The 144,179-nt window shown below is 48.0% G+C and overlaps 2 long non-coding RNA genes across 2 annotated transcripts; one reads left to right on the forward strand and one right to left on the reverse strand.

Annotated features, from left to right (window-relative positions):
* Positions 1–11,194: 11,194 nt before the first annotated feature.
* LOC146871335 (uncharacterized) lies at positions 11,195–12,679 on the reverse strand. Its single transcript, XR_014980991.1, has 4 exons — positions 12,463–12,679; positions 12,307–12,371; positions 12,144–12,223; positions 11,195–12,055 (listed from the first exon to the last, which is right to left on the reverse strand). It is a non-coding gene; the product is annotated as an uncharacterized LOC146871335 (long non-coding RNA).
* Positions 12,680–12,835: 156 nt separating this feature from the next.
* Positions 12,836–93,450, forward strand: LOC146871336 (uncharacterized). The gene is made up of 3 exons (XR_014959544.1): positions 12,836–12,918; positions 22,457–22,576; positions 92,277–93,450. It is a non-coding gene; the product is annotated as an uncharacterized LOC146871336 (long non-coding RNA).
* The last annotated feature ends 50,729 nt before the right edge of the window (positions 93,451–144,179 follow it).

Here is a 144,179-nt window from a genome sequence, read left to right on the forward strand (position 1 = left end):
GTTGTGAAGTAGAAGAGGCTAAGTCAAAAGACACTGTTCATTTTTCGAAATGGCAAACACAGAGAATAGAAAAACTAAATGTGGTTTTCATAGAAGGTGGCTAAAAATGTGTTGTTGTTGTTGTATAGGATTATTAATGCTTCTATGGAGTATTTTAGCTTTGATGATTTCATGTAAAGTTACTTTAGATACAATAGAAGGACATAGTGTGAATAAAACTAATATAGAAAAGTTTCAGAAAAAATTTCCGATTAAAGTAGATAGAAATTACTTACACCAAGATAGGTCTATAAATGATTTTTCTAATAATGTATTTTCAAAATTATTGTACGAATATGTAAAGACAATGGATGTGAGGGATTGCTACGTTTGTATGCAGTTACCTGCATCTGTATCTGAAGGAGTAACATACCATCATCTTCCAGTAACGTATGGAATAACATGTAGTGTAATAGCAAGTTTGTTTTATAAAATAGGTAAATTAGAATATTATTTTTCAGATGTAGATAACGTATTTTCACAAGTACCCGTAATTAACAAATTGAATAAAGTCAAACCTGCAAAGGTATTAGGTGAGTTTTTCTTAGAAACTAAAGAATTAACATTAGAATCTATATTTAGAAATAATCTAACTTGTAGTCTAAAGAAAGAAGAGAAAGTGTTTTTGGATATGGTTGAAGAAAGGAGATTGAAAATGCAAAGGAAAGTACCTGATGGAAATGAAGAAAAGACAGTCTGGGATGTAGAAAAGGAAAAGCATTTGAGAGGAGAAGCTAGTCCAACAATGGCTTTAGATTGGCCTCAGAAGGGAAAGTTTTGTATTAGAAGGAATCAAACTGCCTATGATAATTACTTTGTAGGTAACAGTGATTGCCATGATACATATCGAATCATGGGTGGATGGGGATTTAAAGGTGGAAATGATCCAGTCTTTCCTGGATTGTATTTTATCTGCGGGAACCAGGCATATTATTGTTTGCCAGATCATTGGTATGGCACATGTTATGTAGGTCTGGTTTTTCCAAAGATATTCAACATGGGAAGAGGAGAAGATGGTGTACATAAATTAAGTAGTCTACTAACTCGTAGAAAAAGAGAGTCTTGGTCAGAAATTGTAGGAGCCATTTGTGGAGCATTGATACCAGCAGTGGGAATATCTCTGAATGCACATAAAATTAGGAAATTATCAACAGTAGTGGATCGCTTGCCAACAAGCACCGCTGGAGGATTCTTATTGGTAAATACTGAAATGGTTGCCATGCGTGCCATGGTGATGCAAAATCGACTTGCCCTTGATATAATATTGGCAAAAGAAGGAGGAGTCTGTGGAATGCTGAAAGTTCAATATTGTTGTACTTACATTCCAGACGAAAGTAAAGATCTGAAAGTCTATATCAAAAATATAACTGAATTGCATGAGGAAATTGTACCACTGGAGGTTGAAAGTGTTTGGGAAAAGATTAGAAAGAAACTTATTTCTATTAAAGATTTCTTATTTAACTTGGGTAGCACATTTATAGGTAGAATCTTATTTCTATTAACATGTGTGGTTTTTCTAGTATTAATATTAAGATTAGGATGTTTATGTTATAAAAGAAAGAAAATACAGAAAAATTCAAAAAGAGAAAATTTGAAAAGAAGACAGAATAAGAAACAAGAGAGGGAATTTGAAGAAGTAGAATTAGAAGAGATGAAAGACAATATGTATAAAACAGCTAGAAGAGAAGAAATTGGGGAAACAGAGATGTGAATTAATCTAAAGAATTCATTTTGCTTTCTATGATAAATTGACACAAAATTTATGGTGTGGTGATAAAATCACCAAAGGGGGGATTGATGGAGCAGGTTTTACAAAATGTTGTATACCTCCCTCACGTAGCTTGAAAACACTAATTAAATAATCTATTAACTATAATATTATTAAATAAGTTTGCATGTTTATTAATCAACACTTATTAATATAAATTACACGTGGGATTGCAATTGCATGGCTAAAAATAATTTTTCTGACTAAAATATGTACGCATATTGACAATAGAAGATGTGGTAATTAGAAAATTGCATGATATATGTTGCTTTGTAATGTTATGTATTGTTGCCCAGAAGGAAGATCGAAATGGTGAATATAAATGCTTTAAATGTTGCCAAACGCTAGATAAATACAAACACATACAGGGATTAGTAAGGGGTAAACATTAGATTTGTTATTTATTTTTATTAATTATTCTTTTGTGTTTGTTTCGCTTAAATTAGCATTTGGGCCTAAATCAAAGATGGTTGCCGAGACTCCACGAGGAAGTGGCCATTTTCTCATGTGGCGCGGAGTCAACAGCGCCTGCGCGAGAGTTTCCATGATCCTCGCAGTGACCTCTGAACATAGTACCCCAACAAGGATGACACATTGGACGTCTTCCGAAGAAGAGGAACAATGAACTTTTACACAGAACCGGAACGACTTCATACAAATTTTTACCGGTGACCTCACCCCTTGAACTGTACTGAAATCCTGGGAACACATCGGACGATCCTGACCAACCAATCCTGACCACCCTGAACTTTAAAATTGTTACTTTTATGTTCAAGTTCTTTATAAAAGCTTAGCAGAATAGGGACTTACACCCGATATCCCGCCTACCTTCCCTTTTGACTTGACGCTTGTCGTTTGCTGCATCCTACCCTTACTTTGATGACCAGGATGCTGTCCGATTCTTTGACGACTACGAACTTTTGACTGATGCTTGCACGTCTTTGGTCCTTTGCCGAACTTTGGGACTGAAACGTGCTTGGCAGAGAACTCTGTGCTGTGGCTCATTACGGACAATCTATACAGAGCCAATGAATTAGAAGACCCCAGAATAGTAAGATTAGGTAAATATGAAGTTCTGTGATTTCTGAAAATTTGATATAAACTTTGCGAAACAAATGCATATTAAAGCTTTATGACATTTAGATAAATTAATATTGATTAACAAGAAACAATGAGTTTGTGGTTTTTCAGCTAAGGAGGAAAGGATTCTGAATCTTAAAATATGTTTTAGCTGGTTCTAAATCACCATCAACCAATCCAACTAATTTGGTCCATTGACTGAAGTAGGAGGAGTGCCTTGATGTTTGGGATTGAGGATCTGTAGGCGAAAGGGCGTTAATGTATATTTGTAAATGACTTTTCCTTCCCTATAGGTTATAAGGTATTTCCCCACATGTCCAGCGTTTGAATTACTCATCCCTCCTGTGTGTGCAGACTTGGAGAGAGAGACGTGTGAGTGTTGGTGTTATGGGCCCCACCAATGAATGCGTGTGTGAATGAGCTAGTGTGACATCGGGTCTGCGACTCAGGGAGGGTATCGGTAAAGGTTATCCCCCGTTTTTCCGGTCTCTCGCTGTATCACCCCTATCCTTTATGGGGTGCACCCTATAAGGGAGGAGAGGAGCAATAAAATCTAAGGATAGCCCCCCAAAATTTTGCAAACGCCATGTCATTCTGTGTCCTCCATCATCCTTCATATTGCACCCCTAACCCCCTTTTAATACTGCTCTCCCAAATGTGAGTTCCCCCTAAAATAAGACAGTGTAAGGGGGGGTACAGTAAAAAAAGAATTGGGGTTGCCCACCATAAGTCTCGATCTCTGTAATCGCCCCATCTGTGTGCTGAGCAACCACTGCATGAGAGCCCACCTTTGCCCCCACTATGCTCACTCCTCTTTTCTCCAGACTTGCTGAGGGCCCTGGCCCCTCCTCCCTCTATGACCCCTTATTAGTCACTTGGGCCCCAATCACCAATCCTTCCTCTCCTCTACACCTTTTCCCCTGCACTCTGACTCCACCCTCCCAATCTGCCTAGGCTCCTCCTATACCCCCTTCTCACTCAACACATGCTACCCCTGCCGCACACACACACACACACGTTTTACTTACCAATTGGCCAGGAAGGCCCACCTACAACTTACTTCTGCTGCTCCACCATCAGGCATTTTATCTTGGGGATTCTCACCACCTTTCCTCTGGGGAGGTTTTGTAACCCTTTTCTTTTGTTCACCCCCACTGGTTGTTTTTGTCACTCTTGTCTTGACCTAGTGGTCTGCCTTCTTTCCCAATTCTTGCAGAGAAATTAGACCAAGGTCTACCAAATGCTGATGTAACTTTTCATTAGCGCAATTACTTAAAATATGTTCTTTCATAAACAGATTGTAAAGTCCATTGAAATGATGCACATTGTGTCCAGTTAACCAACCATCTAGTGTTTTAACTGAGTAGTCTACAAAGTCAATACAGGATTGGTTTTGTGTTGTGTAAGCCCCCCTGAATCTAATTCTATATTCCTCAGTTGTGAGTTCAAATCCCTCAATCAGAGTTCTCTTCATGAGGTCACAAGACCCAGCATCTGCCCCAGAAAGGGTCAGGAGTCTGTCTCTGTTTCCAAAGGAGTGCCCCGCAGTGTGAATTCTTCACTTTTCCCATTTCACAAGCCCTCTCAAAGTCTGTGAACCATTTTGCGATATCATCACTCTCTTCAAATTTAGGGACAATCCCTTTGGGGATTTTAGGATCATAAGATTGCTCTTTATCCTTATTTAGTAAATTGCTGCCACCATTGATGGGTGCTAGGCCCATCTCTGCTCTCTCTCTTTCTAGAGCCAGCAACCTGGTCTCTAGATCCAGTCTTTTGGTCAGCCTTAGTAAAAGGCTGTCCTCCTCATTGAGGCTTTCCTCAATGTCCTCACTGATACCTGATCCAACTGTGTGAGATCTAGGCACTGGGAGGTTTACTCTTGGAGTCAAGGGTACTTGAACCCTTCTCTCCCTAGGAAGTGGAGGGGGTTGATCTACCAGGTCATTCCCTTCCTCTACTTCCTCATCTGATTGGTCTTTACCATTTTCAGATGGGTGGTCATACCCAGACAACAGCTCCTGGAGCTTTTGTTTGGTGGGATGGGGACACATGGTTATGTTTTTTATTTTACATAGGGACCTTACCTCCTTGAAAGACAAGTGAAGGTAAGTGGTGAGGTCAAGCTCCTCAACCCTGTCCTCCAACCCTGTCCTCTATGACATTGTGGTTATTTCCACTAATAACTGGGTTCTTATTTTGAGACATTGTTAAAAAAAACTTCTAACCCCTCTAACCCTAGCTACAGTGACTTGTTATTGTCTAAAATTCTGAAGGGACTTAACCAAGGCGCTAACAAGACTTTTAGTAATTTTGCAAAAAATGCCAATTTGAAAAATCAGAATTCTAAAGACAATTTAAGAGTTCTGTCCAGTGATCAGGTGGTAACCAAGTAGTCCAACAAATGCACGTTGTATATCCCACCCCTGATCCACCAATGTAGGAAGCTGGCTCTGTATATACTATACCAAAGTGAGGTATAGTGTGCACAGTGTCCAGTGGAACCGCAAAGGTAGGAAGAGGTAAAATTAGATAGAACATTACTCTCTATTTGTGGTAGTGTGGTTGAGCAGTAAGGCAGTATCAGAGGACAGTGTTAAGCATTTGTTGTATACACCCAGTCAGCAAATGAATTCACACACACAAAGACTGAACTTCAGACCAATTGTTTTTGTATACAAATATTCTTTTAGTTATTTTATTTCTAGAACCAAGCAAGCCTGGTACAGGTAAGCAATACATACTTTACAGTAGTAAAAGCTGATTGTAAAACAGTTCAATTGCAATTGTAAATGTACAATGGTTTGACTTACACTATTGTTTCAGAGAAACGCAATCACTTGTAAATACAGTACATAGACTTGAATGGGATTTTCAGTAAAATAGCAGGTAAGTTACTTCTGTATTACTTTTCTTACTCAGTTCCGTATGCCTGGATGCAGCACTGGGACATTTCCTGTAAACAGGTGAGTAAAAGCGTTTTTGTTAAATCGTACAATTTTAAAGAATTTCTTTAGGTTTCAAAACTCCACACTTGAAAACTTGTTCAGGAAAAAGTGGCAATGTTATCCTATGGAGCTAAATATGGTTATAGTTTTTTAGGTAAGTATTCGGTAGTGGGAGTTGAGGTTCTGGGGCTAGACTCAGGGCTCCCCCAGGATCAGTGATGCACTCTTGTTACACCCTCAGCGGCACTAGGGCTGCCGGGTGCAGAGTGTTGAGGCCCAATGTTATCCAATGGGGAATAGGGGGCCTCCGGTTGGTGGCTGCTGGCAAGCAGGCCACTGGGTTGTGGGAGCACAGCTCCTGGACTTTAGATCAGGGCAAATGGGGAAACAAATTCGCACCAAAGGTGCACCCTCAGTGGCACTAAGGCGGCCGGGTGCAGGGTGCTGTTTGGAGGTCGGATGCCCTGTTGTTTCCAATGGAGAACTTCCAGTTTGATAAAGCACTGCAGGCAAGGAGACGAAGGACTTCTGGGTGCGACCACCACTTTGAGAGGCAAGTTGGAAGTTAGGGGTTGGTTAGGCACCGTCACTTTGGGCACACAAGGCCGTGGGGGGTCGGACGCAGGGGTGCCTTTTGGGGGCGGATTTTCATACCAGCTCCTGGTCGTGGTTAGGGGAGCCTTCTGGATAAACCCTGCAGGCGTCAGCTGGAGGCTTGAGGCAGGTCAAGGGTCACTGGATCTCAGTTCAGGATCGCCGGCGTTACCTCCTCGTGGTGTTTGCCCACTCAAGCTTGGGCCGTGGACAGTGGGTGCAGAGTGGGGCGGATTTGCGGTCTCGGGCTGCTGCCTGAGGTTGCAGTTGAACAAATCTCGTGTTCACGGGAGAAGCAGTCTTTGGAATTGAAGGTAGGCAGGACCTCTGGGGTTTTTGAGGTTGCTGGCTGCAAAACACACCGAGATTTCACAGGAGCAGGTTTGAGGGGGAGACAGGCTGGTAGGGCAGGGGCCAAGTCACTGGGTGTCTTCCTCTTGTTACCTGCTGCACAGCTGTTCGGTCCTTCTTCTTTTCTTCTTGTTTCCGGTCTAGATCTGAGGAAGCAAGGTTCAGGGGTGCCCCTAAATACTAGTTTTAGGGGCATTACAGGTAGGTAGAAGGCAGGGTCAATGGGTCCCTTCCCTGGGGTGGATACACTCCTTATTATGCCACCCTCCAGTGTGAGGGGGCATGTGCCTGTCCCTGGTTGGCCCCCCATCTTCAAGATAGCGTGGACTAAGAGTTGTGCATCACCTCGCCTCCCCCACCTGAGGGGTGGAGTTGGCAGAGGGGGGAACACCTCTCTTCCTCACTTGTTTTTCCCGCCTGTCCTCCCACCCAAAGTGGGGGTCAGAACCAGTGAGGACCAGTTGCTGAAAGCAGCAATTGGCCTGGGGAAGCTCACAAAGGTGCAAGCATCCCCTTCGTGAACCCTGCCCATCCTGGGGAAGAAGGCTTGGCACCTCCTCCCAGGATGTGCATTGTTTCAGGCCCCAGAGAGCAGCGGGCTCTCGACCCAGGGGTCCAGAAACATGTCTGGTGGTGGCAGCTGAAAGCAGCCACTGAGCGTGGACACTAGTGGTGGGTTAGTTTTCAGGGGGCATCTCTAAGATTTGTACTCACTTGTTGGTAGCTGTTCCTAAAAGAGAGATAGATAACCTACTGGGTTACATAGAACAGAAGTTTAGAAAAAATGGTCTCTATATGTGTTCTCTGTCTGATGAAGAAGGGGGTATTTCTCCTTTAGAAATTAATACCCTCACACACTCTTGCGAGTGTCATGCTTCATCATCGGGCGTTGCTCCTCATGGGGGTGGCGCTGCTGTCCTCCACAGGCCCCGCGAGAGGGCTCTTTGTCTGAGATCTTTTAGGAGACGCCTCAGTTGTGCATGTGGGTGTGTGGGCCTAAAAAAGAGGTAGTGCAAGTGTATGTTAAAATTACCCCACCGGTACCTTAGAGTCAGTTTTATTCGTAGGTCCGTGGGGTCAAAGTTAAAAGTTAGGGGAATGAGGCTCCTCTATTTAGCAAATATAGTAGAGGTCGAGGTATTACTCTGCTGCTCTCAATACCCGTGGGTATTTGTGAATGTGAAACCTGGTCGACATGTTTCGCGCTTAAGAAAGGTCCCTAATGGATCCTAGTACGCTTTGTCCGGACCGTGTCAAGTGAATTAGTGTGATAAAAATATAAAAATAGGAGCAGGGAAAAAAAGCACCCTATAGTCCTATGGTACCTCTGTTAAGGTTCTGAATGAGTGGAAGTGCTCAGTGGAACATCTCAATGGTGTTCCTGTTATTACCCCTTCATATGAATGGAGTGCCTCAACGGCGGGTCCCCGTGGTCTCGAGGAGGGGTCTGATAGTGCCCCTTCGTAATGGCCTTGAGCCTGCCCAGCCGCTGGGTGACTGTCGGACTAAGATGCCCTCTGTGTGCATTTTTCATTCAATCTCACACTGGCATCAGTGTGGGTTTAATGTGCTGAGAAGTTTGATACCAAACTTCTCAGTTTTCAGTGTAGCCATTATGGTGCTGTGGAGTTGGTAATGACAAACTCCAAGCACCATATACTCTTGATGGCAGCACTGCACTTACAATGTCTAAGAATGGACTTAGACACTGTAGGGGTACAGGGCTCATGCACCTGTACCCTCACCACTGGCATAGTGCACCCAGCTAGAGGGGTGACTGATCTATGCCAGTGCGGTGGGTAGTAGGTATGGCACATAGGGACTCTTTACTTTGTTCTGTACCAAGACACGCAGCCTGCAAAGGCAGTGTGAGAGTATCAGGGTACAGGACCTCTAAGGGTGGCACAATAAGTCCTCAGGCCTTAGAGGCCTTCTCTGGACACAGTTCCCTGGGTACCTGTGGTACCATTTACCAGGGGCTGACCTGTGGCCAGAGATGCCAATTGGGTTTAGGCTTCAATGCAGTTTTAGGGAAAGAACATAGGCCCTGGGTACCTGATTAGCAGGAGCCCAGGGCACACTCAGTCAAAGTACATCAGCAATTAATCAACAAGTGAGGGCAACAATGCAGAAAGAGGGTACTTTCTAACACATAGCCAATCAATGTTCATCAAAACCGTCACTTGAGACTGAACAGTGACAGAAGCAGCTGGGTTACTGATGGAATGTGAATGGAGGGCAGAAAGGTTGGGTGTTTGTGGTCAATCAAAGGATTGAAACGTGGTTGGTTCCCTCCTGGTACCCTACCAAAGCTGGGGTACCAGGAGGGAACATTCCCCCTTCACCACAAATATAGGCCTGCCATTCCTCATTACTCATTCACTCAGTCATCACAGTCCTCAACTCCGTAGGCCCTGCAAGACAAACATGAGCAAGAGGTATGTCAGCAAGAAGAAGAAAAGCTTCAGTGTGCTTTTATGTTCATACTGCTGCCCTCTAGTAACGCTACATGGCAACTGCAGCATAATAATGTGACTGAGAAGAGGGCTGTCCTATGCAAATAATTTCCTCCCATGCATACTTTCCTCTGAGACGGTCGCCAGCTTGCACTGTGATACTGCTTCCAACATCAGATCTTCAGCCGAATTCAAAAGCAGCCTATCTTAGGCTAAGGATTCTGCCACTCAAAGGGCGCACTTGGGGACATCACCCTCATTTAGCAGGGTCCCAAATTGCCTGCAGTCATCCTCTATATAGAACATGGGTGTTCGAGGGCTTCATTCAAAGGAAGAAAGGGGATGTTTCAAGGCCCAGCCCAGCCCAGCCCAGCCCAGCGATGCTCCAGTACCTCACCTGCTGCAGCAGGCATAATACAGACCTGCTAGATCAAAGTCCTGACTTTGCCCTTTTCTAACTCTTGAAGAAAACAACCTTTCTAGCTTCTTGTTGCCCCTAATAAAGGGAGTTTCACTTGCCTCAAACTTTACCCATCATTTCATTAGTAAGAACTCGTACATAACCTTTATTCTTAGATAACCTCACTGACACTAAACCCCTTATTTGAGATATCAGCTCACACCAAAATGAAAAATCACCACCATCCAATTTTTTTTACTTTCAGTGTAGCACCTTCCTCGCATTCTTTTTAAAAAAAAAATCTTTTTGTTAACGTAGCTCAACAAACCATACATTACAATAAACATTTCCAACAGTGCACAGGAAGGCAGGCACACTACTTCATCAACAGGGTGCTCTCAGGCAGTGGAGGCCCCCAATATGGTTCAGTCGCCCTAGCACATTCCTCTGTACTTTTGCCAGGGTGCCCATATCTTTTCCCGCTTCTTAACACAGCCCCTGCTTTTGTAGACCGTTTCTTCAGCGCGCTGGCACCAATCGAGGTCCCGTCTCCAGTCCTCCAGCGTCAGAGGCAGCGGCACTCCCATCCCCATGCGATGTTTCTCTTCGCTATTCCTGCAGCCAAAGCCAACCATATTCCCTCGTATCTGGACCAGTCAAAGTCACCTTTTATCATCAGAAGCAACCATTTCGCATCCAGTGTAACCACCCCCCCACAACCCTGGACATAGTGTCCGTGACTTTTTGCCAGTATCTAGCAATCTCTGGGCATGCCCATAAAATGTGCATGAAGGTTCCCTCGCCCTGACATCCCCGCACACAGCACTGTAGGGGTCCTGGCCCATTTGTATAGATGGGGCCTTGGGCGGAGTACCCCAGGGATCTTCACTTAGCCCCACGCTCTTCAACATCTACATGACCCCCTCGCCGCCATCGTCAGACAGCACAGGCTCAGCATCATATCCTACGCCGATGACACCCAGCTCCTCCTCTCGCTCACGAATAATCCCGAAGACACCAAACTCTGTTTCCAGGAAGGCATTAAGAACGTGGCAGCAAGGATGAAGGACAGCTGCTTGAAGCTCAATTCAGAGAAGACCGAGGTCCTTATCCTCGGTCCCTGCACCTCTGCCTGGGACAACACCTGGTGGCCCTCAGCCCTCGGGAGCCCACCCACCCCTACAGACCACGCTCGGAACCTCGGCATCATCCTCGACTCCTCCCTCCCCATGAACCGCCAGATCCACGCCCTCGCCTCTACCATTTTCAACTGCCTCCGCATACTCTGTAAGATGTTCAAGTGGATCCCCTCCTGTCACAAAGGCACTCACCTGCGTTATAGATTAAGCACAGTCCTGGGCACACACGGTGAGGGTATTTGCAGTATTTCATTCAGTTTCAAAGCGTTATATAAATGCAGTGGTCGACACCAGTATCAGTTCAAAAAGTTTCTTTATATTGCAACGACGACTATGTTGAACAAAGCAAACCAGTCGACACGTGTTTCGTCACCGAGAGAGGTCCCGTGACTCATCAGGGCTGGGGAGGATACAAAACATTGGGTAACTGGAATAAAAGGGGGTTAGACAAAGGGTACCTAGTCGTTGGCATACATAATTAATTGGTGAGAAAGGGATCACCCTAGGTGACTTCTGGGGAGAGAAGAAAAAGTAATGCAATGTGTGACACGTATGGTGCGAGGTGACTATCGTGACTGTGCCACTTTCATGAGTCAGGGCTTATGATGGGGACGAGGGAAAGCATGGTAAAAAACAGTGAATGTAGTGATTGTGCCGCTCTCATGGGAAGAAATCATGAGATAAGACGCGGGTAACATGATACATTGTGTGGTGTGAATAGTTCACGAGTGCGAGCAGTGGTGTATAGATGGTGCCCGAGGAAATCCCAATGCACGAATGATGGTGTGTAGAAATATACCATAAAAGGCACAAACTAAATTGCTGGGCATGGTGCGTTGACAGATTGAACTGGAATGGAGATAGAGGGCCTGAAATGAGGAGGAGCGGTGACACAGGAGGTGTCGAGAAAATGTAAAAGAGACCCCACGGGGAAGAATGGCGGTAATCTCGAGGCCAGGGACTGAAAAGTGGACAAGGCGCCCTAGAGGGGGAGTGGAGACAAGGTATAGACTTCATTACCTATATAACGATGGCATCTGGAGATGTGCCACCCCTGATGGGAAAGAGAATGAGGACGACAGGGGTAGGTAAGTCAGTCAAGTGCACAGGAAACGCAGGACGTTGTCTTCTTAAGAAATAAAAGGATAAAAAGTGTGGCTCACCCAGAAACCGGTAATACTTCCAACCCGGTTGGGGGCGAGCGGGATTTGGGAGAAACTGCGGAAACAGGCACTGGATGGCGCACTGCGCTGGAATTGAGGAGTGGATGTGGGGGGCCGCTATAGAAGAAAAGAAGGGGTAAGGATGTAAACGGCAATAAAAAGGACAGGGAGGGCTGAGGACATGGGAAGCATAAATCATACATACCGGGCTGTGCATGAGCCGTGCGGCGTGTACGAGGCTAAGGCTGGGGCGGGTACGCCACGGCGCTTGAAACGTGGATGGAACTGTGGAGAATAAGAAAAGGTGAGAGCTAGAGGCCATTTAAGGCTAAAAGGACCTGTAATGGGATAAACTGACGAGGGCTCACCCTGGGATGACAGGAGGAGGCTGTCCAGTGTCCGGCTGTGTTGTAGGTAGCAAGGAGGAAAGGAGCTGGAGAGGGGGACGAAAAGAGGGGGTCAGGTGGCGTGATAAAACCGGAGCGGGAGCTCTGTGGTGTAGGAGGAGAGTGATGGAAACTTACCCCGGGTGCGGGAAAAGTTAGGCAATGTCGGGTAGTACGCTTGCAGGATGATGCAGGCGCCTGAGGGATGACACGGAAGGAGAAGGGCAAACATGTAAATCAGGGTCCAAGGATTGTAATGAAGGAGGGCAGATGAAGCGGCGAAGCTGCGAGGCAGTTACTTGAGGTCTGGATCAGTGAGTACTGAGGGGATACTGGAGCCGTGTGGAAAAACATGGAAGGATGACAGGAAATAGGGGAAACTATATCCGGTCAGTGATCAAAGAAACTAGAGCGAGCAAAGCGGAACGTAGTAACCGGATGGTTGCCATATTGGAAAGCCCGGGGAAGAACCGCCTGGTAGTGCGCATGCGCGGTGAACGTCTAGGCTGTCATGGAGGTAGCCACGGGCTTGGATGTGACTGTGTGAGGTAGCCAAAGAAACGGGGATGGAAATTAACAAAAGAAACGAAGAAAGTAAGCGGAAGTGCATTGGAAGGTGGCGATAAAAAGAAAACACACTGTAAGAGGGGAGCGAGGTGACAGAAACAACCTGGGTGGTGAAGAGACCCGTGTACCGACAGTCAGACTAGTGGGTGCCCAAGTATGGTAATAAAGATGAGTAGAGGCACAAATATCCCGAGAAGTGGAATAGGTGCTTACGATGTGATACAGTGGCAGTTGAGATTGGTATAGTGAAGAGACATGCAAGTGTTATATGGTCAACAGAAAAGAATATAAACTAGTCATCAGTTCATAACACGTTTTTCGGTGCAGGTGCATAAAATGGGAGACAGTGGCAGTTAAGTATAGTACGGTGAAGAGACATGCAAATGTCAAATGGTCAACAGAAAGAGAACATGTACGGTGACACTAGTAATCAGTTCATTAAAAAACCCAGAGCAAAATTGTTATTCAATTGTTCATTCACCCAGGAAGTAATGCAACTCGTGGTCAGTGTTGCACCGTCCGTAGACGCATAATCCAAGTTGCTTCCAGGCGTCTGAGTTCTCTGTTGCCACCCCTGGCATTGGTGGCTGCAACGTCGAATTTGAAGAAGGAAATCCGTTTCCTAGGGCCTTGGTTGGGACAAGTGGCAGCATGGACCGCCATGGGATATCTAGTGTTGTGGTGTTGTAGGGCTCCGACGTGCTCTCCAATTCGATCCTTCAGTGGTCTGATCGTACTGCCGTTGTACCAGCGTTTGCAGGTGCATTCGAGAATGTAGATCACGAATTTGGTGTTGCAATTAATATTATGCCTGATCTGGTACTGTTGTCTGTTAGTGGCTGTGAAGTTTCTGACCCCGTGTTGAGCTAGTTTGCAGGCCCCGCAGCACCTGCATTTGAAGAAGCCAAGATTGTGGGTGGTGATCCGTGAGGGACTGGTGCTAGGGCCTGGGATGCTAGAGCTGAGTCTCGTTCTCAGTGTCCTGCCTCTCCTGAATGTGATTTGTGGTTTGGGAGGTATGATCTCTCTCAGTGTGTTGTCAGCAAATAATATGTTCCAGTGCTTGCTGAGGCTTTTCCTCATAGCTAACCCCATGTTGTTATAGTCCGTAATCAGTCGGACGGGTTGGTCTTGCTCAGTGGTTGTCATCCTGGTGTGTAATGTGTCTTCTCTCTTTTTGTTTCTGATTCTCTTTTCTGCAGAGCTGATAGTGCAGGCACTATAGCCCCTGTCTTTGAATCTTTGTTTCATGTTGGATAGGCACTCTTGGAATTCCGGTTCCTCACTACAATTTCTCATGGCTCTCATGAATTCCCCGTAGGGAATCGCCTGTATTTGGTGAGATGGGTGTGAACTGTCTGCGTGCAGGATGGCATTGCATGATGTTTCTTTCCTATATAGACGGCTCTGAATAGTGTCTGATTTGATATAGATTTCCACATCTAGAAATGTGATGTTGGAGGCGCTGGAGTTCCCCGTGAATTTCATGTTCATGTCATTGCGATTGAGGTGTGCACAGAATTCGTCAAGTTCATGTTGTGACCCAGACCAGAGAAGTAAGCAATCGTTCCAGATTGTTTCTCCCCGACGACGAAGACCGATTAGGGATGACAATTCCCAATGCCCCCTAAAAACTGTCAGCGTGACTCCCTGGTAGAAACTAGAAGTCAATCTGGAAGCCTCCAAGGAGAAAGGGATTGGGAGAGAGAGAGAAACAGAAACAAGAAGATTCCAGCTGTCTTCTTTCTTGGGAAAACGGGGTTTTCTGTTGATTGGGTAGAATACCGTATACCAGGAGTAATATAGTGGCTGGACAATTCTGAGTGTCTTGAGTCTTTCACTAGACTTCCATCTATCAAGTGTAGAGACAAAAACAATCATGTGTAAACCTGCGTATTTTAAGCCTAAACACTATCGAAGCATTTATCAAATCAATCTTTAACAAGTCTCTTGTTTATCCTTACCTATCTAATAATGCTTTGGTCCTGGATTACGTATTGCATAACAACTCTAACATTGGTTGAGCAATCTGTAATAAACAATACCATTATAATTGGTTAAGTAATCTGTAATTAACAATGCCAGTATAATATCACTCTTTAAATGTCTACATTAATTCCATAAACACTATATCATGGATGAATACCTGAATTCTATTACAGGAGGCTTCGTATTATGCTTCTCTTTCTTATTTATTACTACTCACAGCAGCCAATGAAAACTTTTCTTATGTAAAACAAACTACGTTTCCCATGATGCATGCACCAGATCACTTCCTGCAGAGCCCCATAAGAGCCAGTAATACCGGAACCAGTCCTCTTTCTTTGCTGCTCACGCAGACAGATAAGTTGAGCTCTCGATTATTAATATATTGAATGCTTTATTTTGATGATTGATGCGGTATATGCTGCCAGCGGCGCTTAGTTGTTTGATTTATTGTCTCCTGGAACGCCGCGTTGCATTTTGACACGGATGCCCGATTTAGCGAGACGAGCCTGATTTCGCGCTCTGAGCGCTACGGAGCTCCTGCTGGGAGCGGGGAGGTCTCAGGACCTAGCGGAGGTTTGTACACACGGCGATCGATGCGTGGGGGCATCGCGCCGGTTTCTGGCATTGTTACAAAGCAGCTGGTAGATTGCACAACAGCGCGTGGAAATGCTTCAATTGTACAAACAGCACGGACCGCCCCGCCTTCGGTGGGTGCATCTCATTATAGCAGATCATTATTCTGTAGCGCGAAGGCTCCCCTAATAAGCCGGTGCGTTGGGAGCCGGTCACTTTCGGTTTTGCTTCGAGTTTCCACGTGCGTAGCCCAATTGGGCTATTTTGGTAGGATTTGGGCTACGCACGTCGTAACTGCCCGTTTTCTTTCATTTTTCTTTCGTTTTTCGCCATTCCAGGTTGATTTCCATACAGAGAGCATCTACTACGCCTGGCTGGCTGTAAAAACGACTTGGGCCTGGAGGGAGCACACCTCCTTGGATCTTCTTGCTCTTTTGGCTCCACTACGCCCTGTGGGCTGTAATAATTGGGATACAGCTTTTGCTGAGGAGCTAGGTACCGGTGCATTGGTGCTGAGGGTTGGCTCCCCCCCTGTTACTCCTCCTTACTGCTGCCTTATGAGCAAGTACATCTACAAATTTGGTTCCACCATGGAAAATTGGGTACACTATGAGGAGGATGACACCTTGTATGAGGAAGAGGTGGGTACGCCTGCCATCGAAGATAATATTGTTGAGGCCCTGGACACTTCCGTGCAGGAGTCAGTCAGCAAGGCCCTGGAGAAGGCAGTTCCGGGAACTGTGCAGCAGGCATTGGCAACTGCATTAAGGCCTATTACTAGGCAACTGGAGAGGTTTGCGAAGCATCATGGCTTCACTACCCCAACTGAGGAGTCGACAGAGGCGCCACGACCTAAGTCCTGGCCTCATTCTGCTTCCTATTTGTCACTCCCGCGCCCTGCGACAGAGAGAGAGAGGGTTCAGGACACTGATTCGGAACCGGGTTCCACCTCCTCGGACACCCCTGATGATTCCCCTCCCAAGAAGAAATCTCGGAAGGTTAAGAATGTGGAGACTCCACCGGCGGCCCCTACGCCTTTCACCTTCAACTCCTCGGATATTGTTCACCCTAGATCCTCGGATTGGTTGCCTGCCCCGGAGGTGGCAGCGTACCTCCATGAGAACTTGCGCAAGAGCTTCGACAAGGAAGTGCGCAACAGACTGCGGTCTGAATGCCCCCGACCGGACCTTACTGACAAGGTGGCGGAAACGCCGGAAATTGACTCTAGTCTGCTAACTTTCCTTAAAAAGTTTGCCAAGGACCCCAAGAAGGGTATAGACCGCGCATGGCGAGGGTGCCAAGACAAGCTTCTGGATGTGGTCGGTCCCCTAGCCAAGATAGTGGAGATGGCTCTGGAGGCGCAGGAATCGGGAACCGCTATTGATTCCCATGTTTGGCGGGCTGGACCCAGCGGGCTATCTGCCTATTAGGTAATGCCAACTGCGCAATCTCCACAGAACGCAGAAAGTCCATCATGATGCGCATGGACACTAACCTTACGGAGTTGGCAGCGGCGGAGCCTGGCCCATTGGCGGACGGCAACCTATTCGGCGACCGCTTTGTCAAAGATGTGGCGAAATACGTGGGCACCTTCACAACCCTGGACAAGGCTCAGGCAGGAATCAAACGGGTATTCCAAGCAGGGGTTTTCAACAGGGCCGGACGAGGCCGGGGACGCTCGTTTGGCCGTCAATTCTCCCAAGGTCCTCACCGAGGAGATTTCGGACGCGGCAGGGGAGAGTGGGACTCCACCCGCGGTGGCACCTTCTACCCCACCAGGCAGCGCTTCAACAAGCGACGCTTTAACAAGGGATCCTTTCGGGGAGGATTCCAGAACACCGAGTCTTCAGGTGAGCGCTCCAGACTTATTTCTTCTTCCATTGGGGGGACGTATTCAACGGTTTTATCACAACTGGGTTCAAATATCGCAGGACGCCTGGGTGTTACAGACAGTTCAGGGGTTCCATCTAGAGTTCTTTCAGACACCCTGGCAGGTTCATCGGCCCAGACAGCTTTCTTTTTCCCAACTAGAGTGCGATTTCATCGATTCAGAAATAGAAAGATTGCTGCAGAAACACGCGATAGCACTTTGCGGCGAGGGCCCTCGCGGTTTCTGCAGCAATATTTTTCTGGTGCAGAAGAAAGGCGGTGGTTACAGGTTGGTACTCAATTTGAAGGATTTCAACCACTATATGACTTACAAGCACTTCAAGATGGAGGGCATCCATCTGCTAGCGGACCTATTGAAGCAGGGGGACTGGTTGGTCCGTCTGGACCTGAAGGACGCTTATTTGTCCATCCCCATATATCGTCCCCATCGCAGGTTCCTTCAATTTCAATGGCGGAACCGGTGGTACGAATATTTGGTCCTTCCTTTCGGACTTTCCTCAGCACCGTGGTGCTTCACCAAGGTTCTGAAACCGGTTGTAGCCTACCCCAGGGAACAAGGGGTTTGCATGATTGTCTACCTGGATGACATGCTCATCATGGCGCAGTCTCAGGCATTGGCGGTTCAGCACTTGCGCATGACCATTCGTATCTTGCAGAACCTAGGGGTCCTGATCAACGAGCCAAAATCGGTTCTGTGTCCCACGCAGACAATAGATTTTCTGGGGTTCGTCATAAACTCTCAGACAGCCCAACTCAGTCTTCCAAATTCCAAGCTTCGGGATATCAAGAAGGAGCTTCGCTCCTTCCTGGCCAAACAAATGGTTTCTCTCAGGGGGATTGCCCGGATAGTGGGACTTCTTGCGTCGTCCATTCAAGCAATATTTCCGGGCCCTCTACACTACAGGGCTCTGCAACGACTCACAATTCAGCACTTGCAGAAGGGTCTTTCATATACAGACTTAGTCCCTCTGTCCCAAGAAGTGAGGGAAGAGATGCAGTGGTGGTTGGCCCACGTCGAGGCGTGGAACAGCAGAGCAATTTTTGGCTACCTACCGGAGGTGGTCATAGAATCCGACGCCAGCCGTTGGGGTCGGGGAGCGCGCTGCGGAAATATTTCCACAGGGGGACGTTGGTCCCTCGAAGAGTTACATCTTCACATAAATTGCCTAGAACTCCTCGCAGGATCTTTTGCGATCCGGACACTATCTCCCAGGCAGGTCTTATGTTGCATCCTTCTTCGGATGGACAACATATCGGCGGTGCGGTACATCAACAAACTTGGAGGCACGAGGTCCTCAATGTTGGTGGAGATAGCGAAGGCCTTTAGGAACTATTGCCTGAGTCATCAGATTTCAGTCATAGCAGAGTACATTCCGGGTCAGTCCAATGTGGTGGCAGATTGGAACTCTCGCCACCTCAGGGACTACAGCGACTGGCAACTTCTCCCACGGGTGGTCTGGTGGTTGCCGGAGATATGGGGGTTTTGCGAGATCGACCTGTTTGCCTCCAGGCTGAACCGTCAAATGACGAAGTTTTTCAGCTGGAGGCCGGACCCATTGGCGCTGGCGACGGATGCCTTTGCGCAGGAGTGGACTCGGAAGTTGAATTATGCATTTCCACCCTTCATTCTCATTCCTCGAGTGTTCACGCAGGTGATGCGCCAGAAAGCAGAAGTGATATTAGTGACTCCCTTGTGGAAGTCGCAGCCTTGGTTCCCGTTGTTACTGGAGGCGAGTTGCGACTTCCCCAGGAGGATCCCATGGTCCTCGACGATGCTCCAGGGCCCTCATGGAGAGAAACACGCGATGGTTCTATCGGGGCATCTGTCTCTGATGGCCTGGAGACTTTCAGGCAGCGTTGGCAAATGCCAGGATTTTCGGAGCAAGCTTCCGGCTTTATCAACCAAGCGTGGGCCCCCTCGACCAGGAAACGATATTCTTCAGCCTGGGGATGCTGGGTTCGTTGGTGCATGGGACAGCATGTGGATCCCGTGGGGGCAGGATTACCCTTTATTGTAAACTTCCTGTCAGAAAAAGCGTCGGAAGGTTTAGCGTATCGCTCTATTAATAACTTCCGTTCCGCCATATCGGCAGGCCACTCTCAGACTGAGGGCAAGCCTGTCGGAATGCACCCGTTAATATGTAAACTGCTAAAGGGTATCAGAGTAGCTAATCCACCCAAACCAAAGTATTCTTCTTTGTGGGATGTTTCGCAGGTTCTGTCACTGTTTAACAGATGGCCCGACAACAATATGTTGTCCAGGAAACAATTGTCAGCCAAACTGTCCATGTTGCTCTGCCTAGCGGCCTGTAGACGTTCCTCGGATGTTAAAGCTCTTGATATTACAGGTAGAGTTTTTACTCCAGAGGGAGTTTCGTTTAATATTGCGTCTAGAACTAAAACAATGTCACGCAGTGTGGATTATCATGCTTTTCCCGATAATGCTAAACTTTGTGTGGTCCAATGCCTTAAGGCTTATGAAGAATGTACCAGGGCTATTAGGCCTGATGGTGTGGTACAATTGTTGATTGCTCTGCAAAAACCGTACAAACCTGTGACTGCGGATGGCTCAAAAATTTTATGCAGGAAGCGGGTGTAGACACTCAGGTGTTTGGTGCACATTCTGTTCGAGGCGCTATGGCCTCTAAGACCTTCATGTTGGGTTCTACTGTACAGGATATCATGCATTCTGCAGACTGGTCATCTGAGTCAATGTTTAAACAATTTTATTATAAACCGGTGAGTGACATATCCTCTGTTGTTTTTAATCAGCGTTAAACTAGCATAATACGAAGCCTCCGGTCCTGTAATAGAATAAAAAATTAGCTAGCATTTGCGCCAAGAATTTTCAATTCTATTAAGGACACGGAGGCGAGGATTATCCCACCGGTTAAATTACAGTATTGTAATAATTGCCCACCCGTTTTGCATATATACTCTGATTATACAGAAGTTACGGGTTGTTCTATCTCTGTTTTTTCAGGATCCGAAAAGAAGATGGATTAGTCGTAATCCTGCTTGAAGTTAACATTCTTCCCAGCTGGTCTGGTTTCTTCCACGTTGGAAGCTGTTGTTGAACTTTGTTATAATTATTGGAGTTATTGTTCGGAGCAAAGAAAGAGGACTGGTATTACTGGCTCTTATGGGGCTCTGCAGGAAGTGATGTGGTGCATGCATAATGGGAAACGTAGTTTGTTTTGCATAAGAAACGTTTTCATTGGCTGTTGTGAGTAGCAATAAATAAGAAAGAGAAGCATAATCCTCGCCTCCGTGTCGTTAATAGAATTGAAAATTCTTGGCGCAAATGCTAGCTAATTTTTTATCCTTCTGTTGGATTGTCTGGATCAGATGTTATGAGTCCTCTTTGGTTCTTTGCGCAGTATTAATTTCGCCCAGAGATAATGAGAATAAAATAATAAAGAAAATAACAACAAAACAAATAATTGCAGAACAATAATACCAAAATTCTATAGTCCTTGAAGCTACACCAGCTTCGTGATAATTATATTTCAGGCAATGTTCGAAAGTCACAGTAAAAATAAAGATACAATTCTGTCTTTCTTGATGTCAATTATTGTCAGGAAATACGGTACCTCCTCACCGTAATTCTTTTTTTTTTTTTTTTTTTGAAAACCTTTATTGACAGTTCAATAAGAACAAGTATGGGCCTACAACCCCCCGGGGCCGGCCGCTAAGCAATCAGAGCAATAACGACAAGTATAAACACAGGCAGCACTTCAGGGAGCAAAATCGTACTGCTAATACTGTGAACAGCGTAAGTAGGGCACCAGGAGCAAAAGGTTTTCATTTTATGATGAAACAAGGCAGAAGGATCAGGTGACAAGCAATTTTAAAACAACGATCACGGATATGCAGAGTAATGAACGTTAGCGATTTACAGCAATCTATTCGGTCAATGGCGCAAACACAAGAACATCAGGATGGAGAAAAACATAGTCTACAGCTGCGCCCACAGTCCCCTGCCAGAACTCCCCAAGAACACCCCGGAAGTTGTGAACACATGGAACGGCAACGAGGCATAGCAAAAGGAGGTGTATCACGCTGATCCCAGAAAAAGAAAGACAAAAAGAATCAGAGAAGAAAAAGGAGGCCATGGAAAAAGATGAAGGAATACAGAGTCCCCTCCCCCAACCCCCCACCCTGCACCTCTGCAGATGAGTACGGCCCCCCCCCCCAGCAGTGTGCCTGTCGCCCTGGAACCAGACCCGAAATGTAGGGGAATAGGGAAAAAGAAGTAGGAAAGGACCCCCACCAGACGGGGGGGTAGAGAAAGTATTTATAAACTGGAGGAGGGCCTTCATAACAGACCCCCGGCTTCTCCCTCCCGCACGGTAAGGTTCCCCTAAAGTGAACAAGGAACAGCACAAAAACAATCTTCTCAAACCACGATGGGGAGCATTATGCGTCTATTGTGCCAGTAGCCATGTCAGGAGAGCACACCACCCCAAGCCCGCCCGTCCACTAGGCGACCACCCCCGAGGGGCCAGCCTCATCCCTGACCACTCAGTGGAATTCTGCCCATGCCAACCCCTCGACCCAGCACCATACCCAATGTTCCTAGGCAGAGGAATGTCCAACAACGACAGAGAAGCGACGCACACAGGTGGGGTGGAAGTCTCTGAGCATCAACACAGTCCGCCGCGTGAGGAAACAGGCTTCCAAGTGCTGCCCTAGGATCTGCACTGCACGCAAGGTTCAGGAAGGCAGAAGCAGCCAAAAGAGACATTAGTTGCTGGAGTTGTCTCTGGGTCGCAGGAGGGCATGCACGGGATGAGGCCACCACATCCCACTCAGGTCCAACGCCTCCGGGTAAGATCAGGCGCTCAGAAGGTCGAACACACTGTAGCATACTGGCCGGGGCGTCCAGTCGTGTACTAACCTCAGGGGGGGCCGCCACAGCGTCCTCCTCACCGTAATTCTTAAGAAGTTTATTCCTTCTCAAGTTCGTGAATACTGTCTCTTGTGCAATTCCTGGGTTCTTGAAATGTGCAAGCTTTAACTCACCTGACCGTAGTCTTAGTTGTTTTGTTAAATACCTGGATTTGACCTTTTCTTTTTGTTCTTCTTTTACCGGGTTTACGGTTGTCGACAGGAAGCTATGAGGAAAGCTGTCCGACTGTTAAAACAAACCAGAATCAGGAAGGTTGAAATCACGGAGGCGAAGCCCAAGAGAAATCCGATCTGCAAGCAGGAGCTGAAGAGCTGGAGCCAGGTAAGTGGAGGGGAAAACGAGGCCAAGCGCAGAAAGGTGAATGGGAGCGGTTTAAATAGGCTCCCATTCACGCGTCAGGGATTATTTGCATGCACGCGTCTTAACAGCTGCCGCGTGAGAGTTTCATCAATTATGCATGAACTCAACTGTCTTCCCAAACATGTGAGGGCTCTCATGCATATGCAAGAGGAACACATTGCTGGTATTATGATGATTACACCATAAAAAGCACGTTTGCAAACACGTTGTTAATCTGTTTTGCACAATATCCATAGACATACAAGTAAACATTTTTTGACGGAAACTTAGAAACAGTATGTGCAATAGTTTAAACATAGTGGCAAGGCCAAACAGTGGATATAATAATTGGAACATAGTGACATGACACACTGTCCCATCAAATCACGAAGTTCATTGTGGACAAGGAAGGAGACGGGCGTGTGACAATAAGCCCATGACACCTCCGACTGCAGACGGACCATCACCCACGCACTCATCACCAGCAGACTGGACTACGGCAACGCTCTCTCTACGCCAGAATCAACAAAACTCTCCTGCATAGACTCCAGACCATCCAGAACGCCGCAACCAGATTCGTCCTCGGAACACCGTGCCACGAGCACATGACACAACACTTACAAGGCCTCCACTAGTTCCCCGTCGAGAAGGGGGTCACCTTCAAACTCCTCACCCACGCCTAAAAATCCCTCCACAACATCGGACCCAAATACCTCAACGAGAGAGTATCCTTCCACGTACCCAAAAGGAGCCTCCGCTCTGCCGACCTTGCCCTGGCGGAGGTCCCCTTCATCCGCAGACACAGGACAGGCAGAAGACCCTTCTCCTACATCCCAGCCAAAACCTGGAACAAGCTCCCTGTGAACATCAGATGCTCCCCGACCCTGCAGACGTTCAGGAAGGACCTCAAGACCTGGCTCTTCTACTGATCCGGAGCCGCCCGCCCCCCCCCCCCCCCTCCCCCAGCGCCTTGAGACCCTTAAGGGCGAGTAGCGCGCTTTACAAACCCCTGATTGATTGATTGATGGTATTGAAAGGCACAATAAGGAGCATGTGGTGGTATTTAGAGAATAATCAAGACATGCAAATAGGCAGCAGTGCATTGATTGGCAGCGTCTGTAGAGAGTTTGGTGTGTTCAATTTATTTGTCCTCCTTATGGGGGGATAATCCACAGAGGGAAGGTCAGACCTTACTGTTAGGCAGAACATGTATTTATGATTTAAAGAAGTGCAGTCTACGTGTGCTGTGAGGGGCTGTACAGAGCGGTAAGTGCCTGTATACATACCCAATCAATGTGCATCAAAACCGTCACTTGAGACTGAACAGTAACAGAAGCAGCTGGGTTACTGATGGAATGTGAATGGAGGACAGAGAGGAAGGGTGTTTGTGGTCAATCAAAGGATTGAAACGTGGTTGATGCACTACGAAAGTTGGGGTATCAACAGGGAACAGTTGAGGGATAATATGTTGGTGGTATCCAGAGGTTATAAAAGTGTCAGAGGCACAGAGGTATGGGGATCCTGGTCCCACAGTGAAGGGTCGTCAAAAGTCCATGCTAGGGGGCGTGGTCTCGCAGCAGATGAAGTGAGACGCACGCCGTTCGAGCTCCGGGCCGTCGCTGGTATAATTAGCGATTTCAAGCGGTGCAGCGGCTTTGGGGGTGCCCTAGCTGGGGGTGTCTAGCTGGCGGATGGACTGGGGCTACTTCTCAGAGGCCTGGCGACATTCCTGTGCGGCTGGGAGCGGAGGGAAGGGCGGCAGAAGACGAGCGCTCCGGTCCTTGGCAGTGCGACCGCCATTTTGAGAGTCTTGAACCCGCACGCTCCCGGGGTGGTGATCCCAGTATGAGCCCAAGTTCTGGAGCAAGCCCTTATCGGAGAGGCAGTTCCTGGTCCCTGGTGGTGTGACTGAGGCACAGGGGAGTTGGCACTGCCGTTCTCCTACTACCCCTACAGAGTCCCATGGAGCGACGAGGCAAATCGGCGGGCAGGAGCGAGCCCGCCATTTTACGGACCTCTGACGGCGTCACTTCAGAGTGCGCCCCTGCCCAGGTCAGCGACCTCCCGCTGGGGACTATGGCCTGGATTGCTCAGGTACAGGGGCTGGTGCCGCCGATTGGGGAGTGCTCGGACTGTTTGGAGCCCGGCCGGCCATCACTGTAGGCCTCCACAACTCACTTCCCCCCATGAGGCCTTGCCTAAAAGCCAGAGACAGCACCACCTAGCCCCCCCAGCGCTACTCCTGGAGTCAGACACGGACGTCCTTCTGCAATCCTCCTGAGGCCTTTCACGTGCCGGTGGTCGTGCTGGAGCAGATGTTGGGAGGAGGGGTCGAAGAGGAGAGAAGAGGGCCCTGATGGCAGGGGCTACCGCCTTTAGATCGCCACTTGTATAGGAGCCAACATTGCCGGAAGCGAGCCCCCTAAGCCCCCATAGACTGAAATGCTGCGCTAGGCCTGGGCTCCCCTGTTTGACGGCCCTTCGTCCCCCTGCGCCATCCCACCGGCGAAGCAGTTCTGTAGGAGGGGATCTCTGTGTATAGTCATAATCTAGTGAATAGTCCCGCCCATGTGCGTGGACCCCGGAGCAATAAAAAATAATCTCTAAAAGGTGACAAATCATGCAGACCTGCATACACCTTTAAGAGAGAATTTAATTTAAAGACAGATAATGCAGCCTATACCCACAGGCTACACTGTCCAGTACTTCAACTAGAATTCCACCAACATCCACAAACAGCACTGCCTGTCTAGTTTTTCTCCCCATAGGAAAAAACCCTGCCTCTACCAGCAAAAGCCTCTGGAATGATAGAGAGGAAGGAGTGGACAGACAAGCCCCATAGGCTGCCATTATGTGGCTTAAAACAGGATACTGTGCCTTTAAGAAAACTTTTCAGGTTTCCAGAACTTTCCCCAGTATCCCAGAATGCCCAGCAGGTCCCATTTACTTTCCGTTCTTTTTTCCGGCTCCTGCTAGCAGGACCCTGGAGCATTGAGCTCTCCCCTTTTCAAGGGTTTTTTGGAGATTTTGTCAATTTTTGTCACTTTTTCAAGTGCTTAGTAGCTGGTACTGTCAACATGCCTGGCTTGTTCGACAAGTGCCCGGAATGTGGTAGAAAGAAGGCTAAAACTGATCCACACGAGGTGTGTATAGGTTGCCTTCCCCAGTCCCACGTGCCTGAAAACTGTACCATCTGCCACTCGGTCTCAGCCAGGACCCTGAGGGACAGGATGAAAATCAGGCTTCAAGTTCTGGAGGAGAGAAGACTGAAGGCACCAGGTGGGTCTGGAGGGGCTGATTTGCCCCATACTGAGGCCTCTGGGGGGCTCCCCAGGGGCAGGAAGACCAGTAAGCGCTCCCACTCCCCGTCGACGTCGAGGGCGTCGACGGCGACGTCAAGGAGGATGACCACCGTCTGTTCGCCGTCTCCCCAGGGCTCTGGGGAGAAGCGGCGTCGAAGATCGACGTCGAGGGACCTGAATAGGCCGCCGTCGACTACATCGGCGTCGTCGGCGACGACGCCGTCTTCGGCGCCGTCCAGCAGTCGGCGTCGAGATCGGACCCGGCGTCGGCGCTCGCCGTCGAGGGGAGATCGCCGTCGATGAAGAGGAGACGGTCGACGTCGCCGCCGAAGAGGAGATCGACGTCGAGACGCTCGAGGTCGAGGAGATCGCCGTCGCCGTCGAGGCACAGGTTGCCGTCGAGGCGAAGGTCGCCGTCGAGGCGAAGATCGACGCCGAGGAGAAGATCGACGTCGAGGAGAAGGTCGACGTCGAGGAAGAGAGAGTCACCGGAATCGGTGTACTCTGTGGTGTATACGCCCCCTCGGATGCCTCCGTCACCGCCTCCTCTCCCGCCTCCGCCGACTCCTCCGCCACCACCACCACCACCACCAACGCCACCTCCTCCACCTCCACCACCGCCGCCTCCACCGCCACCACCGCCTCCACAGCCGCGGACACTACCTCCGCCGCCCCCACCTAGGTCGCTGCCACGCACTCCGGTGGGACCGCCGCCGGTTCCCCCGCGGTCGGTTTCCCTTCCGAGGTACCCGACTCCGCCGCAGGGGACCCCGAAGCCACGACGCCCGCGGTCGCCGGGACCGGCTAGACCGGCGGACAGGCCGAAACCGAAGAGGTCGCGCTCCCGCTCTCACAGGAGGAGAAGGTCACGGAGCCGTGGACGGTCATCGTCGGACTCCGGACGACGCCGTAGGAGGCACAGGTCCAGGTCACACACGCGCTCCTCGACCAGAGACTTTTCCCCGACGCTGTCGGACTCACCGGGGACTAGGGTGTCGCCGGTGGACGATTTGGTCTCTTTCCAAGAGGTGCTGTTGAGAGGGGCAGCAAAGTTGGGTATCACGGTGACGGTTCCAACACCCACGACGTCCGTGATATTCGAGACACTTCATAAGAAACATCTGTCTCGCCCTCTACTGCCTCTTGTACCAGGACTGGTGGAACCCGCGTTGGAGCTGTTCCTCACTCCCGCGATGACGAAGGCCGCCCCCTCCAGGCTCATGAAAAAGTATAGGGCCCCGGAGTCGGACCCTACCTTTTTGAGAGTGGACCCGAAGCCGGATTCGGTCATTGTGACGGCGGCGAGGAAACAACATGCGACCGCGCCTTCGTCGACGGTCCCGCCGGACAAGGAAAGCCGCTGGCTGGACTCTGCGGGCAGGAAGGTGTGTGGGACCGCCGCCACTACCATGAAGGCGGCGAGTGCAGGGGCTTTGTTGGGCCGTTACGACCGGGCCCTGTGGGAGTCCCTGCAGCAGTATGCGGACCTACTGCCCCGGGACAAGAAGGAGGACTTCTTGGAGACAGTGCGCGAAGGCATGCTGGTTTCTAACCAGGTGATCGGCGCAGCGGCGGCTGTATCCTTGCTGGCCGCCCACGCTTACTGCCATGGCGTTCACCAGAGGCGGCATTCGTGGCTGCGCCTGACGTCCCTCAAGCCAGAGGCGCAGCAAAGGGTGGCCAACCTGCCCTTCTCGGGGGAAACCCTGTTCGGGAAACATGCGGACGATGAGATGGCCGGCATGAAGGCGGAGGCGGAAACCCTGACGGCCGTTGGGTTGGAGAAGGCCGAGAAGAAGAAGCGCCCGTTCCAGAGGCGGTTCGGGTCTTTGGGCAGAGGGCGTGGGCAGGGTTCGGGACAGCAGCAGCAGCAACAACAGCAGCAGTTCCGCAAGCCCTTCCAGAAGCGCCAGAGGGGTAGAGGAGGCCAGCAGGCTACTGCCACTACCAAGGGCCCGGCCGGGTCTCGGCCCTGAGCGGCTACTTCCCCCTCAACCGTTACCCACTCCAGTGGGGGGAAGTGTAGGAGAGTAGGGTCTGCAATCCTATGATCACCCAGATTTTTTGCTTTTGCTTCATTGGTTTACGACTTTCCCTGGCTGTGGGCCTGCCAAGCAGACCCACAGCCTAGCTGTTCTCTCTCCAGATTAAAACACATGTACATTAGGTGCATCCACTAATTGGAACTGGGCCGCCTTATCAGTCCCTGTATCAGCATACCACAGGTATCCAGGGCATCGGCTTACCCAGGGCCTACCAGGGGCTGCAGCATGTATTATGCCACCCCTGGATGGCCACCCAAATCTGACACAACTGGCTGCACGACAGCTGGGGCAAGGTGGTGTAATCACCCGTTGCTGTAGGTGTAGTATTCCTATACCTAACCCTAAAATGGACGCATGGATTCCTATCAGTCACTCCTATGGCAGGCCTTATCAATCCTGAAGGCAGAGTGCTGGGAATCATGTGAGATGGTGCTCTGGCGCGAGCTGAGCCCGTCGACGGCTTGCGGAACCAAGTCCTAATAGCTGTTCCATGGTGACGCGTGCCATCTACCTTAAAATGCATTATAATCCTCGCGGTTATTTGCTAACTATGGCATCGCATCACCCACACATGTCGAGTAAGGTGTCATACGAATTGGAATACGAACCCCTCGCCAATTCTGGCGACGGGGTTAGCATTCCACCCTTCTAGAGGGACACGACATGGAAGTAACCTTGAACCCCGGTTAAAGTTGACTCAAGCCTCAGCATCACAAAATGGATGCTGCCACCAGACACAAGTCTGACCTCCTGCTGCTGGGAGACCTTCCAGCGAGGGGAGCTTGGACAAAGGGTTTCCTGTCGAGGGCGGGGTTAGCACCATCCCAGACAGGGTTTGTGTATCCTAGGTAGGCAGGGCTGAAAGGAAGGTGATTGCAAGTGGCACCCCGGTGCTCACTGTGCATAGCCTGGCTCAAACCAGTTTCGGGGGCACCCCAGCCCCTGAGCTGGGGCGAAGCCGGACAAAGGATAGGGGTGTAACTACCCCCCTCCTGGGCCCACCCATAGGTAGGACCTAGCCACGGGCCAGCCCCTTTTCCTAGTATAAAGGTAGGAGCGAGTCCCCTTCCCAAATTGGATAATTCTGAATCTTGAACTACTTTCCACGAAAGGAACTCTTGACTTTTTCTGGAGACTCTCCCTTGTGGCTAAGGAGTAGCCACCCTGCACCAGCAGGCACCACCTAAGCGCTTGCGGTTTGCTGCACGTCTCTCCCACGGATCAAGACTGCCCAGCTCGACGAGACCCGGATTCCCCGCCATCTCTGACCTCTACCTACATCGTCAGCCCAGCTGAGATTCGTAGGTGTGACGAGACCTGCGGGACCGGCCATCTTCAGAACCTGCACGACGCTTATCTAGCACAACCACCGAGGGACCCTCGAGTGAGTGCACCTAGGGTTTGAGAAGCCCTAACCCTGAGTAGCTCCAGCACCGAAGCCTGCCTCCCCAGCATCCCCGAGATCTGCGTGGGGGCCCTTCTGCTCCTTGCTGCTCACCGTGTTGTCCGGCCACTCGCCGTCGGCTAGTGGCCCTCTTCACGACGCACCACGACAGTTTTTCATCACTGGTCTGGTTGCTCCAGACTGGCCCTTGCTCCCCTTCAACAGAGGAGTACCTCGGACCCTCCTGGTCCACTCCAGACGCCATCTTGACTCCCCCGCGTGGGCTTGCCTCTGCCAAGACCTGCTGCCCCACTCCTGGGCCCAGCATCATCGACAGCAGAACCTTCGTGGGACAGCTCGCCCTCCATCCTGGTCGCCGCCGCGCCTCCTGGTCCGAGGAACAGCCGAGTCCGACGTCACCCACTCACCTGGTCGAGGTGACTTCAGCCGGTACCTTCCTGGTGCCCACACGATCGCTGGCTAGCGGTTGAGAACTGAGTCCCCTCTGCTTTCAGGTTTCCTTCATCACCGATCCAGGCTTGGATCTCGCTGAACATCGACACTGGTCGCCTGCCAGCAACTTCTTCTTTCAGGCTCCCGAGACTACAACGAGGACTCCCGACATCTTGCTGAACCCCACGCAGCCGCAGCCTCTGGGCTAGGTAACTCGAGCATTTCGGTGCTCCATCGTAGGTTCACTCTACAAGTGTCCAGCTCCTTTTCCGTTTAGTCCAACTGATCGGATTCCTCCGGAATCAGTAACTTTAGACTCTCTAACCTCTCCCGTTCCACTTGCAGTGTAAATGGTTTCGTGCCCTTCGGGCATTTGTGTAAATTGTGCAACTAGAAGTATTTTCCCAAGAGTTTTGTATTGTGCTTAGCTCCCTGACTCATGAAGAGCCAGGGTAGTCTTGTTATAAATAAATATCCTTTATTTTCATAACAACTTGTGTGGTGTCCTTTCACTTGGTGTTCAAGGGGTATATGTGATGGTAAACAGCTGGCTTAACACGCCCTCTAGAGTTTAGCCTGAAGACTGCTCTTGTCCACGCTACTAGGATAGCTGGTCTACAAGGTTGACTTACAACCAATCATCAATAAGGGTCGTTTGGAATGATACACAGTGATCACTAGAATAGTGAGCACTACATATCAGGCCAACTTCTCGCATTCAATTTTTTCCGGCAGAGTGGAGAAAAATTACTCAGGACAAGTGGGTGCTGAATATTGTTTGCAATGGATACAGTCTTCGGTTTATCAGCCCGCCTCCAGCGATTCCGCCGGTCAGCTCTCGATTCCAGCTGAGAGAGCTCCAGGCGGAGGCAGACATCTTGTTGAGAAAAAAGGCAGTAGAAGAGGTACCTCTGTCTCAAAGGGGAAGAGGTCTGTACTCTCGGTTCTTCCTCATTTGCAAGAAGGACAAGAACGAGTTCAGGCCCATTCTGGATTTGCGACAGGCAAACAAATGGATTCGCAGAGAGAAGTTCCGCATGCTATCGTTGCACCAGATTTACCCTCAGCTGCAACGGGGAGACTGGCTCTGTGCCATAGATCTACAGGATGCGTACTTCCATGTGCCCATAGCGAGGAAGCACAGGAAGTTCCTGCGATTCCAAGTCGGCGCCAATCACTATCAATACACAGTACTGCCATTCGGGCTAAAGTCTGCTCCCAGGACCTTCTCGAAGTGCATGGCGGTGGTGGCGGCACACCTGCGGAGGAACAAGGTGTTTGTCTACCCGTATCTGGACGATTGGCTGATCAAGGCTTCATCCTTCTCGGAAGCACAAGATCACTTCCGATGGACGTGCGCTCTCTTACACAAGCTGGGGTTACACGTCAACATGTCCAAATCGGTCACGACTCCGGTCCAGTGCATACAGTACCTGGGGGCCTCCATCGATACGCGGTCAGCAAGCGTGTCTCCTTCGGAGGAGAGACGGTTATCACTCCTTCGGAAGGCTCAGGACCTCAGAACTGCTCCATCGACGACAGTGAGGAAGGTGTCTTCTCTACTGGGATCGATGGCCTCCTGTATCTTCCTCACGCCTCACGCACGGCTACACATGAGGCCACTGCAGGAGTGCTTGGAGGATCAGTGGGATCAGAGGACAGGCTCTTGGGACGACAAGATACGACTGTCGCTGCATGCTCTTCAATCTCTGAAGTGGTGGTGTTCGGCGGAAAACCTCCTCAAGGGGGTTCCCTTCCACAAGGACATTCCCACGACGAGTGTAGTGACGGATGCTTCTCTCCAGGGCTGGGGAGCGCATTCCGGGGACTTGCAGATTCAAGGGAAGTGGTCTCCTCTGGAATCGACGTACCACATCAATTTCCTGGAACTCAGATCTGTCTTCCTGGCACTGAAGGCCTTCCTTCCGTCCTTCCAGACCAACTCGCTGCTGATACAGACGGACAATACAACCACGATGTATTACCTCAACAAGCAGGGGGGGTCGAGATCGCGCACTCTGTCACAGGAGGCGCAGGCGATCTGGCGCTGGCTGCTGGCCCGAGGACTGACTATTACGGCCACGCATCTGCCAGGGGTGCAGAATGCTCAGGCGGACGCCTTGAGCAGGCTGATTCAGGAAAACCACGAATGGGTCATAAACGACGAAGTACTAGGAGAAGTCTTCGCAAGGTGGGGGACTCCAGACGTAGATCTGTTCGCCACCTCCGAAAACAGCAAATGCCGAGACTTCGCATCCAGGTACTACCAGCGGGGGACGCTGGGGAATGCGCTATGGATCGATTGGTCGAACAGCTTTCTGTACGCTTTTCCACCCATTCCCCTGATTCCGGCGGTACTCATCAAGCTGTCCCAGTCCAGGGCGCGGATGATCCTGATCGCCCCGGAGTGGCCCAGGCAGTGGTGGTTCACGGACCTTCTTCACTGGTCTCTCCTTACTCACATGCGGTTGCCGTGCAGGCCGGACCTTCTCACGAAGTTCGGGGGGCGGATGGTGCACCCCAACCTCTCGTCTTTGAGTTTGGCGGCATGGCTCCTGAAATAGTGCAATATGGCCATCTGAATCTACCAGACGATTGTATGGACATTCTGAAGGAGTCTAAACGACCTTCCACTAGGACATCCTATGCTTACAAGTGGAAGAGGTTCTGTATCTGGTGTAAGTCCAAGAACTTGGATCCGACGACATGTAAGGAAGATGTCATCCTTCCGTACCTGTTACATCTGGCGCAGTCTGGCCTTAATTTCCATTCCATTAAGGTTCATCTGGCTGCTTTGACTGCTTACAGGAAATGCCCTTCACAGACTTCCTTCTTTCAGATCCCTGTGGTCAAGGATTTTTTGGAAGGCTTGAAGAAAGTGTTTCCTCCCGTCAGACTTCCCTCGCCTTCCTGGGACTTGAATGTGGTGCTGTCCAGACTGATGAAGGAGCCTTTTGAACCCATTCACAAGGCTTCATTGCAGCACCTATCCTGGAAGGCGGCGTTCCTAGTGGCCATTACATCGGCCCGCAGGGTGAGTGAACTTCAGGCATTATGTTGTCAAGAACCTTATACTGTATTTCATGCTGCTAAGGTTGTGATGCGTACTCACCCTAAATTTCTTCCTAAGGTTATCTCTGATTTTCATGTCAACCAGACCATAACTTTACCTACGTTCTTTCAGAATCCCTCTTCGCCAGCGGAAAGGTCTCTCCATTCCCTGGATGTTCGGAGGGTGTTGAAATTTTATCTGGATAAGACCAAGGATATTCGTAGGTCTGACCAATTGTTTGTTAATTATGGCTCAGTCAGGACTGGTCTTGCGACCTCTAAGCAGTCCATTTCTCGGTGGATTGTGTCCTGCATACAATTGTGTTATCAAAAGGCTAATAAGACCTTAGGGAGTAAACCTAAGGCTCATTCCACCAGGGGCAAAGCTGCCACGACGGCTTTGCTGCGTAATGTTCCGATTGCGGAAATCTACAAGGCGGCCACTTGGAAATCGGTCCATACCTTTGCTGCGCATTACTGGCTGGACACGGATGCCAGGGCAGATGCTCAGGTTGGGCAGGCTTCACTGCGAAATTTGTTTGCACAGTAGTGGTAGTGTCTTGTGTGTTCTCCACCGCTTTTGTTGTGTGGGGATGGGCTTGCCATTCTATTCACTAGATTATGACTATACACAGAGATCCCCTACTACAGAAGGAGTAGTTTCTTATCTGTAACTCCAGTTCTGTAGTAGGGGTATCTCTGTTATAGTCATAAGCGCCCGCCCTCCTCCCCGGTGGAGAGATACTTATTCATATGTAGAATGCTACAGGTCTGGCGTGCTACGCCTTCAAAAAGAACTGAAAGTAAATGGGACCTGCTGGGCATTCTGGGATACTGGGGAAAGTTCTGGAAACCTGGAAAGTTTTCTTAAAGGCACAGTATCCTGTTTTAAGCCACATAATGGCAGCCTATGGGGCTTGTCTGTCCACTCCTTCCTCTCTATCATTCCAGAGGCTTTTGCTGGTAGAGGCAGGGTTTTTTCCTATGGGGAGAAAAACTAGACAGGCAGTGCTGTTTGTGGATGTTGGTGGAATTCTAGTTGAAGTACTGGACAGTGTAACCTGTGGGTATAGGCTGCATTATCTGTCTTTAAATTAAATTCTCTCTTAAAGGTGTATGCAGGTCTGCATGATTTGTCACCTTTTAGAGATTATTTTTTATTGCTCCGGGGTCCACGCACATGGGCGGGACTATTCACTAGATTATGACTATAACAGAGATGCCCCTACTACAGAACTGGAGTTACAGAAAAGAAACTACTCCTTCCTGGTCCCTGAGGGTGTGATTGAGGATGGAGGGAGTTGGCACAGCCGCCCTCCCGTTCCAGCGACAGCACATACCGGCGGTCAGAGGCGGTCCCGCTATTTCACGGACCCTAGACAGCGACGCTCCAGAGTGCGCCCCAGCTCAGGCCAGTGACCCCCCCACTGGTGACTACCGCTTGGACTGTTCAGGTACGGGGGCTGGGGGACACGGGCATCACTGCTCAGAGAGCGCTCGGTCAGTTTGGAGCCAGGCTGGCCGCCATTTTTGGCTTCTGCAACTCGCCTTCCCCATGAGGCCACGTCTATAAGCTAGCGGCAGCACCCTCTAGCCCCCCATCCCTTCTCCTGGTGGTTTTCACGGCCGCCCCTCAATAACCCTTCCCGGGGCCCTCTACGCGCCTACGGCCGTATCGGTGCAGCAGCTGGGGGGAGTAGACACCATGCAAAAGCAACAGTCCAGTAGACCTAGGCCCCAACCAACCGCCATTAGACTGCCGCCTTTTTAGAAGCTTACACTGCTGGAAGCGACCCCTCCAAGCCCCCACAGATCGCAGTGCTTTGCTGGGCTTGGCTCCCTGGTTAAACGCAGAAGGGGCTGCCCTTTCTCCCCCTTGCGCCATCGGTGCGAGGTCTGGTGCAGACGAGTGGGCCTTCCCAGAAGAGCGACGCCACTGGTAGTGGCTGCCGGGTGGCGAAGACAGTGGGCCCCTCAGCGTGTCCTAGGGTTGTTTGCTCGGCACTGCGAGGTGGTATGGTGCAACTGAGTCGTGAGGCACTGGGGCCTACTAGAAGAAACAGCGAGGCATAAGCGAGGCGGCCCTGCGCTCTGAAAGCAGGCCTGTTTGGCGTTGGACGCTGCCGTTGGGGGATTCCCAAGGTGCCCCCCAGCCATTGAGAGAGCTGGTGTGCATCCCCAGGGTACATAAGCGCTGACACCGCTGCTGCTGCCATTCTGCTATTTGGATACTGGATCGGGAAATTGGGGAGTGTGTGATTTTGCCCCGCTCCTCTCCATGCACCAGAGTGGACAGCGCACCACAGCATAACATTGTGGCGTCCCCCCTGCCTCTGCATTGATCCCCCTGGCTACCTTCGGCAACACACCATCGACTAGACTCTGCACCTCCTTAAGGGCCCCTGGGGTGGTGCCCCGACTCTCTGGGGAATTGTGAATGAGTGCTCTATCTTGTGCACTGCTCGGACCGCATACAGGCCTCTGGAGCGGAGTACACAGATATCGGCTGTGACAAATGGCGGCTGGCAACGCATTCCCTGGGGTGCAAGCCACCTCTCCTACGAGAACATGACTCGCTCCAGGGCCGGAAAAGAGGCCCCCGCAGCCCTTAAAGACAACACGGTCATGGCCCTATGGAACAAACCGGGATCGGTAGCAACAGCGGAGGAAACGTTGGCAACTGGAGGTCCCTCGGAACCGGTCACACAGACCTTCATGTCCCAGTTTTTGCATGAACTCAAGACCGAGATTGGGTCTCTGCGCACAGAGGTACAAGCCTGCGTCAAAGATCTCCGGAAAGACATGGGAGAGCTCGGAGGGCGAGTGGACGACTTAGAGAAAACACTGGTTTCCCGCACAGAGGACCAGGAGCACCTCTGGCAGAGGTTGGCTACCCTTGAAGAGCAACACATCGAGCTGCAGATCAAGCAAGAAGACCTGGAAAACGGGCCGTCGGAACAACTTATGCCTGAGGGGGATTCCAACTGGAGCGGAAGGCGATGATATCATGACCTTCGTGGCTGACCTGCTTCATGACATCAGAGGAGATGAAGACGCCTCCCCCCCTGCTTTGGACTGTGCACACAGAGTAGCTGGCCCCCCCGGGAGACCTGGCCTTGTCCCTGATATTCTGTCGCGGGTCCATTTCTTCATTGAGAAGGAGGCTATCCTTAAAGCTGCCAGGGACAAACCTGAGATACTGTTCAAGGGTACGCCCATCCAGCTGTTCCAAGATTTGGCCCCCGCGACACTACGCCACCGCAGGGCCTTCTGACCCATCACGGACAAACTCCGGGAACTCAACATCTGCTACCAGTGGGGGCACCCCTTTGCTATTGACCACAAGAAGCTGCTCCTAGAGTGATGTGACCTTACTACAGTTGTGAATAGATTGTGAGTGTGGACATCTCACAAAAAGTGACGGACTGGCCTCACACACCACCTGGTGTCATGCTTCATCATCGGCCAGTCCTCGCCCTCCAAAACCTTCGTTTGATGGAGGGCGGGCATACACCTGGAGACAGGGATGCACTTCTAAACTAAAGAGTGGGGGCCCATGGGGTAGAACGTGAAGATAAAAATCATTATAGTTACCAAGATATTTTTAATGTGATCAGTAACTATATGATGCTAAAAACAAAGTAGCGGCAGGTGGGGTATTTAGGTGTCCCCTAGCCGTCTAGTGTAAGGTCGACATGTTTCTGCCTTCTTGGCCCGAGCGGGTCCAGGGCATTCATCAGGACCTAAAATTACAAAGGGAGGGCTCCGTTCTTACCAACTGGTAGCAAGAGAATACCACTGCGCGGGTGTGGCGTAGGCCACACTCCACTACCTAGATGGCTTCCAACTGTCAAGCCCTAGTTAGACAAACTACTTGCCACATGGGGGGAAGGGAGGAGACACTTCTGTTCAGTTGTCTGAGGCAGAGTGTCCCGTATTCAGCCTAAGGTGTTGCTCCTCGTCCACCTGAATATGACACCCCTTTGCTCTCATATTCCAATGGGAGTCCAAGTGCCAAGTGGTGCGGTCCTACAGGGAGGCGGCCCAACTACTTCAGATACCCGACACTCCCCCAGCCAGTCCTTCGCGCATACCACCCAGGGCTTGAATCCCACTGAAGCCGCAATGGACCACAGTGCATCATGCAGGACACCCGTCCTCCAGGGGATGTCGCAGTTCCTCCCAAGAAAAGCAGGACATTATCCAACACATACGATCCCTCGAAGGAGGTCAGTCGCCCTCAGTATCCCATGCGTCCGACAACAGACAACTGGACATTTCATCTGCTGGTGAGCTAGATGTGTGCTCTCCCCCCCCCCCTCCCCCCCCCCCCCCTTGGCGAGCCAACTACTGAAGTACGACTACTGCCCCGTCCCCCTCTCGGTGGTCCAGCCGACACCACCACCCACGACTTGCTTCATGCTACGACAGCGGCCTGGGCCGTGCTCCCAAGGAACCAACACCACCCAAATATACGATGAAAATGACCAGCCCTCATCTAAATTTCTTGGAGAGTGACATCTCCGGGACAGCCTGTGCCATTGTGCCTGGCTCCTCCCTAGACTGGAAAAGGCACTGTTGGCCATGTTGGCCGTTATTATATTTTGGTTTTATTGACCACCTCTGCCCTTTACCTTCTCATTCCCTCTCCCACCCAGGTCGCTGGCGGGGGGACCCCTCTAATACTGAGAGAGACTTTCACAGGCAGACTCGCCTGTTCCCGCTCCGCCCTTATGCAGCTAATGCCGCATTCTCGAGACCCCACTGCTCCTTACCGGGTCTGACCAGTTTGCTTCCTACAACCCACTGAGCCCACGGCTTGAGACAGCGCTCGCACCTGACACACCACGACTATGACCTCCGCACCCTGCCTGAAGTTACTATCCCTTAACGTGAAGGGCCTTAACATCCCTAACAAGTGGCACCAGATTTGGAGATATCTCCTGTTACGAAACCCAGATATTGTCTACTTGCAGGAAACCCACCTCCTCAGAGCTGACATATCCCGCATGACCCACCCACGATTCCCTCTTCAATTCTGGAGTTCAGCTTCCACTAGGACGGCGGGTGTAGCTATCCTCTGTCGGGTGGGTGTTAAGCAGGGGGAACCTGGAGTGGTCCGCGGCGCAGATGGCAGATTTCTTAAGGTGTTGGTCAAGATGGGGCACCGCACCCTTACTCTATGCAATACCTACGCACCAAACACAGGCCAAGACACTTTCCTGCGGGGGCTATTGCGCGAACACATAACACATGTAGATTCAGACCTCATACTGGGGGGAGATTTTTAATTTAGTATGGGATGTGGACCTTGATCGTAGCGGGGGCTCATTCCATGGGGTGGGTGCCATGTTGGCGGCAACAAAGAGACATATCACAACACTGGGCCTGGTGGACATTTGGCGATACCACTCACCTGACAGTCGCGATTATTCCTTCTACTCTCATGCCCATCGCTCTTATTCATGCATTGATTATTCTTTTGTCTCGCACTCTCTGGTTAAGGACGTCCTCTCAGCCTCTATGTCCGACATCTCAATCTCCGACCATGCACATGTTGAGCTCCGTATCCACGAACGCTTCAACAGCCCCAGGCGACCTACTAGATGGAGGTTCCCTCCCCACATTCTTAGAGACCCCGTTGACACGGCCGAACTCAAGACCGCTATCTCACCCTATTTCGAGACCAATGACCTCCCAGAAACGCCACTCCCTGTCCTCTGGGACGCGTTCAAAGCTACGATCTGCGGTACCCTCTCATCCATCGCTATAGCCTGGGCCCGGGAGGCCCGCTTGCTCGAAGACAAGCTCGCACGCGATATAAAGGCGCTTGAAAAACTAGACCATGAGTGGCTCTTGGCTATACACAAGCGGCGTTTGGCTATACTTAGGGGTCAGCTACGCGCCCATAGAACGAACAAAGCCAAGCATGCCCTCCTTGCGTTGCGGCAGTGATATTACGAAGGAGGAGACAGGGTGGGCACAGTTCTGGCACGCCGACTCTAAATGCGGGCAGCCAAAATGCACATTGCCAAACTAAAGCTCGGAGACGGGTCCTGGGTCATTACGGAAGCTGCTAAGCTGCAGGCCTTTCAAAGTTACTAAGCATCCCTTTACGCACGTGATGCCCCTGAACCTGATCAAGCAACCGCTACCTTAAATGCTTGTGAGTGGACTCCTCTTAGCACATACCACTCCCAAATGTTAGAAGAACCTATCACGCCCAAGGAACTGACCAACGCCCTTAAGGAATTTCCACTCGGCGAAACACAAGACCATGACGGACTTCCAGTCTCATTCTATCGTGCCTTTCTGCCGCAACTTAAATCGCCTATGCTGCGCCTTTTCAACTCCTTTAGACACGACCGGGCCATCTGCGGACATGGCCATGGCCGAAATTGCCCTAATCCCCAAGCCGGGAAAGGATCCCACGCTACGCTCTTCCTTTCGCCCCACCGCTCTCTTAAATACTGATCTCAAACTCTATACAAAGATTTTAGCTAAACGCACCTTCCTGGCCTCATTGAGCTGGACCAGGTGGGCTTTATCCACCAGTGCCAAGGGGCGGACAACGTGCGCCGTGTTATGCATTTGGTAGGGAAAGCGCGTCCCTGGGGGATATCCTCTTGTCTACTCTCTCTCGGCGCTGAGAAAGCTTTTGATAGAGTGGACTGGGTGTTCCTCCACGCAGTCTTGCAGAAAATAGGGTTAGGTCCACAGATGATAGCGCGCATCATGGCCCCTTATCTCTCACTGCTCGCTAGGGTGCGAGTCAATGGTCAACTTACACAACCCATCTCCATCCTCAGGGGCACCCGGCAGGAATGCCCCCTGTCCCCCTTATTATTTGCCCTTGTAGTAGAGCCCCTTGCTATCATGATTCGTCAGTCACCTGACATCCGCGGCCTCACCCTAGGTGGTATAAACCACAAGATCGCTTTATTTGCGGATGACCTGCTCCTTACATTGTCCAACCCGAGATATTCGCTGCTGGCGGTGGACACCCTGCTCCAGGCCTACGAACGTGTTTCAGGGCTCAAAATGAATCATGCGAAATCATGGGCCCTTAACCTCACGATCCCAGCAGCCAAAATACTGTCTCTACAAGCTCTTGTTCCCTACTAATGGGCGACTAGCACCATTAGGTACCTGGGACTCAATCTGACTCCTGATCTGGCCACCTGGTCCCAAGCAAATTGGCAAGAGTGTAAAACTGCAGTGTTAGCCGATCTCCGCACATGGAGGTCCTTGCCACTCTCATGGCTGGGGCGCCTCAATACAGTTAAAATGTCAATCCTCCTGAAAATTCACTACCTCTTTCAGACCCTGCCCATGCCTATCCCAGAGCATCAAATCCAGGGCCTTCAACGTGAACTTGTCGCATTTATATGGGGAGGGAAAAGACCACAATTCTCTAGCAAAATACTCATGCTCCCGCGAGACAGGGGTGGATTAGCCTGCCCTAACCTGTTAGAATACTATTGGGCGTCACACCTTCACTGTATACCGGAGTGGATGGCCTGGAAAAGCGAAAAAGTATGGTTCCATATGGATATGGCGGTTACCTGTCGCCCTATATGGAATCACACGTGGCTCCCACGAGAGGCTCGCTCACGTAGTGCGTACATGGCGGTTCCTACCAGGACAGTGCTTGAGATATGGGACAGACTTGCCACCCATAGAGGCCTCACCTCATTTCCGTCTCTGCATACTCCAGTTGCCCGCAACCCCCCCTGCTCTCCACCCGCCCTATTTTGCAACTTGGACGGAGACAGGTTGTAGAACAATATGGGATTTATTCGTAGGAGGCAAAATTAGAACCTTTGACCAGTGCAAACAGGAATTCCAGCTTACGGAGAAGGCGTGATTCCAATACGTACAACTCCGTCACTGGATACAAGACACCTCACTATCCCATGCAGCTACACACCCTTTCACCCAGTTCGAACAGCTGGCCCGCACATTTGATAACTCCAGGGGATTAATATCACGCATTTACCATTTTCTTCAGCACTCGCAACCTCGCGGTGGCAATCACTGCCTGACACCGACATTACACCCTCTCAGTGGAAATACCGAAAACCTTTCACAGTATCCCCCAACAGGAATCTGCCTACAAGGTAATGACACAATGGTACTACACTCCCCACAGGATACATAAAATGTTCCCCAACTCATTGCCCCTATGTTGGCGCTGCACCACAGCCTTGGGGGATTTGATACACATTTGGTGGTCGTGCCCACTCTTGCCTACTTACTGGAAAGAGGTCCTTAGTCATATTAAGAAGGTACTAGGCTACCTGCTGCCGGACAACCCACACACGGTCATTCTGGGTCTCAGGCCGGTGAACCTACGAGCCATGAATCACCGAGATCAGCATCTTAGTCTTCATATGCTTGGTGCTGCCAAGCAGACCATAGCTCTCTACTGGAAAAAGGCAGAAATGCCCTCCATAAACGTGCAGTTCACCCGCCTGTGGAACACAGTGGCGATGGAATTGCTTACAGCGCACCTACAGCTCCAAGATACCCACTATACAAAATTGTGAAAGCCCCTGGTAGATCATCTTGGTCGAATAGACCATGTTAGATTGCAACAGCCAAGACTGCGGGCTCTACGACTTTTCGATGATGTTGTACGCCCCTCAGACCCCGATAGTCTCTGGAATCCCACTGACTAGCTAATCTGCATTATATCCCTAGATCTTCGCCAGAGCTTACTTTCCAAGTCCCATGATGCCTTGTAGGTGACCAGCCACACCCCGCACATCACTAGAAATGTGACATAGCTGCACCACAGTTGCACTCTCACGCGGGTGGGATACTGCATGCGCAATGCCCAGCCTCTCTCCCCCCGCCATACCCCCTTTCCTCTCTTTCCAACCCTCCCCCATCCCCCCCTCTTTTTCTTCATTAGTTCCTGTTTATTGATACACCGCCTATGGTTTCACTGACAGTGCCTCTGAGCAGACCTTGACTGGTTACAGAAGATCGAGTTCGGCAGAGGTAATCCGTCGCCTCGCGGATTTGGCTACGGAATTCTGTGAATGTACATGGGTAACATCATTGTTCCTCTGCCAGCAATTCCCAACTGCACTGCTCTAGGGCCATTGTTGACACTACTTGAATATGCTTCACCTAACGCGGCCGGCCGGCCCGATGTGGTTGGAGGCAGCTTGCTGAGTGCCCCTTCCCCGCTTACACTGCTTTGAACTGCACTGCTTTTGCGATGCCGGCCCACTCACGGATGTAGGCACTACGCTGTGGCCCATGTTCGGTATTCTCAATAAAGGTTTTGAAAACTTAAAAAAAGAAAAAAAAAGTCCATGCTAAAGATTTCTGTCTAACCGTGACCAAATGTTGTACAGCCTTGCTCCCTTTGTAAATTTTCCCCAATGTGTTTAAAGCCTGCAAATGACTGGCGCAAGCTTCCTAAAGTTTTTCTTGGCCTCATACCCGGAAAGGAGTGCCTGACGTTTCTGGCCTAAGGATACTCCCAAAGGGTGCGCTACTGACATTCTGTGAAAATCCTCGCTAACCATGCATATTTATGCACCATACATGGAAAATCCTTACACCTGCAAAGCATCATATCGCACTTGTCAGCTTTGAGGTGGTGCAAGTGTTTTTATTTGAGAGAAATATTCATCTATGCTTCCTCTCCTAACTGAGGACTATGGAGCCGCTGTTCCTCTCTCACGTGTCCCTTCAAAGAGAGGTGACACCTTCACTCGATCACTCAGTAAACATGTATGCTTGGACACTTTCATCTTGCTTTTTACCTTCCAAACATTCCCCCTTCACCACATATATAGGCCGGGCATTCCTCATTACTCATTCACTCAGTCATCACAGTCCTCAACTCCGTAGGTCCTGCAAGACAAACATAAGCTAGAGGTATGTCAACAAGCAGAAGAAAAACATCAGTGTGATTTTATGTTCATACTGCCGCCCTCTTATAATGCTACACGGCAACTGCAGCAAAATAATGTGACTGAGAAGAGGCTTGTCCTATGCAAATAATGTCCTCCGATGCATACTTTCTTCTTAGATGGTCGCCAGCTTGCGCCGTGATACTGCCTCCTTTTAACATAAAGGGTGCCTCTCAGGCCATAGAGCAATAAGTATATTCACCCGCGGAAATCCCCTAACGTCATCTCCGTGTGTGTTCAATAATGAACCTGAATTACTCATGTGATTCTTGTACCATCTTGCATTACGTTTTTCCCTTTTTCTTAAATTTAGACTATACAACTCGAATGACTTGTACCAAATCTTTACTCATATGCCGTATAAATTGGCTATTTCAAGTATTGTGTCATTAAAAGGAACAGTAAAATAACACAGTGACATATTTACATGAAAGAGAAAAACACTTAGTACATTATTAGAAGCAAAACTAGAATGTAAATCTAGAAATTAATCTGATACAATCAAAAAACAGCACACGAGGCAGTGGATTAATGTATTCAGGAGACTTACTAGACATTACATACATATCATAGACTCAGCAGATATTGAATGTTCTAATTGTCCTATGGACTAAGCCAGTTATTCCATATAATAGATCTTCTATGCCCTACTATACTCGTCTGTGTATCGGGACCTGTCTACTTTATCTCCTTGATACTGCTTTAGTATATGGTTCTAGAAAGGTGAGGGTGAGGGTATTGTAATTCTAGTCTAGGCCGTCTTAATTAGACCTAGACTTTCCGTCTTTTAACATAATTTTTAAAGGTGGTCACTCTTGGCCTCAGGAAAGTATGTGCCAACACATTTCGACCTTCAAATTGGGACCAGGAATTGTTTGATGGAAGGTCTTCCTCAGGGCTGGGGAAACGATTTGTAGGACACTGAAATTACATAATGCAAAACAGGGGAATGTTATGTAATATAAATCAATACCTATAGTTCTTGGGCAAGTGTTAGTAAGGGAGGTCTATCCGTGAAGGAGTTGCAATGTCTTTACACTCTTTTCTTAATGTCGCCTTTATTTGCAGCTTTTCTAGGGGTTACATAGTGGGGGTAAATGTTAGAACCTGATTCAACTTTGGGGCTCTAGAAAACTTTGCTATGTGTTTTATGCATTATTGGAACTCTTGTGTATTGGTGATTGTCAATAAAGCTACGTGCCCTTGGTGAAATGGACGTAGCTGAGGTGAAGAAAATTCTTGTGCATTTATCGGTTTTTAGTTTACAGGACATACGGTGTTGTTCATGTGTCAAATTTTACTACGCGGACATGCAGTGTTCAAGTGATTTAAATGGAATACATCTACATGCACTATATTGCTCTGAGTAAAGTCAATTAGTTTGTGCCTTCCATCATGCTGCGTTGCCCTTGCAGGAATTACTCAATGGACAACCCCGGTGAGTCGTGAGATGTGAAAAGAGTCGGCGCGTCTTATGTACAATTACCTTTCTAGGCTTCAAGTTTGTTTCTTCTCTCTTGAGGGTTCCTTGGCAGTTACTGCAGTTCTGATGCTCGTAATGGCAGCTTCGTTTTGAACTGGTGATTTTGCGGGGGGTCTTTACCTTGCTTTGAGCGTGTGTGACGTCTACGTACGTTGCCTGACTCGTGCCTGACTTCCTGTTAGTGGTACGTTTCACTGTAGTCATGAAAGGCTGTCTTACGTTTTTTGTTTAACAACTTGTCACTTTGCTTGTCATCAATTTTATAGCTGTTGCTTGAGATTAACTTGCCTCAGTTCTTATCAAAGTATTATCAACTTTTTTGAGTGGGGGCCACTTGGCTTTTACAAAAGAAACGAAACCTGCATCCTTGTTTGCAGTGGGCAATCAAAGGCGTTGTTGTTCCTGTTGATGATAACACGTGGGCATGAGTGTCTTTATATGCAATGCATTATCTTGCTCATTTCATTTAATCCATTTTCCGTAGTCCCTAAGCGCAAGATGATTTTCGCTTCAAATCTGGAGAGGAGAATATCTGAACTCCTGCCAGTGACGAGTTTCAGGACTGACTATTTGATATCTTGCGGGCCATTGCCTTTCTCCACAAAAAGTTGAACCATCAGTGCGTTCGTACTCTGCATTGTATTCGGGATCTGTGTTGGGTAATTCTCTTTTTTATGGGTTGTATGGTTTTTCCAATGTACGCCATTTGGCACGGACAGACAACACAATATATTACATTTGTTGTGTTGCAGTTTGTAAACTCTTCGTGCAGGACACTTTTGTTCCCATATTTTAATTTCGTTCCTTTGATGGTACTGGCACCTGAGGTACAGTTTCCACAACGTCGAGGACCCTTGATGGGAGGTAGAGCCATTGATAGAGATCAGGGTGTGTATAATATTCCCACTACCACGGATAGAGTAATCTCACAGTTACACGCACATGCATACATCATACGCTAGGGCCCATTTCACTACACTAACATACGCTCAAATACTCTACCAGCAATAAACCTGTGGAAAGAAAAACTCCTAATCACCCTGCATCTATATCGAGGTCGATAAGACCTGGTTCTTGTGACTGTCCTTAAACATAATCTATACAACATATACAGCAATGATCAAAAATGTAAACCCAATAATTGACAAGAAAGAATATCCAACACCATGTTTAAAATTATATTGCTTTATCTAAAATTAGTCAAAGGAAATCAATCAGAGTAAATCATTTTCTCATAGTTACCTATTCTAGCTAAATGTCAGAACGGGTCAGGACAAGTCTCTCGGTAAATGTCTCTCAAGACGAAGTCCCTTCAGCATCGATCCTCAGCAGCGCAGATTCGGTACGCGGCAAAGGCAAAATGGCAAGTGGCAAAAAAACCCTCTCTAGGCTAACATTACTTATAGTGTCTTAAACAATGGAAAGATACATTGGAAACATAGAAAAAACTGTAATGTCCGCCGGACCTGCTGAGCAGAGCGAGAAGGAAAGGATGTAACATCGCTACATTTGAAAATCTCCGCTCAGGAAAAGTTCACATAATAAAGACTACGGAACAGGAACCAAGAAATAAACATGTATCTTATTAGTTCTACTTCTCCTCGGCAATCGAGCCACAGTTCAGAGTTTTTCTCTAAGGCTCCTTTGTTTCCCAAGGCTGCCAAGGACATTTTCATTTCACTTGGAGATCTCCCAAAACTGCTGCTGTCCTCATGGAAAGTTTTCAAACAAGCAAGCAAGGACCATGGTCAGTTAGCTTCAGGACCATTTCCAGCAGGGGTCTCCCTCGTCACAGTTTTCATATTATAAATCACAGCCAGGCTTACAAATCGGCCATCTTTTCTAGGCCATCATAGGCCTCAATAGACCATCTTAATTAAAAGAAACAAAAACAACGTTACCACAGCATAGTGATTAAACAGTGTTAACCCCAATAATACCCTTATGTGTATGCATCTATCTAGCACTTGCAACATAGAAAAGCATTAATTCGGAAAGCATTTTGTGCTCAAAAATAAACAGCACATAGCAACGTTTAAACATGAAAACACGCACGTTATTTTTAAACAGCACATTTATGCGCACCCACGTGTAACTCTCTCTTGTTAGGACAAACGGATTGATTAATATAAACGCACTTGCACAAGACAAATAATTAATTGCTAGTAATTAATAAAATTAATATGACAAATAGACATGCCAGAGCTTCAAAAGCCACTGAATTTTCAAACTGAAAACTCTGCTCCAGCAATCCCCCCTTTGGTGATTTTATCACCAAATAAACCCAAAAAAAAAATTAGTGAAAATTTAGTCCCATTTTAGGAGAAATCGGAAATGTCTTTTTCCCCTTACACAACATTACACACCAGTCACTCTTTCATCATCCCTTTTTGTCTCTAAGTAAACACTCTCCCTCAATTCTTCTAATTCAATTTCTTGCGGTTCTCTTTTCAACCTCTTGTTTTTCTTTTCTTTATTCAATTTCTTCCTCCCTCCCCTGTTTTTACAACACACACACACCAATCTTATTATCAATAAAGCAACAATTATACAAGTTAAAGGAAACAATATTCTACCTATAATAGTACTACCTATTTTTGCAATAAAATCCTTAACAGCTATCATTTTATTAGCTATTTTAGTCCATAAACTCTCAGCTTCAAGTGGTACTAATTCTTCATGCAAATCAGTAATATTTTTGATATAGACCTTCAGGTCTTTGCTTTTGTCTGGAATGTAAGTGCAACAATGTTGAACTTTCAGCATTCCACAGACTCCACCCTCCTTGGCCAATAGAATATCAAGGGCAAGTCGATTTTGCATAGACATGGCACGTACGGCACTTAATTACGTATTCACCAAAAGAAACCCTCCAGCGGTATTTGTCGATAAGCGATCAACCACTGTAGACAGTTTCCGAATTCCATAAGCATTCAAAGAAATTCCCACTGCTGGAATCAAAACCCCAAAAATGTCACCCACTATTTCAGACCAAGTTTCTCTCTTAAAACGCATTAGTAAATTAATATGTTCTACATCTGTTATTTTATCTATATGAAAAATCTTTGGAAAAACCAGGCCCACATAACACGTGCCATACCAATGGTCAGGCAACTTGTAATAAGCCTTGTTCCCACAAACATAGTACACTCCTGGAAAAATTGTATCTTCTCCACCTCTGAAACCCCAACCTGTTGCAATGAAGTATGTATCATGGCACTCACTAGTCCCAACAAAATATGTATCATATTGGGATTTCCTTCTTGTAATACAAAGTTTACCCTTCTGTGGTGCATCTAAAGCTAAAGTTGGACTAGCCCCATTCTTCAATTCTTTTCCCATCTCAATGTCCCAAATTGTCTCACTCACTTTATATTTTCCCGCTTTCTCATGCATGTTCAATCTCCTTTCCTCTACCATATCCAGAAAAGCTTTCTCCTCTCCTTTCAAACTGCAAGTTAAATTATTCTTAAAAATGTAATCTAATGTTAATCCTTTTTCTTCAATAAAAATCTCACCAAAAGTGTTAGCTTCTTTAGCTGGATTCAGCTCTTTGTTCATTGGCAAGTGCCCAAAAATACTATCTCTGTTAGACATCTTATAATCTATTTTCCCTAACAAATAAAAAACACTACTTAAAATACTACAGGAAATACCATATGTAGCTGGTAAATGATGATAAGTAACACCCTCTGAAACGGATGCAGGTAATTGCATACAGACGTAGCAATCCCTTACTTCCATTGTTTTCACATATTCATATAACAATTTTGAAAAAACATTACTAGAAAAGTTATTAATTGACCTATCTTTGTGTATGTAAGTATTACTAATTCTAATTGGAACTACTTTTTGCGAATTCTTCTCTACATTTGTCACATTCTCTGTATGCATCTCAAACTCTACTTTAAAAGTAACTAATAAAACTAAAACACCCCATAGAAGCATTAATAATCCAGTACAGCAGCAGCACATCCTACACCACCTCTTAAAGAAGGCACATCTATTTCTATTATCCTCTATGTTAGCCATTTTACTACTTTAGTTTAGCCTCTACTACTCCACTACTGTTGGAACTTTTTCTATTCTTCAGCAAATTCTTCAGCTTTCAGGTTTTCCAAATGATCTTTTCGTTCACTTAATCCAAGTGAATCCTTCCTTTATTCAGTTTGGATACTTGTCATTCTTTACTTCAATTTCTTCAACATCAAATTGTATTAGATCTCCGACATCAAAATCCTCAGTACTCGACTCTTCTCCAATGTCAGTCAAGAGTACTTTCAGAATTTCACCAGTATCTTCCTCAACCACTTCTCTCAAGATCTCTTCCGGATTATCTCGAGTCACTGTTTCTTCTTTTCCTCCTTCAGACAGTGCCACATAAGACCATTCCGGTGATCTGTACTTTTGGTTGGGTCTTCTTACTCTTTTTATTTCTACTGGTTCTTTTGACTCCTTTGATTCTTCTCCTTCAGCTTTTGAACTTTGACTCGAAACCTCATTCACTTGTTCAGCTTTCGATGTACTTGCTCTTATTATTTTGTATCTCAGCCTCTTAACTCTGTTGTTAGGCCAACGATCTCCTCTTAACACCTTTTCCGGCTTTATTTCTTTATTACTTCTTTCTCCAATCCAAGTTCTCTTTCTCAGAACTCGACCCTCTGTTTGTTCATTCTCATCATCTGTTTCAAGTGCCTCTTGTTTCCGTTTTCCAGCAGCTTTCTTCTTTTCCACAGATTTTTTCACCACTGTTTGAGATTTCCCTACTTTTGTCCCTCCTCGAGTCTCCGACACACAATCTTCTTGCTGTCTACTTGTCCCTTCACCTGGCTCATCAAGAATGTTCCCTACACCTCCTCGGGGGTCTTCCGCAATCTGTCCCTCTCTATCTTCTTCTGACCTTACTTCTTCAAGTATAATCTCAAGTGGTTCTTCAATCTCCTCCTCTTCTGATTCAGGAGTAGTCTCTGTGTGATTTATTTTTTCTTTTCTTTTTCCTTCACTGCTGTTTGAAACTTCAGGCTCTCTTACAGAATCTGATCTCTTCTCTGATACTCGCAGTGGTTCATTCGAAGCTTTTCCTACTTCTTTCCCCACTGATTCTGTATCTTCACCATCACTGGAATCTGACTCTTCAAAATACTCTTTACCAGTCCCTTCTTTTGGGTTTGGAACTCTCAGAGTATGACTTGCATGTACCCAGTGCTTCACTCCAGCACACTTTACTGCAGTCGTCGTAGTCAGAATAACTTGTCTTGGCCTTCCCCACCTTGGAATCAAGCAATTTCTTCTTCTGTGAACTTTTATCCTCACCCAGTCTCCTGGACTCAGATCATGGGCTTGCTTCTTCTCAAGTGTGGTAGCTTCTTCTCCAACCTGGTGAAACACAGAATGAACTGCGTCAGCCAGGCCTTTACAGTAATCCAAAATCATGTCATCAGTTATTGTCACCAACTTATTGACAGGCACGAATGCATGGCGCATTGCACGTCCCATGATTATTTCGTGCGGACTCAAACCAGTAGTTCTATCTGGAGTAGATCTCATAGTCATCAGAACTAGAGGTAAAACGTCTGGCCATTTCATACCAGTGGCTAAGCACATTTTTCCAATCCTATTCTTGATTGTGCCATTAATCTGCTCAACCACACCAGAAGCCTCTGGTCGGTATGCACAATGTAGCTTCTGCTGTATTTTCAATGCTTCACAAATCAAACTCATAAGCTCATTTTGAAAGTGTCCACCTCTATCAGACTCAACTGTCACTGGAAACCCGTACCTAGGAATCAACTCCCTTAACAGTAACTTTGCCACTGTTAATCCATCATTTCTTCTAGTCGGGTAAGCTTCCACCCACCTTGAAAACAAACAGACTACCACTAGAACATACCTCAGTCTGTTTACTTGGGGCATTTCAATGAAATCAATCTGCATTCTTGTAAAAGGACCTCCTTCTCTGCCTATTGTCCCCAGACTCACCACTGTCTTTTTTCCAGTGTTAAATTGCTGACAAACTAAACACCTCTGACAGATGCTTTCTGCAATTGTCCTGAATTTTGCATTGTACCAGGTCTGCTTGAACGACCTAACCATCGCATCCCTCCCCAAATGTCCCTGGCCATGATACATCCTTGCCATTGACGACAAGATGGAGTTGGGCATTACTGGTCTGCCATCTCTGTAGACCCAAACATGGTGTGTTTCTCTTGGAGCACATCCTGCCTTAATCCAATCTTTTTTCTCTTCCTCTCCTGCCTCATCTTGCAACTGTTTCACTTCATCCCAGGTTTCTAAGACATTAGTAAACATCACAGAGAGTAAAGACATTTCCCCCTCTCTGTCCCGATTGATGGACTGATTTGTCTTGGCACAGTATTGCGCCACATCGTTGGCATAATGGTTTCCGACCGTTATAAAATCCTCCCCTTGTCCATGGGCAGCACATTTTACAACTGCTAACTCCTTAGGCAGCTGTATCGCCTCAAGCAATTTACCAATCATTTCAGCATTCTTTATCGGAGTTCCACTCGATGTCAAGAAACCTCTTTGTAGCCAAAGCTGGCCAAAATCATGCACCACTCCAAATCCATACTGACTATCAGTCATTACAGTTGTCCTCAAATCTTTTCCAATTTCGCAAGCTTTTGTCAATGCCACCAATTCAGCAACTTGCGCAGATTTCACTCCTTTCAATGGTGATGCTTCCATGACCTCTGAAACTTTACATACCGCATATGCTGCACATAGCACACCATTATCATTTCTCAGGCATGATCCATCCACAAACAACACATGATCACTCTCATGCAAGGGAAGATCCCTTATGTCTGGTCTCGGTTTTGTACAGTACTCAAGCACATCCAAACAATCATGATCATCTTCCATTTTCACACCCACATTTTCAATATCTGGCAAAAGTGTCACTGGATTCACATTTACACATCTCTCGAGAGTCACATTTGATGCTCCCAGAATCACTTTTTCATATTTAGTCAACCGACTATGTGACTTGTACTGAGTTCTGCTTCTTGTCAAAAGAATTGCCACATTGTGAGGTACGAATACCCTTACAGGATATCCCATTATGATTCCCTCACTCTGTTCCAGGCTTCTGCATGTTGCTGCCACAGATTTCAGACAACCTGGTAAACCCACAGCTACAGGGTCAAGTGTCGATGAGAAGTACGCAATAGGCCTTCTCAGTAATCCATGTTTCTGAATTAACACTGAAAGTGCACATCCATTCCTCTCACTGCAGTACAACTCAAATTCTTTCTCATAGTCAGGCATACCCAAGGCTGGAGCCTCACACATTTTATTTTTGAGCTCTTCAAATGCTGCCATTTGTTCTGCATCTAGATCCAATGGATCTGTCATCTCACTTTTTGTCAGTTTAATCAGTGGCTTTGCTATCAAGGAAAAATTAATTATCCACTGACGACAATAACCCACCATACCCAGGAACATTCTCACTTCTCTCTGAGTTTTTGGAGCTTTCATTTCTCTGATTATTCTGATCCTGTCATCAGTCACTTTTCTCAGACCCTTTTCAATATTGTGTCCAAGATAATGCACCTCTTTCTTGCAAAATTGCAATTTGGCTGGAGATACCTTTAACCCTCCATCTGCCAGATGATTCAGTAAAGCTATGATATCTACTTCACAAGCTTCACGTGTCTTTGATGCCACCAGTAGGTCATCAATATACTGCACTAGCACTGAACTCTCGGGCATGATCAAACTTTCCAACGATTTTTTCAATAACTGATTGAATATCGAAGGACTCTCCGTATACCCCTGTGGGATACGACACCATGCTAAGATACGCTGGCCAAACCTAAATGCAAAAATCGGTTGGCTATCATGATGCAATGGAATTGAAAAGAACGCATGACACAAATCAATCACTGTATACCACTCAGCATCATGTGGAATTTGATACAGAATTACTGATGGATTTGGCACAATAGGACAACATGCCACCACAATTTGATTAACTTTTCTCAAATCCTGTACAATCCTAAATTTCCCATTGGGCTTTTTTAGTCCCATTATCGGTGAATTACACGGACTACTCAGTAGTTCTCTCAGGACTCCTTGCTGAATCATTTTCTCAATTATAGGAGTTATCCCTTCAATTATTTCTGGTGTCATTTTGTACTGAGGAATGCTAGGATATGTGATTCCCTCTTTCACTGCAATTTTCACTGGATCTACATTATTCATCAATCCCACATCCTCTCCAGTAAAATCCCAAACTGTCCTTTTCACTGTGTCTCTCAGCTCTCGAGGCAAATCCTCCAGATTAAACACAGCAAATGCACCAATTAACTCACTTTCTCTATTCTCTAGAGTCACTCGGTACAAAACATCTTCATCTGGTGTCTCAAAGGCTATTCCATCCGGTGTACAAAAAATTGTACAGTTCATTTTGCACAACAAGTCCCTCCCCAATAGGTTCACTGGACTCGTGTCATAGACAATGAATCTGTGCATGTCTGAAAATTTCCCTATCTGTACTCTAACAGGTTCAGTAAGACGTGTTCTGATTTGCGTATTGGCTACACCAACTACTTGGATTGCTTCATCCGAGAGAGGAAGATTTCTAACATCTGTTGACCTGACAGTTGATCTTGTCGCACCTGTGTCTACCAAAAAAGTAACACTCTCCTCATTTATTTTCCCATCCACAAATGGTCCTGCCTGGTCTATTTCTAGAGTTGCACCAAGTATGCACTCTTCTTCCTCTCCTCGGCACCGTCAATAATCACCCTCAGATTCACTCCCTTCACTCTTTAACAAGTACTGTTGTACTTTGTTAGAACATCTTGGTTTGTTTACCTGCTCATCATTGTAGAATCCTGAATCCTGATTATACTTTTGTAACCCTCTATTCTGCGGCAAGGGCGTTTTTGGCTCTTGACTCTGCTGTCTCACAACTTTCTGTTGTTGCTGCTGTTGATTATTTCCTTCGTTCTGCACCTGTTGATTTAAGGGTTTATTTTCATTACTTACTAATGGTGGATTAGGACATTCCGATCTCCAATGCCCCAATTGGCCACAGTTGTGACAAGGAAACTTTTTTTTCGCTTCCTCAAGACTTCCCTTTCCTTTCCCTGCATATCTAGGTCTATTCCCTGCATTGTTTCCTGGATTATTCGCTTGTTCCACTAACTGTGCTTCCTGTCTCTCCGCAACTTTCACTTGTGCCCACATTGCTTTCTCTTTCAGCTTTCTTTGTTTTGCTTCAATTTCATCACTGAAGTATTTCGCATGCCTCAGGATCTCATCTACTTTCTTACTCTGCCAATCCACTGTGTGCTCACGAATTCTCTCACCAATTTCAGGTCTAAGGCCATATACAAATCTGTATACAAAATGACTCAAATCTTTGTCACCCAGGTGTTCATCTCCACTGAATTGTTTAAATGCCAGTATCAGCCTCTCGTAAAAAGCATGAACTGATTCTTTCGCTTCCTGTTGTGTTCGATCTATCTTTACCCAGTCTGTCTCTTTTGCAGGAACTTTACTCTTCAGGTATACCATCACCTGATCATACTTTCTCATTACCTCTGGATCTGGTGCCCCTGTTCTTGGGTCTCTTGGATATTCCTCAGTAGGCCAACTCACAACTATTTTACACTCAGTCCACAAGTCTGCTGGAACAATTATATCAAACAGACTATTCAGGTCAACCCACAGCACTTTTGACAATTTCACAAACCTATCTACCTGCCTATACCACTCGACGGGCTTTTCTCTCAATCGAGGGAAATCATTCGTAAATGATAAAATATCCTGTCTGGTCCATGGAACATGTACATATCCTCCTCCAGGTATTTCTCTCATAGGATAATTATCCACTGGTTTCTCCTTTTCTCTCACTGGAAATGCTGAATAAGTTGTTCTATCTTCAGCCTCATCTCTTTTCTTGTACCACCTATCCTTCCACTTTTCTACATCACCCCATCTTCGCAATAATGCTACCATTTCCTTAATCTGTCCTGTTCTACCAGTAGCATTCAAATTCTCAATATCCTTCTCTGTAAAATCCATCCTGTAAGTTCTTTGTAAAGCTTTCACTTTATCAATGTCAACTCCCTGCTCATTTGCTATCGCTCTTAGCCTGTCATGTGTATTCATTGCTCTCCAGGTGATGTTTTTGCACATGAACATTAGTTCACCATCATGATGACTCTTCAGAATCTCTGTTGGAACTGTTCCTGTAACAAGCTCTTCTAGTTCTACACATAACCTAGCTACATCAATTACTTGTGAATCTTTATCCTTTTTCTGTAGAACCTTCATCCAATCATTCAAATCTTCCACTGTTATTTCAGCAGTTTTTCTCACTGGAACCACTCTCTTTTGCGGTTCTAAAATTGGCACCCCTGAACAACTAGCTTCACTAGTATCCAGTATTTCACTACATGTGTCATGTCTTGATTGTCTCAGGTCACTTCTTTCTGCTCTTTTGCCTGAATCTCCTGAAGGACCAACTGAATTTGTCAGATTATTCCCAACATATGGAATCACCAGTCCATTCTCACCTGTTGTAGGAGAGTAGGGTCTGCTATCCTATGGTCACCCCAAATTTTTGCTTTTTGCTTCACTGGTTTTTGACATATTGAGGCTGTGGGCCTGCCAATCAGACCCCCAGCCTGCTGTTCTCTCTACTAAATTAAAACTATGCACCCTAGGTGCATAACCAATTGGAAGTGGATCACCCTGTCAGCCCCTGTACCAGTGTACACTAGGTACCCAGGGCATTGGTGTACCCAAGGCCTGCCAGGGGCTGCAGCATGTATTATGCCACCCCAGGCTTGGCCTAACAATCTGACACAACTGGCTGATCACTCAGCTGGGGTAAGTTGGTGTAATCACCTCTTACTTAGGTGTAGTATACCTATACCTAACCTTAAATGGGACACCTGGTAACCCCTAAGTCACTCCTATGGCAGGCCTTAACAATCCTGAAGGCAGAGTGCTTGGTTCCATGTGAGATGGTGCTCTGGCATGAGCTGAGCCTGTCTGCAGTGGTCGGAACAACTTCCTTCTGCTGTTTCCAGATATCGTCATACCATATACTCTTAAGTGCATTATGAACCTCGCGGTTAAATGCTATCTTTGGTTTGGCTTTATCAAAACATGTCGAGTAAGGTGTCATACGAATTGGAATACTAACCCCTCGCCAATTCTGGCGACGGGGTTAGCATTCCACCCTTCTAGAGGGACACGACATGTACAGTACCTGAAACCCGGGTAAAATCAGACATAGCCTCAGCTCCACAAAATGGATGCTGCCACCACAGACACAAGTCTGCCCTCCTGCTGCTGGGAGTCCTTCCAGCTTGGGAGGTGTGGACAAAGGGTTTCCTGCCAGGGGAGGTGCGTGCACCACCCCAGACAGGATTTTGTGTATTGGTCAGGTAGGGCTTGAAAGAAACCAGACATGCCTGTGGCTCACAAGGAGCCTCGGTGCATATGCCAGTTCAAACCGGTCCTGGGGCACACCAGTCCCGGGCCTGGGGCGAGCTGGACAAAGGATTGGGGGTGTAACCACCCCCCTTCCTGGTCCCACCCTTAGGGAGGGACCTAGCAGGTAGTCCGGCCCCTAGAATCCGAATAAAGGTAGGAGCTGTGTCCTAAGACTTCAGACATCCTGGAATCAACTTGAAACTAAGAAGAAGACGGGAACTTCGACATTCTGCTGCACAGAAGACTGAAGAAAATCTCCCCTGTGGTCAGGGAGTGACCACCTTGCTAACGCAAGCACCATCCAGCGAATCACCGTCTGCTTTGCCGCCGCCTCCCGCCGGAGCCCGAGCCCAGAGACTGACAAGACCTGGACCTCCAGACCTCTCACCGCCCGATCCACAGTCCCTGAAAAGAGGAGACCCGTGGAGGCACCGAGACACGTGGAGCCAGCCATCTTGGAACGACTACGACAAGCTGACCAGTGCAACAACCGAGGCTCCCTCCAAGTTGTGCTTTGGGTCCTGAGAAGCCCAACCCTCGAGCAGCATCTGCACCAAAGGTGAGCCCTCCAGCATCTCCACGATCTGCGTGGGGCCCTTCTGCATTTTGCCACTCGACGCGCCTAACCGGTTGCTGGCCCGCTGGCTAGTGGCCATCTTGGCGACGAAATCTACGACAAACACCGCTGGTCTGGTTGCTCCAGACTGGCCCTTGCTCCCCTCCAAAGGAGCAATCCCTCTGACCTTGCTGGTCAGAACCAACAGCTGCTTTCCGAATCCTCCTGCAATTGCTTTTGCCAAGGCTTGTTTGCTTCGATCAAGTCGCCGACACCGCCGACAGCGAGAGCCTGCGTGGGACAGCTCGTGAGCCGACTCCTGGACGTCGTCGACCTTCAGGGACCACGTGGCTGCGGAGACAAGCTACCCCTCATCACCTGTTTGCACCCGACATCGCCTGGTACCCACCTGGTGCCACGCTGGTCACTGGCTAGTGACTGTGAACACTGTCCCCTCTGCTTACAGGTCTTCAACATCTCCGATCCACTCTTGGATCCACTGCATCTCTCCCGGACCGACCGCCTGCAGCATCTTTGTCTTCAAGCTCCACGGAACAGATAGAAGCAACCCGACGCACTTCGAGGCCTATGCACCCGCTTCCTGTGGGTGAGGTAAAGCTGGCACACCTGTGCCCAAGTGTAGTAATACATCTCTAGTGCCTGTGTTCCAAATCTTAAGTTCCTAGGTCATCCGGAAGATTCCTTTTGCAGTAACTTTGTACTTTTTACGCACCCATTGAACCCTATGGGAGCACGCGTGTGACTATTTGCTCTGCACACGCCACCCGTGGACCTCCTGGTCACTAACTGACGTTAGCTCCTTGTAGGCCCAGCGATTCTAGAGGCCTTAGGCCTTTTCCCTTTTCTGTTCGTGGTACTTATACCACTATTTTAGTATATGGTTTGAGTGGCCACCAGGGCCTATCCATATAAAGTGCAACTTCTGTGTATTCTGTGATAATCTTGTTTGACAATTTGTGCTCCTGTGCTCATAAAGAGACTAGGGGTTACTTTGATAAATAAATACATATATATTTTGAATATATATCTGTGTGGTGTCCTTTCATTGGTATAAAAGGGGGTTGCATTTGGTAAAACAGCTGGCTTAACACGCTTCACGAGTTTAGCCTCAAAGACTGCTTAGCCTACGCTACCACTAGGGCAGCTAGTCCGAAAAGGTTGACTTACAACCACACCATAAGGGTTGCTTGGCATGGTACAAGGTGATCACTTTAACTAGTGAGCATCATATACCAGGCCAACTTCTCACATTGGTGAGCAGCGGTTGGATTTGAGCTTGCTGTGTTTTACCATTGTAATCTCTTGGTTACCAATTGAAAGATCACATAGGTACCTGTAGGTACATATAAAACAAGATTAGATATACATAAGTTCTACTGAACTTAGTTGTTGTAGAGCAAAGGGAGTAGCACACCCTGACTACAACTACTAGATAGGTTTAGTAGGTAAACCCAAGTGTAGGTAGATTGCAACACATCCACCCACACTTAAGAGCAATGGCCGGGGCAGAGGGGTCCACTGTACCCATCTCTGTTGAGAGTGACCCCCAGAGGGCACCATCCAGCTTTGCTACCCTTAATCAGAATGAGCTCAGGCATTTGGCAACTCTTAGAGGCCTTAAACAGCCCAAGAACCCAAACTCTGCTGAGCTCAGAGAGCTCTTACAGAATGATGAGAATCAGAGAGCACTCAAGAAAGCTTCCCAGTTAGCCCCCTTAGGGACAGGAACAGGAGGCCCCCCTTCTAAAGATGCCACTGAAGTACCCCTTCCCAATAGTCACCCCTTAGATGGGATGCCTACCACAGAGGATGAGAGTGAAAAGGATACTGACAGTAGTGAGGATGAAGGGAGAACTAGCCCAGTGCCAAGTGTTATACTTGGCCCAGCTAAACCAAGGCTATTGGGGACTGACAGTGGGTTCAACCCACTGGATCTCCCCAGTGGACTTAACACAGGGCTGGGAAGGCAAAGGAATCGCTCAGGTGACTCCAATGCTTCCCATGGCTCTAGAGGCTCTCAAGGTCACTCCAGGAGAAGGATGACCACCCCTCAGAGGAGGGAACATGAGGCCAAGATGCAAGAGGCCCAGCTGAGGATCAGGAAGCAGGAGCTAGAAGTAGCCCTGATGGAAGAGAAACTTAGCAAGGCTAGACAGCATAAAGAGAGTGGGTCTATACCCACTGGTGGCAGCATTGTCCCTAAGGACAAAGATAGGGTTTTCGACAATAGAAACCTGTCTAAGGTTGTGCCCCCCTACAAAAGTGGGGATGACATCCACAAGTGGATAACTGCTCTTGAGAGAGCCTGCAAAGTACAGCAGGTTCCTGAAGATCAGTGGGCAGCAATCCTCTGGCTCTCCTTTGAGGGAAGAGGCAGAGACAGACTCCTCACTGTTAGAGAAGAGGATGTCAGAAACTACAGAGTCCTGAAGAGTGTTCTAGTAGATGGGTTAGGCTTAACCACTGAACAGTACAGGTTAATGTTCAGAGACACCCAAAAGACACAGACTCAGGACTGGTCTGAATACATTGAATGTGCCACTAAGGCTTTGGAGGGTTGGTTGCTGGGAAGTAAGGTATCTGATTTTACAGGATTGTATAATTTGATGATGAGAGAACAGATTTTAAATAACTGTCAAAACCAGCAACTGCATCAACACTTGGTTGACTCTGATCTGACCTCTCCCCAAGAATTGGGAAAGAAGGCAGACAAATGGGTCAGAACCAGGGTTAAGCAAAAGAACCAGAACCAGGGCCAAGGGGGTGATCAGAAGAAAACAGACCAAAAGGGTGGAGATCAGAAATCTAAAGACCAGAAGTCTTCAACAGGGCCCCAAACTACTGCTAAGGAGGGTGGGTCCCAACAACAGTCCAAAAAGAAGAAAGAAGGTCAAAAGAAACCCTGGTGCAATCATTGCAAAAATACAACTCACTGGACTAGTGATTGCAAAAAGGGTGGAGCCCCCAACACTGTTGCCCCTAAGGCACCTGCTCCCAGTACTACTGTTAGCAGTGTTGGTCCCCAGACAAAGGGTGTAGTGGGAATCACTATGGGAACTGAAGGAGATTCTGACTTAGACAGAACCCTTACACAGGCAGTCTTGATCTGTGATGGGGACATTGATTTGTCCCTGACTGTGAGCCCCAGTAACCTGGGCAAGTACAGACAGACTCCTTTAATTAATGACAAAGTGGCTCAAGCCTACAGGGACACATGTGCCAGTGTCACTATGGTGACACCAGGCTTTGTGGACCCTGGACAGTACATACCAGGTGAGAACTACCTGGTGACCAATGCCAGCAATGCCACTACTTCACACAGTGTGGCAGTTGTTAACTTCTCATGGGGAGGGGTAACTGGCCTCAAAAGGGTTGTGGTTAGTGCAGACCTCCCAGTAGAATGTTTGTTGGGCAATGACCTAGAGAGTTCTCTATGGTCAGAAGTGGAGTACAGGACTCATGCAGAGATGTTAGGTATATCATCACATGTCCTTGCTGTGACCAGGTCACAGGCCAAAAAGTGCCTCACTGAACCTCAGGTCTTGGATCCTGGAACAATGGACCAAGCACCTACCAAGAAGAAGAACAGGAGGGTCAAGGCTGTGCCTTCCCCCCTGCCTCAGAGTGATGATCAGCCTTCCCAGGAAGCTGATCTAGAGGACCCTGAAGGAACTGTCCCTGAAGAGCTTGAACCTGATCAGGTTGAGTTTCTGGGGACAGGGGGACCTTCAAGGGCTGACTTGAGGCAGGCTCAGTTATCCTGTCCCTCTCTTGAACCCCTCAGACAGCTGGCTGCTGCTGAGGCTGCTGGGAATGCTCAAGGTACCCATAAAGTGTATTGGGATGAAGGGCTCCTTTATTCAGAGGCTAGAGACCCCAAGCCTGGTGCAACCAGGAGGTTGGTCATACCTCTGCAATTTAGGGGCTTCCTTCTTACCTTGGCCCATGACATTCCTTTAGCAGGACACTTAGGCCAGAACAAGACTTGGGACAGGCTTGTCCCTCACTTTCACTGGCCTCATATGAATGAAGATACAAAGGAGTTTTGTCGCTCCTGTGTTACCTGCCAAGCCAGTGGCAAATCAGGTGGCACAACAAAGGCCCCCCTAATACCACTACCTGTGGTGGGGGTCCCCTTTGAAAGAGTGGGAATAGACATAGTGGGTCCCATGGATCCTCCCACTGCATCTGGGCACAGATTTATACTGGTGGTAGTGGATCATGCCACCAGGTATCCAGAGGCAATTCCCCTTAGGACCACTACAGCTCCTGTTGTGGCCAGGGCCCTGCTGGGAGTATTCTCCAGAGTGGGGTTTCCTAAGGAGGTAGTATCTGACAGAGGTACCAACTTTATGTCAGGATACTTGACAGCTATGTGGAAGGAATGTGGTGTCAACTACAAGTTCACCACCCCTTATCACCCACAATGCAATGGGCTTGTTGAGAGATTCAACAAGACCCTAAAGGGTATGATCAAAGGATTACCTGAAAAGCTCAGGCGAAGATGGGATATCCTTCTACCCTGCCTTCTGTTTGCTTACAGAGAGGTCCCACAAAAAGGAGTTGGCTACAGCCCCTTTGAATTGTTGTTTGGGCACCCTGTGAGAGGCCCACTGTGTTTGGTGAAGGAAGGATGGGAGTTACCTCTCAAAAAGCCTAAGCTAGACATAGTGGACTATGTACTTGGTCTCCGCTCCAGGATGGCTGAGTATATGGAGAAGGCATCTAAAAACCTTGAGGCAAGCCAGGCCTTACAGAAAGCTTGGCATGACCAAAAGGCTGTCTTGGTTGAGTATCAGCCAGGACAGAAGGTATGGGTGTTGGAGCCAGTGGCCCCAGCAGCACTCCAAGACAAATGGTCTGGACCCCATACAATCCTGGAAAAGAAGGGAGAGGTCACCTACTTGGTGGACCTAGGAACTCCCAGGAGTCCCCACAGGGTACTCCATGTTAACAGGCTTAAAGCATATGTTGACAGGGCAGACATGGGCTTGCTCATGGCTACAGATGAGGGACAGGAGGAAGAGAGTGACCCTCTCCCAGACCTGTTGTCTCAGAACCCTGAAGATGGCTCAGTTGAAGGAGTGACCCTTGGAGGCAACCTCACTGCCCATCAGCAGACTGAATGTAGACAGGTTCTACAATCATTTTCACATATGTTTTCCTTGATACCTAGTCAAACTGACTGGTGTACCCATGTTGTGGACACTGGTGACAGTCTGCCTGTAAAGAACAAACTTTACAGACAACCTGACCACGTCAGGGACTGTATAAAGGCTGAGGTACATAAAATGCTGGAATTAGGTGTCATTGAACCCTCAGAGAGCCCCTGGGCTAGCCCAGTGGTTCTGGTCCCCAAACCTCACACCAAAGATGGCAAGAGAGAGATGAGGTTCTGTGTGGACTACAGAGGACTCAATGCTGTCACCAGGACAGATGCACACCCTATTCCAAGGGCAGATGAGCTCATAGACAAACTAGCTTCTGCAAAGTTTTTGAGCACATTTGACTTGACAGCTGGCTATTGGCAAATCAGGTTAGCTGAGGAGTCTAAGGCCAAAACAGCATTCTCAACCCCAGGTGGGCATTATCAGTTTGTGGTGATGCCCTTTGGTCTGAAGAATGCACCTGCCACCTTCCAAAGGCTGGTGAACCAAGTCCTTACTGGGTTGGATGACTTTTGCGCAGCATATCTTGATGACATTGCTGTCTTTAGTTCCACCTGGGAGGATCACCTGATCCACCTGAAGAAGGCTCTTGAGGCTCTGCAAAGGGCAGGCCTCACTATCAAGGCTACTAAGTGCCAGATAGGGCAGAGTAAGGTTGTGTATTTGGGCCACCTTGTAGGTGGGGGCCAAGTTCAACCACTGGAGAGTAAGATACAATCCATCAAGGACTGGTCCCCTCCAACCACCCAGACTCAAGTTCGAGCTTTCTTGGGCTTGACTGGGTACTACAGGAAGTTTGTTAAGAACTATGGGTCCATTGTGACTCCTCTTAATGATCTGACATCCAAGAAGATGCCCAAAAAGGTTCAGTGGACAGTAAGCTGTCAAAAGGCATTTGATGACCTGAAGGAGGCCATGTGCTCTGCACCTATCCTGAAAAGTCCTGACTACTCCAAAGAGTTTATTGTCCAAACAGATGCTTCTGAGTTGGGTGTGGGAGCTGTGCTGTCACAACTTAATGTAGATGGTCAAGACCAACCCATTGCTTTTATTAGCAGAAGGTTGACCCCCAGAGAGAAGAATTGGTCAGCTATTGAGAGGGAGGCCTTTGCTGTGGTGTGGGCCCTGAAGAAGCTGAGGCCATACTTGTTTGGCACTCACTTCAAGATTCAGACCGACCATAAGCCCCTCTTGTGGCTAAATCAGATGAAGGGTGAAAACCCCAAACTGCTTAGGTGGTCCATTTCCCTACAGGGGATGGACTTTACAGTGGAGCACCGGCCAGGTACTGACCATGGGAATGCAGATGGTCTCTCCAGGTACTTCCACTTAGGACATGAAGACGAGACTGGTCAAGGCTAGTTTAATGTCCCAGCGTTTGGGGGGGGGTTGTGTAGGAGAGTAGGGTCTGCTATCCTATGGTCACCCCAAATTTTTGCTTTTTGCTTCACTGGTTTTTGACATATTGAGGCTGTGGGCCTGCCAATCAGACCCCCAGCCTGCTGTTCTCTCTACTAAATTAAAACTATGCACCCTAGGTGCATAACCAATTGGAAGTGGATCACCCTGTCAGCCCCTGTACCAGTGTACACTAGGTACCCAGGGCATTGGTGTACCCAAGGCCTGCCAGGGGCTGCAGCATGTATTATGCCACCCCAGGCTTGGCCTAACAATCTGACACAACTGGCTGATCACTCAGCTGGGGTAAGTTGGTGTAATCACCTCTTACTTAGGTGTAGTATACCTATACCTAACCTTAAATGGGACACCTGGTAACCCCTAAGTCACTCCTATGGCAGGCCTTAACAATCCTGAAGGCAGAGTGCTTGGTTCCATGTGAGATGGTGCTCTGGCATGAGCTGAGCCTGTCTGCAGTGGTCGGAACAACTTCCTTCTGCTGTTTCCAGATATCGTCATACCATATACTCTTAAGTGCATTATGAACCTCGCGGTTAAATGCTATCTTTGGTTTGGCTTTATCAAAACATGTCGAGTAAGGTGTCATACGAATTGGAATACTAACCCCTCGCCAATTCTGGCGACGGGGTTAGCATTCCACCCTTCTAGAGGGACACGACATGTACAGTACCTGAAACCCGGGTAAAATCAGACATAGCCTCAGCTCCACAAAATGGATGCTGCCACCACAGACACAAGTCTGCCCTCCTGCTGCTGGGAGTCCTTCCAGCTTGGGAGGTGTGGACAAAGGGTTTCCTGCCAGGGGAGGTGCGTGCACCACCCCAGACAGGATTTTGTGTATTGGTCAGGTAGGGCTTGAAAGAAACCAGACATGCCTGTGGCTCACAAGGAGCCTCGGTGCATATGCCAGTTCAAACCGGTCCTGGGGCACACCAGTCCCGGGCCTGGGGCGAGCTGGACAAAGGATTGGGGGTGTAACCACCCCCCTTCCTGGTCCCACCCTTAGGGAGGGACCTAGCAGGTAGTCCGGCCCCTAGAATCCGAATAAAGGTAGGAGCTGTGTCCTAAGACTTCAGACATCCTGGAATCAACTTGAAACTAAGAAGAAGACGGGAACTTCGACATTCTGCTGCACAGAAGACTGAAGAAAATCTCCCCTGTGGTCAGGGAGTGACCACCTTGCTAACGCAAGCACCATCCAGCGAATCACCGTCTGCTTTGCCGCCGCCTCCCGCCGGAGCCCGAGCCCAGAGACTGACAAGACCTGGACCTCCAGACCTCTCACCGCCCGATCCACAGTCCCTGAAAAGAGGAGACCCGTGGAGGCACCGAGACACGTGGAGCCAGCCATCTTGGAACGACTACGACAAGCTGACCAGTGCAACAACCGAGGCTCCCTCCAAGTTGTGCTTTGGGTCCTGAGAAGCCCAACCCTCGAGCAGCATCTGCACCAAAGGTGAGCCCTCCAGCATCTCCACGATCTGCGTGGGGCCCTTCTGCATTTTGCCACTCGACGCGCCTAACCGGTTGCTGGCCCGCTGGCTAGTGGCCATCTTGGCGACGAAATCTACGACAAACACCGCTGGTCTGGTTGCTCCAGACTGGCCCTTGCTCCCCTCCAAAGGAGCAATCCCTCTGACCTTGCTGGTCAGAACCAACAGCTGCTTTCCGAATCCTCCTGCAATTGCTTTTGCCAAGGCTTGTTTGCTTCGATCAAGTCGCCGACACCGCCGACAGCGAGAGCCTGCGTGGGACAGCTCGTGAGCCGACTCCTGGACGTCGTCGACCTTCAGGGACCACGTGGCTGCGGAGACAACCTACCCCTCATCACCTGTTTGCACCCGACATCGCCTGGTACCCACCTGGTGCCACGCTGGTCACTGGCTAGTGACTGTGAACACTGTCCCCTCTGCTTACAGGTCTTCAACATCTCCGATCCACTCTTGGATCCACTGCATCTCTCCCGGACCGACCGCCTGCAGCATCTTTGTCTTCAAGCTCCACGGAACAGATAGAAGCAACCCGACGCACTTCGAGGCCTATGCACCCGCTTCCTGTGGGTGAGGTAAAGCTGGCACACCTGTGCCCAAGTGTAGTAATACATCTCTAGTGCCTGTGTTCCAAATCTTAAGTTCCTAGGTCATCCGGAAGATTCCTTTTGCAGTAACTGTAGGAAGGTGGATATCTGACTATGGTTACCCCCAAATTTTTGCCTAGTGTCTAGCTGGTTTTTCGACTTAGTTGGCCTGAGATCCTGCCATTCAGGCTCTCAGGCTATCTGCTCTCTCTGTAAAATGGACTCCATGTACCCTAGGTACATACCCAATTGGTTGGATCACCCTGTCAGCCCCTGTACCAGTGTACACTAGGTACCCAGGGCATTGGTGTATCCAAGGCCTGCCAGGGGCTGAAGCATGTATTATGCCACCCCAGGCTTGGCCTAACAATCTGACACAACTGGCTGATCACTCAGCTGGGGTAAGTTGGTGTAATCACCTCTTACTTAGGTGTAGTATACCTATACCTAAACTTAAATGGGACACCTGGTAACCTATAAGTCACTCCTATGGCAGGCCTTAACAATCCTGAAGGCAGAGTGCTTGGTTCCATGTGAGATGGTGCTCTGGCATGAGCTGAGCCTGTCTGCAGTGGTCGGAACAACTTCCTTCTACTGTTTCCAGATATCGTCATACCATATACTCTTAAGTGCATTATGAACCTCGCGGTTAAATGCTATCTTTGGTTTGGCTTTATCAAAACATGTCGAGTAAGGTGTCATACGAATTGGAATACTAACCCCTCGCCAATTCTGGCGACGGGGTTAGCATTCCACCCTTCTAGAGGGACACGACATGTACAGTACCTGAAACCCGGGTAAAATCAGACATAGCCTCAGCTCCACAAAATGGATGCTGCCACCACAGACACAAGTCTGCCCTCCTGCTGCTGGGAGTCCTTCCAGCTTGGGAGGTGTGGACAAAGGGTTTCCTGCCAGGGGAGGTGCATGCACCACCCCAGACAGGATTTTGTGTATTGGTCAGGTAGGGCTTGAAAGAAACCAGACATGCCTGTGGCTCACAAGGAGCCTCGGTGCATATGCCAGTTCAAACCGGTCCTGGGGCACACCAGTCCCGGGCCTGGGGCGAGCTGGACAAAGGATTGGGGGTGTAACCACCCCCCTTCCTGGTCCCACCCATAGGGAGGGACCTAGCAGGTAGTCCGGCCCCTAGAATCCGAATAAAGGTAGGAGCTGTGTCCTAAGACTTCAGACATCCTGGAATCAACTTGAAACTAAGAAGAAGACGGGAACTTCGACATTCTGCTGCACAGAAGACTGAAGAAAATCTCCCCTGTGGTCAGGGAGTGACCACCTTGCTAACGCAAGCACCATCCAGCGAATCACCGTCTGCTTTGCCGCCGCCTCCCGCCGGAGCCCGAGCCCAGAGACTGACAAGACCTGGACCTCCAGACCTCTCACCGCCCGATCCACAGTCCCTGAAAAGAGGAGACCCGTGGAGGCACCGAGACACGTGGAGCCAGCCATCTTGGAACGACTACGACAAGCTGACCAGTGCAACAACCGAGGCTCCCTCCAAGTTGTGCTTTGGGTCCTGAGAAGCCCAACCCTCGAGCAGCATCTGCACCAAAGGTGAGCCCTCCAGCATCTCCACGATCTGCGTGGGGCCCTTCTGCATTTTGCCACTCGACGCGCCTAACCGGTTGCTGGCCCGCTGGCTAGTGGCCATCTTGGCGACGAAATCTACGACAAACACCGCTGGTCTGGTTGCTCCAGACTGGCCCTTGCTCCCCTCCAAAGGAGCAATCCCTCTGACCTTGCTGGTCAGAACCAACAGCTGCTTTCCGAATCCTCCTGCAATTGCTTTTGCCAAGGCTTGTTTGCTTCGATCAAGTCGCCGACACCGCCGACAGCGAGAGCCTGCGTGGGACAGCTCGTGAGCCGACTCCTGGACGTCGTCGACCTTCAGGGACCACGTGGCTGCGGAGACAACCTACCCCTCATCACCTGTTTGCACCCGACATCGCCTGGTACCCACCTGGTGCCACGCTGGTCACTGGCTAGTGACTGTGAACGCTGTCCCCTCTGCTTACAGGTCTTCAACATCTCCGATCCACTCTTGGATCCACTGCATCTCTCCCGGACCGACCGCCTGCAGCATCTTTGTCTTCAAGCTCCACGGAACAGATAGAAGCAACCCGACGCACTTCGAGGCCTATGCACCCGCTTCCTGTGGGTGAGGTAAAGCTGGCACACCTGTGCCCAAGTGTAGTAATACATCTCTAGTGCCTGTGTTCCAAATCTTAAGTTCCTAGGTCATCCGGAAGATTCCTTTTGCAGTAACTGTAGGAAGGTGGATATCTGACTATGGTTACCCCCAAATTTTTGCCTAGTGTCTAGCTGGTTTTTCGACTTAGTTGGCCTGAGATCCTGCCATTCAGGCTCTCAGGCTATCTGCTCTCTCTGTAAAATGGACTCCATGTACCCTAGGTACATACCCAATTGGTTGGATCACCCTGTCAGCCCCTGTACCAGTGTACACTAGGTACCCAGGGCATTGGTGTATCCAAGGCCTGCCAGGGGCTGAAGCATGTATTATGCCACCCCAGGCTTGGCCTAACAATCTGACACAACTGGCTGATCACTCAGCTGGGGTAAGTTGGTGTAATCACCTCTTACTTAGGTGTAGTATACCTATACCTAAACTTAAATGGGACACCTGGTAACCTATAAGTCACTCCTATGGCAGGCCTTAACAATCCTGAAGGCAGAGTGCTTGGTTCCATGTGAGATGGTGCTCTGGCATGAGCTGAGCCTGTCTGCAGTGGTCGGAACAACTTCCTTCTACTGTTTCCAGATATCGTCATACCATATACTCTTAAGTGCATTATGAACCTCGCGGTTAAATGCTATCTTTGGTTTGGCTTTATCAAAACATGTCGAGTAAGGTGTCATACGAATTGGAATACTAACCCCTCGCCAATTCTGGCGACGGGGTTAGCATTCCACCCTTCTAGAGGGACACGACATGTACAGTACCTGAAACCCGGGTAAAATCAGACATAGCCTCAGCTCCACAAAATGGATGCTGCCACCACAGACACAAGTCTGCCCTCCTGCTGCTGGGAGTCCTTCCAGCTTGGGAGGTGTGGACAAAGGGTTTCCTGCCAGGGGAGGTGCATGCACCACCCCAGACAGGATTTTGTGTATTGGTCAGGTAGGGCTTGAAAGAAACCAGACATGCCTGTGGCTCACAAGGAGCCTCGGTGCATATGCCAGTTCAAACCGGTCCTGGGGCACACCAGTCCCGGGCCTGGGGCGAGCTGGACAAAGGATTGGGGGCGTAACCACCCCCCTTCCTGGTCCCACCCATAGGGAGGGACCTAGCAGGTAGTCCGGCCCCTAGAATCCGAATAAAGGTAGGAGCTGTGTCCTAAGACTTCAGACATCCTGGAATCAACTTGAAACTAAGAAGAAGACGGGAACTTCGACATTCTGCTGCACAGAAGACTGAAGAAAATCTCCCCTGTGGTCAGGGAGTGACCACCTTGCTAACGCAAGCACCATCCAGCGCATCAACGTCTGCTTTGCCGCCGCCTCCCGCCGGAGCCCGAGCCCAGAGACTGACAAGACCTGGACCTCCAGACCTCTCACCGCCCGATCCACAGTCCCTGCAAAGAGGAGACCCGTGGAGGCACCGAGACACGTGGAGCCAGCCATCTTGGAACGACTACGACAAGCTGACAAGTGCAACAACCGAGGCTCCCTCCAAGTTGTGCTTTGGGTCCTGAGAAGCCCAACCCTCGAGCAGCATCTGCACCAAAGGTGAGCCCTCCAGCATCTCCACGATCTGCGTGGGGCCCTTCTGCATTTTGCCACTCGACGCGCCTAACCGGTTGCTGGCCCGCTGGCTAGTGGCCATCTTGGCGACGAAATCTACGACAAACACCGCTGGTCTGGTTGCTCCAGACTGGCCCTTGCTCCCCTCCAAAGGAGCAATCCCTCTGACCTTGCTGGTCAGAACCAACAGCTGATTTCCGAATCCTCCTACAATTGCTTTTGCCAAGGCTTGTTTGCTTCGATCAAGTCGCCGACACCGCCGACAGCGAGAGCCTGCGTGGGACAGCTCGTGAGCCGACTCCTGGACGTCGTCGACCTTCAGGGACCACGTGGCTGCGGAGACAAGCTACCCCTCATCACCTGTTTGCACCCGACATCGCCTGGTACCCATCTGGTGCCACGCTGGTCACTGGCTAGTGACTGTGAACACTGTCCCCTCTGCTTACAGGTCTTCAACATCTCCGATCCACTCTTGGATCCACTGCATCTCTTCCCGACCGACCGCCTGCAGCATCTTTGTCCCAGGCTCAACGGAACAGATAGAAGAAACCCGACGCACTTTGAGGCCTATGCACCCGCTTCCTGTGGGTGAGGTAAAGCTGGTACTCCGGTGCCCATGTGTAGTAATACATCTCTAGTGCCTGTGTTCCAAATCTTAAGTTCCTAGGTCATCCGGAAGATTCCTTTTGCAGTAACTTTGTACTTTTTACGCACCCATTGAAACCTATGGGAGCACGCGTGTGACTATTTGCTCTGCACACGCCACCCGTGGACCTCCTGGTCACTAACTGACGTTAGCTCCTTGTAGGCCCAGCGATTCTAGAGGCCCTAGGCCTTTTCCCTTTTCTGTTCGTGGTACTTATACCACTATTTTAGTATATGGTTTGAGTGGCCACCAGGGCCTATCCATATAACGTGCAACTTCTGTGTATTCTGTGATAATCTTGTTTGACGATTTGTGCTCCTGTGCTCATAAAGAGACTAGGGGTTACTTTGAGAAATAAATACATATATATTTTGAATATATATCTGTGTGGTGTCCTTTCATTGGTATAAAAGGGGGTTACTATTGGTAAAACAGCTTGCTTAACACGCTTCACGAGTTTAGCCTCAAAGACTGCTTAGCCTACGCTACCACTAGGGCAGCTAGTCCGAAAAGGTTGACTTACAACCACACCATAAGGGTTGCTTGGCATGGTACAAGGTGATCACTTTAACTAGTGAGCATCATATACCAGGCCAACTTCTCACATTGGTGAGCAGCGGTTGGATTTGAGCTTGCTGTGTTTTACCATTGTAATCTCTTGGTTACCAATTGAAAGATCACATAGGTACCTGTAGGTACATATAAAACAAGATTAGATATACATAAGTTCTACTGAACTTAGTTGTTGTAGAGCAAAGGGAGTAGCACACCCTGACTACAACTACTAGATAGGTTTAGTAGGTAAACACAAGTGTAGGTAGATTGCAACACATCCACCCACACTTAAGAGCAATGGCCGGGGCAGAGGGGTCCACTGTACCCATCTCTGTTGAGAGTGACCCCCAGAGGGCACCATCCAGCTTTGCTACCCTTAATCAGAATGAGCTCAGGCATTTGGCAACTCTTAGAGGCCTTAAACAGCCCAAGAACCCAAACTCTGCTGAGCTCAGAGAACTCTTACAGAATGATGAGAATCAGAGAGAACTCAGGAAAGCTTCCCAGTTAGCCCCCTTAGGGTCAGGAACAGGAGGCCCCCCTTCTGAAGATGCCACAGAGGTACCCCCTTCCAATAGTCACCCCTTAGATGGGATGCCTACCACAGAGGAAGAAAGTGATGGGGATACAGATGTGAGTGGGGATGAAGGGAGAACTAGCCCAGTGCCAAGTGTTATACTTGGCCCAGCTAAACTAAGGCTGTTGGGGACTGACAGTGGGTTCACCCCATTGGATCTCCCCAGTGGACTTAACACAGGGCTTGGAAGGCAAAGGAATCGCTCAGGTGACTCCAATGCTTCCCATGGCTCTAGAGGCTCTCAAGGTCACTCCAGAAGGAGACTGACCACCCCTCAGAGGAGGGAACATGAGGCCAGAATGCAGGAAGCCCAGCTGAGGATCAGGAAGCAGGAGCTAGAAGTAGCCCTGATGGAAGAAAAACTGAACAAGGCTAGGCAGCCTAGAGAGAGTGGGTCTATACCCACTGGTGGCAGCAATGTCCCTAGGGACAAAGATAGGGTCTTTGACAATAGGAACCTGTCCAAGATTGTGCCCCCCTACAAAAGTGGGGATGACATCCACAAATGGATGACTGCTCTTGAGAGAGCCTGCAAAGTGCAGCAGGTTCCTGAAGACCAGTGGGCAGCAATCTTATGGCTCTCCTTTGAGGGGAGAGGCAGAGATAGACTCCTCACTGTTAGAGAAGAGGATGTCAGAAATTACAGAGTCCTGAAGAGTGTCCTAGTTGATGGGTTAGGCTTAACCACTGAACAGTACAGGTTAATGTTCAGAGACACCCAGAAGACACAGACTCAGGACTGGTCTGAATATGTGGAATGTGCCACTAAGGCTTTGGAGGGTTGGTTGCTGGGAAGTAAGGTGTCTGATTATACAGGATTGTACAATTTGATGATGAGAGAGCAGATTTTAAGTAATTGTCAAAACCAGCTTCTCCATCAACACCTGGTAGACTCAGATTTGACCTCTCCCCAAGAATTGGGAAAGAGGGCAGATAAATGGGTCAGGACCAGGATCAGGCCTAAAAACCAGGGTGGTGACCAAAAGAAAGATACCACCAAGCCTCAAGAGAAGGGTGGGGATAAAGAAAAAGAGAAACCTTCCTCAGGGCCCCAAAACTCCACACAGGGTGGTGGGTCCCAAGCTCCCTCCTCTACCACAGCTAAAAAGCCCTACTGCCATGAGTGTAAAACTCCTGGGCATTGGAAAACTGACAGCGGTTGCCCAAGGGCTAAAAACAAAACTGTTCCTCCAATTACTCCTGTCACACCACCTATTACTGTCAGCAGTAATCCCCCAGGTGGTGGGAGTGCCCCCAGAAATCTGGGTGGGTTTACTTGGGGAACACAGGGGGACCCTGGCTTAGCCAATTCCCCTACAGCAACCACTCTTGTCTGTGATGGTGGCATGGGGTTTGCCAACTTCACTGCCTGTCCCAACACTTTGGGTAGGTACAGACAGGAGCCCTACATCAATGGTACAAAAGCTGAGGCCTACAGAGACACTGGGGCTAGCATCACAATGGTGGCCCATTGGCTAGTTCCCTCTGAGCAGCTTTTGCCCGGTTTCTCCTACCAGGTGACTAACATTGATGGCAAACAGAACAGTCATCCCATGGCAGAGGTATGTCTCAGCTGGGGAGGGGTCACTGGCCCTAAAAGGGTAGCAGTGTCCCCAACCTTGCCTGTAGACTGCTTACTGGGGAATGACTTAGAACTCTCAGCTTGGGCTGGAGTTGAACAAGACACCCATTCTAAAATGGTAGGCCTTTCACAAAAGGGTAGGGGGGTTGTGCCATTCACAACCCCTGTCCAAATAGATTTCCTCCCTGAAAAGGTTGGAAGGGCAGTGGTAGCCACAGCCCAGGCACAGACAGACTTCCCTGTAGGGACTGGCAGAGCTGTGACAGTCACAGCTCAAACACAAACTGAGTGCCCCCCTGAAAAGGTTGGCAAGGCTGTAATGGTCTCAGCCTATACTCAGACTGACATAGGTGTAGTGAAGCCTGAAACAATGGATCACTCCACACAAACTGAGAGTAGTGGGGAGGAAGAAAAGTCTCCCTCTCCCCAGACATTAGGAAAAGGTCAGCCTCCTCAGGGATCTGACCTCACCCCTTGTGAAGGAACTGCCCCAGAGGTAGCCAGGCCTGGCCTGGCAGAGCCTCTGATGTCAGTGGCCCCTTCCAAGGTGGGATCCAGTCTGGTGCAGGTAGCCTGCCTCTCTCTACCCTGCCTCAGTCAGCCCAGGGCTGCAGAGGTCAGGGAGGCCAGTGGACCCCCAGAGGGCCCCTGTCCACAAGAACCCCCCCATCAAAAGAATGAGGATTGCCTGGCTAGTAGCCCTAGTCAGGTGATGGGTAAAAACATTCCTGAGGGATCTCCTTTACAGGTAGTTAGGGACCTCCCCCAGGGGGATTCTGTTGGGCACAGGCAAACATGGGACCTTAGGGCCCCAAACCTGACCTGTCCCTCCAGTAAGCCCACAAAAGGGACCCAGCCTCCAGCTTTAGGTAGCCAGAGGCTGACCCTGAGAGCACAGTGCAACTCAGTTAAAGAAAGAAAGGCATCCATGGTGGAGGATGATTGGAGGAAGCTGAGGCCTCACTTTGAGGACACTCACTTCAGTACTCCATCTCAACACCAGCCTTTTACTTTGCCAAGACACACCACAGGTAGAGATTCCCTATGGTGGAGACCCTCTGATACCCTTAGGGTGAGGGATTGCTTAGTGGACCATGAGACAGGGGGTAACCATGCCAGTGCTGGTTCCTCCTTATATGGCCACTTGGGCAATATAGGCTTACCTGGTCAAGGTCAGCCTTATCTCCCTTCGTTTGGGGGGGGGTTGTGTAGGAAGGTGGATATCTGACTATGGTTACCCCCAAATTTTTGCCTAGTGTCTAGCTGGTTTTTCGACTTAGTTGGCCTGAGATCCTGCCATTCAGGCTCTCAGGCTATCTGCTCTCTCTGTAAAATGGACTCCATGTACCCTAGGTACATACCCAATTGGTTGGATCACCCTGTCAGCCCCTGTACCAGTGTACACTAGGTACCCAGGGCATTGGTGTATCCAAGGCCTGCCAGGGGCTGAAGCATGTATTATGCCACCCCAGGCTTGGCCTAACAATCTGACACAACTGGCTGATCACTCAGCTGGGGTAAGTTGGTGTAATCACCTCTTACTTAGGTGTAGTATACCTATACCTAAACTTAAATGGGACACCTGGTAACCTATAAGTCACTCCTATGGCAGGCCTTAACAATCCTGAAGGCAGAGTGCTTGGTTCCATGTGAGATGGTGCTCTGGCATGAGCTGAGCCTGTCTGCAGTGGTCGGAACAACTTCCTTCTACTGTTTCCAGATATCGTCATACCATATACTCTTAAGTGCATTATGAACCTCGCGGTTAAATGCTATCTTTGGTTTGGCTTTATCAAAACATGTCGAGTAAGGTGTCATACGAATTGGAATACTAACCCCTCGCCAATTCTGGCGACGGGGTTAGCATTCCACCCTTCTAGAGGGACACGACATGTACAGTACCTGAAACCCGGGTAAAATCAGACATAGCCTCAGCTCCACAAAATGGATGCTGCCACCACAGACACAAGTCTGCCCTCCTGCTGCTGGGAGTCCTTCCAGCTTGGGAGGTGTGGACAAAGGGTTTCCTGCCAGGGGAGGTGCATGCACCACCCCAGACAGGATTTTGTGTATTGGTCAGGTAGGGCTTGAAAGAAACCAGACATGCCTGTGGCTCACAAGGAGCCTCGGTGCATATGCCAGTTCAAACCGGTCCTGGGGCACACCAGTCCCGGGCCTGGGGCGAGCTGGACAAAGGATTGGGGGTGTAACCACCCCCCTTCCTGGTCCCACCCATAGGGAGGGACCTAGCAGGTAGTCCGGCCCCTAGAATCCGAATAAAGGTAGGAGCTGTGTCCTAAGACTTCAGACATCCTGGAATCAACTTGAAACTAAGAAGAAGACGGGAACTTCGACATTCTGCTGCACAGAAGACTGAAGAAAATCTCCCCTGTGGTCAGGGAGTGACCACCTTGCTAACGCAAGCACCATCCAGCGCATCAACGTCTGCTTTGCCGCCGCCTCCCGCCGGAGCCCGAGCCCAGAGACTGACAAGACCTGGACCTCCAGACCTCTCACCGCCCGATCCACAGTCCCTGCAAAGAGGAGACCCGTGGAGGCACCGAGACACGTGGAGCCAGCCATCTTGGAACGACTACGACAAGCTGACAAGTGCAACAACCGAGGCTCCCTCCAAGTTGTGCTTTGGGTCCTGAGAAGCCCAACCCTCGAGCAGCATCTGCACCAAAGGTGAGCCCTCCAGCATCTCCACGATCTGCGTGGGGCCCTTCTGCATTTTGCCACTCGACGCGCCTAACCGGTTGCTGGCCCGCTGGCTAGTGGCCATCTTGGCGACGAAATCTACGACAAACACCGCTGGTCTGGTTGCTCCAGACTGGCCCTTGCTCCCCTCCAAAGGAGCAATCCCTCTGACCTTGCTGGTCAGAACCAACAGCTGATTTCCGAATCCTCCTACAATTGCTTTTGCCAAGGCTTGTTTGCTTCGATCAAGTCGCCGACACCGCCGACAGCGAGAGCCTGCGTGGGACAGCTCGTGAGCCGACTCCTGGACGTCGTCGACCTTCAGGGACCACGTGGCTGCGGAGACAAGCTACCCCTCATCACCTGTTTGCACCCGACATCGCCTGGTACCCATCTGGTGCCACGCTGGTCACTGGCTAGTGACTGTGAACACTGTCCCCTCTGCTTACAGGTCTTCAACATCTCCGATCCACTCTTGGATCCACTGCATCTCTTCCCGACCGACCGCCTGCAGCATCTTTGTCCCAGGCTCAACGGAACAGATAGAAGAAACCCGACGCACTTTGAGGCCTATGCACCCGCTTCCTGTGGGTGAGGTAAAGCTGGTACTCCGGTGCCCATGTGTAGTAATACATCTCTAGTGCCTGTGTTCCAAATCTTAAGTTCCTAGGTCATCCGGAAGATTCCTTTTGCAGTAACTTTGTACTTTTTACGCACCCATTGAAACCTATGGGAGCACGCGTGTGACTATTTGCTCTGCACACGCCACCCGTGGACCTCCTGGTCACTAACTGACGTTAGCTCCTTGTAGGCCCAGCGATTCTAGAGGCCCTAGGCCTTTTCCCTTTTCTGTTCGTGGTACTTATACCACTATTTTAGTATATGGTTTGAGTGGCCACCAGGGCCTATCCATATAACGTGCAACTTCTGTGTATTCTGTGATAATCTTGTTTGACGATTTGTGCTCCTGTGCTCATAAAGAGACTAGGGGTTACTTTGAGAAATAAATACATATATATTTTGAATATATATCTGTGTGGTGTCCTTTCATTGGTATAAAAGGGGGTTACTATTGGTAAAACAGCTTGCTTAACACGCTTCACGAGTTTAGCCTCAAAGACTGCTTAGCCTACGCTACCACTAGGGCAGCTAGTCCGAAAAGGTTGACTTACAACCACACCATAAGGGTTGCTTGGCATGGTACAAGGTGATCACTTTAACTAGTGAGCATCATATACCAGGCCAACTTCTCACAGTAACTTTGTACTTTTTACGCACCCATTGAACCCTATGGGAGCACGCGTGTGACTATTTGCTCTGCACACGCCACCCGTGGACCTCCTGGTCACTAACTGACGTTAGCTCCTTGTAGGCCCAGCGATTCTAGAGGCCTTAGGCCTTTTCCCTTTTCTGTTCGTGGTACTTATACCACTATTTTAGTATATGGTTTGAGTGGCCACCAGGGCCTATCCATATAAAGTGCAACTTCTGTGTATTCTGTGATAATCTTGTTTGACGATTTGTGCTCCTGTGCTCATAAAGAGACTAGGGGTTACTTTGATAAATAAATACATATATATTTTGAATATATATCTGTGTGGTGTCCTTTCATTGGTATAAAAGGGGGTTGCATTTGGTAAAACAGCTGGCTTAACACGCTTCACGAGTTTAGCCTCAAAGACTGCTTAGCCTACGCTACCACTAGGGCAGCTAGTCCGAAAAGGTTGACTTACAACCACACCATAAGGGTTGCTTGGCATGGTACAAGGTGATCACTTTAACTAGTGAGCATCATATACCAGGCCAACTTCTCACACCTGTCCTCTGTTTGTCAAACACAGGCATAACCGGACCTATTGTTACAGGCACCGTAACAGCTTCTAGATTCTTCGTTAACTCCCTAATCTTCTCTGTCAACTCTGTTGTAGTTCTGGCTAATTGTCTGGCATTCTCATCAAGGTAATGATCACTTCTTACCTCAGGTGTCTCATTTTCTGTCTCACTAACACACACTGTATCTCTTATCGGAGAAACAACTGGTGTACTTTTATCCGGTTCTGGTCTATATGGAGGTGGTCTCTTGTAAATCATGTCATTCAAGACCTCATCCTCATACTCATTAACTCCATATTTTCTCATTTCTGACTCAGGAACCCTTTCTGCTCCTCCTTCAACTGTTCTCATCGGATATAATCCCTCTGACATACTAACATCTCGCCACCTTTTCATTCGATCATGATGAGTCTCACGATCATGTCTCCTCCCAAACATGTACCTATAGTACCCTCCAGATCTCTGTTTTTCTCTCTCATGTACTTCCTCTTCCCATTCCACTAAAGCCTCGAACTGTGTAGGTCTCGGTTTCGGGTCTAGACATAACATCTTTTCCCATAAATTTCTCAACACGGCTAGATTAAATGAACCATGTTCTGGAAATGCTAGAACACCATCTTCTTTAGTATACCTAACCCAATTCTCCAACCATATACAGGTATGAAACCCATGTCTTGCAGCCATGAAGGATGCAGGTGTTTTCGGTGGAGGTAACAACTCACCCTCTCTTGTTTTAACATCTTTATCCTTGCTAAACCACTTTTTAATTTTACCAAAAAATGTTTTCTTCTTTTTCTCTTCTTGATAATACATTTTAGCGTTTACCAAAAAAAAAACTCTCTACTCTTTCCGTATTATAAATATACAATACGAATTTTCAACCAATTACAGCGCGATTCACACTAACGCACCAATCCTGGAACGTCTACGTCACTAAATAGCCCTTCCAATCCTTGCGCGGCTCACACTAACGCACCAATCCTAGCGCGAGCACTATTCTAATCTACCATCCAATCAGAGCGCAGTCTTTCTGACGTCAACAGTCGCTGCAGTCGCTTGTCTCCTGTCTTCTGTCACTCGTCTACCCCTCCTTTACAAAATCTTTTCAGTAGACTTCGTGTCAAAATTTCTACAAATCTATTAGTTACAACATAAAAACATCTCCATTGTCTGCTTCGCTAACCACAAAATAGTAAAAGAGAATCTATTTCACAAGAAATCTCTCATTGACACAGTAGCACTTCCTCTACTCTGCCCTTCTAACATACATTCATCAACTGTTTCCTCTAGGACTTGTCCAAAGAGTCTTACAATCAACTAAATGTACAAACATTCACGCACATTCATACAAGAAAATATAGTACATGCACACAGAATCCTGCTTCCCGAGAACAGTGCACAATCTGTCCCACTACAGAATTATAACATACATCAACTAAGCAAGCTTTCTTTGCCCAGTTCTTCAAACAAGCTCAGAAAATACCTATTACTCCTCCCGCGATAAGCTTTAACGGAAATCCTTACGGATCCCTGGGACTTAAGACCAAAGTTTCACAGATAACCTTCACTATCATACACACTCCTTATATACCAGAAATATATTCTAATAGTAACATACGACGATGTCACTGATTCCGAACCCAGACAATGTGAATTTTCCTGCATACATACAGGACCAACAATCCCGTTTTTCCCGAGAGCAGCATATACTTCCCTCTGCCCTACTACGGAACTGCTACCAGCTTCCAAGTTCCAGAAGCACTACATATAACTCAACATTACGACTCCAACATATAGTATTAGTACATATACCAACATGAACCAATAATCAATAATCAATAAACTAATGTACAAGCAATCTTATCAGATCAAGACAATCATCAAAAACCATCCTCTGCTACCAGGAAATTGATAGAGATCAGGGTGTGTATAATATTCCCACTACCACGGATAGAGTAATCTCACAGTTACACGCACATGCATACATCATACGCTAGGGCCCATTTCACTACACTAACATACGCTCAAATACTCTACCAGCAATAAACCTGTGGAAAGAAAAACTCCTAATCACCCTGCATCTATATCGAGGTCGATAAGACCTGGTTCTTGTGACTGTCCTTAAACATAATCTATACAACATATACAGCAATGATCAAAAATGTAAACCCAATAATTGACAAGAAAGAATATCCAACACCATGTTTAAAATTATATTGCTTTATCTAAAATTAGTCAAAGGAAATCAATCAGAGTAAATCATTTTCTCATAGTTACCTATTCTAGCTAAATGTCAGAACGGGTCAGGACAAGTCTCTCGGTAAATGTCTCTCAAGACGAAGTCCCTTCAGCATCGATCCTCAGCAGCGCAGATTCGGTACGCGGCAAAGGCAAAATGGCAAGTGGCAAAAAAACCCTCTCTAGGCTAACATTACTTATAGTGTCTTAAACAATGGAAAGATACATTGGAAACATAGAAAAAACTGTAATGTCCGCCGGACCTGCTGAGCAGAGCGAGAAGGAAAGGATGTAACATCGCTACATTTGAAAATCTCCGCTCAGGAAAAGTTCACATAATAAAGACTACGGAACAGGAACCAAGAAATAAACATGTATCTTATTAGTTCTACTTCTCCTCGGCAATCGAGCCACAGTTCAGAGTTTTTCTCTAAGGCTCCTTTGTTTCCCAAGGCTGCCAAGGACATTTTCATTTCACTTGGAGATCTCCCAAAACTGCTGCTGTCCTCATGGAAAGTTTTCAAACAAGCAAGCAAGGACCATGGTCAGTTAGCTTCAGGACCATTTCCAGCAGGGGTCTCCCTCGTCACAGTTTTCATATTATAAATCACAGCCAGGCTTACAAATCGGCCATCTTTTCTAGGCCATCATAGGCCTCAATAGACCATCTTAATTAAAAGAAACAAAAACAACGTTACCACAGCATAGTGATTAAACAGTGTTAACCCCACTAATACCCTTATGTGTATGCATCTATCTAGCACTTGCAACATAGAAAAGCATTAATTCGGAAAGCATTTTGTGCTCAAAATAAACAGCACATAGCAACGTTTAAACATGAAAACACGCACGTTATTTTTAAACAGCACATTTATGCGCACCCACGTGTAACTCTCTCTTGTTAGGACAAACGGATTGATTAATATAAACGCACTTGCACAAGACAAATAATTAATTGCTAGTAATTAATAAAATTAATATGACAAATAGACATGCCAGAGCTTCAAAAGCCACTGAATTTTCAAACTGAAAACTCTGCTCCAGCACCATCATTGCTTGTATTGATACTGGAGTTATTTTCACTTGGGTATTTGCACAGACCAACTTGTCTTTAATGTTGTTATTCCTTTTAAGAGCAAATACTGTTGTTTTTTAAAATTCCTCGAGGCCCTTCACAGTATGCAGTTTCTTTTGATTATTTTTTTTACTTCATAGGTAATCCCCGAATAGGTGGTGATGCAGATCAGAGGCATTTCTTTTGTCTTTTCTTTAGATATCAGGAGAGTTTATCTGGGGGTATACCACGCTCGCTACATTGCCCTCTTCACAAGTTTTCTTGGATAATTTCTTTTGACCAGTTTCGCTAGAAGGATCTTGGCGTTGTCGAAGTAGTCTTCCTTTTTAGTGCAATTTCGCCTAAGTCTTAAAAATTGGCTATACTGTAAATTTTCTCGTAAATTACGTTGGTGGAAGCTGGAGAAGTGCAGGAACGTGTTCCTGTCAGTTTGCTTCCTATAAAGAGTTGTGTATATACTTCCCTCTTCATGTTTCACCAAGAGATCTAGAAAGTTGATCTCGTCTTTGCTTGAATTAAGCGATAACTGAATGTCCGGATTCAGCTGGTTCAACCAATCTTGGAATTCTTGTCGCTCTTCTGGTGTACCTCTTCAAAGCTTGAACATGCCTTCTATGTTTCAACGCCAGATCTTTATGTGTCCATCGTACGGTTTGTTGTCATATACCCATCTTTCCTCGTACAAGACAATGAACATCACAGCCATTTCTGGGGTCAAGGGACATCCCATTGCGGTCCCTTTTGTTTGTAGGAATTGTTCTTCGTTGAGTTTAAAAAAATTGTATTTTAGACATACTTCCGCCATCTCTACAAGGTATGTTATCGATACATTGTGTGGTCTGGTCCGTTTTTCCAAGAAGTAATGGAGAGCTTCCAGTCCAGCTTCCTATGGGATGTTAGTGTATAAGCTGACTATATCTCATATCACCAATATTTCTGCTTCTGGATAGAAAGAGTGACCTTCCAGGATCGTGATCGCTTGCATTGTATGCTTCAAAAAACTCGCTGTTGCCTCGACCAGTGGTTTAAGAAAGGTGTATATATTTGGCTGGTCTCTCTAGAATGAAATTGACTCCTGAGATTATAGGTCTCCCAGGTGGGTTGGCTGTGTCCTTATGAATCTTGGGAAGGACATAGATTAATGGCGTTCTTGGATTATCATTAAACAGATATTTAGCTTCTTTTTTAGATATCCAACCTTATCCTTCTCCTGTCATGATTAGTTTAGTCAATTTATTTTGTATCAGTTTGGTCCAATCCTCTTCCATTTTTCTGTAATGTTCTTTGTTAGAAAGTTAGAGGGCGATTCTGCTTCATATTTCTCTCTCTCCATGATGACAATTGCCCTGCCTTTGTCTGCCGGCTTTATTATGATTTCCTCAGCATTTCAAGGGCTTTCTTTTCATTTTTAGTCATGTTCCACTTGATGTGTTGCTTACCATCCAGGACATCTAGATCTTGCATAACGTTTTTTTCAAAAATGAAGAGTTCCATCGGTGTGCTTGAAGTTGGAGGAACAAATATAGACTGTTCTTTGAGGCTTGAATAATTCCTTTCAGATATGTATGGTTTAGCGGCAAAGAATGATTTCAAGCGCATTTTTCGAAGGAGTTTAATAATTTCCAGTTCGATTTGGCTCATATCTGGTTTACATGATGGTATAAAGGATAAACCTTTATTCAATACCTGGATTTCATCCGTTGATAAAATGTAATTCGTTAAGTTGTAGATGGGGCTGGAATCCTTCCTTACCATCTGTAGACATTTCTCCTCGTTGCTATTTCTCCCTGATATAAATTGGGGTTGTGATTGTACCATTGTCTTACTCTGTTTCTCCCTTGTGGGCGTCCGTTGCCTCTGTCTAAAAAAGGTTCTGGGCCTTGGTAGAATTGTATTTGCTGGTTCCCCCTTGTGCTTGTAGATGGCTTGGCGTCGCTTGAGCTGTTGGAGTAAGATGATGCATCCGAAAAGGTGGTAAATTGTCTTTCACTCCTGCCACCATACGTTCTCAATATTCTTGTATTGGCTGGTTGTTTATAGTATTCCTTGTCCAGATATGGGTAAGCCCTTTTCTCTGTGAAATTGACAATATCTTTTTGCAATTTGGCTCTTTTGAAAACCTCTGTGGTTTTCTTAAAGGTTGTATTCTATTTTTCCAACTTAGCTAGTTGTGCCTGGGTGTTCTCAATTGCCTTGGTATTTAGAAAAGCTGCCTCCAACATCAGATCTTCAGCCGAATTCAAAAGCAGCCTATCTTAGGCTAAGGATTTTTCCACTCAAAGGCCACACTTGGGGACATCATCCTCATTTAGCAGGGTCCCAAATTGCCTGCAGTCATCCTCTATATAGAACACGGGCATTTGAGGGCGTTCAAGGGCTTTTTCAGTTTATTTTCACTTTGAAAATAGAAGAGAAAAGCGGCTACTCTTTTTGGCACTAGCGGTGCCCCAAAATTTCAAATCTTTTCCCTCGTAACCTCCCACCAACCCCTTTTGCTCAAGTAGGGGCAATAGAAAAAAAGTAACAGTAAGGCCTGGCCTTCCCTCTGTGGATTATCGCCCCATAAGGAGGACAAATAAATTGAACGCCAAACTCTACAGACGCTGCCAATCAATGCACTGGTGCCTATTTGCATGCCATGATTATTCTCTATGACCCATCCAACCAATTGCCACAGGTACCCTCGCCCTACCCATTCATCTGCTCCACTGCCCCCCTTTATTTAGCAAATGTTAGTGCTCTCAGATTTCCTAGTGGGAATCTCTATACTGTCTGTTTGCAATTAATAATTCCCAAGGGTCCCTATGACATGCCGCACGGAGGGGAGGAGAGGCAGTAAAATCTTGGGTAACCCCGCCTGCAAAAATACTCCCACATGCTCCTTGTTGTACTTTTCAATACCATAACCGCAGTCGGATTTTATGGTGCCCCCTTGTGTTTGGTAATTTAAACTGTCACAAGCCTGTTCCCTCTTATCCCCCTGTTGCCACTATCCTTTTTGGGGTGCACCCCATAAGGAGGGAGGGGAGCAATAAAATCTAAGTTTAGCCCCACAAAATTTCCCAGAAGCCATGTCATTCTGTGCCCCATCACCCTTCATAGTACACCCCCAAACCCCTTTTAATGCTGCTCCCCCAAATGTGATTGCCCCCAAAATCTGAGAGTGTAAGAGGGATGCAGTAAAAAATAAGTGGGGTTCCCCACCATATCTCCCGATCTCTGTAATCACCCCATCTGTGTACTGAGCAACCACTACATGAGAGCCCACCTTTGCCCCCACTCTGCTCACTCCTCTCTTCCCCTGACTTGCTGAGTGCCCCGGCCCCTTCTCCATCTATGACCCCTTCTTAGTCATTTGGGCACCAATCACCACCCTTGCTCTCCCCTACACCTTTCCCCCTTCACTCTGTATCCACCCACCCAATCTGCCTAGGCTTTTCCTACACCCCTCCTCACTCAACACATGCTACCCCTTTTCACCTGTCACTGTTGCCGACCCTTGCTCTCATCACACCATTTTAATTACCAACCACTCTGCATTGCCCCATTCTCCAGGGGTGGCGTCACTCTTACTCTACACACACACACACACGTCTTACCATCCTTGTGGGGACTATGCGCGAACACCTGCCTTGTGGGGACTAATCTTTCCCAATGTTTTAAAAAACATACCAATAACTGAAAAATGTTAAGCAGAAATTCATAATGCTGGATCCTGCTTCAAATTTGCAAATATGTTTAATCGCGTGCACAAAACCGTCTTTGTGGGAACTTGAACGCGTGTTACCATTTTTGTGGGGACTTGCTCTATAATTGTCATTTGCTATTGAATACAGTAATGGGCACATGGCTAAATGTTTATTTTATCCGCAAGATATGCAAATAACATCATAATCTTTTCATAATTCAATAGCTTCATGTATTCTACGGGTACACAATAGATGAGCAGTGTTAATAAATTGCCAGAAATTAACATATATCATTATTACAGAAGGGAATTTAAAAGTGTATGTAACTCTTTGCTTAGTGCCCCAAGTCTTAAGAGATAAGTGGGAGTGGGAGTAACACACAATTTGCTCTAGTGTCATTACACAAAGTTACAGCAAAATTACGCAAACTTTTGCTGAATTACGCAAGCATATCCCAGCATTTAGCACTTTTATCAGAGTGCAAAATGCACCCTTGCATCCAAACAGACCTGAGTATGCATTTTGCGCTAAGTCAATAGCTAAGAAAGTAGCTCTAAATACAACAGAACCCAAACAGCAGCAGTAGGCAGCCACTTGTGCTCACCATATTTGCTATTCCAGTGCTCCTGCAGCAGGATTTCTGTGCCAAATTACTCATAAAAACTCGAATGGGCAGAATAATGTGAACTTACTGCAATTACTACTCTGCGTAGTGAAAATTTCACCCAAGTCTAGAGATCAGGGATTAATATATGGATAAATTAAATGATGGAATTTTCAATGTTGTCTAGTAGTGTGATTATTTTCATTTATTTCAAAGTAGCTAATAGACCATGTCTCCCTAGCAATTACATGTAATGTTAATGTTTGCATAGGAATGGTGTGTGATGATACACACAGAGTTCATATGTGATCATAGAAATATAGACTCTTCAGAGACACTGTCTACCATGATGAAAAGTCCCACACATTGGTAGCATGCGAAGATAATGATGTTCAAGTACCACAAAGAAAGTTTATGATTATATGAATGTGCAAGTCCTAACAAAAATGGAGTATGAAAGTAATCTTGTTGAAGTCCCCACAAAGATACCGAGTGATTATAGTGATATTCAAGTCCCCATAGAGATAGCATGTAGTTATTGGGCTGTTTAAGTTCCCACAGCGATAGTGTGTGATTACTAGGATGTTCAGATCCCCACAGAGATAGTGTGTGGTTACTGGGCTAAAGTTTGGTTATTAGGATGTTCAAGACCTCATAGAGATGGTGTGTGAAGGTAGGCATGTTCATATCTCCTCAAAGATAGTGTGTGAAGATCATGTTCAAATAGTTACACAGACAGTGTGTGAAGATAATGATGCTCAAGTCTTTGCATTGATAGTGTGTAAAGATAAATGTATTCAAGTCCCCACAAAGATAGTGTGTTATTATAGAGATGTTCATGTGCCCACAGAGATACTGTATGATTAGTGGGATGTTCAAGTCCCCACAGTGATAGTGTGCGGTTACTTGGATGTTCAAGTCCCCACAGAGATAGTGTGTTATTATAGGGATGATCAAGTCCCCATAGAGATAGTGGGTGATTATTAGGATGTTCAAGTCCAAACAGAGATAGTTTATGATTATGGAGATGTTCAAGATCACACAGAGATAGTGTGTGAAGGTAAGCATGTTCAAATCCCCATAAAGATAGTTTATGAAGATAACTTCTCCACACATATTAGTCTTGATTTACAAAGGTAAATTTAGACTTGTTTTTAGTTTTATATAGTGCAGACTCGACCTGTAGGTATCAGAGTACATGAGCACCAGTTACGTTACAGATGGACACATTCATCTTTTGGTAGGCACGGGGAGATTAAGTGATTTGCCCAGAATTACAGGATGTTGAGTGTCCCTGCTGACACTCAAACCCGGTTCCTCAGCTTCGAGGTTGACCACTCTAGCCGTTGGTTGTAAGTTAAACCAAAAGTCTAACTTTACTACTTTTCAGTATTCACAAATGTAAGTTACGAGTACAGAGTTTCCGCACTCAAGGCGGAGTTTCCACACTTGGGTAGAATCTCCACACTCTTGGCAGAATCTCTGCACTCGGAGCAGAGATGTAGAACTCTGCCAGGAGTGCGTAAACTCCACAGTCGTAAAGATGCTGCTCGTGATTTACCATTTTGGATACCAAAAAGTAGTAAAGTTACACTTTTGATCTAAAATATAGACCAAAAGTCTAACTTTTCCTTTGTGAATCGAGCCCATAGTGTGTGAAGATAATGATGCTCAGGCATGTTTAAGCCTACGCATAGTGTGTGATTTTAGTGGTTTTCAAGTCCTTTCTGACATAGTATGTGCAGATTATCATGGGCAAGTACATACATTGATAGCAAGCAAAGATAATGATATTAAAATCTCCACAAAAATAATGTATGATTACAGACATTTTCAAGCCTCCACATACTGTGTGATTATAGTGGTGATGAAGTGTTTACCAACATAGTGAGTGGAGATTATAATGCTCTTGTCCATACAGCGATTGTGTGTCAAGATAATGACATTCAAGTCCCCACAGAGATAGTGTGTGAATTTAGGCATGTTTAACCCCTTCGCTGCAGTGGGAATTCCGCCGCAGCGCTGGTGGGTGCGGGGGGGGCAGCGCGGTGGCGCTGTGCTCATGACGGAGCCGCTCCGTCATGAGCCACGGTTGAGCTGTGCTCATGACGGAGCGGTTCCGTCATGACTCCGCCCAGTTGCGTTGTCCCCCCGCACAGGCGGGGAAACAGCGCCGCGTGGGCGGAGCGGCCGCCAACGGTCGTGGCATGACGGAACCGCTCGGTCATGAGCACACGGCAACCGTGGCTCATGACGGAGCGGATCCGTCATGAGCGGGGAAGGGGTTAAGCCTCTGCGTATTGTGTGATTTTAGTGGAGTTCAAGTCTCTGTTGACATAGTATACAGAGATTATCATGGTCATGTCCATACAGTGAATGTCTGTAAAGATAACGGTATTCCAGTCCCCACAGAGATAATGTGTGATTATAGTGATGTTCAAGTCCCCACAGAGATAGTTTGTGGCTATTGGGATGTTCAAGAACCCACAGTAGTAATTTGTGATTACTGGAATGTTCAAGTCCCCATGCAGATAGTGTGTGGTTATTGGGATATTCAAGTCCCCACTTTGATAGTGTGTAGTTATTGGGATGTGCGATACCTCACAGAGATAGTGTGTGATTGTTGGGATGTTCAAGACCCCACATGGGCAATTTGTAGTTGCTGGGATATTCAAGTCCCCACAGAGATAGCGTGTGGTTATTGGGGTTCAATGGTGTGTGAATGTAAGCATGTTCAAGTCCCCATAAAGATAGTGTGAACATAATGTTCACTTTTCCAGACAGACTGGGTGTGAAGATAATGATACTCCAGCATGTTGAAGCCTTTGCATAGTGTGTGATGACAGTGTTTACCACATACTATGTGGAGCTTAGTATGGTTAAGGTCATACATGGATAGTGTGTAATGATATTCAAATCCCCACAAAAATAGTGTGTGATTACAGGCATGTTCAAGCCTCTGCATATTGTTGACCAAGTCCCTTCCAATGCAATGTATGGTGATTATCATGGTCAAGTCCATACAGTGATAGTGTGTAAATATCATGATATTCAAATGCTCACAGAGATAATGTGCAATTACAGGCATGTTTAAGCCTCTACCTAGTGTGTGATTATAGTGGTGTTCGAGTCGCTACCACCAAGGGGCATATTTACAAAACCCTATCGCCACAGGAACATCACTTTTTCTGATGTTCCTTTGGCGATAGGGGCTTCGCCTTATTCACAAGGTGGGGTCAAGCCACTTAATGTGGCTTAAGTCTGCCTTGTCTATAAGGCACCCTTTCACGCTATACTTAGCGTAAAAGGGGTGGGCAATGGGTGTTGTTATTAACTGTACAAAATCTCACGATGTATGCTTGTAGGGTGCGCGACCCTGCCCTGCACGTATTTCCGGGGTTGCACCGGGATTGCGCTAGTATCGCGACGTCGGCGTATTTTCAAAGTGTGATATATCATTGAAGAAATTACGAATATCGGTTTTGGTTAAAGACTTTCACTAATATAATTTAGAAAATAAGTTGTAAACAGTATATTTTAGTTTACTATTAAGGTGCCGATTCAAATCCGTTAAAAAAATTTACCGTCCGACTCGTATCCGTATTTTTTTACGTACGAATCGTACAAGTCCCGTACAAACGGCGAAGTACGATTCGTACGTGAAAAATACATCCGAATAGCGTCGGGAAAAGTGTACGAGAGGGAGCCGGACATTTTTACGTACAAATCGTAAAACAGAAGTCCGAGCGCGCAAGTACGATCCGTACCACCCGTCCGAAGCCATCAATGGACTCAATTACATGTGGCATCCCTCCCAGGGCATAGAACTCACCCTTGACACCTGTCAACTGCTCACGAGTCGGAAAATGGATGAATTCATCCAGGTGCTCCAAAATGGCTTCTAAAACATCATGCAGGACACGGCTGAACATGGTCTGGGACATGCCACCCACACCAGCTACGGTGAATTGAAACGTACCGGTGGCAAAAAAATGTAGGGCTGCCATCACCTTCATCTTGGGGGTCAGCGCAGTAGGATAACTGTGTCGTGGTTGGAGGTGTGGTGCCAGCCTGTTTGTCAGGTCCTCAATTAACTGTTGGGTGAATCTGTAACGGCGTATGCAGTCACATTCCCTCATGGCACCCAAGTCTGGCATTGGTCGGGGGAGAGGCGGTGCCCTGCAGAAATTTGGAAGGAATAACGAAGAGTGAGTACATCACAACACCAATGTCAATAAACTGAGCACATGTTCAACTGTTAATACACATCTGCGAAATACAGAGTCTGGTCTGTGCAATACATCCAGGACACGTATGCCAGCCAGATGAGACTCCTACGAAGAGCCAGCTACAACCGTTGATTGTCAAGTTCCACATTACATGCCCTGAAACAAGCTGTGGGCCAGTGTAAGTGTAATTTAACAACAAGAGAGAGAGGGAATTTTATTGGAGCCACTCTTAGTCCCCCAGGGCTGGTATAGATAAACAAAGAAAGAGTGTGTCCGTCAGAATTGGACCAGTGCTAAAGTATTTAAAAAGCACAGGGGTGAATCACTATGTTTTAGAAGAACCCTCACTCACCAGCCTAGCTGGTGACATGCTTCATCATTGGGTTCCCACCGGAGAGACCAAATGTCTCCCCGGTGTGCTACGACGCCTGATTTACAGCGGAGCTGGATTTTTTGTGTGTGAAGACAGTGCAATCCGTGATAGTGCTAGTTAAAATGTGTCACAATTTAAACCAATAGACAACTTTAATAGTGGTCAACTGGACACAGTTAAAAATAGTGTGGTGGACGTGGGAACTCTGGTGATAATTAGACCAGCTACGTCCTAGAAAAGGTGCGATATGAACAAAGTGGTCAACATGTTTCTGCTTCTCACGATACTACATGAAGCATTCTTCAGGACCTAGTGGTGGACCACCACGGCGGTATATGCTCGCTAAGGCGTACCCTGACCTGTGGGGTCCGGAACCGCTAAAACTTACGGTTATGGTAAAATAACCCTTCAGGATTTCTGAGAGCTTTCGGTTCTGTTGGAGCAAAGAAGAGGTGAAAGGGAAAACAAAACAAACAGTGATTCACAACATACATATATATTCACAGAGAACCGACCATGGACACTCAAACAAATTTGTGAATGAACTTCATGCTCACAAACGGTGAATTTCCATAAAACCTGGAACACTGGGAGTTAACGTTCGTATCAGCCCGTGCCGGTATAGTGAATTTCTCGTGGTGCTAAATAGCACTAAACAATTGTGCCAAACAGTGCTGCGCCCTAGTGGGAGGTAATTGCAACAAGGGTGGACTTTCACGTGAGGTGCACTCTAGGTACAAAAGCTTCTGGCCATCAAACTCTTAATCAGTGTTATACTCCAGCTGACTACGGGAGGCAGAATGAAATGAAATAAAACGAAATAGAAACGCTTGGCTTTGTAAATGGAGATGCGAGGCATTATCAGACTGATTGGTAAACACCCACACGGAACCACAAGGTTGGTAAATAGGTGCTTACGTGATGTTGGATTCAACGTCACTGCATGAGTCCGGGTGGGGGGCGGGACTTAACTTACGAGGTAGAGGTGAAGCGGGATTAAGCAAAGCAGGACCTCCACTTACTACACCAAAGTCACCAGCCCACAGGAAACCTATACGATCCACCTTCGGACTCGGATGTTAACGTCCGGGCCGGGAGTGGTACAGAAATAGGATGTGCTTTTCCGGTGGAGAAACGTAGCGTCATCACGCATGTCACGTGGTGCGGTGAATGCGGAAGTGGAAGACTAGACTGCTACAGTCGCCTCCCATACAAAGAGTATTACGTGGTACAGTGTAAGTGAACAGCCAGAGACATCACAGGAGTGACATACATCCACATATCTGCATTTGAAGGATGTCATCTCATACAGACAGCTGGCGGCAAGCTAGACGTACAGGGCACATGTCATTAAAAATTAGCAGCTCGCACACATTGCGATGAAGGGGTACACATGAAAAAATAAAACACAGACATGGAGACGACGCAGATATGCCCTCATGTCAAAAGAACATGTGCCCTGTCCTGTTCAGTCATTTGGGGGTCCATAATTGTTGGCACTGATGCTGAGTCTCAACATAGGAGTGTGAGGCTTAAAATGAACAGACTTGCAGCATGCATGACCGATGTTGTGGCCTCAGACATGATGTGCATGAGGGGGAGATATGCATAGTGCCGGGACGGTTGCTCCTGTTGCAGTCAGATCATTCCAGGACCATGGAGCAGTGTGCCCACTACAGTCCCATGAGACACCTTTTCCTAGGAATCATGTGTGTCATCCAACACTGTGGACATTCTCGGTGTGTTCAGCATAGGTTGGCCTCTGTGGCATTGTTCCCTGGCCTCATTTGTATTGACGTAAAGTGTGCTACATGTGTCCACTGTACAGGGTGACCCCATTTGGCTTGTGCATACTCACACTGGCCAGTGCCTGTGTGTCTATGTACAACTATCTGATGATGGTTGTTTGTCACTAATATGTGTGGTCAGCCTCACGAGGTGATGTGTACATTTAGGAGTTCTTGATGCACATTTTAGTAAACCCAGATTAAGAGGTGTAAGTTACTTGCTCTGTCTCAATCACATTGTCTCAGGTAGGGGGTGTTTGAGCGGGCAAGGCCTACATGTCCAAACCTTATGTCTCCTTGCCAGGTCTGACCTGTGTGTGATAATTGTCTGGACAGACACCCAACATGCAGTGACCCAGTCATGTTGTGCAGGGTTTAATGTTTGTGCTTTGCAGCATGTGTCAAAAGTTAAAAGACATGGTTCCTGCTCATCCATTTTTGGCAACGGTGTGTGGTCCAGATGCTACGTAGTTTGGTCTGTGTGTGCTGACATCTGTGTGGACAATCTTGGTTCCCAAGAGGGTGTCTCCTCAGTGCAGGTGCTCCTTGTTCCGACACAATTGCAGGGCCATTAGCTAATGCATTGTCCTGTGTTTGCACATGTGTGCCACTCCACATGACAGGTAGTGGGTCAGAAGTGTTGCCAAATGTGTCATGATGTTACGGATGGCCATGTGACAGGTGGCATGATTCAAGTTGTTAGTCAAGCAGTCTTGGACGTTGGCACTCACTACACTTGTCAACATGTCTCAATAGTTGATATGCATGACTTTGATGTTTTGTGGTGAATGACAATAATGTGTCTGCATGACAGATGTCTCCCGAGGAAGTGCACAAGACACCACCTTTACACTTTTCTTGGACACGCTGGCACATTAAAAACGAAGGCACAGTTTCGAAAAATATTTGTTTAGAGATTATACATATACATGTTCCCACTGTGTGGTTACATTTGGGTAAGTCCTTGGTTGTTGATGATACCAACTTACGAGTGTCAAGTCATCCAGACCACCATGGTGCCATGTATATGTACTTACTGATATCCCATTTCTTCTTTACAGTGGCTTATTTGATTTGGACTGCCAGCTCATACAATGACTGTGTAAATGTAGTTTTCTGAGCACCTCCTTGTGTGACTTCTGTTATACAGGCACATGTGTGTTCTGATCAAAAAGTGGCACATTCACACATTCCAAACACGTTGATTGTGTAAAGTGTTGTGATTCCCAAGGGTTCACAATGTATTTATTTTGGCTTTCCTAATTACTCACAGGTCTCTGAGTGTGGGGACACCTTCAGTATTGGCGTCAGTTATTTGCCCTTGGGTGCACCAATACTGTTCCTTTCACAGTGAACAAGAGGTGGCATGCCTTCATAGTCTGGCTGTGCTCAACAATTCCCAGACACCATATCCTCTGTCTAATTGGATATCGAGTTATTAGCTGTTGTGTCCTGATTTCCATTGTTTCCAAGGGGCATGATGGGTCAACCAACTGGGGAGTGCAGGGCTTACATATGTGCGGAGTATTGTAGATGTTACTCATGATGCTTTTCATGATATGCACTGTGACCTATTTTGTTTGGACTCATGTGTCATATGTATACAGGTGTCTGATTATTTCCTGTCTCTTCACCTTGCCCACAGCATCGTCGGGGGACACCGAGGGAGACACCTGCACGGACGTGGAGGAGGCATCCAGACCCGGTGCCACCAGTGCTGGCGAGTCTGGCGCAGCAAGTGGTACGGAGAGCGAGGGGAGTCAGGCGGAGGACCTGTCTAGTACCAACACCGACTACGATGCTGACGGGTCCGAGGCTGAACTCCCAGAGGGGACGGAGGCTGCTCCAACAGCTGGCAGCAGCACTACATCTATCACCGCCCCCTCCATTCCCATCACCGCCCTCCCAGTTGCTCCGGTCCCTTCTGCCCGTGTAGGGCAACAACATGTCTCCTTCGAGCCAGGCACCGCACCCCCTGCCCCTGTCTCCCCTGCTGCCCTCACTGCCGAGTCTGTGGACATTCAGGGGCAGTTGCAGGTTGGCCAGACATCGCTGCTGAGTGTCCTCCATGGCCACACCAGACTGCTGACACAGATGGTGTCGTACATGGAGGGCATGTCATCAGCGATGTCTGACCAACGGATGTTGCTGAGGTCCATGGACTCGTCACTGACGGCAGCAGTGAGTCTCCTGCAGCGCTTTGTCCCCCCCTACCCCTGCACCATCCACACTTCCCACTCCCATGCCTGTCCCAAGCACACCCAGACGTTCCCAGGCATGCACCCCACCAGACACAGGCAGCACACCAACACGGAAGGGCAAGCGCACATCTCCTGTCACGCTCACTCAGGGGGAAGAAGGCACACCCACTGGGTCTGGGGCACACAGGCAGACACGCAGCCACAGTCTGAGTCCGCATTCCTCACTCCCCAGTCCCTCCAATGTCACTCCCCTCGGCTCCCCTGCCCCACAATCTGAGAAGGACACCTACTTGGCTGTGCTGGGCCTCAGCCCCACTGGTTCACCAGCCCGCAAACGGGCAAGGCACTCCACGGGTAGGGGAGTTGAGCCCCCCCCTGTCCACCACCTCCCCCAGTAGCGCTGCAACCCATCCCTCCGACCCCCCCCCCCTCCATGGGGCCTGTGGTTTCTTCGGGTGCAGGGGAGACGCTGGCCGAGCTTGCGGAAGTGTGCAGCGCCCTGCTAACCACCACCTTTGGTGCTGCCCCACCCCCTGTGGTGGAGTCGTCCGTCCCTGCACCCACAACACCTACCCTTCCCCCTCCTGTCCCTGCGGTGCCTGGTCCTTCTCCACATGATGCCCCCCCCCCCAGTGGATGAACATGAAGTGTCTAATGTGCAGGCAAGCTAGGGGAGACGCGTGGCCATGTGTCCCCCCCCCCCCCCCCCGGACTTCGCATCTGGACTGGCCTATGGCCTTTGTAAATAGTGTTCTTTTATACGTTTTAATTTAATGCTGAATAAAGCATTTTGTTTTTCCTTTGCACACTATTGCTTTTCTGGGATTGATGTTGGTGCTGATGCTCCCTGAGTTGGGGTGGTGATAATGTGTTAGGTGTTTCTTTGAAATGTTGTAGTGTGCTGCTCAAGGGGTGGACCCTCGTATCTGCGTGCCATCACAAGGTCTCTGCAAATAATCTTTGGTCGTGTATGCTCTTTGTGTTTGGAGACATTGTCCCAAGGAGTGTTCCTTCCTCTGTGGCACCTGACATCTTCCCTGCAGGGAGTTGCACAATTGTTGTGCTGACCTGTGTCTACATTTCCTTGGTGGGTGACGGATCCCTTCAACTATGGCCATGCCTGCTCATCAATGTCTCCGCCTGCATCGTCTGTGCCATCCTTGGTAGTCACTGTACTTGTGTATAGTATGTTGCCATGCCTTCATGTAGAAATGGTCCCTTTTACGCACTATGCATGTGTGTACTCCCAGCCTAGCACACATATGTTACTTGTTCTGCAGGGGATTTGGGCACCTGACTCACAATTGTGGGCATTGTATCTGTGGGAACTCCACCCTATTCCTTTCATGGAAGACAACTTGGTGGCTGTCCCAGCACCTGTACATTCCTATCAGTCCTGGAATGTGCGTGACAGTGTGTGTTCCCTTTGGCTCTCTTAGTTTAGTAGGCTTAACATGACTATACAGTCTTGTAGCATGATCTCAGTATGTGTATTGTGCTGCATCCGCCAGGGGTGGGTATGCATGTGTCATTTGTCATCACACACACATGTGGTGTGTCATGCAGTGGGGGAAGGACATCCATCCTCATGGGAGTGGGACACTGCTGTCAGTGATGTGTTGTTATGGCACTCTCAACATAGTCGCAAATTGTGGATGCGTCCATACACCCATGGAGTTGTGGTCATCTGAGGATGATGTACACACCCCCATGTCTCTGTCCACTGCTGGTATTCCTATGCACCCACCCCCATGTCTCTGTCCACTGCTGGGAGTGATATGCACCCACCCCTCATATGTCTGGCCACTGCTGGGAGTGATATTGTTAGACCCGGCCTCGTAGCATGGCTATCCCTGTCCCCGCACCACATAACCTGACCCATGCACCTCACGCAGCCCCCGAGCACACAGCCTAGCCGATCCTTCCCACCAGAACACACACACACCCGACCCGGACTTCCCCATCCGTGGCCTTCCTCCTTTTGGCCACACCGGGCCCGCGTGCCCACTTCATGCACCATGATGGCCGCCCGGCCCCAGCGCGACCCTGGCCTAGAGGCGCCACTCCGGCTGGGGGACATCGCGCTCCCATTGGGAGGAGAAAGGGAGGAGCAGTTTCCATCGCACCTCTGAGCTCCCCTGGGAAGGTGGGTTTCGATCGGCCCGCCGGCCTCCCCGAGGGCTGGCTCCACGCCTGCTGGGTGTTTGGGACTCCTCCCGACCCGGCCCTGAAAGGATCAAAAGACAATGGCAGGAAACCCCGACAAGCGACCCCCAGGTGACAAGACCCCTGCCTGCACAGACTCCGGACATCAAAGAGGAGTCGTCCTATAACAAGGGGTGCTCTGGGACTATCCGGCAGATTCGCCTTTGGAAACACCTGAGCCCTGCTGAGTGACTCGCGGCTCCCTGAAGATTGTAAGACCTCCGAACTTGTGCTTGAGCCCTGCTGAGTGACTCGCGGCTCCCTGAAGATCGTAAGACCTCCGAACCTGTGCTTGAGCCCTGCTGAGTGACTCGCGGCTCCCACAGACTCTCTTGGTCCCGCCGGACCCCGACGACGACAAGCGTATCCCCCAGCTCGAGGATTGTGAGCTGTGCGCCGGGTACGCCCCTGCATTTGATCCATATCCCCAAAGACTGTCCCGCTACCTCCTACCCCCCCGAGACTCTGTGAGCCCGTGCTCTACTTGTATATATTTGCCTTGCTGATCATAAAGATCCTACGACTCCGATCTGATAAAGATTTGTTCTTAAGAAATCCCGGTGTGGTGTCTCTTTGTCGTGTGGTGCCGATCGTACGATCCTAAATACGAGATTCCTCCCCCGAGGAGTCTCCCGCCAGTGCCCGGCTACGATACCTTGAGGGTTGACCTCAGGCTCGTCAGTGCCCCTTCCGGGCCCCTCTGAGGTCGCCTTCTAACAGATATGCACCCACCCCTCATATGTCTGGGCACTGCTGGGAGTGATATGCACCCACCCCTCATATGTCTGGGCACTGCTGGGAGTGATATGCACCCACCCCATATCTCTGTCCACTGCTGGTATTTCTCTGCACCCACCCCCATGTCTCTGTCTACTGCTGGGAGTGATAGGCACCCACCCCTCACATATCTCTGGGCACTGCTGGGAGTGATATGCACCCACCCCTCATATGTCTCTGTCCACTGCTGGTATTCCTCTGCACCCACCCCCTGTCTCTGTCCACTGCTGGGAGTGATAGGCACCCACCCCTCATATATCTGGGCACTGCTGGGAGTGATATGCACCCACCCCTCATATGTCTGGGCACTGCTGGGAGTGATATGCACACACCCCTCATATGTCTGGGCACTGCTGGGAGTGATATGCACCAACCCCTCATATGTCTGGGCACTGCTGGGAGTGATATGCACCCACCCCTCATATGTCTGGGCACTGCTGGTATTCCTCTGCACCCACCCCCATGTCTCTGGGCACTGCTGGGAGTGATATGCACCCACCCCTCACATATCTCTGGGCACTTCTGGTAGTGATATGCACCCACCCCTCATATGTCTGGGCACTGCTGGGAGTGATATGCACCCACCCCTCATATGTCTGGGCACTGCTGGTATTCCTCTGCACCCACCCCCATGTCTCTGTCCACTGCTGGGAATGATATGCACCCACCCCCATGTCTCTGTCCACTGCTGGTATTCCTCTGCACCCACCCCCATGTCTCTGTCCACTGCTGGGAGTGATAGGCACCCACCCCTCACATATCTCTGTCCACTGCTGGGAGTGATAGGCACCCACCCCTCACATATCTCTGGGCACTGCTGGGAGTGATATGCACCCACCCCTCATATGTCTCTGTCCACTGCTGGTATTCCTCTGCACCCACCCCCATGTCTCTGTCCACTGCTGGGAGTGATAGGCACCCACCCCTCATATGTCTGGGCACTGCTGGGAGTGATATGCACACACCCCTCATATGTCTGGGCACTGCTGGGAGTGATATGCACCCACCCCTCATATGCCTGGGCACTGTTGGGAGTGATATGCACCCACCCCTCATATGTCTGGGCACTGCTGGTATTCCTCTGCACCCACCCCCATGTCTCTGTCCACTGCTGGGAATGATATGCACCCACCCCCATGTCTCTGTCCACTGCTGGTATTCCTCTGCACCCACCCCCATGTCTCTGTCCACTGCTGGGAGTGATAGGCACCCACCCCTCACATATCTCTGTCCACTGCTGGGAGTGATAGGCACCCACCCCTCACATATCTCTGGGCACTGCTGGGAGTGATATGCACCCACCCCTCATATGTCTCTGTCCACTGCTGGTATTCCTCTGCACCCACCCCCATGTCTCTGTCCACTGCTGGGAGTGATAGGCACCCACCCCTCATATGTCTGGGCACTGCTGGGAGTGATATGCACACACCCCTCATATGTCTGGGCACTGCTGGGAGTGATATGCACCCACCCCTCATATGTCTGGGCACTGCTGGGAGTGATATGCACCCACCCCTCATATGTCCGGGCACTGCTGGTATTTCTCTGCACCCACCCCCATGTCTCTGTCCACTGCTGGGAGTGATAGGCACCCACCCCTCACATATCTCTGGGCACTGCTGGGAGTGATATGCACCCACCCTCATATGTCTCGGCACTGCTGGTATTCCTCTGCACCCACCCCCATGTCTCTGCCCACTGCTGGTATTCCTCTGCACCCACCCCCATGTCTCTGTCCACTGCTGGGAGTGATAGGCAACCACCCCTCACATATCTCTGTCCACTGCTGGGAGTGATAGGCACCCACCCCTCACATATCTCTGGGCACTGCTGGGAGTGATATGCACCCACCCCTCATATGTCTCTGTCCACTGCTGGTATTCCTCTGCACCCACCCCCATGTCTCTGTCCACTGCTGGGAGTGATAGGCACCCACCCCTCATATGTCTGGGCACTGCTGGGAGTGATATGCACACACCCCTCATATGCCTGGGCACTGCTGGGAGTGATATGCACCCACCCCTCATATGTCTGGGCACTGCTGGGAGTGATATGCACCCACCCCTCATATGTCTGGGCACTGCTGGTATTCCTCTGCATCCACCCCCATGTCTCTGTCCACTGCTAGGAGTGATAGGCACCCACCCCTCACATATCTCTGGGCACTGCTGGGAGTGATATGCACCCACCCCTCACATGTCTCTGTCCACTGATGTGAATCCTAGGCAGACACCCGCCTGCACCCTTGGTCCAGTAAACTGATCTCCTGGGCATACACACCCCCTAATATACTAGTTAGATCCTGCACCAGGCCCTATGACAACATTTGTGGCGTGTGTACGCCTTGTATCACTGATGTATTGGTGCCCTAGCGGTACGCGTGATGCGGTACGTACCGACGCTCTCAGAGCGTGGGTACGGTCCGTAACCCTACATCACCACAACTATGGTGGTACGGGCCGTACCCACACTCTGAGGGTGTGTGTACGGCCTGTACCACTATTGTTGGGGTGACGTAGGGGTACGGCCCGTACCCACGCTCTCAGAGCGTGAGTACGGTCCGTACCCCTACATCACCACAACTATGGTGGTACGGCCCATACCCATGCCCTCAGAGCGTGGCTACGGGCCTTACCCCTACGTCACACCAACAATGGTGGTACGGCCCGTACTCACGCCCTCAGAGCGGTTTGTAAGGCGGATTTCCCGGGTACGAGTCGTACGGAGAAAACGCTCCGTACGACCATTCGTACCCGGGTTTTACAGGATCGGAATCGGCACCTAACTGTACAAAATCTCACGAGTGCGCGACGTATGCACGTAGGGTGCGTGACCCCACCCTGCACGTATTTCTAGGGTCGGTCCGTTATCGCGCTAGGGTCGCGACTTTAGCATATTTTCAAGTGTGAAATATCAGTATACAAAGTTCAAATATCAGATTTGTATAAACACTTTCACTAAAATACTTTAAAAAAAATATTTTAGACACATCTACTTATACTTTATAATTATTTCTTCAAAGTTTTTCAGATGCGCGACAGGTGCGTGCACTCTACGCGACTTCATGAGTCCTGAAAAGAAAACTTCTGATTGGTTTAAAACCTTTTTATTCTTTTAGAGGGAGGATCCAACATCTGATTTGTTCCTCTTATTATTTCTCTGCCTTCCTGGTAAGACCTCTTTCTTTTATCTTTTTTCAAATTTCTATTTTAGGGTGTTTCTTGACTTTTTTTTTTTTACAAACAATGGCATCCAGTCATCCAGATGAAGACCTACTGGAAGAGGAAGATGATATTGTGGAGCCTGTCAAACAACAGAAATGAAAGCGTAGTTTGTGCCTTTTTCACTGTCCAGGAGGGTGAGAAGAAGGTAAACGCAAGAAAGGTAACCTGCAAGATCTGCAAAAGAGTACTGTCCAGAGGTTCCGACAAAAAAGTACTCATGTGGTACCTCGTCCATGAGAAAGCATTTGGACACATTACATCCATTGCATTTAGCAAAAGAGATATCGCAGAGGGAGAGAAATGAAGCACAACAACAAGACCCAAATGCTCCATCAACTTCATCACAAGGAGTTCCACCTGCACCGAGGCCACACATCATTCCTGAGCTACTGGATGAAACAATTAACTGCAAGAAATGCGAAGCAAAACTCTGTATTGGGGAGCAATGCATTGATCTCCTAACCAATGCAATCAAAACACATAAGTGTTCATTTTTTTTTAACTGCTCCCAATTTTTCTTCCAGTTATATTGCACTCTTCAATTTTACTTTTGTTGAAAAAAAGTCAAAAACACCGAAAAAAAATACAAAATACAAGAAAAGTTACAATTTTTTTTAAAAAAATGGTTGTTACGGGACCACATATACTGGTTAAAAATAGAAAAATTACCTGAGCGATTGCATGGGTGCAAGGATACTGCCTGCGTGATTGTAGTATTATTTGTATAGTGTCTTACTGATTTCATGAATGCATGAGTAATGCCTGGATTATTTTGTGACTGCATAAGTTCTGATTGAGTGATAGTTGGAGTGCATGGCCAGTGCCTGTGTAATTTGAAGAGTGCAAGGGTAGTGCCTGGGTTATTGCATGAATACACGGGTAATGACTGGGTGATTGCATGAGTGCATGAGTAGTGTCTGGGTGATTGAAACACTGTAAGGGTAGTGTCTGGCTTATTTCATGAGTACACAGGTAGTGTATGGGTGATTGGAACACTGTAAGTGTAGTGTCTGGCTTGTTTTCAGAGTGCACAGGTAGTGCCTGTGTGATTGAAAGAGTGTATGGGGAATGCCTGGGTACATGGAGGAGTGCATGGGTTATTGCATCAAGTGCATAGGTAGTACCTACATGATTGCATGAGTGCAGGAGTAATGTCTGGGTGATTGGAAGAGTGCATGGGTAATACTTTTGTGACTGCATAAGTACTAATTGAGTGATAGTTGGAGTGCATGGCTAGTGCCTGTGTAATTTGAAGAGTGCAAGGGTAGTGCCTGGGTTATTGCATGAATACACGGGTAATGACTGGGTGATTGCATGAGTGCATGAGTAGTGTCTGGGTGATTGAAACACTGTAAGGGTAGTGTCTGGCTTATTTCATGAGTACACAGGTAGTGTATGGGTGATTGGAACACTGTAAGGGTAGTGTCTGGCTTGTTTTCAGAGTGCACAGGTAGTGCCTGTGTGATTGAAAGAGTGTATGGGGAATGCCTGGGTACATGGAGGAGTGCATGGGTTATTGCATCAAGTGCATAGGTAGTACCTACATGATTGCATGAGTGCAGGAGTAATGTCTGGGTGATTGGAAGAGTGCATGGGTAATACTTGGGAGCAGGGCATGGGTAGTGCCTGGGTGATTGCATGAATGTATAGGTAGTGCATGGGTGACTGGAGGAGTGCATGAGTAGTACTTGGGTGATTGCATGACTGTATGGGTAGTGCCTAAATGATTGGAAGACTGCATAGGTAGTACTTGCATGATTGTATGAGTGCAGCAGAAGTGCCTGAGTACATGTATGAGTGCATCAGTTGCCTGGGTTATTGAATGACAGGATGAATACAGCCTGGGTGATTGGAAAAGTGCATGGGTAGTGTCTGGCTGATTTTGTAAGTCCTTAGTTAATGTCTGGGTGATTGCATGATGGCACAGGTAATGTATAGGTGATTGGAAGAGTGAATGGATAAAGCTTGACGGATTGCACTAGTTTATGTGTAATGCCTGAATGTTTATATGAGTGCATGGGTAGTGCGTGGTGATTTTATGAATGTTTGGGTAGAGGCGGAGTGATTGAATGAGTGCATGGGTACTGTCTGGGTGATTGGAGGAGTGCATGATTAGTGCATGGGTGATTGCAGCAGTGCATGTGTAGTGTCTGGGTTATTCCATAAGTGGATGAGTTGTGCCTGGGTGATTGGAGGAGTGGAAGAGTAGTGCATAGTGATTTTATGAGTGTTTGGGTAGTGGTGGAGTGATTGGATGAGTGCATGGCTACTGGCTGGGTGATTGGAGGAGTGCATGAGTAGTGCATGGGTGATTCGAGCAGTGTATGAGTAGTGTCTGTGTTATTGTATGAGTTGTGCTTGGGTGATTGGAGGAGTGCATGGGTAGTGCCTGAGTGATTGGAGGAGTGTAAGGGTAGTGCCTGAGTGATTGAAGAAGTGCAGAGCTAACGTATAGGTTATTGCAAAAGTGCATGGGTAATACCTGAGTATTTGCATACGTTTATGGGTAATGCCTGGATGATTGTATGAGTGCATGGGTAGTGCCTGGGTTATTGCATGAACGTGTGTGTCTGGGTGATTGGAGGAATGCATTGGTAATCCCTGGGTGATTTTGTAAGTGCATAGGTATTGCTTGTGTGATTTTGTAAGTGCATGGGTAATGGCTGTGAGATTCAATGAGTACAGAGGTAATCTATGGGTGACTAGACGAGTGCATGGGTAATGCCTGAGTGTTTGCATGAGTTTATGGGTAATACCTGAGTGATTCAAGGAGTGCAAGGGTAGTGTGTGGTGATTTTATAAGTGCTTGGGTAGTGGTGAACTTATTGGATGTGTGCATGGGTACTGGCTGGGTGATTGCAGGAGTGCATGGGTACTGCATGGGTGATTGTAGGAGTGCAAGAATGGTACATGATGATTTTATAAGAGCATTTATGTTATGGCTGAGTGATTAGACGAGTGCATAGCTACTGGCTTGGTAATTGAAGGAGTTAATGAGTAGTGTCTGGGTGATTAGAGGAGTGCATGGGTAGTGCACGGGTCATTGGATGAGTGCATGGGTAGTGCCTGGGTTATTGCATGACAGCATGAAAAGAGCCTGGGTGGTTGCAGGAATGCAAGGCTAGTGCCTGGGTGATTTTATAAGTGTATGAGTAGTGGCTGGGTGATAGGAGTGCATGAGTAATGCCTGGATGATTGCATGAGTGCAGGGGTAATGTCTTGGTGATTGAAGGAGTGCATGGGTATTGCCTGAGTGATTGAAGGAGTGCATGGGTAGTGCATGGGTGATTGGAGGAGTATAAGTGTAGTGTCTGGGTGAATTTATAGGTGCTTGGGTATTGACGGAGTGATTGGATAAGTGCATGGGTACTGGCTGTGTGATTAGAGGAGCGCATGGGTAGTGCATCAGTGATTGGAGCACTGCATAGGTGGTGCCTGTGTTATTGCACGAGTTGATGAGTAATGAGTAGTGCCTGAGTGATTGCAGAAGTGAATTGGTAGTGCCTAGGTGATTTTTTAAGTGTATATGTATTGTTTGGATTATTTTGCAAGTGCATATGTAATGCCTGGGTGATTGCATGAGTACATGGTTACTGCTTGCGTAATTCCATCAGTGGAAGAGTAATGTCTGAATGATTGAAGGATTGCATAGATAATATTTGGGTGATTGCAAGACTGTAGAAGTAATATCTGGATGATTGCAGGAGTGTATGGGTACTGCCAGCCTGATTAAAGGTGTGGATTAGTAATGCCTGGGTGATTTTATAAGTGTATAGGTTATGCTTCAGTGATTGAAGGACTGGATGGACTGGATGGCAAAAAATTGCCTAAAACTCAACTCCAATAAAACGGAGGTTATTCTGTTTGGCAATAACCCCAATTTATGGTCCCCATGCTGCCGGCCGTAAGATCTTGGTCTTCTCCCTACCCCGGTAAAGAAAGTGAAAAATCTTGGAGTATGGCTGGATGATAAATTGAGTGGTAGGGATCAAGTGAATAAAGTTGTTTCCACTACTTCCTATATACTTAAATCGTGCAAAAAAATTATGCCACTACTCCCTAAAGTTGCACAGAAAACGGTGATCACTGCCCTCAATATGCCAAGATTAGATTACTGCAACAGTCTTTATTTGAGGATACATGAAGGTTCCCTAAATAAATTGCAGATCTTGCAGAATGCGGCTGCTAGGTTGCTCACAGGCATACCCAGATTCGGTTCCATTTCTACCCAAAATAAGACCCTTCACTGGTTGCCAGTGAGACAACGTATTCAATTTAAGGCTCTGTCATTGGTTTTCAGAGCCCTTCATGGAATGGGACCTCAATTTCTAACATAACAACTCCATTGGTATTCTCCTACTAGAACCCTACGATCTTCGGACGCCAAATTGGCTACAGTCCCTAGGGTAAAGAAGGCCAATTGGGGTGGCAGAGGCTTTGTGGCTAATGCGGCCAAAGCCTGGAACGCGCTCCCTCTAGCTTTGAGAAGCATGCCGGATCTCCTTCCTTTCCGAAAGTCATTAAAAACATTTCTGTTTAAACATTAATCTTCCCCCCTCATCTCTCTCCTTCTTGCCTTCCTGTTGGCCTCCTCTAAGCGCCAGGACACCTTTTTGGTAACAGTTGCGCTCTATAAGTATCTTTAACATAACATAACATGAGTATTGCTGAGGTGATTTGAGGAGTGAGATGATTTTGTTTGAAAAAATGAATGACAGCAATAAAAGTGAGTGTAAACATTAATTCATATTATTATGTTATTTCATTATTTCATCTTATCTTCTGTATTGAAGTAGATATCAAACTTATTGTTAAGTAAATTTTAAATATTTTCAAATTTTAGTTTTATTTTCTGTAAAAGAGAAGAAAAAATACTATTATTGAAAATAACATTATAGGTTTAAAAACACAACATAATATTAGAATTACATAACATATTCAGGTTCTTGTTTTTGCTGTTTTCAGATACTATTGAATTTCACCTTACACAGTGATTTCAATGTTGATCATCATATAACAGCGGGCAAAAAAATATAATCAATAAGATTGTAAAAAAAACCAAATCTGTGTTCAAAATATTTACAGCAACTTCAAATATCTGTTTATATTTTCAAAAATAAACACTCTCATTAACATTGCTTATACTACAAAGATCAAATATATGAACTACTTCTTTCAAACACAATTTTCCAAATGCAATATCAAAGAACAGAAACGATAATTCAAACACTGATTGTTGACATCTTCCCAATAGGCCGAATGATGTTTCCGAAATCATTTGCATTGAAAATATCAGATATAAATGTGGTAATTTGTAAGGCAACCGACATTTGAATTTCAAATGGGCATCATTACAATGTGTCCATCCTTTATTGCATCTTAAATACACAGTATAGTGTCCAGATGTTGTACTAGGTCCATCATGGAATATAATAGCCACTGCTTTAAAAGTTCTTCCTGAAATTGACTTGCCACAACATTTTTAATTTTCGTTTCCAATTTTCTTCCATCTTCTCTACAACGTTGTAGCATTAAAATGACATATTGTCCAAATCTTTCTCTATATAATGTTGGCAACATTTCTGATTTGCAGTGAGTACATTTCATATCTTGATTAGCTGATTTTAGTAATTTGTTAAAAGACACTGTTTTGCAATCTGGTATTGTCAAATATATGAATCGTTCAGTGTCTATTAAAGTGGTATAAGAAAATGAACAGTCTTCACATTTATGATCCCATCTGTACCGTAGTCCAAACAGATTTTCAATTTTTTTTCCTTCACCTTCCAATACTGCAAGCATAAACAAAAGAAATTCTTGAGCATCTTGTTGTACATTAAGTGTAAATTGTGAAGAACCAGAACATATATCCAAAAGATGCCTAATGCCAGAATCAGTATGGATTTTAGTTTTATCAGTTTCCAATTTTTCAAATATATAATGCAACAAAGAACAAAATCTTTTTTATCGATTTTCCATAATTTGATGATGAAGATTTTCTAGAAAAAAACACGATGTTCACACTTACATTAGCATAGCAGTTGATACCTGAACTATTTTCTAACTGGTATCCAACAATATTCTCAACAGTGCCCATTTTCATTTTCTTTGCAGCCTCGACATTCTCTTGAATTGTTTTTTTCTTTCTAACCTCACTAGAGTGTTACTCATATTTTCATTTTGAACATACTACACATTTTTCATAAATTAGATATTCACCTAAGTTAGGAGCATACAGTCTTCTTAACCGATTATACTCTCTTACACAATTTGCATCTGCACTAACCTTTTTCTGATCAAAATCAATCAAATACAATCCAGATAATGTTCTTACTCGAGACAATGCAACTTATGCCATACCCTCTTTAAAAACTGTACTTCCAATGTTTACCAAAGCACTGTCTACACTTAAACCTTGAGATTTATGAATGGTCATCGCATATGCTCAAGAAAGAGGAAACTGTTTTCTATGAACATACAAGACTTTAACAAGCAAAAAACGAACAGCACAACATCCAATCTGTTTTACCTCTTCAATCTGATCAAATTTAATCTTCAAGAATTTAATTCCATCTCTGTTTGGATAATTAACAAAATCAACAACTTTTCCCATTGCTCCATTTACTAAACCTTTTTCTACATCCAAATTAAGCCGTAAAATTACCCGACCGTTTCACGTACATATAAAGTCTTTTCTAAACCAACAGTCTTAGATATAGACTTTTCCAAAGAATCCAAATTTGATTTTAATTTTTCTGAGAGAATAATAGTAATTCCTTTGTGTTCTATTTTATTATTGTCTTCCATATTCATTATTTTTTGTTTTTCCAGCTTCAAAAGTTCATCATTGAATGTAGAACACTCTTGCAGTGTTGGCATTAGGCAAATTATAGACTTCTTTCCTCCAATTTTTTTGTACATTATTTCAGGATCAATATTTTCATTTGGAAACAAATTTGTAAGTAGCCGACTATGTAAAGCTTCTTTACCATGTTTTGTCAAAACACCAATTCTTATATCTTGAAGAATGTTGCCATAATGTTCCTAACTTGCTTGTCGCATATTCTTAATAAGTTCTTTATATTCAAAATGAGACCAAATGTTGACATTTCCAATACTTCCCAAAGATTTCCTAGTGTCTTCATGGACAATCGTTTTAAAAACTGGTTGCCCTTTTACAGAAATAAGTTGTAGTAGGTCGCCAAATACAATTACATGTTTTCCTCGAAATAAAACATCATAATCTGTTTTTAAAATCTGCTGCATTCATAAATGTACAAAGGCAAGCATTAAGTTTGACACCATGCTAACCTCATCAATGATCAGAAGTTTAATTTTCTTTAGTACTCTTGAAACTTCATAACAAGCTTCTCCAGATAGCTTGTGATATTCCAACTTATTTTCATGTTCAGCTGGCAGCATCAGTAAACGATGAAATATAATCCCTTTAATGTTGTGTGCTGCTAACCCAGTTGGAGCGGTTACAAATAAATGCGATTTAGTGGTTTTCTGTAGATAACTGGTTAAAACTTTAATTAAAAAACGTTTTCCTGTACCAGCTTGACCACTGATATACATTCGAATATGTTTAAATGATGTGCAGTTTTTCATGAAGTAAACCATGCTCTATCTGTTGTGTAACTTGCTGATATATTTCTTTCTGTTGAATATTTAGTTGTTCTTCCAAGTTTCCCAAATCCATAATATCCTGTTATGCTTCTTGCATTGCCGTTTCTACTTCACTCATGGCTATTGCTGCTTCATTTTCAAGAATTGGTTGTCCTAGTGGATCTTGACTTAGTGGAGCAGAACTTTGACTATCTTGAGAACTGTCTCTAGCAATTTCAGCTGCAATAGTAGTTTCTTGTTCAATCTCTTCATTCAACATTTGCAGATATTTTGGAAAAAACTGTGCATTCAATGCTATCTTTACATGCATTAAAAGAATCTTCATAGCAGTCAAAATCTCCAAGTAATTCCATTTCACTACGCCAAGGCTTGAAGAGTTGCAGAAGTGCTAAATAGAAAAATTCTCTTTTATCTGGAGTATCACAACTGAGTTTACTGTGATTAATAAGATTTCCTTTGGTATGTTTTACCAAACATCCATCACATCCAATTACTGCATATTTTTTTTCATTTATTTTCTGTAACATTTCTCTTCAAGTTGTAATATTGCAGTACTTCATAGAGATATATGTATTCCAGATGTGGACTTCTTTTAGGATAGTACATATCCAACATGTTTGTTTTAACAATATCTGTACTTTCCGGGTCATTTAATGCTAAGTATTCAATTTCTAGTACAGATTTAAAATACTCGATTTCGTGTTGCAGCAAGACCTAGACTTACCCAAATGGTTCCTCTTGACTTTAAATATAAACTTGCAGATGTCAACCGATCCGAACATTCATACGATCCAGTCTCTCGATGGAAAAGCATCTTCAAACTGAATCTGTACAATTTATTACTAAGAGTCTTCTCTTGTGAAATTTCTTTCGAATCTGTCTTTTCAGATTTTGTTATGTATGATGTAACATAGCGAGCAACAGCAATTGAATTATGTGCAACATACCGGATATCCATATTTGCATTCCACATCGTCAAAATCACAGGATTGTAATCATTAATATACTTTGAATGTTCACTTCTTTTTATATTGTAAGTATTCTTTGGAGATTTCCAAGTTATCGTATGCCTCACTGCTGACATGAAACTGTTGACTCTTCCTTTGGAAATTGCTGGACGTGGGAATCCAAAACGACATTTTGTATAATAATTTTCCGTCGACAATATTTCCAACATCGATGGGGTTGAAACAGTAAAACTTGTTGTCTTAAGATATTTTCTTCTCCTGTTTTTGGAATACCACATGTAGCATAGTCTTCAATGAAAGATAAAACAGTCTCATCAGAATCAGTTCCAAATGTAGGTGCATCCTAGATCCATATTAGCATATGTATATGAGGAGCACCTCTGGCTTGGTACTCCTTTCTCCAAAAGAAATCAATAACTTCTCCAAGAGGTGGGTTATTTTTATTTCAGATAAAAGACATCATAGCTTGAAACTTATGATTAAAATATCTGCACACATTTACAGGATCCAAGGAGCACAGTTCTCCAGTTGTCTTCAATTCAATGTTTTTAATATTTGAATTTGCTTCTCGTAGAAATTCAAGTAAATCGTCCCATGCGTATTCAGCACAGCTTAGCGTAACAAACCATGTAGGGGTTTCTAAGTTCCCTAACATGCATTTAATTTCTCCGTGACAACGATACCAATACTCATTAGTACCATGTTGACACGCCATCAAATTAATCAATTGAGATTCTAAATGATCGTCTCTTTGTTGTACTTCGTCCATGAATTCCTTCGTAGAAACATGTGTAAGATGAACTCCTGTTTTTAATATGTGGTTCACTGCATATGAAAGTCCAGACAAGTCACTTTCAAACAAAGATGAAATATATATGGAATACATTGTCAAAATCTTGGATCTACTGAGTACAATCTTGTTGTACGATATTCTGAAGCTGGAATCTGCACGGGTGGTTCATCATGTCGTCCACCTTTTCCAGTGGGGAAGAGCTGTGGAAAACAATGGGCTTCTAAACGTCTTTCCTAAACACTCATAGGAGTTCCCTTCACTTTCTTCATTTGGAATAATTCAATAGTATTTCCAATCACTTCTTTTGAATGTAAAGGATGTACACTATAATATTCACAAATATCTATACTCCTGGAGATGTCCACTTTTTCAATTTGGCCAGTTGAAATTTTGCTATCATCTCCTAAAATATTTCTTGTTCTTCCAGATATACATTTTAATAATAAAGATTGTTTTTTATTAGATATAACGTAGCCTTTTGAACTTTGGTAACATCTACTAACTCTTGCCATATTTTCCGACTCTTTGTTGGAACACCATTAACTAGAATAACTACAGGTTTAGTTTCATCTCTCTCTACACTAATAGTTTCTATATTTTTCTTTAAATCTAAAGGTAAATCCACAACTCTTCCTTTTAATCCTCTTTGTAAATCTGTAGGAGGCAACCTACCTGTTTTAGGCTCTATACGAACAATAGCCTGAAACTGGTGCACAGATTGAATCAGAATGGACTCATACATATTTAAATCTAAAGTTCTGGAGGAAGAGCTACCAATTCTAGGTTATTATTTACAGCTCTAGCTGGCATTTTGTTCTCTTCTAATTTGCTATAACAATATTTACAAATACGTTGATAACTACCCAACTCAAAAAGACCTTCCACCAATAAATAAGTACCAAATGCCTCCCACTTATCATTGTTTTACTTTTCACTTTTTAAATACACATCAACATTCCTAGTTTGATTTCTATAGTGAGTACGTCAACAACAAATACAAACCTAGTTTGGTTTTTCAGAACAAATTACCTTAAACTTTATAATTTCTTCTGCAAACTTCTCAGTAGTATTATCTTCCACCTCTTTTTCAACACCTACACTTATCAAACTCTCACTTTGTCAACACTCTTCTTCAGTATTAAAGAAACAAAACTCTATATCATCACAAATGTTTTTTACATCCAATACTGACCCAGGCAAAAGAGCAGTGTTTATTTCACTTAAAAATAATGCGGGACTTTTTACATAGTACAATCTTCTTACTAACGTCCACATTGCAGAGTGATGTACTGCTAACATTCTTAAATGATGAAAAACACTTTGACACACTTTTCTAGAAAGACAAGCCAGAGAATGACCTTGCAAGCCAGTATTTTTTCTCACTTTGCAAGGATCTAGTCCTTGCAACATCTTAATATTTTGTTTAATACTTTTTTTTAGTATACTCTCGTAAGAAATTTCATAAAATATCAAAAGACTCCTGTCGTATACTACAAATACTACTACAATCCCATGTATACACTGGAGCTTGTGAACGTCTCCCTTGAACTTCTTCAGCTATCACTTCTTCCACGTTTCTGGGAACCATCTTTTCTTTTTCAATTGCACAACCGTTCTTAACTTCATTATGAAATCTGTTTATTGGCATTTGTTGATATAGACATAACATACATCATGAATGTAATAGCCCACAGGCAATGAGTCCGGTACTCAGAGGAGTATCCGCTAATTGTGAACGTGGTGATCCGCCAGATCCAGCGCCACTACGAGGCGTGGATTGATGCAATCAAATAAGTATCAGGGCCACCGCCCGCAGTTGAACAGATTCATGTAACAGCCGAACTTAGAACACAGAAGATAGATTAAACAACAGCAGTCCATCAGAGACAACAGCAGCAGGTTCGATCTTAGACCATACGACCCTCAGGATACCCCCCCCCCCGGTCCACCCCCCCCAAACCCCGGCCCCCCCATCCCCCGTGACAGGTCATACTATGGGAGGCAAATGTCAGTGTCCGCACATCCCCCAGGTTCGATTGGGACCTCCCCGTCAGTCCCCGGAGTGGATCTCCCAGGCGCGCCTCCATTCCCCTCCCCACCAGGAAGTGGCACCGCAGTATGTGTCCCACAGAGTGTCAGGGCATCCCCATCCAGCCGCATCAGGACCTGCACGTGTACGTCCCATTGACTCGCTATGGGTGTGAGTCTGAGGCCTAGCGTTTCCTCCCGCAAGAGAGCTGTGCCCTCCGCCCCCGCCCACACCAGCAAGGAACTACGCCACGCCTGCACCCGAGGGGGTTCAGGCGCCTTCCAGCGCTTGGTAATTAACCGCTTCGCCACAATCAGGCCCAGATCGAGGAAGCGACAGGCAACCTTCGTGGGGGGAGTCCTACGAAACAAGTGCAACAGACAGGCGGGCCAATTTCGCTGCGCCAGCGGACCGGCGCAAGTACGTAGCGCTCCATGCACCGTACGCCAGTATGAGTCGAGCACTGGGCAGCTCCATAACATGTGTACTAGTCCAGCATCCAGAGCCCTGCAGCGTGGGCATTCAGCGTCCGCCCGGTGGAAATAGCGATTAATGGAGTCGGGAGTGAGATATGCTCTGTGTAGTATGAAGTACTGGATTTGGCGAAACCGCAGATTCCTGGGGATCCGTGTAGGCCCCCGGAGCGTATCCCTCCATTCCTTGTCGGTCAGGGGACGGTCCAGGTCCACTTCCCATTTACCCCGTAGCGGAGACAGGTCCGCCGCCACCAGCATGCGCAAGGAGGCCGCGAACCAGCGAGTCATGTGGCCGCCCCGTCCCATGACGTGGAGGTACTGCATCATGAGGTGTTGCGCCGGTTCCTCCTGAAGAGCACCCCACCGACTCGTCAGCGTCGCGACCAGCGAGCGGTGACGGAGGAACTGACCGGCCGGTAGCCCCGTCTCCTCCGCCAGCTGGGCGAACGGTATAAGCGTACCGTCGCGGTAGAGGTCCCCCAGCGTGCAAATGTCCGCCGCGTGCCAGTCGGCAAGCTCTGCCGAGCGCAATATCCCACGACCGCTAGGTGAACCCTCAATCGGCATGGCAGGGGCGTATGGAATGTGTGACCGTGTCAGGTAGAGGGCTCGCCGATAGCACCGACAGGCCACCGCCACTAAAAGGGGCCCTGGCTTGGTCACTCTGGCCGTCGGATGGAACAGCGCGATGACATCTGTCAGGGGGAGCGGCGGCTCCACGGACGCCGTGTCGTCCCTTTCCCGGTCGGCCAGCCACCTGGCCACCCATTGCAGCTGTGCTGCTAGGTAATAGTGCGCAAAACAGGGCATCGCGAGTCCCCCCTGACCCGTGGGGAGGTATAACTTAGAGAGCGCCACTCTGTGTCGTGCGGTGCCCCATACGAAATCTCTAAGGGAGCGCTCCAGGTCGGCGAAGAAGGACGCCGGGATATAGGTCGGCAGATTGGCAAAGTAGTAGAGGAGTCTGGGCAGGGCCACCATCTTGATCAGTGCAATGCGACCAGTGACTGCAAGGGGAAGGGTGCCCCAAAACCGCATCTGGGCCCTGATCGCCGTCACCGCCCTGCCCAAGTTACCCTCCACTAAGTCGGCGGATCGCCGATACACCTGAATGCCCAGGTAACGGAAAGTGTCTGGCTGCCACCGGACAGGCACACCTCCCAGTTGAAACCGGGGGTCTAATGTATCATCCCGGAACGGGTAGAGACACGACTTGGCTGCATTCACCCTCAACCCGGAGAGCGCTGCAAACTCCGTGAGAACCCGTTCAAGGTCCCCTGAGATATTCGCCACATCCCGCACGAAGATCAAGAGGTCATCCGCATACAAGGAAACCTGGTGGGTGGCGTCGCCCATTGGAATGCCATCCGTCAATACCCTCCGCAGGGTGGCCGCCAAGGGCTCGATGGCAAGCGCGAAAAGGAGGGGTGAAAGGGGGCATCCCTGCCTGGTACCGCGGCCAACCGAGATGGCCTCAGAAACGTACGGGCCAGTTCTCACCCGGACCACAGGGTTCCGATAGAGGAGCGCCGCCATTTGCAGAAATAGACCGTAGTGTGAGAGGGTTGCCACCAGGTAGCCCCATTCCAAGCTATCGAAGGCTTTCTCGAGGTCTAACACTAGACAGCCCGCCCGTGGCCAGTGCTGCGCACCGTGTACGGCTACCCGGAAGAACCGGCGAAGATTGAGCGAGGTACTGCGTTTCGGCACAAACCCATTCTGGTCCTTGTGTACCAGCACAGGCACGGTAGGGGCCAACCGTTCCGCTAGGACCTTGGCCAGGATCTTGTAGTCGGTGTTGAGGAGGGCGAGGGGGCGATAGGACCCTAGATGAGTAGGATCGCGCCCTGGCTTGGGGAAAGAGATCAGGTAGGCTTCCCTCATGGAGGCAGGCAGGGTGGCCTCCTCAAGGGCTGTGATATATAACGCGTGCAGACGGGGCACCAGAGACTCCCGGTATGCTTTGTAGTATTCTGCCGGGAGACCATCCGGTCCGGGCGCCCTGCCAGAGGCCAATGAGGCCACTGCGTCTCCTATTTCCTCCAGAGTGAGGGGACCCTCCAGTGTTTCCTGGTGGGCGTCCGGTACTGTGGGGAGGCCAGCAGCCCCCAAGAACAGATCCAGGTCCTGTGCCGGTCGTCGTCCCGCCGAGGTATACAGGTCTTTTTAATGTGCCGTGAGCGTCTGGTGGATCTCCCACTGCGTGTGTACCAGCGTGCCGTCCAGTCCGCGAAGGGAGGCTATTGGCGCATAGCTCGATTCCTGTCGGATCAGCCAGGCCAGTAATCGCCCTGCCCTGTCCGATGTGGCGTGGACCCGTGCCGAATGAGCAGCGTAGTTGTGGCAGCGCAGCCTCTCCAACAGCGCAGCATGGCGTGCCCGAAGCCGGGCCAGCCTGATCGAGTCACGCCCACCACCCTCGCCATGACGTTCGCATGCCAGTAGCCGGGTCTCCAAAGCGGTGAGTAGCAACGTAAGTTGCTTGCGGATATTTCCCGTGGCCCCCAGACAGTGTCCCCGCATGGTTGCCTTGTGCGCATCCCACTCCGTCAACACGCTCCCCGCTGTGCCCTCATTGAGGTCGAAGAACTGCTCGATCGCCGTGCCGAGCGAGGCCCGGAACTCCGCGTCCTCAAGAGCAGCCGGTTGCAAGCGCCACGTGGGGATGGGTGGTCTCCCCGGATCCCAGCGGAGACGTAGTCGAAGAGGGTTGTGGTCAGAGTGAGTCCGGCCCAAGTAATCCGCCTGGACTATCAAAGGGTCCAGCGACGGGGAGCTCACCACCCTGTCAAGGCGGACGTGAAGATCATGTACCGCAGAGTAATAGGAATAGAGCCGGTCAGCGGGATGTAAGGTGCGCCAGATGTCATGAAGGGCCCACCGCGACAGCCAATCAGTGAGGCTCCTCGCATTCGAGACCGCCTGTGTACTGCGGAGTGGTGGATAGGATCTATCAAGGCTCGTGTCCAGTACGGCATTAAAGTCCCCACCCAGCAACCAGGGGAGACCCACATACGGGGTCAGGGCCACCGAGAGGCGATCAAGGAACGACGGTTGGTCAACGTTCGGGGCGTAGATAGAACCCAGGAGTACAGGGTGCCCATTGAGTCGCCCCCGCACCAGAGTGTATCGACCGTCAGGGTCGAGCACTGTCTCGGAGCATATGAAGGGTGTGCCTGCCCTTACCCAAACTAGTGTACCCCGAGCATGCGCAGAGTATGTAGTCCCGAAAAGTTGCCCCCTCCAGCGAGCGCGCAGTCTGTCCAGTTCCGGCCGTGTCATATGTGTCTCTTGGAGAAGGGCCACCCCTATCTTGTGTCTTTGGAGATAGGCAAAAACAGAATATCGGCGGGTTGGTGTGTGCATGCCCCTAATGTTCCAGGTGACTATTGCAGTGTCAGCCATTGGGATAGAGCGCAGACAACACTAGGTTCACTGGCCGAAGCGGGCCAGCCGGGGAAGGGGAGGGGGAAGAAAGACCAGAGGGACCGCCACCCAGATCTCCTGCTGCAAGAACATGATGTGTGAGAAAGCTGCAGAACACTGCAGAGTGTAAAGAGACAAAGTTAAAAACAGTATGAATAAGAGGAATTCCATAACCACAGGGGCGAACCCCAAAACCGGGTATTCGTCCAAACATATAAGGCTCAAATGCCTGTGAACTGCCTAGTCAGGGCTGGGTTGACGAGGGGCTAAAGAGCAATACCGTTGTGCCTGGCTTGCAAGAGCCCTGTGTTACCCCCGTCAGGGCCTCGTGTGTCTGCAGGGCTGCCCTCCACTCAGTCGTGTCCCAGGGGAGTGCGTGTAGGGATCGCTGTCACCCCGTTCCCCCGCACCCAGAAGAAGCTCGAAACCCCAGTCCCCGGCCCGTGTGTAGGGGGACCCACGCTACCCCCCAATCCCCGCAACCCCCATCCCGCTCACAGAAATGAACAGGGCCCCGGAAGTCACAGGCCAGGGGACAGCAGAGGCAGCAGGCCTCCCCCCCTCCCCCCGGGGAGCAGCACGGAGCAACCCGCCCGACCCCCAGGGTACCTGCAGCGGACACAGTGCAAACCAGCAAGAGTTCACCCCAGAAGGTCGGCTGTCTGTGGGGTCACCTCCGGCAACACCTGGTCCTCTGGAATCAGGATGGACGGGGAGGAGGACAGGTCAGTCTCAGTGTCACTGTGAATGCGAGCCGCCACGTCCCCCTGGCTGCTCGCAGACCCCAGAGTGGCCACCGCCTCCAGAGCCTCCAGCCGCTCCGCACGCATCCTCTCCGGACTTGGCGCAGCCGGGGGACTCGGCCCCATCCCACCGCGGCGGTCCCTCTGTCTCCGCCGTCTCAGCCTCTTCTCTCTGCGCCCCATAGGCCCCGGCTCCACGGGTCGGGGGCCGCCATGTTGGCCCGTCTCCTCCAGCCAGTCCCAGACATCGGACGGGGCATCGAAAAATCGCGTCCCATCTTTCGTGACCACCCGGAGACGTGAGGGGAACAGCAGCGAGTATGGGACGTGCAGCTCCCGGAGGCGGCGCTTCACCTCCATGTAGTTGCTCCTCCGCTTCTGGACAGTCGCTGTGTAGTCCGGGAACAGCATCACCGGGCCACCCCCTATGGAAAGGGCTCCCATCTTCCGCGTCTCCCGGAGAATCACGTCCCGGTCCCGGTAGTTGAGGAGGCGAAATAGGAACGGACGTGGCCGGGCCCCGGGGACAGGCCTCCGCATCGGCACCCTGTGCGCCCTTTCCACCACGAACTGCGGGGAGAGCGTTCCTGTGGGCAGGATACCTCGTAACCAGTCCTCAACAAACTGCTCGGGTCGCCGACCCTCTTCACCCTCCGCCAGGCCCACGACGCGTATGTTCTGGCGCCGAGAGCGGCCCTCCGCATCCTCCGCGCGGTCTTCGAGGGTGTTAACGCGGTCGATCAGATCCTGCAAGGTGGCGGAGTGATTGCGCACTATCGGCTGCACATCTTGTAGCGCCTGGCCGTGGCCGGCAACAGTGTCCGCCAGTCGGCGATGATCGGCGTGGAGCAGGGTGAAGTCCACCGTGACTTTATCGATTCGGGACTCCAGTGAGGTACGTGTTTGTTCCAGTGTGTTACTCAGGCGGTCGACCGCCGCCAACATGGCGTCCATTTTGGCCTCCAGGGTCGATGCGGGCGGCGCCGCGATCGCTACAGGGCGCTCCGCCGTCGCAGCAGGGCCGTCCACCCTCAGTCTGTTCTCGGCCTGCTTGTTCCGGAGTCGCCCCATGGCCAGTTGCTGCGCCGATGGCATTCAGAGGGCTCTGTGATGCACGAGGCCGGTCGGGGCTCCAATCACCACCAGGCGCCGTTAGCAAAGAGGGTCCCAGCTCCGCCGCCACGAGCCAGTCCAGCACCAAGAGTGTCAGGGTGCAGGGCAGCGTCGCCAGCAGGGGAAGTGCACCGCAAACTGCAGACAATCAGTAGTCCAAGTGCGCCAGGTCGCACTCCGCCGGATTCGAAGCAGCCGCCTCCCCGTGTCCAGCAGCAGATTAGCGGTCAGTCCCCTAGGAGCCCCGCCCCAGTCACGATCCACCGGCGTGGGCAGCAGGGTCACACCGAGGCCGCCAGGGCCGCCTCCGCCATCACAGGTGTCCGCCTCGTCTCCGGGAGACAGCAGTCGGGCGCTCGCCAGGGGCCCGTCCCCGGCCCCACGCCTAGAGAAGGGTCCTTCACAGCAGGTCACTCACCAGGCCACCGGGCGGTGCGGGCGTCACATCCCCTCCCAGCGCCTCCAGCCACAATGTTGTCCTCCTCTGTCCACCACGTTAGGCCCCCGATGTCCCGAGACCGGCAGAGGCACGGCGTGAGGGGTGTCAGCACAGCGCCGGCAGCGCAGCAGGTGTCAAGCGTGCCATCGCCCCGGGGGGACCCCCTCACAGGTCCCCAGTCCTCCCGTCGCTGGTTCGCTGCAGGGCGTGCGGCCCAGCCGCCTCGTGGCAGGCCGCGGCGTGGGGTGATGCGCGCGGCCGAACGCCGCTTCCAGCACTCTCTGCGCTGTCCGTCGGTCAAATCCCCAAGGGGGGCGGCACGCAGGCTGAGGCCGCCCCCGCCGCCACCGCTCGATCCACCAGGTGCCGGGAGCCCACGGGCAGGGACAGGCAGTCGCGGCGGCCCCGCAGCACACTCCGGGCAGGATAACCGCAGGAAAACGGCTCCGGTGCTCAGGAGCCTCACTCGGATGCAGCCATCTTGGCCGCGCGCTCTCTAGCGCCCCCCTCCGTTCTTAACTTCATAAGCACAACTACTGGTATCAACTGCGTGAACTAATGTATTGTTTTGAAAATGGCTTTCTTCATTAAAAAAAGGTTCTGAACTAGAAGTGTGCTTTCATTCACCCAATTTTTTTTGACAAAAGCTAGTTCTGTTAATTAGTATTTTCCTTTTACTTTTGTCCTTCATAGAATGCGTTGGTTTATCCAATGTTCGCATTCTTTTCAAAACGAATTTAACAATCTTCTTTTCAATTCAAAAGCCTTTTCGACTATACATTCAGTCGGTTGTTTCTTTTTGGAAAATGCTGATTTTTTTTGTATTTCTTGCAATCTTTCAATAAATTTTGTAGTACTCTACTTTTATACATACGTTTCCTAATATCGTGATATTGTTTCATCCTTCTTTCATCATAGATTGTTTTCTCAGAACGGGATTTTCCATTAATTTGTCCTTGTTTCATTTCATTCTTCTTCGTTCTACAACTATTCTTACTATTTTCTGCATTTTCAAAATTCTTTCCAGTCCTTAAAAGTCTTTTAACTAATTCTTTTGTTCTCTTACCACAAGACTTATTCTTTATTGCCACATGTTGTAGTTCATCTAATTCCTGCTTTTTTCCTCCTTTAAATAGTACTGTTTTCTTTGTTCTTTTGCGCTTTTTTTGTCATGGTGAATCTTTCCTAATAATAATGGAGAATATATGTTTTTTTTTTTTAAATAATGTGATATTATTAAAACATTTTTATATAAATATTCCTATCTATTACTAAAGAAACACCTTCTATTTAAAAGCTACAAACAAATGCATATATGGTTTTCGGAATATTGTAACTCTTAAACCTGAGCTGCAAAATAAGGGAAGAGAGGTGCAGAAACAGAAAAAGGGAATGCAGCAGTAATGCCTGAGTGATTACAGCACTTTAGATCTAGTGCCGGCATCATTGTAAGACAGCATGGTGACTACTTCGGTGTTTTTATAACTGTATGACAGTTGGACTCAACTATAATTTTCTCCATATTGTTACAAGCACACATACATATGTCTCTATGTTTTCAAGTCATCATAATATCTAAAACAAATATGCGTATAATATTTCTGGAATATAATGCAATCTAGAAACTGAGACATGTAATAGATCTGCTTCAGTAATTGCATAATTCTATGGGTAGTGCTTAGGTGATTGAATGAGTGCAAAGGTAGTCACTGGGTAATTACAATAGAAGATGAAAGAGGGAAGACGAGTGCAGAAAGAAGCAAGAGAGGTAAAGAAAGAAGCATGGAAAGTGCACAATGAAGTAACGGGTGCAGAAAAGAACAAGTGAAGTGCAGAAAGATGCAACAGAGGTGTAGAAAGAACCAACAGAAGTGGAAAAAGAGGTAAGAGGAGTGCAGAAAGAGGAACAGAACTACAGAAAGAAGCAACAGAGGTGCTGAAAGAGGCATGAAGGGTACATAAACAGACAAGACAGGTGAAGAAAGAAGGTACAGAAGGAGGCAAGAGTGGTGCAGAAAGAGGGAAGAGAGGTGAAAAAAGAGGCAAGAGAGTTGCACAAAGAGGGAACAGGGGTGCAGAAACAGGCAAAAGGGGTGCAGAAAGAAGCAAGTGAGGTGCAGGAAGAGGCAAGAGAGTTACAGAAAGAGACAAGTGAAGGGCTGAAGGAGACAAGAGAACTGCAGAAAGGCAATAGATGTGCAGAAAGAAGCAAGATAAGTGCAGAAAGAAGCAACAGAAGTGCAAAAAGAGAGAAGAGGGGTGGAGAGAGAGGCAATAGGGATGCAGAAAGAAGCAAGACAGGTGCAGTAAGAAACAAAAGAAGTGCAGAAAGGAGCAACCGAGGTGCAGAAAGAGGCAACAGACGTGCAGAAAGAGGGAACAGAGGTGTAGAAAGTACAAGAGATTGGCAGAATGAAGCAAGAGGAGTGCAAAAAAAGAAAGAAACGTGCAGAAAGAAGCAACAGAAATGCAGAAAGAGGCAAGAGAGGCACAGAGGGAAGCACGAGTGGCTTGCACACCATTGGTACCAATTTAACACTCACATGTAGCAATAAGTAACAGGTGAGCATTCTAGGTTTGCAAAGGGCCTTCCACCAGGCTGTAACACTTGTTGCAGCATTTTTGTTAATGTTTGAGCTAGAAACAAGGCTTTTTTTGTTCAAATCTGCAGATTAGGATGCAGATGATGAATTATGTGGCTAATACAGAAAATGTATATTTGTGCGAAAGTCGGTGAGGCCAAATAGTCACGTAATTCCAGTGGCCCTGCTCATACCTCTGACTAGGTTCACAAGTGCTCCTCATTAATTCTCCCCATATTGTTAAAAGCACACATACATATGCCTCTAAGTTTGCAAATCATCATGATATCTAAAACAAATATGTATACAATATTTCTGAAATATAGTGAAACCTAGAAACTGAGACATGTAATAGATCTGCCTGATTGATTCCAAAACGCAATGGGTACTCCTTTGGTGATTATATGAGTGCAAGATTAGTCACTGGATAATTGCATGAAAACATGGATAGTGACTAGCTAATTGCATGAGTGTAAACATATACATTGAATGCATGGATAAGTGTATAAATAGCACCTAAAGGCATAAATGAGTCATTGAGTACTGTCTAGGTGAATAGATAAAGGGCATGGGTGATTCTACGACTGCAAGGATAGTGTGTAGGTTAATACATGACTGCATAGGTACAGTCTGCATGATTGCATGACTGTAGGGGTAGTACATAACTAGACACTGGTTGATTCCATGCCTGCAAGGGTAATATCTGGGGGATTACTGAAGTACATAGCAAGTGAGTGGGTGATTTTATAAGTTCATGAGTACCGCCTGGGTGATTACTGAACTACAAAGATAGTGCCTCACTGATTACAGGAGTGCAATGGTAGTGACTGGGTGATTTTAAAAGTACATGAGTACTGGCTGAGTGAATACATAAGTACAAGAAAAGAGCGTATGTGATTGGAAGAGTACAAGGGGATTAAAGAACTACATAGGTAACACCTCCGTGATTGCATGACTACAGGGATAATGTCTGGGGATTTACATAACTACATGCAAGTGACTGGGTGATTTTATAAGTGCATGGGTACTTCTTGGGTGATTGCAGGACTACTGAGGTAGAACCTGAGTAAATAAAAGAGCGCAAAAGTTGTGTCTCGGTGATTTCATAACAGCTAGCTGAGTGATTACATGAGTACAAAGGTAGTGCCTCCATGATTCAAGGAGTGCAGCAGTAGTGCCTGGGTGATTATATAAATACATGACTAATACCTTAGTGATTGCATAACTGCATAAATAGTGTCTAAATGATTGCATCAGTGCAGCAGTAATGCCTGAGTGATTACAGCACTGCATATGTAGTGCCTGCATCATTGTAAGACTGCATGGCGAGTACTAGGGTGTTTTCATAAGTACATGAGAGTTGGGCCTAGCCAAATATAAAGCAGCACACAATTACACAACTCAACTATAAGTGTGTCCATATTGTTAAAAGCACGCAGACATATGACTCTACATTTACAAATCATCATGATATCTAAAACAAATATGTATACAATATTTCTGAAATATAGTGAAACCTAGAAACTGAGTCATGTAATAGATCTGCCTGAGTGATTCCAAAACTCAATGGGTACTCCTTGGGTGATTGTATGAGTGCAAGGGTAGTCACTGGATAATTGCATGAAAACCTGAATAGTGACTAGCTAATTGCATGAGTGCAAACATACACATTGAGTGCATGTATAAGTGTATAAATAACATCTGAAGGCATAGATGAGTCATTGAGTACTGCCTAGGTGAATAGATGAATGTAACAGAAGGGCATGGGTGATTCTATGACTACAAGGGTGGTGTGTAGGTAATTACATGAGTGCATAGGTACAGATTGCATGACTGTAGGGGTAGTACATAACTAGACCCTAAGTGAATCCTTGCCTGCAAGGGTAATATCTGGGGGATTACTGAACTACATAGCAAGTGAGTGGGTGATTTTATAAGTTCATGAGTACCACCTGGGTGATTACTGAACTACCAAGATACTGCCTGAGTGATTGCAAGAGTGCAAAGGTAGTTACTGGGTGATTTTAAAAGTACATGACTACTGGCTGAGTGATTACATAAGTACAAGGAAAGTGCATTTGTGATTGAAAGAGTCCAAGGGGACTGAAGGACTACATAGGTAACACCTTAGTGATTGCATGACTACAGTGCTAATGTCTTGGGATTTGCATGACTACATAGCAAGTGATTGAGTGATTTTATAAGTGCATGGGTACTTCTTGGGTGACGGCAGGACTACTGAGGAAGAGCCTGAGTAAATAAAAGAGTGCGAAAGTAGTGCCTGGGTGATTTCATAACAGCATGACAGCTGGCTTAGTGATTACATGAGTACAAAGGTAGTGCCTCCATGATTCAAGGAGTGCAGCAGTAGTGCCTGTGTGATTATATAAGTACATAAGAAATACCTTAGTGATTGCAAAACTACATAGATACTGTCTAAATGATTGCGTCAGTGCAGCAGTAATGCCTGAGTGATTACAGCACTGCATATGTAATGCCTGCATCATTGTAAGACTACGTGGCGAGTACTTGGGTGTTTTTATAAGTGCATGATAGTTGGGCCTAGCCAAATATAAAGCAGCACACTATTACATAACTCAACTATAACTGTGTCCATATGTTAAAAGCATGCATACATATGTCTCTACGTTTTCAAATCATCATGATATCTAAAAGAAATATGTATACAATATTTCTGAAATATAGTGAAACCTAGAAACTGAGACATGTAATAGATGTCCCTGAGTAATTCCAAACCTGAATGGGTACTCCTTGGGTGATTGTATGAGTGCAAGGGTAGTGACTGGCTAATTGCATGAGTGCAGATATAGACGTTGAGATCACGGATATGTGTATAAATAGCAACTTAAGACATAGATGAGTCATTACGTACTGCCTAGATGAACAGCAACTTAAAGCATAGATGAGTCATTACGTTGCCTGCCATTATCGTGAAGCCCATAGCCCATGAGGAAATGCTATGAAGCACGAAACGCGTCGGGCTGGACTGTGCAGTTTCAGCGTGGCATTTTCAGTGTTCCCGCATTGCAACCTCCATTAAAGAATTGGTGCCAGACTTACCTGTGTGGGCCCTTCCTCTGTGGGCAACTATATACATATATATATTACCTACTGTCAGTCGCCAGTAGGTAGTTTTAGTTAGGACCTATTTTCCATAGGAAATCCGCAACATTCTATTTGGAATAACGTTGGCGTCGATTGATGAATCTTCGCGAAAGTTTCCAAACTTTTGGCCAGCTCCGGTCCGCTCCTATCCTGACAATTTCACGGTGATTCGTCAAGCGAGGGCCGAGAAAAAAGGGGGGTCCCAAAATGCGTTTTCCCAATGCATTTTCCCATACGACCTGTTGACGCAGCTCCAGCCCGAAGCGCTGAACGGAATTACACCAAATTCGGCAAAGAGGTAGTCCTCAGTTCAGACTCGTGCCTTTTGCTTAAATGGTGTAAATCCGTTCAGTAGTTCCTGAGAAAATCAAAAGTAAAATCACATATATATGTGGGCGGAGCCTAACCACACTTCTCATCGTGAGATCTGATTGGCTGTCAGCACTTCATCCAAGAAGTGTTGGCAGCCATCTTGGGACCAATATACATGATAGCACCTCATTAACAAGCATTGCAGTTAATAGAAGGTTTTAAGACTTTAGTTACATTATAAATCATTTGTTGATGGTACCATACTCATTTTAGGAATTGTGGTGTGTTCTAAGGTGATTTTACCATGTGAAAAAGCCTTCTGCTGTGATATCATGAATCATGTTTGAGAGAAAACTATTTTCTCATGCTTTTCCCACAGAGGTTTGGAAGGTGCTCTATAAGCTAAACTGAGAGCATATTTTCTGTAAATTCACATTATCTTTCTCAGTCATGTGAGCATGAAGTCTGACATTCTCAGTAAAACATGTTAATCCAACAATGGCAGAGACTGTCAGTTGATTCCTTTGTGTTCTACTGCAGTTTACCAGAGTGTTCTAAAGAACAACTAGAGCGCTAACAGTCCTACTTATGACAACCGTATGGCACACCTGAAGCCATCTTGGTTGGAATAAAGTGGTAACTCTTAAAACATTTAATTTAACAAGGAACAAAATGAGGGGGTTCATATTGCCATAGAAATTATGATTAGTGCTGCAGAAAGAAAAATGAGGGCACATTGTAAGTGACTTCTCAAATCCTCTTCTATTTCATTAAAACATTCTGACATGCAGACTGAAACATGCACTTTCAATACCAGCAGCAGACTTCTCTGGTGAGCAGTAGCTTTACTACAGTGATCTAATGAGCAACTAGAGTGCTAACATTCAGAATTTATGGCAAATGTGTGACACATCTGAATGCCTTCTTGATGGAACCAAAGTAAAAAACTGAAAGTATTTCCTACTGAGGAGACTGCAGTAAATGAGGAAATTAGGAAACTTCATAACAAATAAATCTCCCAAGATGGCCACCAGAGACAAAAGGGCCCAAATGTAGCCCAAATATCACCCAGATGTAGCCCAAGTATAGCCTAATGACAGAATGTCCCAGAGTGTTCTTAAGAACAACTAGAGCGCTTACTGTCTTACTTATGACAATAGTATGGCACACCTGAAGCCATCTTGATTGGAATAAACTGGTAACACTTAAAACATTTAATTTAAAAAGGAACACAATGAGGGGGTTCATTTTGCCATAGAAATTATGATTAGTGCTGAAGAAAGAAAAATTAGGGCACATTTTGAGTGACTTCTCAAATCCTCTTCTATTTCATTAAAAAATTCTGATATGCAGACTGAAACATGCACTTTTAATACCAGCAGCAGACTTCCGTGGTAAGCAGTAGCTTTACTACAGTGATCTAATGAGCAACTAGAGTGCTAACATTCAGAATTTATGGAAAATGTGTGACATATCTGAATACCTTCTTGATGGAATCAAAGTAAAAAACAAAGTATTTCCTACTGAGGAGACTGCAGTAAATGAGGAAATTAGGAAACTTCATAACAAATAAATCTCCCAAGATGGCCACCAGAGACAATAGAGCCCAAATGCAGCACAAATATCACCCAGATGTAGCCCACATGTAGCCCAATGACAGAAGTGTGCAAAACACTTATTTTTTGTGTATTTGCAGTTTTATATAGTGCAGACTTGTCAGGTATTGGAGTGCTTTACACGAGCATTGTTTACATCACACAAGATCAAATTCATTTTGGTTGTAGACATGGGGAGATTAAGTGATTTGACCAGAAACACAGAATGTTGAGCTGAAGCAGAAACTCTAACCTGGTTCCCCAGTTGCAAAGTCTGCAGCCCTGGAAGTAACACCACATCCTCTCCCCTAGGTGCAACATTTAATCAAGTGGTCAACTGGATAAAAAAACATAAAGATTACAAATAATTTAAAAGTTCTTTGTTGCTATTTGGAAACTCAGAAAATATGTCCTCATTTTAGTTTTTTAGAGCACTAACCATAATTTTGATGCAAATAAGACCCTCTCATATATGTCATTTCTAAAGGAAATACTCTAGGTATTACAGTTTTGATGACATCAAGATGACGTCAGGCGTTGCACACTTTTGTAATAAATATAGAATGTTAGCAATCTAGTTGTTCATTGGGATACTGTTGAGGTAGAGGCCAGGGGCACGGACTCTGAAAATTGAAGGCAGGTAGGAGAGTGCAGAGGCAACAATTTGGCCACACTGGGCAGGCAGGAAGGGCAGTGGCAGCACAACAGACTATGGAGGGCAGTGGAAAGGGGGGCAGGGGCAACAAACCAACAATACAGGACTGGCAAGAGAGGCTGTGGCAATATAATGGACCATTGTGGGCAGAAGGAAGAGGCAGTGGTAGTACAACCATACATGCCAACAGACCCGTTTCAGCCAGGAAACGTCCAATGTTTTTAAGCTCAAATGGGCTTTATTTGATCTGTCTCCTGTCTACAATCTCCTCTTTTTCAATGTAACTCAAAGGGGAAAATCAATACCCCAGTTTTTTTTTCAAAATCTCCCTCTTACCAAGTTCAAAATGTTCGCAAGTATGGTACATTGGATCATGGTAGGCAGGAGGAATTGGGGTAGGGACATGGACTTGGATAACAGAGGACAGCAGGGACATGGAGAGGTGCACCAAACTGACCCTACAGGGCAGGCATCAGGGTTTGCAGCAGCACAATACACCACTCAGCGCATGCGGGACGGGAGTGCAGCACAACAATCCATAGAAAGCAATAGGGAGGGGACAGGACCATGCACATGGACAACAGAGAACAGAGGGGAAAGAGGCAATGGTAGGTAGCTGACCATAATGGACAGACAGGAGAGAAAGCTGCAGCATAACAGACCATAAAGGGCAGGTGCGACGGATCAGGGGCATTACAATGGAACAGACAAGCCAGGAGGGAGGGAATAGGGGTCTGCACATGGAAACAGAGGGCTGGGGGCAAGGGGGCAGGGCAGGAGCAGCAAGATGACCATGGAGGTCAGGCAGCATGGGCACTAGAAACAAGACACACCATGGAGAGAAACAATGAGACTATGATGGCATACACACAGACCATGGAGGGAAGGTGGGAGGGGGTCAGGGGCAGCTAGCTGACCACACAGGGAAGGTGGGAGGTGCCATGGCAGCACAGAAGACCATGCATGGCAAGCGGGAGGGTTAGTGGCAGCACAATGGCTATGATGGGCAAGAAGGAGGGTGCAGGGGCATGCACAAAGGACCATGGAGGATAGAAGGGAGGGTCAGGACCTGGGCACAGACAAGAGAGTTCAGGGGAAGGGGCCTCACAACAGACCGCGCGGGGCAGGCAGGAGGAGCAGTTGCAGCACAACAGACCAGGGAGGGCAGAAGGGTGTGGCAGTAAAATGGACCATGGTGGACAGGAGGAAGGGGATAGGGGCATGGCATGTGGACAGGCAGGGTGGAGGTGGCTGGGACAGGTTACAGTCATCTGACAATGCTAGGCAGGTGGGAGGGGAGTGGCAGCTCAACAGAACACTCAGAGTAGATAGGAGTGGCAGGTCCATGGAACATGGTGGGCAAAAAGGATGGAGCAGGGGCATGCACAAAGACATCGGAGGGCAGGGGGAAGGAGAATAGGGGCAGCAAGCTAAGCACATAGGCTAAGTAGGAGGTCAATGATGGGCCATAGAATTGGGCAATGGAGGGCAGGAGGAGTGGACTGGTACATCATACTAAATGGAGGGCAGTGGCAGCACATCAGACCATGCATGGCAGGAGGGAGGAGGCTAGTCCATGGATTCAGACAACAGAGGATAGGGAGGAGGTGGATGGGGCAGCAAGCTAACTGTTCAGAGAAGGTGGGTATTAGTAACTTTATTGTTTTTAAAATGTGTGTCTGTGCGAACTACTTAAAATATGAACAAGTATGCAGCATAATCTCACTTTTATTCAGGAAGATGAGGACGTTTGTGACTGTGACTCCGGGCTCACTTGGCAGAAACACCCCCTGACCCTCCGTCCCCCATCGCAAAATGTAATGCCTGTGAAAAAGGTAGGTGGACGCAGTGTTATATAGAACATAGTCCTGAGAGCGCGATTTAAAATGAAAACTAGATATAGTATATGGTATAAACTACGCACCAAAAAGTGTGATATAAGATGAACCGGGGCGTGAAATATAATATGCAATACATTGTGTGCAATGACAGATTCATGGGAGAGCGCGAGAAAGCACAGGCACTAGCGCATGCTATGCGATATGCGCCTTGGAGTGTAATATGCACAGGGCAGTGTTGCGTAACCTAACTAGTCTCTAAAGTTGTAATATAAAATATGTGCTGGGGAGTGTAACGTTGCATATGCACTGTGACAAAGATATGGATCCCAGATTGTAATATGTATGGCATAGCGCTGTGCGTTATAACATAGGCATCGAGGAAGGCACGTTAGATGGGGCAATATAACCCGTGCGAAGGCAAGTGTGGCATGACCTATTCACGGGGTGGTGTTACAGTGCACATGGGCTAGAGAGTGTCATAGCATACGCACTAGCTGGTGGAATACAACACAGAGGTGTGAGGCACTCGGCCTGCACTGGTGGGTGTAACACAGCTTTGGGCTCAGCCAGGAGCGCGCTGTGACTCTCAAGTGAGGTTCGTCTCCTTTCCAGAGAGTAAAATAAAAAGTATTACACATCCGGCGGTGGATGTGTGTTTTATTAACCGTGAGGGGGGTTTCTCGCATAGTTTGGTAGAATTTTTGTTGAATCCCCTTTGAATGGCTTGGTGTGCGTGTATATGAAATGTGCCTGTCAATAGCTACCCATGTTTGTATAAATAAACGACAAGGGTGTCTACTTGGAGAGTACCCACCGGCGTGGGCGCCGGGATTAGGCACGGTAGGGCGTCAGCCACGTCAGAGCTTCACTAGCGGTGTAAATACATTCCATGTGGATTCATTCTATGCATAGTCGCCTTTTAATGAATATCACGCAAATCGTCATGGTGATAGGTACATGCGGTTTGTCCAGCATGTCCTAGGTGTTTCTATAAATATAGATTTTAAAAAAATAATAAAAAACAAAGGCCGGGCCCGGGGGATGGGGTCCCCGGGGCCATAAGTGGCCTGAGGAGGGGGGCAACGCAGCCCCCTCCTAAAGAATAAAAAAAAAAAAAAGGCCATGACCCAGGGGTTGGGTTCCCCGGGGCCGATTAAGGCCTTGGGAGGGCCAAATTTATTTTTTTCAACAACAAAAAATTAGGGTGCAGGCCCTGGGGGATGAGTCCCCAGGGCCAGTAAATTAGAAAAAGAAGGGGGGCCACACAGCCCTCCTTCTTAAAAAAATAAATAAAAGACCGGCATCCTACCGGAGGCCACACCCCCTCCTTGCAGAAATCGCGCCCCCTGGCCAGTTGTAAGTTGGGGAATTAATTCCTCTTCAATACTGAGGGTCCCTGAGGACCAACTAGCCCAACAGGTATCTCCAGTATGCACCAGGGAGCTGCGTTGCAGACCGGTGTTCTGAGGCCACACCCCTTTTTACACCTCTATGAAACGCAGCTCTGTGGCGCTTACTGGAGGTACCTAGTGGGCTAGTTTGACCCTAGGGACCCTCAGGATTCAAATGAACTTAATCTCCCAACTAAAAACGGCCACAGGGCGTGTTTACACAGTGGTGAAGGAAGGGGACGGGGCCTGAGTTAACGTGTGCAAACAAGCCCTGTGGTGTGTTTTAAGTTGGGGAAATAATTCCCCTTCACTCCTGAGGGACCCTGGGGGCCAACTAGCCCACCAGGTGCTTCCAGTAAGCGCCACTGCGCTGCAATGCAGAGAGGTGGTCTAGGCCGTGCACATTTTTACATCTCTCTGCAACGCAGCTCTGTGGCGCTTACTGGAGGTACCTAGTGGTCCAGTTGGACCCTAGGGACCCTCAGGATTCAAGGTGACTTAATCTCCCAACTTAAAACGGCCACAGGGCGTGTTTACACAGTGGGGAAGTGAGGGGACGGGGCCTGAGGTGACGTGTGCAAGCACGCCCTGTGGCGCGTTTTAAGAGGTAGTTTTAATCCCCTGCCCTATTATATACTAGGGGCTTACAGAGGAGGACATGCTGATCACAGGGGGACCCCAACGAATAGTGTTCCCTAGTGTATGTAGGTGTTTTCACTGCATTCTGAGTGTATTTTAACATAGCACTGGCTCTAGGACTGGTTAGTCAGACGCAGTTACCACCAGTACCCGTCTGAAAAAGTTGAGGGTACAGGATGATTTTGCAACAAGGCTTCTTTCTGCTCTTCTGTTTGTTCTTTCTGCACGTTATCCTTCTTCCTGCACTTTTCTGCGTCTTTGAGGACTTCTGTTGCTTCTTTCTGCATTTCTTTTTTTTCTTTCTGTGCGTTTTTTCTTCTTTCTTCACATGTCCTATCTCTGTAGGCATAGTTAGAAATTAGCATTTAAAAAACCTTAGAAATTCAATGAAAAAACCATAGGTTTCAGGGGCGTTATAGTTAGCTGGACTTTTTACTCGTACAAAACCATTGAAATTCCCCCGTTATAGTTAGTTCAGCTAACTATAACTCACACGCCCGCAATGCACTGCTGATGACGTCACATATTACATCACTCGTGACATGGTCAGTGACATCACTCATGACATCACTGATGACATCTCAAATGACATCACTGATGACATCATCCTTGTGTCAGAGGTCCCCCCACGACTTACCGTCTGCTGGGTGGGATGTTCCTGCAGAGGCGACAAGAACCACCACCCCGTTCCCCACCTTGCCCTAGTTGAGGTGTAACTCCGTCTAGGAGAAGGGGGTACCCGGGGTAGAAACCAGATAGGCGCAAGGTCTAGATGGCGCTGGACACACGCTGTGAGGGAAAGAAGGGGACACTATTAGCGTTCTGCACGTTCCTTCTCCTTCCTCATTTCTGTGTCGTGCTTATGAGACCCTGGTTTACCTGGTGTGAGGGCGTGCGAGTAACTGGCCTCCGCTGTCTGGTCAAAATCAAGAGAAACAAAAACTAGCGCTCCTGCGCAAATTATAACATGCCCAATCCAGCTAGGTCAGAGCAGGAACCAAAATAATGAGAACCAAAACCAGCGCTCCTGCGCAAATTATAACATGCCCAATCCAGCTAGGTCAGAGCAGGAACCAAAATAATGAGAACCAAAACCAGCGCTCCTGCGCAAATAATAAAGAGGGTAAGAACCCCCGTTCCACTGCACTTTTCTGGTGCGCCGTGGAAAGCAATGCGTTTCCGGGCTGAGACGGCAAGGACCGCTGTTCTCCTAACCTTGAAGCGCCTTTGGTTGAAGACAGTACCTGTATCGTGGTTGTCCGCAGCCGCGTCCTTCCGTCGGCGGTACTCGTCTTCTCCTTCCGTGGCGATGACCTGAATTCAAAGCGGTCAGTAGCCAGAGTTCCCGGCTATTATGCGCGACCAACCGGAAGTGAGTCTTTCGGACTTCCGTTGTCGTCCCGCAAGAACTAGACCGCTAACCTTCCTTCTCGAGTGGCGGGCGGCTCGCGGAACCATGACAGCACCCACCACCAAACAGGACCCCCACCTGGCAGCCAGCGGATCACACCGGGGTGGCAGGCCGAGGACAGCCAGGATGACCCAAGTGGAAGGCTCGAACCAGCCGGGAGGCGTGGCGGACATGTGACAGTGGCTCCCACGACCTTTCCTCCGGACCATAACCCCTCCAGTCCACCAGGTAGAAGAGCCGGCCCCGGGTCCTACGGGACATAAGAATGGCCCGGACCTCGTACTCGATGTGGTCACCACGAAGAACAGGAGGAGGAGGAGCTGAGGTAACACACTCCGGGTGAGCAGCCCGCAGGAGGGAAACGTGGAAAACCGGATGGCATTTCATGTGAGGTGGCAGTGAGACCTTCATGGCAACACGGTTGATGACTTTAGCGATGACGTAGGGCCCCACAAACCGGGGCAACAGTTTCTTGGAACCATGAGCATTAACGTGCTGTAGGGACACCCATACCCTGTCACCCACCTTGAACTGGGGCTCGGCTCGTCTGTGCCGGTCCGCGAACAGTTTGTATGATTCCTTAGCTTTTGCCAGCTCAAACCTGGCTTGTTGCCACAGGTCGCGAAGGAACCCATGATACGCCTGAACAGTGGGCAAAGGACTGGCGAAAGGGTCCTCCCAAGGGGCCGTTCGGGGGTGCCATCCCTGGAGACAAAAGAACGGGGACATGCCGATTGCGGAATGTCTGCTGTTATTATAGGCGAATTCCACCAACCAAAGGACTTCAGACCAATCGTCCTCCACGGACAGGAGTAAACATCGGAGATACTGCTCCATGGTCTGGTTAGTCCTCTCGTCCTGGCCATCGGTTTGCGGGTGGTATGCTGCGGATAAGCGTACTTCCATGTGCAGGATGCGACACACCTCATTCCAAAATTTGGACACAAACTGGGAGCCCCTATCCGTGATCACCACCGACGGAATGCCATGTAAACGAATTACGTTGCGTAGGACAATCCCAGCCAAGGCACCCGCCGAGGGTAGTTTCTCCAACGGGACGAAATGGACCATCTTGGAGAGATGGTCCACGATGGTGAGGATGGTGGTGAATCCTGACTTTGTTCTGGGCAGCTCCACCACAAAGTCCATGGATATGGTATGCCACGGGTACGGAGGCACAGGAATAGGTTGCAACAACCCCACCGAGGGCTGAGATGAACCCTTTCCCTGAGCGCAGACGGCACACAACGATATAGGCGTGTACATCAGTGTCTAAGGTGGGCCACCAGAAATGACGTGAGAGCAAGTCCTTCGTCTTCTGACGGCCAGGGTGAATGGCCAGAGGGTGGTCATGGCACATGTACAAGGCTCGTTGTTGGAGGTTCGGTAGAGGCAGGAAGTACCGGTCTCCCTGGTAGAGAAACCCATCTGTAGCGGTGAGCCCTTTATGCTCCCCTATCCATGACGAGACGGCCTTCTGTTGTAGGTCGTCGCGCAGCTGGGATAAGAAACCCGAAGACAGGACTAGTCCCAGAAAACAACGGTTCGGGATGATCGGGGTAGGAACGTCAGTAGGTAGGGTTTCTTCGGCTTCTGTGAGTCGTGACAGGGCATCCGCTTTGGCGTTGTTTTTACCAGGTCGGTAGGTGATGTGAAACTCATACTCGTTAAAGAACAAGGTCCACCGTAGCTGCCTAGCGGTCAAGGCCCTCGCCGAACGGAGGAACTGGAGGTTCCTGTGGTCCGTGAATATGGTTATGGGGTGTCTCGCGTCCTTGAGGTGGTGGCGTTATTCCTCGAAGGCGGCCTTTATGGCTAGTAATTCACGGTCGGAAACCGTGTAGTTCCGCTCTGCCGGCTGGAGTTTCCTTGAGTAGAACGCCACAGGGTGCAGCAAGCCCGTCTTGGTATCTCTTTGGGACAGCACCCCACCCAGGGCGTCCTGGGAGGCGTCGGATTCCACTACGAACGGCCGTTCTGGGTTCGGATGTAGCAGGATGGGGGCCGTAGAGAACCGAGTCTTCAAGGCTTGGAAGGCTTGTTCTGCGTCGTGATTCCATTCAAAGCGGACCCCTTTGCGCAGAAGACGAGTGATGGGAGTGACAATCCTCGAAAACCCCTCGATAAAGCGGCGATAATAATTCGCGAACCCTAGGAACCGTTGTACATGTTTCACCGACGTAGGGGGTGGCCATTGTTGAATCGCTGCCGTTTTCTTAGTATCCATGGTAACCCCCTCTAGGGTGATGACGTGTCCTAGGAACTCAACGGCGGTGGTGTGGAAGACGCTTTTTTCCAACTTGACGTACAACCCATGGTGTAGCAGTTGTTGCAAAACGGAGCGTACGTGTTGGATGTGTTCCTCTTGGGTAGTGGAAAATATCAGAATGTCGTCGATATAGACGACGCAGAACCGGTCGATGAAGTCCCTCAGTACCTCGTCGATAAAGAACTGGAAGGCCGCCGGGGCGTTGCAGAGTCCGAAAGGCATGACCTGGTATTCGTATAAGCCGTATTTGGTCCGAAATGCGGTCTTCCATTCATCTCCCTTTCGGACTCTGACGAGATGGTACGCCCCCCGGAGGTCCAGCTTGGTGTAAATGCTGGCGTTTTTCACTTGCTCCAGTAGGTTCGTGATCAGCGGTAACGGGTATCTGTTTTTTACCGTGATGGCATTCATCGCACTAAAGTCGATGCACGTTCTCAAGTCTCCTTCCTTCTTTGCCACGAAAAAGAGGGGAGACGACACCGGCGATCTTGAGTGGCGGATGAACCCGCTGCGTAAGTACTCGTCCAGATACATACGAAGGTGTTCATTTTCCTTTTCCGTGAGCGAGTAGATGCGACTACAGGGCAGCTTCGAGCCAGGAATCAAGTCTATTCTGCAATCGAAGCTGCGATGTGGTGGTAAGGTGTTTGCCCCTTTTTTGTCGAACACCGCGGCTAGGTCCATGTACGCCTCAGGTATCGTTCCATGTACGGATAAGACCGTATTGGCAAGGGGCAACACGTGAGCTTGTATACCTGATGAGCCGGGAGTACACGACCGGAGGTAACAGTGAGACTGACAACCCTCCGAATCCAAGTGCACCACCCTGGACACCCAGTCGATCCGTGGGTTATGGGCCGCCAACCATGGAAGACCCAGAATCAGGCGGAATTGCGGTGCGTCGATGGCATCAAAGGTAATGGATTCTGTGTGGCTGTTCTTGAACGACATCTCAAGAAGTTCGGTTTGGAAACGGATGAGCCCTGAGGTGAGATCCGTCCCGTCCACAGCTTTCACAGCCTCCGGCGTCTTCTTTGGTACCCCTGTCATCCCTAGGCTAGCCATGTACTGGTAATCGATAAAATTGCCTGTAGCTCCAGAATCGATGAGGGCTGTCACCTGCCGTCCGTGGCCTGATCGTGTTTGTAGGGTGACTTCTACTCCGAAATGACGGCAACTGACGCCGGTACCTGGTGTTGGTCTCCTGATGGATGACGAACCCAGTAACCGGACCCCTTCGTTTACTGGGTTTCTTCGTTTCCCGACCAGTCTTCTCTGGAAATCGGAAGGGCAAAAGGTCTCTTTGGCCTTGGTTTTGAGGGTTTCACAGGGCACTCCCGTACGAAGTGACCGCTTTTGCCGCAATACAGGCACTGGTTCTGTCGCCGTCTCTTCTCACGTTCCTCCTTGGTCAGGGCTCCCCGAATCCCTCCGATCTGCATCGGTTCTGGTGTATCAGGGTTGTATACCGCCTCGTTGGTGTTCTTCTCCCTTTGTGGCAGTACTCGGGGGTCTCCGCCTCTGTGTCGATCTGCCTTTCGTTCTTGTAGCCTGAAGTTCACTTTCACTACCAAATCGATAAACGAGCCGATGTCGTCTGGCGGGTCCGGGATCTGGGACAGGAGATCCTTCATGTCGTCCCGCAAACCCCTATAGAACACCGATACCTTCTTGGACTCTGGCCATTGGGCGTCTATTACCAGTCCGTTGAAGGTGGTAACATAGTGTAGCAAGTCTGCGGTCCCCTGTTTTAGTCCGAGGAGTTCGTTATCCGCAGCTTGTACAAAGGTGTGGTGGCCAAACATCCGTCGCATGGTGTCTCTGAAGGCAGGTAAGTTGTACAACACCGGGTCATCATTCTCTACCAAAGGTATGGACCACAGCGATGCATCGCCTCCCATATAGGAGAGGATAAAGGCAACCTTAGAAGCATCGTCAGGGAAGGCGGTAGCACGGGCCATGAAATGCAACTGGCACTGGTGCATGAAAACGCTGTACTTCGTGCTATCACCAGAAAAGCGCTCAGGAGGGGCCAGTTGTACTGTGTGCGGGGCTATCACCTGGATGGAGGTGTCGTGCGATGGAGCAGAGGGAGGCCCACCGGTTTGGAACGTGGCGGGTCTTAACAGGCCTTCTCGCAGCACTCTAGCCGTGGGGTACTGTCCCCAAGGTCCGGTGCCGGGATCGGCCACTTGCGTCTGCAAGTCGGTGATGTCCTGCCGTAGACTGCGGTTTTCCGCTTGCATAGTCGTCAGGATGGCAGCTATATCTTGAAGCGTGATCTCAGGCTCAACCATGTCGCCCGGGCAGGAGTTATTGCGTGGGCTTTGAATTCTGTCAGAGGTCCCCCCACGACTTACCGTCTGCTGGGTGGGATGTTCCTGCAGAGGCGACAAGAACCACCACCCCGTTCCCCACCTTGCCCTAGTTGAGGTGTAACTCCGTCTAGGAGAAGGGGGTACCCGGGGTAGAAGCCAGATAGGCGCAAGGTCTAGATGGCGCTGGACACACGCTGTGAGGGAAAGAAGGGGACACTATTAGCGTTCTGCACGTTCCTTCTCCTTCCTCATTTCTGTGTCGTGCTTATGAGACCCTGGTTTACCTGGTGTGAGGGCGTGCGAGTAACTGGCCTCCGCTGTCTGGTCAAAATCAAGAGAAACAAAAACTAGCGCTCCTGCGCAAATTATAACATGCCCAATCCAGCTAGGTCAGAGCAGGAACCAAAATAATGAGAACCAAAACCAGCGCTCCTGCGCAAATTATAACATGCCCAATCCAGCTAGGTCAGAGCAGGAACCAAAATAATGAGAACCAAAACCAGCGCTCCTGCGCAAATAATAAAGAGGGTAAGAACCCCCGTTCCACTGCACTTTTCTGGTGCGCCGTGGAAAGCAATGCGTTTCCGGGCTGAGACGGCAAGGACCGCCGTTATCCGAACCTTGAAGCGCCTTTGGTTGAAGACAGTACCTGTATCGTGGTTGTCCGCAGCCGCGTCCTTCCGTCGGCGGTACTCGTCTTCTCCTTCCGTGGCGATGACCTGAATTCAAAGCGGTCAGTAGCCAGAGTTCCCGGCTATTATGCGCGACCAACCGGAAGTGAGTCTTTCGGACTTCCGTTGTCGTCCCGCAAGAACTAGACCGCTAACCTTCCTTCTCGAGTGGCGGGCGGCTCGCGGAACCATGACACCTTGTGATAGAGTGGCAGACCTCCTCTCCCCCTAATATAACCTTTCATACACACATTCAAAAATAGAAACTAAAATTTTCAAAACAATGGACATACCAATATCAGTTACAACAACCTATTCAGTAATTCTAAGATCCACAAACACATCCACTCATTCACCAACAGTCCTATACAGTCACTCATACATGTACTCACTCATCATATGTACTCATACACCTATACATCCTGTTACACAACGCCACTCATCCATAGAGTTACTCACACACATAGTCACTCATGCTAATAAAGAATCAATCATCCATTTACTTGCATATACAGTTATACACACACCACCACACTTACTTCTACAGAAACTTACACATACTTAGTCTTTTAAACAATCACTTATAGAAACACATACTTATTCATACAGGAACTCTTTCAATCTCTCACTCTCACATATACTAACTTATATACACCAATAGTCACATATACTAGTTTAAAACATATGTAGTTATTCATAAAGACACTATTGAGACAGTCATTCACTCACTAACACACCCATGCACACACTCATCCACCCATACAGTCCTGCACATATGCTGTCTTCAACACATACAAACAGTGAGTCACTCATTCATGCACCTATGCACTACGTAATACCCCCAACGAACCAGACAGAAACTCAGACACTCATACTGATACTCAAAAAACCAACTAATAACCTATATAGACACTCATGTAGCTACTCACCAACCCATGCATCCACTTATACACAAAGTGAGAGACTGATACAGATATTTACACATTTAAACATTACTCACTAAGCCATGTATTCACTAAGATATACTTAATCAGTCAGTTATACAATCAATTTTTCAAAAACAAATCATCCATTTAGACACTTATATACCCATTTATTCTTCCATCGACCTTGAGATATACATATATAAAACATATGTAATTTTCAGAAAAACACACATTCACTGGATGATGTCATCAGTGATGTCATTTGAGATGTCATCAGTGAGGTCATGAGTGATGTCACTGACCATGTCATGAGTGATGTAATATGTGACGTCATCAGCAGTGCATTGCGGGCGCGTGAGTTATAGTTAGCTGAACTAACTATAACGGGGGAATTTCAATGGTTTTGTACGAGTGAAAAGTCCAGCTAACTATAACGCCCCTGAAACCTATGGATTTTTCAGTGAATTTCTAAGGTTTTTTAAATGCTAATTCCTAACTATAACGTGCCTGAAACCTATGGTTTTTTCAGTGAATATGTATATATATATATACACACACACAATTGCACGGCACCCCTTAATCTCCAAACGGCGAAAATGAATACTCAAACTCCTCTTACTTGTGCGATAAGACTTTTTATTCCTCTCTCATCATAGTCATGACTTGTTTTGGCCGGTAAAATGGCCTTGATCACATGCCAGGTAGTTATAGTTAGGACCTAGTTTCCATTGGAAAAGCGTTTTTTCTTTTGCCAATATCTTTGCCGCCGTTTGACAAATCTTCACAAACGCGTTTTCCCCATGTTAATTTCCGTAGGAAAAATTGAAACAGGCTACAGCCCGAACTGCTGAACGGAATTACACCAAATTTGGCAACAAGGTAGCTCTTGGTTCAGAAAGTGACCTTTTTTTAAATGGTGTAAATTTGTTTGGTAGTTCCTGAGAAATTAAAAAAAGGAAAATATCATTATCGATATCCAATGTCCCCGTGGCGGGCACCCTGGGACATTGCAGGAGCAGGCCCGGGGGGGTGGCGGTCCCCAGGGCCATCAAGGGCTCCAGGAGGGGGGCTGCGTGGCCCCCTCCCTAAATTTGCATAGCCCCAGGAGGTGGTGGTCCCCGGGTCTTGGGGGGGCCCACGAGACCCCCACTAATTAATTAAAGAAGCCCAGGGAAGGTGGCGATCCCCGGACGCAGCGGGGCTTATATATTTATATAAGGTTGCTCACAGAGGAAGTGCCCACACAGGTAAGTCTGGCACCAATTCTTTAACGGAGGTTGCAATGCGGGAACACAGAAAATGCCACACTGAAAATGCACAGTCCAGCCCGAGGCGTTTAGTGCTTCATAGCTCTTCCTCATGGGCTATGGGCTTCACGATAAAGGCAGGCAACGGCCACTTTCCAGCACCTATTTATCCTCTACATCCCGCCTCAGTGGGCGTGGCCACATTTTCAGCGTGGCCTGTTTGTTGTTGTAGTGCTTTCTTATTTCTCCAGTGAGTCGCCGTGCCATTTCTTTGATAAAATATCAATAAATGTTCCAAGTGGGTTGAGGTGCACAGTCATGCCACCTTGCATGCGCCTTCATACCTTCAAAAGAGGCCCCTGTCCCAGGCAATCATGCTGACTGACATCACAGCTGGGATGCTTGGACACAGCTGGGCTTCTCCCTCGGCTTAGGCTAAGCCGCTTCCATCCAAACAAAAGGTTGCCCACAGAGGAAGGGCCCACACAGGTAAGTCTGGCACCAATTCTTTAAAGGAGGTTGCAATGCGGGAACACAGAAAATGCCATGCTGAAAGTGCACAGTTGAGCCCGACACGTTTTGTGCTTCATAGCACTCACTCATGGGCTATGGGCTTCACGATAAAAGCAGGCAACGGCCATTTTCCAGCTCCTATTTATCCTCTACATCCCGCCTCAGTGGGTGTGGCCACATTTTCAGCATGGCCTCTTGGTTGTTGTAGTACTTTTTTATTTCCCGAATGAGTCGCCACGGCCATTTCTTTGCTATGAAATGTCAATAAATATCCCAAGTGGGTTGTGGTGCACAGTCATGCCACCTCGCATGCACCTTCATACCTCCATAAGCGGCTCCTGTCCTAGGCAATCTCGCCAACTGGCGTCACAGCGTGGCTGCTTGGACGCAGCGGGGCTCCTCCCGCGGCTTAGGCTAAGCCGCTTCTATCCAAACAAAAGGTTGCCCCCAAAGGAAGGGCCCACACAGGTAGGTCTGGAACCAATTCTTTAATGGAGGTTGTAAAGCGGGAACACAGAAAATGCCACACTGAAAGTGCACAGTCCAGCCCAGCGCCTTTCGTGCTTCATAGCACTTCTTCGTGGGCTATGGGCTTCACGATAAAGGCAGGCAATGGCTATTTTCCAGCACATATTTATCCTGTACATCCCGCCTCAGGGGGCGTGGCCACATTTTCAGCGTGGCCTGCTCGTCGTTGTAGTGCTTTCTTATTTCTCCAGTGAGTCGCCGTGCCATTTGTTTATTATAAAATGTCAATAAATGTCCCAAGGGGCTTGCGATGGACAGTCATGTCACCTCACATGCACCTTCATATCTCCATAAGCGGCTCCTGTCTGAGGCAATCATGCCAACTGGCGTCACAGTGGGGCTGCTTGGACGCAGCGGGGATCCTCCCGCGGCTTAGGCTAAGCCGCTTCTATGCAAACAAATGGTTGCCCACAGAGGAAGGGCCCACACAGGTAAGTCTGGCACCAATTGTTTAATGGAGGTTGCAATGTGGAAGCACAGAAATAGCCACACTGAAAGTGCAGAGTCCAGCCCGACGCGTTTCATGCTTCATACCACTTCCTCATGGGCTATGGGCTTCACGATAAAGGAAGGCTACGGCCATTTTCCTGCACCTATTTATGCTCTACATCCCGCCTCAGTTGGCGTGGCCACATTTTCAGCTTGGCCTGTTGGTTGTTGTAGTGCTTTCTTATTTCTACAGTGAGTCGCCTTGTCATTTCTTTACTGTAAAATGTCAATGAATGTGCAAAGTGCATTGCGGTGCACAGTCATGCCATCTTGCATGCACCTTCATATCTCCATAAGCGGCTCCTGTTCCAGGCAATCACGCTAACTGCCGTCACAGTGGGGCTGCTTGGACGCAGCGGGGCTCCTCCCATAGCTTTGGCTAAGCTGCTTCTATCCAAACAAAAGTGTGCCCCCAGAGGAAGGGCCCACACAGGTAAGTCTGTCACCAATTCTTTAATGGTGGTTGCAATGCAGAACACAGAAAATGCCACGCTGAAAGTGCATAGTCCAGCACAACGCGTTTCGTGCTTCATAGCACTTCCTCATGGGCTATGGGCTTCACGATAAAAGGCAGGCAATGGCCATTTACCAGCAACTATTTATCCTCTACATCCCGCCTCAGTGGGCGTGGCCACATTTTCAACGTGGCCTGTTGGTTGTTGTAGTGCTTTCTTAGTTCTCCAGCGAGTTGCCGTGCGATTTCTTTAATGTATAATGTCAATAAACGTCCCAAGTGGGTTGAGGTGCAAAGTCATGCCACCTCGCATGCACCTTCATACCTCCATAAGCTGCTCCTGTTCCAGGCAATCACGCCAACTGGCGTCACAGCGGGACTGCTTCGACGCAGCGGGTCTCCTCCTGCGGCTTAGTGTAAGCCGTTTCTATCCAAACAAAAGGATGTCCACAGAGGAAGGGCCCACACAGGTAAGTCTGGCACCAATTCTTTTAATGGAGGTTGCAATGCGGGAAAACAGAAAATGCCACGCTGAAAGTGCACAATCCAGCCCGACGCGTTTCTTGCTTCATACCACTTCCGCATGGGCTATGGTCTTCACAATAAAGTAGGCTACGTCCATTTTGCAGCACCTATTTATCCTTTACATCCCGCCTCAGTGGGCGTGGCCACATTTTCAGCTTAGCCTGTTGGTTGTTGTAGTGCTTTCTTATTTCTCCAATGAGTCACCTTCCCATTACTGTACTGTAAAATGTCAATAAATGTCCAAAGTGCGTTACGGTGCAGAGTCATGCCATCTCGCGTGTACCTTCATACCTCCATAAGCGGCTCCCCAGGCAATCACGCCAATTGGCGTCACAGCGGGGCTGCTTGAACACAGCGGTTGTCCTCCCACGGCTTAGGGTAAGCCGCTTCTATCCAAACAAAAGGTAGCCCACAGAGGAAGGGCCCACGCAGGTAAGTCTGTCACCAATTCTTTAATGGAGTTTGCATTGTGGCAACACAGAAAATGCCATGCTGAACGTGCAAAGTCCAGCCTGTCGCTTTTCATGCTTCATAGCACTTCCTCATGGGCTATGGGCTTAACGATAAAGGTAGGCAACGGCCATTTTCCAGCACCTATTTATCATCTACATTCCGCCTCAGTGGGCATGGCCACATTTTCAGCGTGGCCTGTTGGTTGTTGAGTGCTTTCTCATTTCTCCAGTGAGTCGCCGTGCCATTTCTTTACTGTAAAATGTCAATAAATGTCGCAAGTGGGTTGCGGTGAACAGTCATGCCACCTCGCCTGTGCCTTCATACCTCCATAAGCGGCTCCCCAGGCAATCACGCCAACTGGCGTCATAGCTGGGCTGCTTGGACGCAGCGGGGCTCCTCCCGCGGCTTAGGATAAGCCTCTTCTATCCAAACAAAAGGTTGCAAACTGAGGAAGGGCACACACAGGTAAGTCTACCACCAATTCTTTAATGGAGGTTGCAGTGCAGAACACAAAAAATGCCACGCTGAAAGTGCACAGTCCAGCCCAACGCGTTTCGTGCTTCATAGCTCTTCCATATGGGCTATGGGCTTCACGGTAAAGGCAGGCACCGGCCATTTTCCAGCATATATGATCCTCTACATCCCGCCTCAGTGGGCGTGGCCACATTTTCAGCGTGGCCTGTTGGTTGTTGTAGTGCTTTCTTATTTCTCTAGTGAGTCACCGTGCCATTTTTTAACTATGAAATGTCAATAAATGTCCCAAGTGGGTTGCGGTGCACAGTATGCCACCTCGCATGCACCTTCATACCTCCATAAGCGGCTCCTGTCCCTGGCAATCATGCCAAATGGCGTCACAGCGGGGCTGCTTGGACGGAGCGGGGTTCACCCGTGGCTTAGGATAAGCCTCTTCTATCCAAACAAAAGTTGCCCACAAAGGATGGGCCCACACAGGTAAGTCTGGCACCATTTCTTTAATGGAGGTTGCAATGTGGGAACACAGAAAATTCCACGATGAAAGTGCACAGTCCAGTCCAACATGTTTCGTGCTTCATAGAACTTCCTTTTGGGCTATGGGCTTCACGATAAAGGTAGGCAATAGCCATTTTCCAGCACCTATATATCGTCTACATCCTGCCTCAGGGGTGCGTGGCCACATTTTCAGCGTGGCCTGTTGGTTGTTGTAGAGTTTTCTTATTTCTCTAGTGAGTCGCCATGCCATTTCTTTACTGTAAAATGTCAATAAATGTCCCAAGTGGGTTGAGCTGCACAGTCATGCCACCTTGCATGCACCTTCATACCTTCATAAGTGGCACCTGTCCTAGGCAATCACGCCAACTGGCGTCACAGCGGGGCTGCTTGGACACAGCGGGGCTCCTCCCGCGGCTTAGGCTTAGCCACTTCTATCCAAACAAGCGGTTGCCCACAGAGGAAGGGCCCACACAGGTAAGTCTGGCACCTATTCTTTAATAGAGGTTGCAATGTGGGAACCCAGAAAATGCCACTCTGAAAGTGCACAGTCCAGCCCGACGCGTTTCGTGCTTTATAGCACTTCCTCTTGGGCTATGGGGTTCACGATAAAGGTAGGCAATAGCCCTTTTCCAGCACCTATTTATCCTCTATATCCCGCCTCAGGGGGCGTGGCCACATTTTCAGCTTGGCCTGTTGGTTGTTGTAGTGCTTTATATTTCTCCAGTGAGTCGCCGTGCCTTTTCTTTACTGTAAAATGTCAATAGATGTCCCAAGTGAGTTGAGCTGCACAGTCATGCCACCTCGTATGCACCTTCATACCTCCATAAGCGGCTACTGTCCCAGGCAATCACGCCAACTGGCGTCACAGCGTGGCTGCTTGGACGCAGTGGGGCTCTTCCCGCGGCTTTGGCTAAACTGCTTCTATCCAAATAAAAGGTTGCCCCCAGAGGAAGGGCCCACACAGGTAAGTCTGGCACCAATTCTTTAATGGAGGTTGCAATGCGGGAACACAGAAAATGCCACGCTGAAAATGCACAGTCCAGCACGACGCGTTTCGTGCTTCGTAGCACTTCCTCATGGGCTATGGGCTTCACGATAAAGGCAGGCAACTGCCATTTTCCAGCACCTATTTATCCTCTACATCCTGCCTCAGTGGGCGTGGCTACATTTACAGCATGGCCTGTTGGTTGTTGTAGTGCTTTCTTATTTCTCCAGTGAGTCTCCGTGCCATTTCTTTACTAAAAAATGTCAATTATTGTCCCAAGTGGGTTGGGGGGCACAGTCATGCCACCTCGCATGCACCTTCATACCTCCATAAGTGGCTCCTGTCCCAGACATTCACGCCAACTGGCGTCACAGTGGGGCTGCTTGGACGCAGCGGGGCTCCTCACACGGCTTAGGCTAAGCCTCTTCTATCCAAACAAAAGGTTGCCCAAAGATGAAGGACCCACGCAGGCAAGTTTGTCACCAATTCTTTAATGGAGGTTGCAATGCTGAAACACAGAATATGCCACGCTGAAAGTGCACAATCCAGCCCGACGCTTTTCGTGCTTCATAGCAATTCCTCATGGGCCATGGGCTTCACGATAAAGGCAGGCAACGGCCATTTTCCAGCAACTATTTATTCTCTACATCCTGCCTCAGTGGGTGTGGCCACATTTTCAGCGTGGCCTGTTGGTGGTTGTAGTGCTTTGTTATTTCTCCAGTGAGTCACCGTGCCATTTCTTTACTGTAAAATGTCAATAAATGTCGCAAGTGGGTTGCGGTGGACAGTCAAGCCACCTCGCATGTACCTTTATACCTCGATAAGCGGCTCTTGTCCCAGGCAATCACGCTAACTGGCGTCACAGCGGGGCTGCTTGGACACAGCGGGGTTCACCCGCGGCTTAAGATAAGCCACTTCTATCCAAACAAAAGGTTGCCCACAAAGGAAGGGCCCACACAGGTAAGTCTGGCACCAATTCTTTAATGGAAGTTGCAATGCGGTAACACAGAAAATGCTACGCTGAAAGTGCACAGTCCAGCACGACGCGTTTCGTGCTTCGTAGCACTTCCTCATGGGCTATGGGCTTCACGATAAAGGCAGGCAACGGCCATTTTCCAGCACCTATTTATCCTCTACATCCTGCCTCAGTGGGCGTGGCTACATTTACAGCATGGCCTGTTGGTTGTTGTAGTGCTTTCTTATTTCTCCAGTGAGTCTCCGTGCCATTTCTTTACTAAAAAATGTCAATTATTGTCCCAAGTGGGTTGGGGGGCACAGTCATGCCACCTCGCATGCACCTTCATACCTCCATAAGTGGCTTCTGTCCCAGACATTCACGCCAACTGGCGTCACAGTGGGGCTGCTTGGACGCAGCGGGGCTCCTCACACGGCTTAGGCTAAGCCTCTTCTATCCAAACAAAAGGTTGCCCAAAGAGGAAGGACCCACGCAGACAAGTTTGTCACCAATTCTTTAATGGAGGTTGCAATGCTGAAACACAGAATATGCCACGCTGAAAGTGCACAATCCAGCCCGAAGCTTTTCGTGCTTCATAGCAATTCCTCATGGGCCATGGGCTTCACGATAAAGGCAGGCAACGGCCATTTTCCAGCAACTATTTATTCTCT

Source organism: Triturus cristatus, chromosome 1_1 (genome assembly GCF_964204655.1).
Source record: "Triturus cristatus chromosome 1_1, aTriCri1.1, whole genome shotgun sequence".
Lineage (NCBI taxonomy): Eukaryota > Metazoa > Chordata > Amphibia > Caudata > Salamandridae > Triturus > Triturus cristatus.